This window comes from Martes martes (assembly GCF_963455335.1).
Source record: "Martes martes genome assembly, chromosome: 10".
NCBI classification, from domain to species: domain Eukaryota; kingdom Metazoa; phylum Chordata; class Mammalia; order Carnivora; family Mustelidae; genus Martes; species Martes martes.
Window position 1 is genome coordinate 72,593,028 of NC_137898.1, and position 144,179 is coordinate 72,737,206.

The 144,179-nt window shown below is 41.5% G+C and overlaps 1 protein-coding gene across 1 annotated transcript; it reads right to left on the reverse strand.

Moving 5' to 3' along the window:
- Positions 1–30,076: 30,076 nt before the first annotated feature.
- Positions 30,077–88,447, reverse strand: RAB38 (RAB38, member RAS oncogene family). Its single transcript, XM_080817572.1, has 3 exons — positions 88,050–88,447; positions 63,403–63,683; positions 30,077–30,959 (listed from the first exon to the last, which is right to left on the reverse strand). The coding sequence occupies exons 1-3, from the start codon at positions 88,249–88,251 to the stop codon at positions 30,807–30,809; spliced, it is 636 nt and encodes a 211-aa protein (XP_080673698.1). The 5' UTR covers positions 88,252–88,447; the 3' UTR covers positions 30,077–30,806.
- Positions 88,448–144,179: the final 55,732 nt, after the last annotated feature.

Sequence of the window (144,179 nt, forward strand, 5' to 3'; positions counted from 1 at the left end):
GAGAAAGACAACTATCATAGGATCTTCCTGATATGAGGAAGTGGAGATGGAATGTGGGGGTGTTGGGGGGTAGGAAAAGAATAAATGAAACAAGATGGGATTGGGAGGGAGACAAACCATAAGAGACTCATAATCTCACAAAACAAACTGAAGGTTACCAGGGGGAGGGAGGCAGGGAGAGGGTGGTGGGATTATGAACATTGGGGAGGGTATGTGCTATGGTGAGTGCATGAAGTGTGTAAACCTGACAACTCACAGACCTGTACCCCTGGGGCTAATAATAATACATTATATCTTAATAATAATAATAATAATAATAATTACTTTGAATGTAAATGGACTGAAATCTCCAATCAAAAGACATAGGGTGACAGAATGGATAAAATAAGAAGACCCATCTCTGCTGCTTATAAAAGATTCATTTAGACCTGACGGCAAATGCAGACTGAAAATAAGGGAATGTAGAAACATTTATCATGCAAGTGGATATCAAAAGAAAGCCAGAATAGCAATTTTTATTTTTTCTTTAGATTTTATTTATTTATTTGAGAGATAGAGAGAAACAGAGTGAGAATGAATGGGGGGGAGGAGCTGAAGGAGAGGGAAAGCAGACTCCCACTGAGCAGGGAACCTGAAGCAGGACTTAATCCCAGGATCCCAAGATCATGACCTGAGCCAAAGACAGAGACTTAACTGACTGAGCCACCCAGGCACCCCTGGAGTAGCAATTCTCATATCAGACAAAATGGATTTTAAAACAAAGACTGTAACAAGAGACAAGGAGGGTCACTATATAATAATAAAGAGGTTGATTCAACAAGAAGATTTAAGAATTGTAAATATTTATATACCCAAAAAGGCAGCACCCAAATACATAAAACAATAACAAACATAAAGGAACTAATCAGTAATAATGCAATAATAATAAGGAACTTTAACATCCCACTTACATCACTGAACAAATCATCTAAACAAAAATCAACAAAGAAACAATGGCTTTGAATGACACACTGGACCAGATGAATTTAACAGATAAATTCAGAACTCTCTATCCTAAAACAGCAAAATACACATTCTTTTGAAGTCCACAGGGAACATTCTCCAGAATAGATCACACATTAGGCCACTAAACCAGCCTCAACAAGTTTAAGATCAAAGTCATATCATGTGTTTTTTACCACAAAACTATGAAACTAGAAGTCAACCACAAGGAAAGCTCTGGAAAGACCACAGGTGCTTGGAGGTTAAATAACATGCTGCTGAACAATGAATGAGTCAACCAAAAAATCAAAGAAGAAATCAAAAATCAAAAATTACATGGAAACAAATGAAAATGAAAACACAACTCTCCAATACCTCTGGGATGCAGTGAAAGCTCTTCTAAGTGGGAAGTTTATAGTAATACAGGCCTATTACTCAAGGAGCAAGAAAAATTTCAAATGAACAACCTAACCTTACACCTAAAGAAAAAGAACAACAAACAAAACCCAAAAAGCAGCAGAAGGAAATAAATAATGTAAAGACTGGAGCAGGAAAAATTGTATAAAAACTTAAAAAAAAGAAATAGAACAGAGATATGAAACCAGGACTTGGTTCTTTGAAAACATTCTATCCAATTGATAAGTCCTTCACCAGACTTATTAAAAATAAAAGATAAAGGACCCAAATAAATAAAATCACAAATGAGCAAGGAAAAAATAAAAACCAAAACCATAGAAATACAAACAATTAAAAGAGAACATTATGAAAAACTGTATAGTAAGAAACTGGACAACCTAGAATAAATGGATAAATTCCTGGAAACATATGACCTACAAAAACTGAAACAAGAAGAAATAGAAAATTTGAACATACCAATTACCACCAAAGAAATTGAATCTGCAATCAAAACACTCCCATCAAATAAAGGTCTAGGAGTAGATGGTTTTACAGGCAAATTCTACCAAATGTTTAAAGAAGAGTTAATACCTATTGTTCTCAAACTATTCAAAAAAATAGAAAGGGAAGGAAATTTCCATATTCATTCTTTTTAAAGATTTATTTATTATTTTAGAGAGAGAGAGAGAGAGACTGGGGAAGGGACAGAAGGAAAGAAAGAGAGAGAATCCTCAAGACTCTTCACTGAGCACAGAGCCCAATGCAGGCTCAATCCCAGGACCATGAGAGCATATATGACCTGAGACAAAATCAAGAGTTAGCTTCTTAACTGAATGAGCCACTCAGGTGCCCCCTAAATTCATCCTATGAGGCCAACATTACCCTGATTCCAAAAGCAGATAAAGACATCACAAATAAAAGAGAAGTACCAATATAAAAAGATAAAATATATAAAAGATAAAGATATTTAAAAAGATAAAAATATGAAAGAGAAGGCTAATATCTCTGATGAACATTGATGCAAAAGCCTCAATAAAATACTAGGCAAACCAAGTCCAACAATACATTTAAAAGATCATTCACCACGATCAAGTAGGATTTATCCTAAGTTACAAGTGTGGTTCAACACTCACAAATCAAAGTGACACATCACATCAATAAGAGAAAGGATAAGAATCATATGATCATTTCAATAGATACAGAAAAGACATTTGACAAAGTACAACATCCATTCATGATAAAAACCCTCAACAAGGTAGTTTTAGAGGGAACATAACTCAACATAATAAAGGTCATATATGAAAACTTCATAGCTAACATCATCTATAATGTAGATAAACTGAGAGATTTTTCCTTAAGATCAGGAACAAAACAAGGATGTCCACTCTCACTACTTTTATTCAACATAGTACTGGAAATTCTAGCCATAGCAGACAACAATAAGAAATAAAAGGCATCCAAATTGGTAAGGAAAAAGTAAAACTTTCACTACTTGCAGAAAACATGATACTCTATCAAAACCATAAGGACTCTGCCAAAAAAAAAACAAAAACAAAAACGAAAAAACAAAAAAACAAAACAAACAAACAAAACAAACAAACAACCCTGGTAGAACTGATAAACAAATTCAGTAGAGTTATAGGATACAAAAATCAATGTACAGAAATCTGTTGTATTTCTATACAGCAATAATGAACCAATAGAAAAAAAATTAAGGAACCATTCCCATTTACAATTGCACCAGAAACCATAAGATACCAGGGAACAAACCTAACCAAAGAGGTAAAAGACCTGTACTCTGACAACTATGAAACACTGATGAACAAGACTGAAGATGACACAAAGAGGTGGAAATATATTACATGCTCATAGATTGGGAGAACAAACACGGTTAAGATATTTATACTACCTAAAGCAATTTACACATTTAATGCAATCCCTATTAAATACTAACAGCACTTTTCACAGAACTAGACCAACAATCCTAAAATAGTCAAAAGACTATTTTAGACCCCAAATAGTCCAAACACAAAAGACCCCAAATAGTCAAAACAATCTTTAAAAAGAAAACCAAAGCTGGAGACACCACAATTCTAGACTTCAAGTTATATTACAAACTGTAGTAATCAAAACAGTATGGTACTAGCACAAAAATAGATGCAAAGGTCAGTAGAACAGAAAACACAGAAATAAACAATTATACAGTCAATTAATCTTCTCAAAGGAGGAATGAATACAGAATGGGAAAAAGATCATGTCTTCAACAAATGGTGTTGGAAAAACTGGACAGCAACCTGCAAAAGAATGAAACTGGACCACTCTTATACCATACACAAAAATAAATTCAAAATGGATCAAAGACATAGATGTGAGATGGCTAACTATAAAAATCCTAGATAATATAACAGGTAGTAACTTCTCTGACAATGGCTATAGCAACTATTTTCTAGATAGGTCCCCTGAGTCAAGGGAAAGAAGAATAAACTATTGAGACTACATTAAAATAAAAAGCTTCTGCACAACAAAGGAATCAATCAACAAAACTAAAGGCAATCTATGGAATGAGAGAAGATATTTGTAAATGACATAGCCAATAAAGGGTTAATAATCCAAAATATAACGAACTTATACAACTCAACCCAAAAAACAAATAATCCAGTTTAAAAATGGGCAGAGAAATGAACAAACATTTCTCCAAAGCAGACTTCTAGATGGCCAACAGACATATGAAAAGATGCTTATCATCATTTATCATCAGGGAAATGCAAATCAAAACGACAATGTGATATCACCTCACACATGTCAGAATGGTTAAAATCAGCAACACAAGAAACAACAGGTGTTGGAGAGGATGTGGAGAAAGGAGAACCCTCCTGCATTGTTGGTAAGAATGCAAACTGGTGCAGCTACTGTGAAAGACAGTACAGCGGTTCCTCAAAAAGTTAAAAATAGAACTACCGTATGATCCAGAAATTGCACTACTGGGTATTTACCCACAGAATACAAGGTTATTAATTCAAAGGGATATATGTACCCATATGTGTATAGCCATTATTTATAAGAGCCAAGATATTGAAACAGCCCAAGTATTAACTGATTTATAAATGGATAAAGAAGATATGGTATATATCTATAATGGAATATTGTCCAGCCATAAGAAACAATGAAATCTTGACATTTACAATGACCTGAATAGAGCCAGTGAGTAAATCCTAAGTAAGTCAGGCACAGAAAGACAAATACTTTCTGATTTCACTCATATGTGGAATTTAAGAAATAAAATAATCAAAGGGAGAAAAGAAAAAGAGGAGAGAGAGACAACCAAGAAACAGACTCTTAACTATAGAGAACAAACTGATGGTTACCAGAGGGGGAGTGGGTGGGAGATGGGTGAAATTGGTGATGCGGATGAAGGAGTGTATTTGTCATGATGAACACAGAGAATTGTTAAATCACTGTATCATACACGTGAAACTAAAATAGTTCTTTATACTAATTAACTGGAATTAAAAGAAAAACTTGAAAAAAAGTGAGCCTTAACCAAGTTTAAAGGTTTCACAAGAGGAAGAGACAATCATTTTCAATGGTAGAGCTGTTTTCTAACCAAAGCAAATTGATTTTGGTGGAAGCAGTACTAATGAAATTTGTTCAAAATAGAGTATGGGGTCCAGTACAATTTACTGATTGGATTTTCTCAAGGGTAAGTTTGTGGAAAAGAAAAGTTATGTTACGCTGATTAACAGAGACCATGTGTTACAACTTGAAAGAGGTCATCCCTTGGGCCAGCAAGGGATGGGGAAGAGAGGCTTTAGATACCAATATGGAGTGTTAGGAGACCTGGACATATTTGTCTCCTCACTGGAGAGATTTTCACAGTTATGTTTGGGAAAGGGGAGTATCACCTACAAAACTTGAAAGCTCTATAGAAAAAGAGCATCTAATAATGATCTTATAAAACAAGACATTTACTAATATCATTTTCCATAACTCTAGCTTAGTGGGATCTACTCACTTGCGTTCATGCCTAGAGAAGCAGTAGGGTGTTATAGAAAGGCAACATCTTTAAATTTACAAATACCCAGAATTGATAGTTGGTTCAAACAGTTAATAGCTCTGAGACCTTGGGAAAATTGACTAATTTATTTGAGACTCTAGTTTCTCACAAAATGGGACTATACTTATAGACTTTCATAGGATTAAATGCCCATCTCTTTCCCTGGCATATCCTGTCCTTATTCAGAGGACTGGTTCTTCTCTCTTTCCTAACCTTGCTTAAGCTACCCATCAGAGTAGCTTTTCTTGCATCCTAAAAGGGCCCTGTTCTTAAGTCTATCTAAACTATTATCTAGCGAGTGGCTGAGCAATGTAATTTTCATAGGCTGTAAATCCAGGTCTCAAAAAAATTAACTTTTATTTTTCTATATTGAACATACTTTGTCTACCAAATCTTAATCCATCTCTTAACAGAATCCTAATTTCAAAGTCTTCAGAGTCTTTTAAGTAAAATCAGCATTTGTCACCCCCATTTCTCTGGGTTTATCTAATGCTACCATTGTGTGTGTATGTGTGTGTGTTTGGCGGGCAGAGGATTTGTTTGAAACCTTGGTATAAGCATATAACCATAAGGTAATAAGTCAATCAGAGAAAGACAATTATCATATGATCTCACTGACATGAGGAACTTGAGAAACAAGACAGGGGATCATAGGGTAAGGGAGGAAAAAATGAAACAAGATGAAACCAGAAAGGACACAAACCATAAGAGACACTTAATCTCAAGAGACAAACTGAGGGTTCCTGGAGGGGAGGTGGGTGGGAAGGATAGGGTGTCTGGATAATGGACACTGAGGAGGGTATGTGCTATGGTGAGTGCTGCAAACTGTGTAAGACTAATGAATCATAGATGTGTACCTCTGAAACAAATAATACAACATATGTTAACTTTAAAAAATAAATAATTAATTTTAAAAAACTGCAACATCACAAAAAAATATATGTTTTATTCCAACATCTGATGGTCAATCTGTTCAAGACACATCATTCCCAGACATGGTACTAAAACAGTTGGCCGCGTTCAGTTCTGAGATCCTGTCCCAGAAGCTGTTTCTGCTCTATTGATCTCCCAACACAAGAGATTCAGGAAACCCTAAGAATTCACCCAGAGTACTTTCTAATGGAAACACAGGGTCCTGTGAACTAGAATCCTCCATTGGGCAATCAATGTGCAAAACCCTTCTTCCTGGAACCGCCCATCTTTGATGAATGAATTCCAGGAAAATGGGATCAACAGCTCCTCACTAGAGGGATAAGTGTTGAATTTCATAATGGAGCTTTTAGTCAACGTGACCAATTAATACAAAGGCCCTGAGGACTAAACCTCTGGAATTCTTTCCCTTTCTTCCAATTCAAGAGCTGATTTTACTTAAGAAGTTTACTCCATCATTGGGAGAGTAAACTGTGTATCATGCAACAGGCAGTGCATTGTAAAATGGTTTTCATGTGAGGTAGTTTGGTTTGATGGTTGAGAGAAAGAAAAAATTTGGTCTCAAATCTCTGCTTTCCTTCTCACTAGCTGTGTCCAGTGACACATCTCACCTTCCTGCATCTCAATAACCTCATTTTAAATGGGAGTACTTGGCTCACATCTTGGTATTGATGCAAGGATTAAAAGAGATGATGTATATAAATAAAGTTCTAGCAGCACTATTTGGCATATAATAAATGTCAGTAAAAATGGTAATATTAATGTTAATATAGATGAAAACAAAATATTAATTTTTGACAAAATGAAAAGTCACTAGATGTATCTTCTAAATCCTGCATTCCCCAGGCTTAGTTTTCTGCAGTTTATTTAAAGTATTTAAATTGTAAACATTTTACCTACTGACATTTACTTCATTGGGTTAGATTTGCATTTCAGTATGGTAGACTAGCTAATGGGGGAGTCCATACTCCCGACAAGAGAAACTGGGGGGAAAAAACAAACTAAAAAGCTTAGAAAATATGTTAGAAAGTAGCTGAAAGGTTCAGATGCAGTCAGAACCAAAGGGATTGAAATTCCAGAAAGGAGTTGACTCATCATGGGGCCTGACCTTCTCCACTTCTCCCCTTTACCTTAGGGGCATTTGTTGGTTCTTTCTTGGACAGGAGTCTGAAAACTTGGGCTTTGAATCTGTGGTGGGCACAGAAAACCTGGCAGAGTATTTGGAGGAAATTTGGCAGGGCTTCAAAGCCACTCCCAGCTTTCCCCTTGAGACTTCTGCTGAATCCTTTGGCTACATAGGGCAGATGGATAAACTCAAGTGAAAAGCTTTTTTTTTTTTATTTTAAATTTAAGATTTTAATTATTTATTTGACAGACAGAGATCACAAGTAGGCAGAGAAGCAGGCAGAGAGAGAGGGGGAAGCAGGCTCCCCGCCAAGCAGAGAGCCTGATGTGGGGCTGGATCCCAGGACCCTGAGATCATGACCTGAGCCGAAGGCAGAGGCTTTAACCCACTGAGCTACCCAGGCGTCCTCAAGTGAAAAGCTTTTTAAGGGCTGAGCAGGTTCGAGAGTCTCAGGAATTGAAGAGTACATTTCTGTATCCATGAGGAGGAGTAAGGAATATGTTAGTGTATTAGGCTCCTTGTCAAAAGGGGGATAAGTAGAACTAAGATAAGCTCACCCCTGATAGGGCTGCACCTCAGCCTTGACTCAGAACTGCCCATGATTTGATTCAGACCACCACTCTCCCAACCTACAAAGAAAAGGATGAAGGATATCATCTGAAGTTTATTTTTTAAAAAGATTTTATTTATTTGAGAGAGAGAGAGAGCACGCACACATGAGAGAGAACACGAGCAGGGGGGAGGGCCAATGGGAGAGGGAGAAGCAGACTCCCTGCTGAGCAGGGATTCCCCAATATAGGGCTTCACCTCAGGACCTTAGATTATGATCTAAGACAAAGGCAGACGCTTAACCAACTGAGCCACCCAGGCACTCCCAAGTCTATTTTTTTTAAGATTTTATTTATTTATTTGAGAGAGAGGCATGAGCAGGGGCAGAGGGAGAAGCAGACTCCCCACTGAGCAGGGAGCCAGATATGGGACTTGGTCCCAGGACTCTGAGATCATGACCTAAGCCAAAGGCAGACACCCAACAAACTGAGCCACCCAGGTGCCCCCAAAGTCTTTTTTTTAAATAATCAAACTTAAAAGAAAAAATTAGTAAGACCAGAAAAGTAGAGACTGCATGATGAAAAAAGCAAAATAGAAAACCAAAACAGATAGCAAAGACAGACCAACAAGTCATTCAGCTGCTGGAGTTAGGTAATGGAGACTATGATTAATAAGACTAAGGTGTGGGAGGATGACAAAAAGATTAAAACGTTAGCCAAAAATTGATCTTACAAAAGACCATTAAATGCAAATTGCAGAATTAAAATACATAACATCTAAAACATCTGAAATGAATTATTGTATTAAATTAAAATTTTAAAAATGGAATTGTAAGATACTCTTCTTTTTTTCATCTATAAGCAGTAAAATTGAGGTACTAGATTCATAATGAATGATGGTGCTCTATCATTTTTATAGTGTTCCTTCTCCTAGCCTCTCTCTCTCAGGCTCTGAAATTAAATCAACAATATACATAGCACTGAGTGCCATATACGAAAGGCTCAAGAGGGGGAGCTGTGAGTAGAAAGGGCAGCTGAGAATTCAAGAAAAAAGACTGATAAAGCATGGTCAGTATCCTCAGAGGAGTTTACTGAATAATGTATTGCATGGAGCACTGGGTGTGGTGCATAAACAATGAATCTTGGAACACTGAAAAAATAAAATTTAAAAAAAAGAAAGAAAGAAAGAAATTCAGGAGAGTGGCTTCTAGTCCAAGCTTCTTATTAATCGACTGTGAAGCTTTGGGAAAGACTTTTTCCTCTAAAACTCAATTTCATCTTGTTGAAAATAAGAGGGCGACCCAGTATCTGTGTCTAAGATTCTTTCCAATTATGGTCAGAAATCCCCATTTGAATTATAAGAAAATCTGTTCGTGGATTTCCTGAAGATTTTTAAACATTTGTTTAAATATTTGTTGCTTGTATAGGTATATTTTTTTTGTTGTTGAGGTATAATTTACATAAAATATACTTCACTCATTTTAGGTGTGCAGCCCAATACTTTTTGACAAATACACATATGGTTATGTAACCACCACCGTAATCAAGATATAGAACATCTCCAATGGCCCCAAAGTGCCCATATCTCTTTTTAGTAAATCCTAGCCTCCGATAACCACTAATCTTTTTTATTTTTATTTTTCTGTTTTAGTGTTCATCTCCTTTGCCTGGTATTTTATCTTTCAAGTTAAAATCATATTCATTTTTATATCTGTCAGATAGGTAGCTATTCAGCATTCTTTTATATACGTATACACTCAGGCAAACATAGTTAATCCTGTCAAGCAGCAACTCATTTGTACAAGTTCATCTCACCAGGATTTTGTCTTTTCTCTACTGCCTTCTCAGTCTGACAATATGATAATGTTAAAATATACTATTATTTTATTCTAATGGTGCATTATTACATTGCTTTTTTTTTCCTAGATTAAGTTAACATTTTTTAAGTTTTTATTTTTTAATTTATGGCTTATGTATATTTTTATTCTATGTTAGTCACCATATGGTACATCATTAGTTTTTGATGTAGTGTTCCATGATTAACCATTTGTGTATAGCACCCAGTGCACCATGCAATACGTGTCCTCCTCAATACCCATTATTGGGCTCACCTATCCCTTCACCGACCCCTTCTAAAACCCTCAGTTTGATTCTCAGTTCGTAGTTTCTCATGGTTTGTCTCTCCCTCTGATCCCCCCCCCCTTCATTTGACAAAATACAGCACACCCTCCTGATTAAAACTCTTCAGAATATAGGGATAGAGGGAACATTTATTCCTCAATTTCATAAAATCCATCTATGAAAAACCCACAGTTAATATCATTCTCAATGGGGAAATGCTGAGTCCTTCCCTTAAGATCAGGAACATGGCAAGGATCCCCACTCTCACCACTGTTGTTTAACATAGTACTAGAAGTCCTAGCAATAGCAATCAGACAACAAAAAGAAATAAAAGGTATTCAAATTAGCAAAGAAGAAGGCAAACTCTCTCTTCACAGATGAGATGATACTTTATGTAGAAAACCCAAAAGATTCCGCCCCAAAATTACTAGAACTCATACAGCAATTTAGTAATGTGGCAGGATACAAAATCAATGCACAGGAATCAGTTGCTTTCTTGTACAGTAACAATGTAACTGTAGAAAGAGAAATTACAAAATCGATTCCATTTACAATAGCACCAAAACCCATAAGATACCTTGGAATAAACCTAACCAAAGAGGTAAAGGCTCTATACTCTAGGAACTACAAAACACTCATGAAAGAAATTGAAGAAGACACAGAAAGATGGAAAAACATTCCATGCTCATGGATCAGAGGAAAAAAACATTATTAAAATGGCTAGGCTACCCAGAGCAATCTATACTTTCAGTGCTATCCAGATCAAAATACCAACAGCAATTTTCAAAGTGCTGGAAGAAACAAACCTAAAATTTGGATGGAACCAGAAAAGACCCTGAATTGCCAAGGAAATGTTGAAAAACAAAACAATACTGGGGACATCACATTGCCTGATTTCAAGCTATATTACAAAGCTGTGATCATCAAGACAGCATGGTACTGGCACAAAAGCAGACACACAGACCAATGGAATAGAATAGAGAGGCCAGATATGGACCCTCAACTCTATGGTCAAATAATCCTCAACAAAGCAGGAAAAAACATCCGATGGAAAAAAGGTAGTCTCTTCAATAGATGGTGCTGGGCAAATTGGACCACTATATACAGAAGAATGAAACTCAACCATTCCCTTACACAATACACAAAGATAAACTCAAAATGGATGAAAGACCTCAATATGAGACAGGAATCCAACAAAAACCTTGAGAACATAGGCAATAACCTCTTCATCATCGGCCACAGCAACTTCTTTCAAGACACATTTCCAAAGGCAAGGGTAACAAAAGCGAAAATGAACTTTTGGGACTCCATAAAGATAAAAACTTCTGCAAAGCAAAGGAAACAGTAAACAGAACAAAGAGGCAAACCACGGAACGGGAGAAGATATTTGCAAATGACACTCCAGACAAAGGGCTGATACCCAAGATCTATAATGAACTTCTCAAACTGAACACCCCCCAAAAAACCAAATAATCAAGTCAAAAAATGGGCAGAAGACATGAACAGAGACTTCTCCAATAAAAGACATAAAAATGGCCAAAAGACACTGAAAAAATGTTCATCATCACTAGCCATCAGGTAAATTCAAATCAAAACCACATCAAGATACCACCTTACACCAGTTAGAATGGCAAAAATTAACAAGGCAAGAAACAAAAAGCATTGGAGAGGTTGTGGAGAAGGGGTACCTCTTACACCATTAGTGGGAATGCAAATTGATGCAGCCACTTTGGAAAACAGTGTGGAGGTTCCTCAAAAAATTAAAAACAGAGCTACTCTATGACCCAGCAATTGCACTACCAGGCATTTGCCCCAAAGATACAAATGTAGTGAAAAGAATGGTCATATGGACCCATATTCATAACAACAGTGTCCATAAAAGTCAAACTGTGGAAAGAGCTGAGAGGCCCTTCAACAGAAAAAATGGATAAAGATGATGTGATCCATATACACGATAGAATATTACACAGCCATCAGAAAGGATGAATACCCAACTTTTGCAACAACATGGTTGGGACTGGAGATTATGCTAAGTGAAATAAGTCAAGCAGAGAAAGTCAATTATCATATGGTTTCACTTATTTGTACAATGTAAGTTTTTATTTAAATTCTAGTTAACAGATAGTGTAGTGATTCATCACTTACATATAATGCCCAGTGCCGATCACAAGTGCCCTTCATAACACCCATCACCTATGTAGCCCATCCCCCCATGCACTTCCCCTCCAGCAACCCTGTTTGTTCTCTATAGTTAATAGTCTCATAGTTTGCTTCCCTCTTTTCCCCCCTTCCCCTATGTTTTTTTGTTTTATTTCTTAAATTCCACATAGGAGTGAAATCATACGGTGTTTGTCTTTCTTTGACTAACTTGTTTTGCTTAGCATAACAATACCCTCTAGTTTATCCACATCATTTCAAATGGCAAGCTTCCATTATTTTTGATGGCTGAGTAATATTTTATTATACATTTATACCACATTTTAATCCATTCATGAGTCAATGGACATTTGGGCTCTTTCCATAATTTTGGTAACCACTAATCTGATTTAGGTCCATATAGTTCTGTATTTTCTAAAATGTCTTATAAATAGAATTGTTGTAGTCCTTTGTGATCTTTTTTTTACATTTAACAAAATGATTTTTTAATCCAGGTTAATGCATTTATCAGTAATTCATTTTGTATATTGCTGAATAATATTCCATCATATATGTATATATATATATATATATGGCACATTTTGTTTATCAGTTCATCAGTAAATAGCTAATTGGTTTTTTCCCATTTGGGGCTACTTTACTATGAACAATTATGTACAGTTTTTTGTCTAGACATGTTTTCATTCATTTTGGGTAAATACTTAGCAGTAAGATATCTGGTTCATATGACATGTCTATGTTTAACTTTTATTTTAAAAAATCTACTGAACTATTTTCCAAAGTAGCTGTACCATTTTGCATTGCAGCCAGCAATAAATGGAGAGAGCTCCAGTTGCTCTAAATCCTAATACATGTATCCCTTTTAATTAGCTTTTCCTAATAACTAATGATGTTAACTATCTTTGCATGTATTTTTATATGACATGTGTATTTTTGGCTAAATAAAAGCATGTTAAAATCCTTGGCTTAATGTTCTTACTTTTTAATTGACATTTTTACTGAGATAATTATAGACTCGTATACAGTTATTAGATATAATAGGTAGTGATCCCTTGTAAAATTTGCTCAGTTTCTAACACCGTAAAAGCTTACAAAACTATAGAATAACATAGATAGGGTCCATTAATCTCATTCAGATTTCCCATTTTATTTGTATGTGTATATGTGTGTTAAATCTGATACAATTTCATTACCCATGTAGGTTTGTATATCCATCATCTCAGTTAAGATAGTGAAGAGTTCCAAAACCACAAAGATCACTACTGTTGCCCTCTTAAAACAGTTCCTACCTCCCGAACCCCCCTTTCTCCTAACACCTGGCAATCACTAATCTGTCCTCCATTCTCTAAATTTTGTCATTTAAGAAAGTTATATAATTGAAATCATACAGTATGCAACCTCTTGTGATTTTTTCACTCAGTACATTCCATGAATATTCATCAAAGTTGTTGTGTGTCTCAATAGCTTGCATCACTGAACAGTATTTCATGGTATGGCTATACCATAGATTGGTTAACACTCATCCAAAGGACATCCAGGTTGATTACAGGTTCCAGCTATTATGAATAAGATTGCTATGAATATTCTTGTACCTAAGGGCACCACTGGTAGAGGGATTCCACAGCACTCCTTCCCCACCAGGTGGCCCAGTGTGGTGAGTCCCCTTCCATATCCTCAGGCAGCACCAGCAGGGTTTCCATCACCTACCTGCAGCAATATATGTTGTAGAGGGTTTTAATTGTCTATTGTAGGAAGAGTTTTTCTTAAGATTTTTTGCTTATTCATTTGAGAGCAAGAGAGTGAGCATGTGCAAGAGCATAAGCAGGGTGAGGGTCAGAGGGAGAAGCAGACTCCCTTCTGAGCAGGGAGCCCGATGCAAGACTTGATACCAGGACGTGGGATCATGTCCTGAGCTGAAGGTAGATACTTAACCAACTGAGCCACTTAGGTGCCCACAAAAGGTTTTTGTTGTTGTTGTTGTTGTTTTTAATCACAGATTCATTTGGCTCTCTCTCCACTCTTGCCTCATACCTGAAAATTATTCTGAAATAGATCATAGATCTAAAAATTAAAGCCAAGATTCAGTAGACATAAAAGAAAATCTTTATGAACTTGGGCTATGTAAATATTTCTTAGAACACAAAGCACATGAAACAAAAGAAAAAAGTAATAAATTTCAACCAAATCTAAAACTTTTGCTTTTCTAAGAACACTTAAAATAATGTGAAGATGCAAACCACATATTGGGAGGAAATACTTGCAATCTATAAAAGTGTTAAAGGACTTGTGTTCATAATATTTAAAGAATTCTTACAAGTCCAAAGTCAGAATACAAACAACACAATTAAAAACTGGACCAGGGGCACCTGAGTGGCTCAGCCAGTTAAGCATCCAACTCTTGGTTTTGGCTCAGGTCATGATCTCAGAGTGGTGAGATTGAGCCTTCAACCACAGAGTCTGCCTGAGATACTCCTCTCTCTCTCCCTCTGCTCCTCTCCCCCCACTCATGCACATACTCTCTCCCTCAAAAAATTAAAAATTTTTTAAGATTTTTATTTATTTACCTGACAGAGGAGAGAAAGAGAGCATAAGCCGGGGGAGTGACAGGCAGAGGGAGAGGGAGAAGCAGGGTCCCCACTGAGCTGAGAGCCTGACATGAGACCTAATCTCAGGATCATGACCTGAGCTAAAGCCAGACGCTTACCCCACTGAGCTACCCAGGTGCCCCAATAAATAAAATTAAAACAAACAAAAAAATTGGGCCAAATTAGGGTGGGCATGTGAAACAGGAAATAGGAACTCAGGTAGAGCAAGGACCTCATCCAGGAAGTCTCTTTTACCCTCTGCGCAGAAAACGATCTCTTCCTATATAGAGGCAACTTCTCCATCTCTGAAAGGATGGAGGATCACTGGAGCTTGGGTTTGCTCCATTAGCTCCATTAATGTATCCTAGTGGTGGATGGTCATCGTGGCATCCATTTTGTTCCATAGTCATCTATCTTCTGGGCTAGTGCCTTCTGCACCAACCCAGAAGGAGGAGAGAAGTATGGAGAGGGTTACCCTGAATGTGGTCCCTTTTCTATTTTACACCCCCCCCCCTTATTTTTAATCCCTCCAATATTTCCCTGGAGCAGCAGAATCCCCTTGGGCCATGGGGGGGAAGTGGCCTCTGAGAATATGGAGGCTGTCTACACGATGGTTCCCAGCCCTGGGAGTCAGGCCTCAGTTGAGGCTTAGTCTCTCAGGCAAAATCAGGTGCTGGCATAGTCTTTTCAGCAACTATTGCTTGGACAACTGGAGAGCCACATGCAAAAGAACGAAGTTAGACCTCATCCTCATAGAAAACTCAAAAGTTAAGTAAAAATGGATCATAGACATAAATATAAGAACTAAAAGTACTTTAAAATAGTCTGTCTTCATTTTGTGTCTTCTTAATAGGCATAATACTAAAAAATTTTAAAAAAATTCTTTTATGACTAAAATCAACAACACAAGAAACAACAGGTGTTAGTGAGGATGTGGTGAAAGGGAAACTCTCTTGCACTGTTGGTGGGAAAGCAAACTGCTTTGGAAAATTAGTACGGAGGTTCCTGAAAAAGTTAAAAATAAGATTACCTAATGACTCAGGTAATCTACCTAAACTACCAGCAAGCACACTACTAGGGATTTAGCCAAAGAATACAAAAACACTAATTCAAAAGAATACACACACCCCAACGTTTATAACAGCAATATCTACAATCACCATTCATGGAAAAAGCCCAAGTGTCCACTGATTGATGAATAAATAAAGAAGGTGTGGTGTATGCATACAATGGAATATTAGCAGCCATAAAAAGAATGGAATCTTGCCATCTGCAACAACAGGGATGGAGCTAGATTATGCCAAGCAAAATAAGTCAGTCAGAGAAAGACAACTACCATATGATTTCACTTGTATGTGGAATTTAAAAAACAAAACAAAGGAACAAAGGAAAAAGAGAGAGACAAGCCAAGAAACAGACTCTTAACTATAGAAAACAAACTGAGGGAAGTTGGGTGGGGGGATGGGTGAAATAAGTGATGGGGATTAAGGAGTGCACTTGTGATGGGCACCAGCTGATGTATGAAAGTGTTGAATCACTATATTGTACACCTGAAACTAATATAACACTATGTTAACTAATTGGAATTTAAATAAAAACTTTTAAAAAATTATTTTTAGGTAAGCTAATTCTATCCTAAATCCTTTTTACTCTGAATTGAGCATATGATGGACCAATGAAAATGGAAATGCTTTTCTATGTGTTTGTTTTATTTCAAATAAAACTCTTTAACAATTTCTATTTGTTTTAATAATTAGTAAAACACAAATAGAATTATAACTGATGTAAAAATATCAAGCATAATCTCCACAGAATAAGAAATTTGTCTATGCAATTTACTCTTATGCAAAGTGATTGTATGTAATATATTTTTAATGCAATGAAATTATGAAATATAGACTCTGGGATTAAAATTGAGCCTGGTTTGTTATTAAATATTCAGTGATGTTTATGCTCTAGAGCTCAAGGAAATCCCTTTCCTCGTCATATTCGTATGTTTTTCAATTTTCACAAAATCCATTACCTCTTCTTGAGTCTCTCAGTCTCTGTGTGACATTCCGAAATCAAAAGGAGGGAGGGAGAAAGAGAACTTAAAACAGGCACAGGTGTGAATTCTGCTTAAATTATATTAACATTCCATTGCTATCAATTAGAATCTCCTGAGGAGAGTAAACTAGAGTATGAGTGTAGTCGAATTAAAACACGAGAAGTTTCACATGTGCATACCTACACATACATACAGTGGGCTCCCTTTCAAGGGAGCTCAACGAATGAGAGCATATGTTAAAAAATGCCACAACACTTCTAGTGATTGACATTCTCTTAGGACAAGAGTGTTGGATCTAATCTCTCTAAATCTAAATGTATGGTTGCTACAGTAAAACCATGGCACGTAGGTCTATGCGATACTTGTCTTGCCTTGTGATAATCTGAATTATAGTTCATATCAGAATAATAACAGCATTTACTCAAGTTTAAGATTCTAGGGACTCTTCTAAATGCTTCAGATAGATTACAGCAGTTCTCCCTTATCTGGGAGAACAGGTTCCAAAACCCACAGTGGATGCCTCAAATGAGAAACCCACATCTACTGTTTTTTTCTATACATACATCCCTATGACAAAGTTTAACTTACAAATCGGGCACAGTAAGAGATGAGCAAGAGTAACTAATAATAAAATAAAACCATTATAACAACATACTGTAATCAAGTTATGTGGATGCAGTTTCTCTTTCTCAAAATTTCTTATTTTACTGACTCACCCTCCCTGTGATGACAGGAGATGATAACAAGCCCTTGCAATGACATGAAGTCAACCGAGTGACACAGGCATATGTGAAGCACCAGGGTTAGGCTCCTGAAGAAAGGTCACCTACTTCCAGACCAGGGTGCCTTGGGAGTAACTGAAACTGCGAATGAGGCAGGGACTACTGTAGATACTTAACAAGCATTTATGGTAGTGGTTCTCAACTTCCCTTAACCCATGCTTCCCTCCCCTCTTTCTCTTAAGTAGGCTACATGCCCAGCATTGAGCCCAACGTGGGGCTTGAACTCTTGACCTGGAGATCAAGACCTGCGCTGAGATCAAGAGTCAGAGGCTTAACCACCTGAGACACCCAGGCACCCCAACCAAGCCCCTTTTAGTAAGTACTAAATCATCACTCTCTTCTCTTCCCATCCCCTTTTCCTCTCAGACACACACCAGATTCTGATATGACATTTCACCTAGCACCTTTCTGCCTTCCACATTTTACTCCCATCAGCCATGGCCCTCTGTTGCAAATCCAGCCCGTGAAATTAACTTCTACATATCCCATCCACAGAACACTTTTAAATCATCTGAGATTTGTATCACGAAAATATTAGGTATTTTTGTTTTCCAAATATAAAACTGTAAGACTGAATATTTTCTCTCTTGTCACTGTTTTGAGATTTTAATATATAGCCCATTCCCTCTTTCACTCTTGAAAATTTTTGATTTAAGGAATCTCATATTTACTCAATGTCTGTGTATTGGTCCTGTTTTTGTACTTTATATACTATTTCTTTAAATTCCACAGCATTACTTCAAGGCAAATTTAAAATTTCCGGTTAAGGATGGGTTATTTAAGACTCGGAGGTACAACAACTCACTTCAACAGTAACAAGAGCCAGGCCAAGCATTTGAAATCTAGTGTGGCAGAGACAAGGCTACCCGTTCACCATCCATTTCATTTTCTGACAGTACATTTCCCAGGCACTCTTACAACTCGGTGGAAGGTTCTAAGCTCTGGTCAGTTCACTGTGGACAAATGTGATAGGATTGGCTTTAGAGAATGCTCTTCAATCTTTTATGTTCTCTCCCTCCCCTATTGCACATCCAGATACAGGGGACTCCAAAGTGGTGGAGCAACATAAGGGAAGAAGCCAAAATAGTTGAATTTCTGCTTGTAGAAGGGGAGCATTGTAGAGTCACCCAGGGACCAGATCACGACTTCATTTAAATAGAATTGATCCTTCATTATGTTATCATTAATGGTTTGTAGTTATTTGTTTCCACAGTTATCATGACGTCTCCTAATTAACACACTTGGCCAGTTATCAGCTTATTGTCGCTGTGTTCCAAATCCACGCTCTTTTCCTGGCATTTTGATTCTACAGCTGGACACTACAAACATTTCTCCTTTGCCAGCAGGCACAGTGTAATGGCTTTGCCAGTGCAGGGTTCTAGAGGAATACTGTAGGAAGGAGGGGACTGTTTTCCTAGAACTGATGCTGCCAGAGGTCACCCTCCTACCAGCAGACAGGTTTCTTGCCAGAGGCCCTGACAATGACAGAGATCTACCAGTGCACACCCTCCAATGAGTTTCAGCAGCACACCATCAAGCGACTTCCCAGAAAGTGGTTCTCTGCTCATCAGCCAAGGCAAGAGGCACCCAAGTGAACTCCTCCACCATCCAATGGGTCTCAGCTATACCTTCCGTAACGAAGTCTGGATATCAGCCTCGGGCAAGAGGTGGGAAGTGGGCAGGCTCTGCCAAGCATTTTCCTTCTTTGGATGCTCTCCTTCAGCCACAGAAGTGGTGGATTTTCCCTGCACCTGCTATTCCTATAGAGTTCCTTCTAACTTTCTTCAGAATTAATTTGCTTTTACTAGTTAACAATTCCTTATGTTAAATGTTCCCTACTCAACTGACTGTATAATGTCTGTTTCCCTACTGAAACTTAACTGATACATACATGAAATATACTTCTTAAGAACTGGTGCCAGCTAACCCTATAGTCACATAAAATATGGTCCCATGGAGGCATATTGAAAATAAAGTCTTTTGAGTAAGCTAGTCTTGAGTTTGAGGACTGGCTCTGTCACTTGCTAGCTGTGTGACCTTTGGAGAGTCTCTAAATATCTCTCTGATTTGGAGTCTCTAAATATCTCTGTTGCTATGGAGATTAAGTAGTGTATGCACATCTTTGGCACAAAGTAGGTACCAGATAAATGGTATTTCAAATAATAATTCACTATGAGGATTTTTCAGTACCTGTGATTGAGCATTATTTCCTTCTCTTATTTTCAAGTGACTGTGTCCCCCACAATCTCACTGTAGATCTTTGTGTACTTATGTCTAAATAAAGCATTTCTAAATGTAGCTTAAGTTTTGTTCTCTCACTTCATTTCTTTTGCCAAAGATTATAGTTGAATATCACTTCCCTTAAAATTAATCAGTATTGGGGCACCTGGGTGGCTCAGTGGGTTAAAGCCTCGGCTCAGGTCATGATCCCAGGGTCCTGGGATAGACCCCTGCATCAAGCCTGCTTCCCACCCCTGCTGCCTGCCTCTCTGCCTACTTGTGATCTTTGTCTGTCAAATAAATAAATAAAATCTTTTACAAAAATTAATCAGTATTTAAAGAGTTTATCAAATTCTTTCTTATGCTTCTTTTGGGAGATTCTATGACCCCACATTAACGTTTTCACAAGTTTTTTATTTCCCATCCTTCTTTGATCCCACTCAATATTCTCTCTCTCTCTCTGAAAAAGAGATTCCCAGATCATACTTCATGGACTTTTAAGAATAACTACGTCCTGATTTCCACAGGCAAACACCATCTGGTTAAAGCATTTTTTAAATTAATTTTTAAATGTTAATTTAAATACAACATGTGGTATGATGCGTCTATTAGAACTTCCTCTACAGTAATTTCACAATGTCATCTAGTCCCCAAAAGTATTTTTGTGCTTTATTTTTATTCTGTAAACCACTTGTCACTATTTATCTATTTATTTTGGGGATACTGACTGTTTAGTTATTATTAGCATAAAGCACCTGTTCTTCCCTCAACTATGTCTTTACATATTTCCCTACTAGAGGAATATTTGAAGTAAAGCTTCCAATGCCTATGAAAGTCTTCCATTTAAGTGGTAGCTATTATTGTAAATAAACATTATGGTCAAGAACATGAACTGGGAGGACCATGTACACAGACACATTGGGTACAAGTCTTAACTCCCCTTTTTTTATTCAAATATAATTAACTTACAGTTTTATATCAGTTTCAGGTACACAGTGTGATTTAACAATTCTGTACATTTCTCAGTACTCATCATGATAAGTAAACTCTTAATGTCCTCTATCTATTTTACCCATCCCCCACCCACCTCCACTCTGGCAACCACTACTTTGTTCTCTGGATTTAAGAGTCTGGTTTATTTATTTGTTTGTCTCCTTTTTTCCTCTCCTTGTTCATTTATTTTGTTCATTAAATCCACATACCAGTGAGATCCTATGGTATCTATCTTTCTCTGACTGACTTATTTCACTTAGAATTATACTCTCTAATTCCATCCCTGTCATTGCAAATGGTAAGATTTCATTCTTTTTGTGGCTGAATATATTCCACTCTGTGTGTGTGTGTGTGTGTGTGTGTGTGTGTATACATACATATATATATATACACATATATTGCATCTTCTTTACCCATACATCTACTGATGGACAGTTGAGTTGCTTCCATAATTCGTCTATTGTAAGTAACGCTGCAATAAACATAGAGGTACACATATCTTTTTATATTAGTGTTTTCATTTCTTTGGGTAAATACCCAGTAGTGAAATTACTAGAATCAAGTGATAATTCCTTTTTTAATTTTTTGAGGAAACTCCACATTGTTCTCCACAGTGCTGTGCCAGTTTGCATTCCTATCAATAGTGCTCAAGGATACCTTGTTCTCTATGACCTTGTCAACACTTGTTTCTTGTGTTTTTTGAATTTCGCCACTCTGAGAGGTGTAAAGTGACATCTTGTTGTGGTTTTAATTTGCATTTCCCTGGTAATTAGTGATGAATAGCCAAACCAATCTTTTTTTTTTTTTAAAGATTTTATTTATTTATTTGACAGAGAGCGATCATAAGTAGGCAGAGTAGCAGGCAGAGAGAGAGAGAGGGAAGCAGGCTCCCCGCCAAGCAGAGAGCCCAATGCAGGACCTGATCCCAGGACCCGAGACCACGACCCGAGTCAAAGGCAGCGGCCCAACCCACTGAGCCACCCAGCTTAAGAAAGAAAAACAAAGTTGTTGGCATCACAATCCCAGCTTTCAAGATATACTACAAAGCTATAGTAATCAAAACAACATAATATTGCTACAAAAATAGATGCAGAGATCAAATGAACAGAATAAAGAGTCGATAAATAAATCCATAATCACATGGTCAATGAATCTACAACAAAGGAAGCAAAAAATGTACAATGGAAAAAAAGTCTCTTCAACAAATGATGTTGGGAAAACTGGACAGCTACATACAAAAGAATGAAACTGGACCACTTTCTTACAACATACACAAAAATAAACTCAAAATAGATTAAAGACCTAAATGCGAGACCTGAAACCATACAATTCCTAGAAGGAAACATAGGTAGTAATTTCTTTGTCTTCAGCCATAGAAACATTTTTCTAAATTTGTTTCCTCTGGGAAATAAGAGAAAAATTAAACTATTGGGACTATATCAAAACAAAAACTTTTGCACAATGAAGGTAGCCATCAACAAAACAAAAAGGCAGCCTACTGAATGGGAAAAGATACTTGCAAATGATATATCTAATAAAGGGTTAATATCCAAAACATATAAAGAATTTATATAACTGAACATACAAAACCACACAAATAATCCAAATTTTAAAATGGCAAAGAACCTGAAGGGACATTTTTCTAAAGAAGGCACACAGATGGCCAACAGACACATAAAAGATGTTCAACATCACTAGCTCCACTTTTAATGACCATGTGGGCATAATAGTGGGGGGTGCCTGAGTTACAAGTGGCAGAAAATCAACTCAGCCTGCCCTGAACAGAGAAAAAAAGAAACCAAAGAGTAATTTATTGCATCACACAACTTAAAGGTTGAGTCAGGTTTCAGACACAGCTGGGCTAAGGGACTCCGATCAGGTTTTCATTTGTTCCTGCTCTCCTTTCTCTCCTTCTTAACTCTTCATCCATATTGGCATGTGCTTCCCGAACTGTCACATCCTGTGGTGTGAGCAAATTGTGACTATTTCCCATGGCCCCCTATCTTAAAGCTCTCGAGGGGAAGGCACAAGAGAGCTTCGACTGGTTTAGTGGAATCACCAGCACACCCCTAGATCTGTTACTTTAGCCAGGAAGAATGAGGTACTCTGATTAGCCTACTGTGGCCAAAAGGGCAGATACACTGACTAAAAGTTCCATCTAGAATCGTATGATATATGTGACCATTGTTCTCTATCATCCTGTTTTCTGACCCATAAATCGTGAAATCACCCGCCGCCCCATAGGGAGATCATGATGATGAAATGGCATTTTGTTTGGAAAAGATATAAGACTTGAACAATAAATATTAACATTTATTAAAATAATAAGATAAAAATGAAGAATGCCATGTAGTAGAGACAGAAAATGACCTTTTTTTCTTTTCTTTTTCTTTTTTTTTTTTTTTTTTGATCAGTAACTATATCTTTTGCCTGTCTTGTTAACTCTTACCCATCTCCCTGAGGAAATAGCAAAACTTAAAGAGCAGGGACCCATGACTTTTAGTTCTCATGTTTCCATGACAACAACCATCACAGAGAAAGGAAAGACACTAACATATAGTAAGCACTAAGCATTTTAGTAGAGACCTTGACATGGGATCCACTTAAATGCACCAAATGCAGCAACTTGTTCAGAGCAGTCACTTGATAGCTGTTTGATTTAAGGAGTTCAGGGAATGCAAAGTGACTGATGTTATACATTTGGTATAAAGTAACTTCTTAACAGTGCAGTCCAAGAAGAAAACAGAAGACAGTGTATTGTATTACAAGCAATAGAATGCTTTGATATTTCACATTTGAAAAAAAAAAAGCTTTCATAAGCTTTCTTTAAGCCCTTTTGTAAGAACATTTTGTTCTAATAAAAAGCATCATCTGGGCCAGTTGGCAGTTTGAATTCCAGAGTCTTATGCCTACCATTAATTACAGTTTCAAGGAGTACATTGCACTTAGGAATATTCTAGGGCCTGGGCCTGGGGATTAATATTCTGAAAATCAATACAATTGAACAAATAAGTTGGTTTGTTGAAATGAAATTTTCAGACTCAACAAGTGTGATGGTGTGTGTAAACTTCTCAGACATTCTTTGGCCCCCTCTTTAACAGTTACTTAAACTTAGCCCATCAGCACCTCTGACATTTATGCTGGGATTCCTTACACTCCTTTCTAATGTTGGAGAATTCTCTGTGCCTGGGGTGCCCAGAAAACAAAGGATATTCTCAGACCCAAACAGCTCAGATGCAGCCAAATCCAAATCCAGGTATAATACTCCTTCCAACATCTGAGAGCAAGTCATGAATTCAGAAGTGATGACTACCAGGACAGATGCCAGCAGTGGTAAAGGATGCCTTGTGAGATTCCTTCCTGGGGACTAACAGCAGGACTAGTCTCCACATAGGGACAAGATAATGCACTGGGGGAAACGATAACCCCATACCGATTTCTCCTATGGCCCTAGTTTTTTATCACAACTTTATTATTTATTTACATATCATACATTTCACCCATTGAAAGAATAACATTCAATGGATTTTCATAAATTCACAATGTTGTGCGAGCATCACCACAATCAATTTTCGATCACTACCATCACCCCTATGAGATAAACCTATACCCTTTAGCAGTCACACCTAACCCCTCCAACCCTGGGCAACCACGAATCTCCTTTCTATCTCTACAGGTTTGTTGTTCTAATTTTGGTACCTCCAAAAATATCTGCCATTTTTATCTGACAGCTTTATTCCCACTACATGGATTTAATAAATAAGCAGAAAGAACAGTATCATAATAACCACACGTATCAATTACTTGCTATGGTTTTGGCACTATGCTAAGTGTTCTTCATGTATCACCACAAGAGGACAACACCTCTCCCAGTAGGTAAGAGAGGTGGTTGGTAGCATGTGGCATATGATAAGGTCTATTGGCATTTCCTGGGCTGACTATTGTGCTGTGCATTCAAACAGTGCCCCCTCCAGAAATCTAAGAGGAGAGAGTTTTGTGTCACAGTTCAGAGCGGGGACATTGTGATTAGGCTCCCAGGGGTGGAATCCTTGCCTTGCCAGTCTGTAGCTGTGTGAGTTTTGGCAAGTTGCTCAGTATCTCTGTCCTTCCATTTCTACATATATAAAATGAGGCAATGCGTAATTCTTTGTAGTGGTGTTGTGGGGATTAAATGACATAATAAAGGAGAGCTTACATATCAGTGACTATCCATGGTGTGTATTCTATAAATAACAGTGACTGTATCGCTATCATACAGCATGTGACAAGAGCTAAGCAAATGTGGAAAGAGATTTGAGTTACTTATAGAGACCTACAAGGCTGCAGGGCTGTGCCATTAGGCCAATCCATGAAGAAAGGGTAGGATTTCCAGGCCAAAATAGACAAAGAATATTGTCAGCAGAAGGAAGTGTTAGCTGAACAAAATAGTCTAGTGTAGCTAGATCTCGTGTTTCAGGAAGAGAAGAGTAAACGCATATAGTCTATTTTTTTCAAACACAATTGGAGCCGCAGTCTCTACATTTAAAAACAGCCGATTTTTTGTAAGAGATATCTTGGTTTGGACATTTGACTTCTCTCTTGATACATGGTAAACTGTTTACATATTTGAATTCCTACCTTGAGTTCTGAGACCATGGTGCTCACCTCGGCAGCACATATACTAAATTTGAAATAATACACAGAAGATTAGCATGGCACCTGTGGAGGCATGACATGCAAAATTGTGAAGCGTTCGCTATTTTAAAGGATATAGGATCCTCTTGCTGAAAAAATAAAAATAAGAGATCTGAGACCACACTTAGTCATTTGTATATCCAGAGAAGTGTCTAGCTGAATGCTGGGAGTATAGTCATTGTTCAATAAATATTTGTTGAGGGAGTAAGGGAGTCAATAAATCAATAGATACTCATTTTGAAGACTGTGTAAATAACAATTTTCTGTGGTGGATTAGGGCAGTTCTAATCTTACCATGCATAGACACCACATTTCAGTGGAGGTTTAGAAAGAAAAGCAGTGAATTAGAGACTCCATGGTAATGAAAATTACTGCCTGGATGAGCTGATGTTTTAAGAACTATTAGTAGTGGAAGCTCAATCAAAAATGAAAATCCCCTGGGGTGCCTTGGTGGCTCAGTCAGTTAAGAGACCAACTCTTGATTTCGGCTGGGGTCATGATCTCAGGGAGGTGAGATCAAACTCGGTGTTGGGCTCTGTGCTCAGCACAGAGTCTGCTTGTCCCTCTCCCTCCCTCTGCTTGCTCTCACTCTCTCTCTCCCAAATAAGTAAATAAATAAAATCTTTTTAAAAATGAGAATCTCTTCATTGGGGGATGATCCTTAGAAGTACTGGCAGAGGAGTAGAGAAGCAGAGCAGGAAAGGAAAGCAAGCAGGTTGTGACAATGAGCAGGTCACCACTGTGTGAAACTTTGCCTCAGTCCCGGGGCGGGGGGTGGGGGGTCTCTGAGGGTTCGTAGAGTAAACTTCGGGTTTATCCCACCGGAGGAGGGGAGGACGCTGAACTACTTACTTCTCTTGTCAGCCTCAGATGAGACTGCTCCTGGCAGGGCTAACTCTGCAGCACTCTGGTCTGCCCAGCATGCATGGCAAATACAGCCCATGCTTCTGGAGAATGCTCAGGCAGAGCTGCAGGGGATTACCATCGGAAGCCGCATGCTGAGGAGACGTGGGCATTTCCTCGCTATGCCTTGCATATCTCAGATTCACTTATGCTGCATGTTAAGTTCAGTCTGTCCTTTCACTGATTTTTTTTTTTTTAGGGAAATTATTTGTCATAGTTCCGAGAGAGAGACAGAAATAGAGAACTTATAATGAAGGCTTGGTAGGACAAGCTATAATCTCCACTGCTGTAGTTAATCCTGAGACAATATTCGGTACCCAGCATTTCCCTCCTTTACCACTTCCATTCCCCTGACCCACCTGCTCCTAGGCTAGGGTCCCTGCATGGGGCAAGAACTCATAGTTTTATTCCTGAGAGTATGAGGCCCTGGTTACATGTCCTGCTCAAGATGTTATCAGGTCACTTGCCCTGTCAGTTCTCACTAAGCAGGGAAGCATCAAGAGGCACCCCCAGGAGTCCACTGATTTCCAGACACACCCCTCCCCATTCTGTTATTTGGCAGCAACCCTATCCTCTTGGTAATCAGGACGAATTACCCCTGCCTGTGTAGTAACCACGTTCTCCAACAACAGGCCTGTGGGTACAAGGAGCCGAAAGTAATCAGGCAGCAGCTGAAGCTATAGATCCAGCCGAACCTTGACCGTGTCCCCTGGTGGAATTATCAAGACCTCTGACTCTGCAGAATGTGGGCTTGTAATGAGAGGAAGCTCGCTTTCTTAGGTTGGTTATTGAAAGTGAGAGTAGGGGCGCCTGGGTGGCTCAGTGGGTTAAGCCGCTGCCTTCGGCTCAGGTCATGATCTCAGGGTCCTGGGATCGAGTCCCGCATCGGACTCTCTGCTCAGCAGGGAGCCTGCTCCCCTCTCCCTCTCTCTGCCTGCCTCTCTGCCTACTTGTGATCTCTCTCTGTCAAATAAATAAATAAAATCTTTAAAAAAAAAAAAAAAAAAAAAAAAAAAAAAAAAAAAGAAAGTGAGAGTAGGAAGCTTCACTCCACTTCGACCTTGGATGCTCTCCAGGACCCAGCCCTGAATATACTAATGTTGGGTCAGAGGAGTACCACACGGCGAGTCTTAGCCATGTCAGTGTCATTCCCAGTGAAACACAGCAACATACTTACAGTCTCAAACCTGCTACAGAGAAGAGCCACTGCTGACCTTCTCATCAATGCTGGCACCCCTCTGGTGGGGACACTTCTTACTGTCTTCATGAAGGGGGTGTCTTTGGGCTTTCCTGAGGAACATAAGGAACTGGTAGTTTCTCTGACATCACCAAATAAATACATTATCATATGCCCGCCTCTCTGAGACCTTGGAATTCTCCTCTAATACTTTGCCAAGGTAGTTCTGGCATTTCCACATCATTCATTTTAGGCCAACATTGTTTCGAAGCTTCAAAGAACTATTTCTAGTAGCACATTGGGATCGGCTCCAAGTTCACTTGCCAGAGTGTTAAAAATTAACTCATTAAAGAGTGCTTTCCTAGAAATAGATCATCCATCATCTGGTGCTACATTCTGTCCTCCCTGATTGCATCTCAAGACCAAATCGGGAACATTCTTCAGATTCCTACCAGTACTTACTTATTAGCCAGGCTCTGTAGTTCATTTGATTAATAATCCATCTCATCCCTCAACACAGAACTTTACTACTTTTCTACTCAGCTCGTACTGAGACTTGATCTTAGTTATTTGTCTAGAAGCAATGAGGGCAGATGAGAGCAGAACTTGAGAAGGAAAAGCATCACCTTATTAAAAATCCTCCTCAGGCTGTAGCGTTGATGTGGCAAGTAGCTGTTCTCCCCTAGGAAAGGGTAAGGGCCTTTTTTACTGGGCCACAGTTTCAGAAGACTCTTCGGGGTCAAGACTCCTAAGAGCATCTATCCAAATATCTCCTTTTATATTTCAGTGTCTATCTCCTGTCCTACAAGAATTCTGATTTTAGTGGAGGGGACTTGCTAGCTCCATGAAGTCAGTCTCCTTTAAATGTCTGCTTCTCCTAGAATCAAATCTTGGGCCTGATTTTCAGTATATCCTCTCTATCCTGTAGCTGAAGAAAATGAAGATCATTTTGATTACTGTTTGGAGGTCTTAAAGCTTTTACACCAAATCCTGAGATGACTGTTGGCTGACTCAAGACTATAAGGTATCCTCGTACAGAATTTCTGGAAGTTAACTGACTCTACAATCTTATGTCTTTCAAACACAAGAGCAGTAGACATTCTTTCCTTCCATATTCTATCCCAATCCACCTGATGAGTCTTACTAGTTATGGTGGTACTGTTTACTAGGGATTAGCTCCACCTCATTGTTTAATAGCAATGGGGTCCTTGTTGCCACTCAGGTACTGAATGATTCAGTTCAAGAAGCTGGTGCTGAGAATCTGCTTCTTAGGCCATCTTTGTCTCAGCTAACTTAGGCTAGGTTTGGGCTCCCCATAAGACCCTGAAACAGGGACTTGAATGAAAGTAGCTTATTTGGGAAGTGAACCCAGTTAGGACCAGTAGAGGAAGTGAGGAAAAAAGAAAGGGAAGCTCGTACAAGATGAGTCAGATGAAAGGTTTCCCCTGTGAGAACCAGGGGTGTAACCCCACCGGGGACTTTTGTGAGACTTCATAAAGCATGCCTCAGAATGTTGTTCTTGAGGGACAAGGAACCTAGGCCACTCAACCCCCAATTCCTACTATCACTGGTTGAGAGCTGCTCCTGGAGACATTAACTCCTGGAATTTCTCACCTGCCTGCCTCATGTGTCAAGTGCTTCAGAGGCCAGAGAACGCCTTCAGCAAATGAGTCACAAATACTTATAATAAGAAGCTGAGTGGTTGGTGCTTATAGGAACAGTGAATGCCAAGATAGTATCAGGTCAGAACACTCAAAAACATCTGTTACAAAAGATAAAGCTCCTGTGAGTATATTATGTCAGTGCTGCCTTTTTTTTTTTTTTTTTTTTTTGGAAAGAGAGAGAGAGCATGAGTGAGGAGAAGCAGAGGGAAAGAGAGAATCCCAAGAAGACTCCATGCTCAGTGTGGAGCCCAATATGGAGCTCCATCTCGTGACTCTGAGATCCTGATATGAGCTGAAATCAAGAATCAGACACTAATCCCACTGAGCCACCCATGTGGCCCTCAATGGTGCCATTCAATGCCATTAAAAAGTAGTAGCTACCCACAGCATATCAGCACCATAGCCCTGGTGTAAACCAAAATGGTACTATGCATATTTAAGTTGTTTCTCTGCATGTCAATGGGCGTGGTACCTTTCTTGATCAGAGAATATGAGAATATATTCCTCTGCTTAACCAAGAATATATAGATACAATGCTTGGCCTAGAAGCTGATATGAACAATAGACAGACTCATCTCAGTATAACAGTGCCCAGAAGTTCCTTCAAGTGTATGTTTCTCATCCCCTTTTTGAAGCAAAATTTTAGAAATGGTTCTTGAGAGCCATGGACACATAGTCAAAGAAAAAAATCACAACACTAAGAAACTCACAGTCTTTTCAGAAATAGGGAAACAGCATCTTTTAATGTTTTCTTTTCCATTTGTGAAAATATATATAATATATATTACATGAACAGAAGGGTCCCACAGTTTGAGTCAGAGAAAGCTAGCAGAAAGGCACATATGGAGACAGGTCTGTTTATACAGTTTTCAGTTAAACCGACATTTAGGGCAGGGCGAGTGACAATAAAAGCAACAAAAGCACAGGAAACCTATGTCCATGACTCTGAAGGGCTACATCGGAGACAACACTTCGGTCTGTTGAAAATGGAGGTCATCTCTGGAGAAAAAAACTATTTCTACTTAAAAGGCCTGTCAGTCCAGCAGAGAATGCATTGAAATCTGGACAAAGGCACCGGAGGCAAAGTGAATGCCAGTGCTTAACTTGACAGCTAGTCTGCTCCTCTCCCCTTTCTCTTTCAGACCTGAGGCCTTGGCTGATTTCAAGAAACAAGTAACAGGGCCGATGCTGGCCCTACAGAATTGCGGTTGGCTACAAGACAGAATTTTGTAACAGACTAAATATTTAACAAGCCTGTAAACACTGTGCTGATGCTGGCAGAAACATAAAAAAGAACATTGGCTATTTTTCTCTCTTTTAGGAAAGGTACCAGCATAGATCTTTGGCTTGCCACGTGTGTATCCCCATCCTGACATTTACTCAAATTGGTAAGAATTGAGACATGAGATACTGGGATTATTTCTGTCAGATGCCAGCAAAGAAGCCTACTATGATTTGGCACAGCTGGAGCAGCTGACAATCTTGGGTGACGTGAGATGGGGCTTCACAATGTCGGGCTCGATGGACTCCATTAGGTCACACTCATTTGCAAGTATATGTTTCACCAGGCATCTGGAGGCTTCATCAATGTTGATATTCTCCTACAGATGGGAAAAAAACAAACAGTTTTTCTTATCAATATTCTAAAATAACGGCAGAGCAGGGATCTGTAAGTGACAAAGGACAATATTTTTTTGGCAATTCCTTTAAATACCTCTTTTATACTCTATCCATGTATCCTCTATCTAGTCCCCTCACTCTCATTCTTCCAAGGCCTTACTTTTTAGTCCTTCACAAAAACAAACAAACTTGTTTTGTCCTTCAGGAGAAATCGTATTTAGTGGGCTCACTTCCTCTTAGTAGGTTGAATTTAAGTTAGAGGGAGATTTTCTAATTTTACATACTCTTACACTGTAGCATAATTTTACGTGAGGCACATAAGTCTTCAGGCTGACTTAGGTTCATAACTGCCCTCTGCCACATACTACTTTTGTGACCTTGATAGGAAATAAGAATAATAAGACACCTCTTCTAGGGGTCAGCAGTGATTTCACAGGTATTTTCTGGCTGGCTGCCTTTAGATCAAATGGTAGGAACGCACTGCTTGTCACCTCTTGGGGGTGAGTCATGGACACGTGACTTTCAGCGGACAATGAACTGGGAGGAAAAATGACACATCTCACTTTCATATAGAAGTAATAAAAGGCAATGCTTAATTCACCATGCTCTTTTCTCCCTGCTTCTGCAATCACAGAACCACAGAGATGGAAATTCTCTTGGCCTGGGTCTATGAATGAGGATCATGAGAAGCCAAGTATTCCATGAGGATGTATGTGGCATGAGTGAAAGTTACGACCCTGTTGTTTCAGGCCACTGAGATTTAGGGCCCTCACTATTATATTCCCTTGACAATCCAGATGGATGTAACTCTTCAAAGGAAAATATGAAATCAGAAATTTGAATATGTTGTTCAAGAATAAAATAAGCTTCGATTTGGGGAAAATATGGAGCAAACATTTAAATCTAAAATACATTGTTTATTGAGGGGCTGGGATGGCATTATCAGTTAAGAATCCAACTCTTGGTTTCGGCTCAGGTCATGATCTCAGGATGGTGAGATCAAGCCCCACATCAGGCTCTGTGCTCAGCACAGAGTCTGCTTGAGATTCTCTCTCCCACTGCCCCTCCTGCTTGTGCTCTCTTTCAAATAAATAAATAAATAAATAAATAATCCTTTAAAAAATAAAGTACATTGTTTACTCAGTTACTCTAGATTAATCCCCCCCCCCCACTAATTAGAAAACTGTGAAATACAGAATATTCACTATGGGCATACTAAACAAAAACACCTTCATCTCCAGTAAAGTCAAATTGCTGATCTCCAGTAAACTCAAAGTCAGTAAAGAACATCTCTGAGTGTTTCCTCACAGTCCATATAAAGAGATAAGGACTTTATAAAATTGTTTCACTACAAGACCTTGTCCAATCTGAAGTATAACTACTTCTCTCTGAATTCTGTATGTATGTTGAGGTCACTGCATGAAGCCATACTACATGGAAAATGTAAGAGGTAGTGATGGTTTTCAATTGGTATCTAGGGCTAATGGCACTAGATGTAAACATTCATTAGCATGTTCCCCATCCTTCAAGTCCAGTCCTGAGTTCACCTGCTACAAAAGCTTAAGGTAATTTCTGGAGTTCCAGGAAATAGACTGATTATTTTCTCTCATTTACAGAGCCTTAGAGAAAATGCTTTTTCTAAATCTAAAACAAGGTAAAATTCTAGTTGCTTTTTTGGCTTGTTTGTCGTGTCCCACATATTCATGTCTCTGAGCCCTCCATTCCTCATCTATGCCATGCTCTTGATAACAATATGTACTTAACGAAAAACTGCTTCTCCTCACAGGGGACAGTGGTCACTGCTGCTTGTATGATGTGTACATGCTGGGTACTTTATACACATAATCTTACTTAATCCCATTTAAAGCCCTGTAAGGTAAGAGTTTGTTTTTTCTTACTGATTCTGTTGTTATTGCTAGGCTGGGCTGGGGGTGGCCTTGCTACCTTTGCCTCATTCCGTGGAAGCCAGTCCACAGAGATCAGCCTCCCTCTGCCCTGTTTCCTCCTGGGTGGGTTACTGGGCCTTCAAGTCATTGCCCATGCTTGGCAAGCCTCCTGCCACTCTTCCTCTTCCTGGTGTCATGCCTGGGGGGTCACACTTGAACTATCAGCTCTCAGGCAGTAATCTGATCTAGACGGGGCCTGGCTCTTTGGGAGAGACCCAGCTCAACAGCTGCTCTTGAGCCCAGTCGCTTATGTGACAAACTAGAAGCCTGGCCCAGGTTCTCTACTGCCTCCAATTCTAGGACAGTGTGAATGGGCAGCTTCACTCAGCCTTCCAGGCCTTGGCCTCATGGGCCAGCTCATCTCACCGAAGAAGCCCTACACTTGAGTGGTTTTAAGGTGCTTGCCCAGCCATTAGTAAACCAACACTTGGGTTCCCATTTGGCTATCGCTTGTGTTAGGGAAGGAGACAACAAAATTTCACCTCAAATACCAAACATAGGATGTCAATGTATCTGTTTACAGATAAGAAAACTTAAGTTTAGGTAGATTACCGAGACAGGGAAACCAAAGGATTCCATGAAAATCTGCTCTCTGCTCCTTTTCCTGCTTCTATCCTTGATAAGACCTGCACCCACCCCACTTTACACATGCCTCAGGATGCATAGAGCGTTATGTCCTCCTTGTAAGGGACAAGGAGTTAATGATTTCTTCAGAACAGATCACACCTAAGGAAGGACCAGGTGAGGATGACCAGTCAAAGCTATCACATGCGTATTCCAGACATCTTGACATGAAGGAACCCTAGCTCCAAGGAATGACACCTGGGTCCTCATTTCTGTTCTAACCAAGTTCTGGATGCTTCAGAGGGCATATACACCAGATCACTGACCTCAGTAAAAACCCCCAGACCCTGAACAAAGACAAGACTCATGCTCCTTTCCTTTCTGAGTCTCCTGGATACTCCATCTATATCTGTTCTCTCTGTATCTTCAATAAACACTGCTCTCACCTCCTGCTGGCTCACATTTGATTCCCATCCTATGCACAGCCAAAGACACTCTGGGCTAGTCCTGAAGGACCCTCTCTAGGTCCCTGGACCTGGCCTGCCAGCATCGTTAAGGAACTTCCCAAGATCACGAAGTGCCTGGGTTGGGGCCAGAACTTACACCTACGTCTTCCTAACATCAAAGCATGGCTCTTACCATGCCATACTCCTCTGCAAGATTGTTTTGAAGATCAAGTGCAATAACAAATAAAAGTTCTTACCATGGTGTTAGGCCCAGTAGGTGCTAAATAAATCTTAATTCCTTGCTCTTTCATATATTAGAAAAAAAACACGTGCATGTGGTAGGAAAAACATGTTTTAAGCATTAAAAAGGCCCCCCCATACACATACAATATTAAGTTAAATTAGTCAGTAGTATTCTTTAAACCTCCACTCATATATTAGCATGCCATTTAGGTAGGGTGCTCTTTCCTCAGTGTGCACCTTGGCAAACTCTACTAATGAGGTGAGTGAAATGCAAGTATGGACAAATGTATGAAAATTCATCAGCATTAGAGGAAAGACAACAAAAACGTAAGGCCAATTAGTGGTAGCCTCGCAGGAATGTTTTAGTAAAAGAGAAGACAATGGGGGCGCCTGGGTGGCTCAGTGGTTAAGCCTCTGCCTTTGGCTCAGGCCATGATCTCAGAGTCCTGGAATCGAGCCCCACATCGGGCTCCCTGCTCAGCAGGGGAGCCTACCTCCCTGCCTCTCTCTCTCTCTGCCTGCCTCTCTGCCTACTTGTGATCCCCCTCTCTCTCTGTCAAGTAAATAAATAAAAATCTTTAAAAAAAAGAGAAGACAATGCTGCTAAAGTTGTTTGTGAAGTTTAACACATCTAGTGGAGGCTAGCTGGTGTCAGGGTTAGGGCATGGGGGTCACGGGGGATGGGGCTGTCGACAAAGGAAACCATCAGAGCCACGGCCCGTCAGTGCCTGCTTTCAGGTGGCATATTTACGAACAACATAAACAATGCGGCAGCTCAAGACGGCTGAGCAACATTCATTTGCCCGTTCAATTGATATTGTTCAGATTCCCACTAAGTAGTAGACATACCAAGAAAAACGTGATAAAAGAAGTCCCATCCTTAATTGAGCTTAAACACTAGCAAGGTTCGTTTAAACGGCGGAGGTACACGGTGAGGCGAGAAAAGGCATCGTGCGCTAGACCGCTGTGGAGTCTTGAATGCTAAAGGGGTCAGGCAGAGTCACTGAGGGCTTTCTGCAGGTGCAGGGTCAAGAGACACGGATGATACGCATCCGTGACTACACAGAACTGGAGAGGCCCTTAGCACTCGGTTTGATCAATTAATCTATCAGTAAGTATTTAGAAAATACCTATGGGACGAACCATGGTGTTTTCGCCATGGCATACCTAGTTTAGATTAGAAATTGAAAGAGGACTCTCTCTCTCTCTCTTAAACAAATAAAATCTTTAAAAAAAAAAATGGGGCGGAGAACTCCCTCCGAACCCTGGCTGCGACGGCTCCCGGATTTCAGACTTCCAGCCTCCAGAACGGTGAGAAAATTAATTTATGTTGTGTAAGCCTCCCGGGCTGTGTTGTTTTGTAGTGACAGTGTGCGCTGGTGAACCCACCTTAGGTTAGCTTTGAAACACCTATTTGCCTGCAAAGATAATTAATAATTTTACAGTTAAAAATAAATAAATAAATAAATAAATAAAAATGGGGCGCCTGGTGGCTCAGTTGGTTAAGTGTCTGTCTTCGGCTGAGGTCACGATCTCAGGGTCCTGGGATTGAGGCCCACATCAGGCTCCTTGCTCAGCGGGGAGTCTACTTTTCCCTCTGTCCCTGTCTGCCACTCCCCCTGACTTGTACTGTGTGTGTGTGTGTGTGTGTGTGTGTGAAATAAATAAAATCTGAGAGAAAGAAAGAAAGAAATTAATTGAAAGAGGAAGCCTGAAAGAGGAGCAAACACTGTTATTTACCATGTGCATTCTATGAAAAGGCCTGGTATGTAGTGTTTTGAGCACAGGCAGGAAGCCAAACTTGACCTTGGAAGAATTACTTTAACCACTCTCCGTGCCTCAGTGTCCTCATCTGTCAACAAGGAATTAAGAAATCTACTTTACAGGTGATTGTAAGTTAATACACATTCATATTTAGAACACGTGAACTACTTAGACAGATACTCAGACAAGGGCACAGCATACAGATTCAATAAATGTTATCACAATATTCTCATTGAATCATCAGAAGAACACAAGAGTGTATTCTATTTCTTCATTTTGCACCTGAGGAGACAGGGTGATTGGCTGACCTCAAGACACACACTAGTTAATCATGGGGCCAAGTGTGAGTCCAGGGAGAAGAGTCAACAAGAATACCTACCACAATATTTATCATACGCTCACAAAAAGCAAGGTATAAAATGTTGAGAGCACACGCTTGGAGCCAGACCCTCATCTCAGCTCCTCCAAAATAGTTCCCCAAATAAATAAGGAACAGTATGTTTGGAGAACATGTTTCCAGCATAAGAAAAAAAAAAGTAAGAGCCCTCGGTCAGGGCCTCCAGCAAAGCTGATTTGTACTGCTGGTCCTACTGTCTTTCTACACACCACTGAGGTCACAGCCAAGGGCCTAGAAGAATGGCAAGACAGAGCAAACTTCCTCTCTCCTTCTGTCCGTGGCTAGCCTGGATAATCAAACCTGCCTGGCGCAACTACAGGCTCAGACCCTTTGGGCAATTATATTGCAATGTAATTGCCTGAGCTACTTGGCATCCAAGCAGACACAGCCAAGTCTACGTTTTCTAGGTGCTGTGAAGACACACCACTGCGGGCTTAATTGCAAAATACGACCTGGGGGGTTTTATTTGCATTTTTTCTAGACGCTAGTAAAGTCTCCAGGAGGAAATTTATATATTCCATGACTTTCAGGATATGTACACTTAGACTGAATCTGACTGACTTATTTATAGACTGCAGTGTGACAAGATGTTCTATTGCGTGGACTGTGTTAGGTGTATGTGTCCCCATCTTTGTGTCTCTGCTCAGAACCTTTTCATTCGTATCAGTAAGCATGCCTCAGAAAAAGGCTTAAAATTCCTAACAAAGCATTTTAGTGAAAACAAATGTTAGTAACAATTATTACTGGTGTTGAGTGTCTACTCCATGTTGGGCATATAGTGGGTGTTATGAAATATTAGTTATGAAATAATGCTCATATCCAATCCTCATAAAAATCTATTAAAAAACTAATAGCCAAAAATCTTTATTTTTTTAAAGATTTTATTTATTTATTTGATAGAGAGATAGAAAGCACAAGTAGGCAGAGAGGCAGGAAGAGGGAGAGGGAGAAGCCGACTCCCTTGCTGAGTAGGGAGCCCCGATGTGCGGCTTGATCCAAGGACCCTGGGATCATGACCTGAGCCGAAGGCAGATGCTATTAAGCCATATCTTAAAGGTAAAGAAACTTCAACCTTTAATGAGGTTAGGTAACTTACCCAGAACAGTACGTGATCTCAGTCAATCTGTCTTTCCAGCCAAGATTGGCCGAACTCCACTTCCTATCCTGTTCCCAATCATTACACTGCAATGTCCTCCAGGAATAAGACAGATGTTAAAATAATTTTATTTCTAAATCAGTAGTTCACAATCCTGGCTGCATATTCAAATCATTTGAAGGGTTAAAAAAAAAATCTATTGCCGGGGCCCTCCTCCTGGGCATTGAGATAATTGGTCTGGGATGGGGCCCAGCATGGATATTTTTAAAAAGATTCTCCATTTCTTTAAAATGTGCATCCACATTTGAGACACACTTGTACAATTAAAAATGTCTTTAATGACACTGCTTTTTATTTCAGTAGTGAACTTTCTGGAAGTACCATTTAATACAGTGATTTTAAGCTGCACTGATTGTAATCTTCCCGTAGAGGATGGCATATTAATCTAACTATCTGAGGTCTTGGGTACTTGTCAGTTTTTTAATTAGCTCTTCAGAACATCTGTCTGGTGGCAAATTATTTAATCTCTGACCCCCGGTGCCAGAGAGAAAAATATTCTAGCGGAAACACTTCACATCTGCCTAGTTAGGAACTGGCAAAGAATTCATCCTCCTCTAATCTTTCTAAATGCATCAACCTCAAACAAAACACCAAGTATACCAGAGGCTCTGAGGTTAGGGCACTAAATTCCTCAGCTCTGTGAAGTTTTAATTAGAGCAGATAGCCCCCAGGATAACACCACCTCTGGAAGAAGTCTCACGCAGAACGGGAGTTTTTAATTCCTTTCTCTAAGAGTCAGAGCTTGTTTATTGAGCACATAAGTGCTAAACAGTTTGCATGCTTTCATTTGCTTTAGTTCACATCTAGTATGGGGCAGGCACAGCAGACACCTGTATCTTTGTCTGCTTTGCGCTTCTTTCCTCCCCCACGCCTAACATCGCTCCCTGCATTCTTCCGGTAACTGCTTCTTCCCAATCATGAGCTTCTACTGGGACTCCTCTAACCTGAGCCCTCTCTCTCAGACGTTGCTCTCAGAAGTTGGCATTTCATTTAATTTTCACAAAAAGGCTGAGGCAGGAGGCATTGCCCTCCTTATACGGATGAGGTAAGCGAGGAGCACGGAGGCTAAATGACACACGCAAGGTGTCTGGGACAGGAAGGGGCAGAACCCGGCTTCCAGCCCCAATCCTCAGGGCTTCTGTCTTGTCTTTTCCTTCTCCCTGCTGACTTCTTAGCAGCTACAACCAACAGTTGGTTAGAGCCCAAGCAAAGGTCTGCCTGAATCCAAAGCCCAAAGTTTTACACTGGAGAGCACGCTTCGGATAACCAGGTCCTCGTGATGTCCTGTTGTCTGAAAGTTACTTTTAGTCTACCTAACAGGTGCTGGGAAGGACAGATTGAGCCATGCTGACATTCACTTCAATGACAGGAGAGAGTCACAGGTTCGCATGTAGATACTGGTGAAGAAGAGCCAAGTTCACAGACAAAAACAGTTCCAAAGACTGTGTCCCTCTGACAAGCTCCCCCTGCCCCACCCCAGGCTTGCCTCAGCCCTGTCCAGGCACTCCATGTCCAACTTCATTCCTTACCCCATTTCTCCCCTCTCCTCTGTAGCCCCAGGGCCTTGTACCTTACAGCTCTCTTCCCTAATCTCTCTGTCATCCTTCTAGCAGCCTCGGGAACACCGCCTCAGCAGGGAAATACCTCCAGACTTGCCACTTACCAGGGAAATCAGATATTGCTAATTCAGCCTGCTCTCTTTGACACAACCCAAAATCCAGCCAACAGAGAAGGAAAGTGACTTGCCTGGCATCACACAGACTGCCTCTTAGCTCTTGTTGTTTGCATACTTGCTTGTTTCCAGAAGCCTTATCTCTTCCGAGCAGCCTTCTCTCAGCACCAAGAAATGTATCGTCAGGACTCCTTGGCACTTTCTACCCTCCTGGCACTTACCAGTGCCTATCCTCCATGCTCTTAAAAATGGATTTTATCTTATTATATTTGTGTTCCCGGCTCCCAGCACAGTGTCTGGTGCATAAGAGGTCCTTAAACAAAATTACCAAAGTTAGCTGACACCGGTGGAAACTTAATGACCGTCACGTCCTTCACCCTAATGAACTAAGCTAACCCTAACGAAAAACTCAGGTGAGGAAACCGACGAATGGAGGGTTTAAAATTTTCCCAGAGTAACACAGCCAGCAAATCAAACTTTCGGCACCTGGTTCCCCAGCCCATGCTTGGACCCTTCTCCTCTGACCTTGGAAAAGTCAATGCTATTAAATGGCAAAGCCTGACTGGAGCCCAGAGCCCTTGCTCCTAACCCAGGGCACCACACTCCTCTCCATAAACGTCTGCGGAGGAAATGACGCAATCTCTGTGCTTAAGAGCCACTGCTTTCTTCCTGCATTTCAGAAACTGTGAACGAGCCATTGCCACATGGTATGTCTGGCCCACAGGTATTTATTTATTTATTTTTAACTGTAAATGTCTTCAGTGACACACTGGCACACTCTCCAGTTTGCCATCTACCTTACTCATTTCCTTAACTTCTGGAGGAATGTGAGTTGCCTATCCTGGTCTTTTCTCCCATAGCAGACTGCCAACCCTAGGACTGGCCAAGATCTTTCATAGAGTTTACCATTCCTGGGACACATGGGCAAATGCAATATGCAATGTATGACTTACTACTAAATGGCTATAAGAATCAAAACCTTCAGGGAACCTGGGTGGCTCAGTGGGTTAAGCCTCTGCCTTCGACTCAGGTCATGATCTCGGGGTCCTGGGATCAAGCCCCGCATCAGGTTCTCTGCTCAGCGGGGAGCCTGCTTCCCCCCTCTCTCTGCCTGCCTCTCTGCCTACCTGTGATCTCTCTGTGTTAAATAAATAAAATATTAAAAAAAAAAAAAGAATCAAAACCTTCCTAGATTTTGCCTTGATCAACATTTGGCTTTAATACAGTGTTTTGTTTTGTTTTTTAATTTCCCTCACTGTGAGTCCCATACTGAAACAGTAATAGAGACCCAATAATCAGTCTTGAAAAGAAAACAAAGAATAAACATAAGCATAAAAACTATCATTTAGCCAAACTTTGTAAACCCCATTAATAAAGACACAGCAGCCTTCAGTTACAATACTTTCCCATACATCAGTTGAGAGGATAAATGGCCCACCAGAAACAAAATATTAATAGTTATGCTTGCTAAAGTATGTCACACACTGATGATGGAACACTTACTCGGGTACAATGCTATGTAAGCTTCATGAATGACCTCATTTCACCCTGAGTACACGCTGGGAGGTGGATTTATTATTAGTCTATTCCACAGACTAGAAGCCTAGGACACATAAAGGATAAGCTGGGTGTCCAAAGGATTTGCCGGGCTTACTCAATTCAAGTTCAAGCCTCATTTATCGAGTGCTAGCTGTGAGCAGAAATTATCTATTTAATAATTCGTTTTTGTGATAATTAGATGCTTTCATTCTGGCACGTCCATGTACCAAGTCTGAGGCTCGAGACTGGAACATCGTCATCCCAGAAAGCAGCAGGATATAATGGAAAAAGCAAGATTTGGAGTCAAGCTTTAAACCTGATATTGTCCCTGTCTGTGGGACCAAGGTCAGATCCGAATCCTGAGCCTTCCCTACTTACTCTGTAAACTGAGGCTAAAGATAACTACACATCATAGGGTTCTTGTTAGAATTTAAGAGTTAAATGCTACACACGGAGGAAGCACTTAGACATTACGTATACATCCGCAGATACAAGCCCCCCTACAGTGTCTGCTTCTTTCATCTTCTCCCTTCAGGTCATTCTTCTGTGATCACCTTTCATGAGAAGTTGCCTCGGACTCCCCCAGGCTGGGGACAAGCACCCTTCTACTCCAGCACCTGCTACGGGTCAGTATGTAATGGCTCGTCAGTCTGTAACCTCCACTGCACTGAGGCTTTTGAGGGCTTCCGGGTTGCAGCCCAGTGGCGAGCCCAGGGCCCACAGACAGTAGGCACCTGGACGATCCAGGTAAATATCTTTGGGTAGATATCTTTGGAAGATATTGGTAAAGATACTGGGTAAATGTGTTAATTCTAACACAAGAATGAATAAACAAGTTAACAAGGGCCCTGCGAAGAGTAACAAGACCTGTTTCAACCTGAAAACAATTTTAGGTGTGGGCGATTTCTGCAGGGAGGGAAGAGGAAAACGTGTTCACCACAGAATTTATCTCTCAAGTCAAACTGCCTGTTCTTATCTTGTTTTCCACGGATGATTTGACACCATTCTTTTTGGGTGAAATGGAAGGAAGACTGACTGAACCATTTTATAAAAATCAAGCTGAACTTCTAAAGGCTTTGCAGTTGAGCAGACCTACATTGGACGCTGATTCTGCTCCTTGAAAAATAAGTCTTTATATCCCAATGTTTCAAAACCTATTCCAGGTGATTTCCAGTAATTAGTAACTAGATGATGAACCTGGGCAAAATGGTCACTTTTCTTGGGTGTCACCTATAATATAAAGATAATAGCACCCACCCAACAGAATTAAGAAGATTAGATATAATTATATATGGGGCAAAAGTAGAAATGGGGTAGTATCATACATTTTTATGACTATATGTTATATATAAATATTTTAGTATCATCTTAACAACTTTTGTGAAACTGAATGAATGGTCAATTCAAACTTCACAATTACTTTTCAGGCCTGTCTTTTATCTTTTTTTAATATACTGCCCTTTTGTCTAGCCCTCAACTATCTAGCAGAGAGTTTGAAACCTTTGCTTTTCCAGATAGCATAAATGAAGCTCTTTCTACCACGATTGTTAGAATAGCATTAGCCTGGGTGAAAATATATAGCGACAAAAACTATGTGTAAAAGGTGATCTGTTGATAATCCTAAACAAATCCATCTTTTAGCACCTTTTTTTATGTTTCAATGTCATGCTATTAGCAAACTATCAGAACTCTGGCCTCAAACCTAGGACCCAAGTCTACACTTCCCTACCACATCTCTGATGTCTGACTCCTAAATTCCACACTCAGCTACCAAGTCATTTTTAGACTGGGCAACTTCCCTACAGTAGCACTTAGCATATGCTATATAATTTTCTTTTTTCTGATGTGGAATAACCCTACCCTTTTCTTCATTCTATAAACTTATAGTAGCAAAGAAGGAGGAAATACATCACAGTTCCTATCATGTAATACTGAAGCATCATATAACCAAATGAAATAATTTATTATTCCACAAATAGTCATCGATCCCTTTTCATGGACAAGGTACTATTCATTAGAGGCTCTACCATCTTCATGTTAATACACTATGGCACCAGTCATCATGTCATTATTTTATTAGTCCAGGCCTCTCTTGCCTCTACTTAGAAACAATGATAGTGAAGCGCTCCATAGGTCCGTAGGTCACTGTGACCTACGTAGCCAGGACCTACAGAGTCTCTTCTATGATCGCATGCCTCCATTTTTCTTTCCATGGCAATTGTCTTCCATGTTCCTTCCAGACTGTCTCCCGACTATTCTAACTCAAGAGTATGACAGTCATACCTCACCCTGATACCCAGCTCAAAAAAACTTTGCTGGCTCACATTGCCTAATCAGAATCAGTCCAAAGCACTAAACTGAGGGCCAACCAACAGGGCTCCAACTTAATTCTCTTGGCTCATCCCTACCGATGCCCCTTACATTAGCTGGGCTTCAACTGAACTGTGCCAAAGTCCATTCTCTCAATATGCTTTGCTTGGCTTGTTCTTACTCCCTCTCTATCTGTAGGCCCTCTGCCTACAGAGTGAACATATCTCATTTGGAAGCAGTTAGCTACTGACATCTAACTGATTCACAAGGACTTCATTTTACTCTGCCTTGAACATTCAAGTGAAATTTGGATACATTTCCCAGTTTCAGAATCTTCTCGGTATCTTGGATCTTTATTATTTGTGTATTTACTTATTTAAGAGGAAAGATGCAGTAAGAGGACTCAGAACTAACCTAGCTCTGCCAGGTGCTAGCTACATAACCTCAGGGAAGTTACCAAAAGTCACCATGCATGCAATTGTGCATGGCTGGTGCCCCCATTTCTTCACCTATAATTGTGGTAAAAATAATGTCATTTTCACAAGGTCGTTGAGGATGTTAATAAAACCTGGTGAGCTATGTGAAAGAACTCAGCAATTGTGTCAGTGTATAAAAGCCCTGCAAAAAAACAAAACAAAACAAAATACTTGAGGAATAGCACAACATTGCTTAAAGATTAAGTTATATATGAGAATGTTTGGAAGGACAGACATAACATACTTCTTTATTAGAGTAAGGTATGTCAAAGTGGGTTCTGAAGCTTCATAACATGGTACAGGGGGGAAAAAGCCATGTTATGGTTAAGTAAGTTTAAGAAAAGTTAAGTTAAAAATGATTCAAAGATGTTTCGTGAACCCTGGATTCCTCAGAGTCCTAGAAGCTCACAGAACATGGCGTGGGATTCAACTTCTTGCATTAAATGGAGAAGAGTTTTGGCATCTTGAGTGGGAGGATATGAGGGGAACAAAAGCAACACAGCAGACAGGGGAACAGAGGGTAAAGGTCCACAACAATAATGTGAATCTAGGAGAGAAGGATTCACATGGGGATGGGAGGGTTGGAAAGAAACAAGTAGTTCCCCTTTCCTCTTCCACCTCCAAGTAGAGGACAAGTGTGCATTATTGCATCAGTGCATCTGATCACAGAACTCTCATCTCATGCTCTGTCTTACAAAGCTGGTGTTGCCCTATGCACCATCTGGCATTACTGATGGGGAGTAGTGGCAGCATATCTAGAAGCAATTGTGGATGGCCAAGGGGTGGAGTGGATAGAGACATCTAGTAACTGACTCTCTGTTCTACTTGTGGTTTTCTAGCTTTACCTAGGGGGTGCAAGGTATTTTTACCTTTTCTTGTTTTTCTGAGCCTAGCCCCAAATGAAGTTTGTGTATTTTTTTTAAATGTGACCAAGAGAGTTGAGAGAGATAAGGCTAATAATAAAGTTAGAGACAATGGGCCTGGTTGGTGATGATAAGGTCCTGACATTATCCCCTCTGGGAGCCTTCCCTGGTGGATGTTGGGTAGGGCTCTTTGGTGCTTCCATTGCAACCTCCATGGTGGTTTTAATCATGCATGGTTGCAATGACTTCCAGCAGCTTACTAGATATTAAACTTCTTAAGAGCAGAAGTGGCCCTTTTATGTACTCGGAGTGTAACCAGCAGCTTATATAGGGCCTGTCAGCACATACGTGCTCATCAAGTAATTTATGAATGAACTGAGCTGTGAAAGGGAAAGAGAAATGGACAAATACCAATTAAAATCACAAGAAAATACTATGATCTCTTTTCTGTTGATGTCTATTACACTGAACTTCCTTTAAATTCAGGACAGCTTTAGACAGATAATTAAGGGAGTTGGGTCCTAGCCCTGACGTCACAACAAACTAGCTCAGTCACTCTGAACAGGTCAAGTCTTCTCTTTGGCATCAGTCTGATCAGCTGTGAAAGGAGAGAATTTATATTCTACCTTCCTTTCAAACAGGAATGAAGGTGACTCGAGACTATCTTCAGCCCTTGACTAATGCAGTTAAACTGGTGGAAGTTCTAAGAATAATGTTTCCTTCAATGGGAACGATTTCTCAAATTGAGAGTTTAAGAAGAAGACACTTAAGCAATCACTTACTAGAACAAGTGATTAGCACTCTATCAACATGATTAGCCATAAATTTTTGGTTGCAAAAAATCAGAAACCCATCAAAGGGTAGCTCCCAGGAGTGACGGAACTGCTGAAAGATCCAGACAACTCCAAGAACTTTTGGAAATAAAACTGGACTTTCAAACACCATCAGCTCGGCTTCATTCTTCTCTATCTGCCCAGCAGCTTTTTGCGTAAAAGGTGGGAGAGAGCTTCCAGAAGCTTCTGGGCTTACATCCTCACAGCTTTGCCCCCCCCAAAGGAAAAGGCCTCTTAACCTCAAACTCAGCTGGGGGAGTACTGGGGAAGAACCCAAATGAGCCTGGCCACCCGTTCAGACTCAAGATTTCGAGACGAAAACAATTCTGAGTCCAGGAGAGAATGGCCCAGGACCAGCCCCACTCAGGTCATGTGGACATGATTAGCCAATTATGATGGCTTGAAGACAGACAGTATGCAGGAAATGGTAACTTCCATTTGGATAACCCGTGGGGGGACCTGAAAGGGGATGTTTGGGAGTAGAAGCCCAAAACTGGCCATGGAGGAATTAAGGCAAAATCAGGAAACTCTCTGTTGTATTTACTTTACAGCTTTTTGGACATTTATAATCCCCTACACTAATGTGTGTTCATATTGTAGACAGACATAAGTAAGGTATGATTTTAAAAAGAAACAGAAAAATGTTTTTTCCATAGAGTTGCACATTATTAAACAGATACAGCTCTAGTGGCATCTGATAACTTTCACATATGCAGAATAAGTGGGTGACTGAAGCTCTTACATTGGCCATGCACAAAGAAGTAAGTAGAGTTGAAATATACATGATCTGAAAAGAAGTACCTCTTCAGAAAGGTAGGAAGTAGTTGCTTAATAATTTTTTTGAAAAGGAATAAAAGAGGCTCTTGGAACTTAAGACTTAAAACTTAGTTCTGCTTTTCTGGTTATTTTTATAGATTTCCATGGAATTAAGTCAATTCAAAAGGATGATAACTTTGCCAGGTAAAGCAGATTTATGTTTCAAATGCAAACTTTCAAAATCTTAACTGTGTTCCTGAGAACCATTTAAGATGTACTACATGCTTTCTTGCATTACAAAATATGATTCAGAAGACAACTTAGCTTTTCTTATGGACCCTGGGTTCCTTTTACTTTTTCTCTCTTCCTTCTTCTGCTGGTGTTGTGTACATGTAGCTTTAGCTCTACAGCTATAAGATATAAGCCAATTCTGTGTGTTGACAACTTAAGAGTAAATACAGCCTAAAATGGAGAGAATAGAGTACTTTTTTTTTTTTTAAAGATTTTATTTTATTTATTTGACAGAGAGAGAGATAGAATCACAAGTAGGCAGAGCAGCAGGCAGAGAGAGAGGGAGAAGCAGGCTCCCCACTGAGCAGAGAGCCCGATGTGGGGCTTGATCCCAGGACCCTGAGATCATGACCTGAGCCGAAGGCAGAGGCTTAACCCACTGAGCCACCCAGGTGCCCCAGAATAGAGTACTTTTTAATAGACCCCTATTTCTGATTAATAGAGACAGATTAAAATGTTAACAATGAAATCAGTTGGTGGTTTGATTACAAATAATTTTATCCATCTATTTTACAATTCTGGTTACTTTAAAGTGTACATATCATGTTAGCATTCACATTCAGAGGAGTGACTAATCTTGAATCATGAATAGTATAGGTCCTAATATCTTTATTTTACTTTCAAAGCCCAGAAAACAGGAAGGAAACAGCACATCTTTTCATGAACTGGAAAATAAAATTATGGAGGATGAATGGAAACTTGTGTAGGTTTTACTCAGAGATGTAAAGCAATCCGTAAGATTGAGTCTAGAGGGGTGCCTGGCTGGCTCAGTGGGTTAAAGCCTCTGCCTTCGGCTCAGGTCATGATCCCAGGGTCCTGGGATCAAGCCCCACATCGGGCTCTCTGCTCAGCCGGGAGCCTGCTTCCTCCTCTCTCTCTCTCTCTGCCTGCCTCTCTGCCTACTTGTGATCTCTGTCTGTCAAATAAATAAATAAAAAATCTTTAAAAAAAAAAAAAAGATTGAGTCTAGAGAAAATTAAGGATGAGAAGCTCAGATACAGAAATTCTAACTCTACCGTCATGAGTAACCCAGTGAAGAAAAAAGAGGAAGGAGATTGAAAAGAAACCAGTTTGACTACAGGAACATCTCAGTTAAGATTAGGTTTGAAAGTAACATGTACAACAGGTAGGGGAAGGGAAGTAAACCCAGAACAGATTCGAGGGGGGCCTGAGCTCATCCAGATAGGGTCAGGATGCACAAACCAAGTCTAAGGACATGCTTGGAGAAAAAGATAAAAGTAGAAGAAGACAGTGCTGGGGTTTAATCAGAGCCAAAGAATTGATCGCAAAGGGAAAGCCTAATGCTGAAATAATGCGACGTGAGGTTAACAGATGACACAGAGAAGGCCAGCCTAATATAACAAACTCACTTCCCTCTCTTCTAATAATGATTTCAGATTGAGCAATCAGGAGCCTGCCTTTCAAATGTTTTGTTTAGTAAATGCCTCTCATCACGTCCTGTGAACAGGGGGCTGTGGACTGGTTCCGAAGTAAAATGAGAAGATAGTGCCACAGAGCTCAAACCCCTGTTGGGAGCTAACCTCATTTTTATCAGAAGTTTGGATGAAGTCGTAAAAGGCATTATGAGCAAATTTTTGTTAGCCCCACAAGTAAGAGACAGAAGTGACGTGATGAAGTGTGGATTTTAGAGTGTTCTCAGAGAAATATAAACACTTGGCAAGTATAAATTAGTTCATCATTTTTGAAAATCTATATGAATGTATGTAATCAGAACCGTACAAACATCTATTCCCTTTGATCTAATAATCTTTTAAGAATAAAACCCCATTTAAAAAATCTTAAATACGTAAAATAATTGATGTATAAAGATATTCATAATGACATTATTTATAATAGTGACAACCGAAAACTGTCAAAATGCAGAATAAGAAGATGAGGGTCAAATAGAGGGGATGCTATGGCGCAGCCTTATGGTGCAATATGATTCAGCTACTAAAAATGACATCTACAGAGAGTTCGCCATGGAAAATGTTCATGATAAATTTTAAAGTTGTATATGATATGATGTAATTAGGAAATATGATGCTAACGGTGATCAATCCTGAGTGGGAGCTTCTGTGTGATTTTGTTTTTCATTACCAAGTCCCACTTTTCTAAACTAGGTAAGATTTACTTTATCCACATTGGCATTTCCACTCATGGAAAATATCTACACATTATACAGTATCTCCTCTTCCTTTCTAACAGAATCCTGATCAGTCATAGGTAGCAAAAACTGGATTTCCCTGGCTTCTCTGTGCTAAGGGTAGTTATGATTAATGAAATATAAGCAGAAATCTATTTGGTAAACTTCTGGTAAAACTATTGTTTCCTAAACTTTAAAAAAGAGGAGGTGGGGTGGGAAAACTCCACTGTTTACAGTTCTTTTGCCCTTACCCTATCCAGAATACTTGCTCCTGTCTAGAAACCAGTATAACAGGCATAAGTCTAAGCTGTCCCCAACATTTCCACCTCCCAGGGTCCATGACCACTGAGTAGAGATAGGACCTACAACTCAGATAGGATACTCACTCCTCTAATTAGATTACCTTACATAAGACTCCATTATATGGGGTGCCTGGGTGGCTCAGTGGATTAAAGCCTCTGCCCTCAGCTCAGGTCATGATCTCAGGGTCCTGGGGTCAAGCCCTGCATCAGGGAACCTGCTTCCCCCCCCCACTCTCTCTGCCTGCCTTTCTGCCTACTTGTGATCTCTGCCTGTCAAATAAATAAATAAAATCTTAAAAAAAAAAAAAAAAAAGACTCCATTGTAGATGACTGGGGAGAGATTCTCCCTCTGATCTTGAAGAGGTAAACTGCCATCTTGTGAAAGGCCATGTGGCTAGAAAATGACGTCAGCCTCTAGAACCTGAGAGCAACCCCCAGTCAACAGCCATCTGTCATTGTTTTTAGGGTCTTTTCCAAACGTGTATGGATATAACCTTAACAGAATTTGACATTTTACTTTTAGCAAAAGTAATAGGTTAAAAATGAAACTGGAATCATAGATTAAAACCTCAGAAGAGAATTTAATAGATAGTAGTATAAAATCCAACACTTGGGTCTAAATGATCAGCAGCTTAAATCAGTAGCCTAAGATCTTATTTGACAGCTTACCATTTGCAAAAATAAGGAGGCTTTTCAATGACCATGAGTGTAGCATGTGTCAACAATTTGCTATGGCTGTTAAAATAAATTAACACAGCATAATACTATAAAAAATTAAAAGTGTGATCAAAGTAAGGTAGGTTAAACCCTCATTATACCATGTTCTGTCCAGTCTGTCTGGTATATTATCAACAGCCCTGGCCACTACACTAAAAAAAGGCAGATGGGCCGATTACAGAGCACCCAGGTAGGGAATCAGAATGACGAGGGTCCTCAGAGCCACTTCGCATGAATAACGAGCAGGAGTTCTTAACAAAGAATTTCACAAAAGAGTGAAGAATCAGAGGGTTTGTGGAAGTCATTAAGAAACTCAATATTAGAAACTTTCAAATTTGCAAGTACTCTTCAAATGTTAAATATCATTTTGAACATTGTTGGCAAATAAAAGCTGACTTGCAGTCTACATGACGAACTTAATTTACAAAGTTTGTAAATGAAACTTGAGTTTGCATCACTGCTCTCAGAGGTCGATTTGAGTATCTCCCACCTCTCTAAAACCAAGTGAAAGCCATGCTCCAATCATCTCCTGGAGACTGGTCTCTGTGAGACCACCCAAGGACTTGAAAGAAAGCACACTGTTGATGGCATTGAGGGAGAAAACGATTTCATCACTTTCCTATTTTGCTTTTTAGACCCCCCCAACTAGCAGAAAGGCAGCAAGTAAACCCAAGTTTGATGCTTTCAAGAGAGAGCCTATGCTGTGTAATCTTTTCTTGTCCATCATTTTCCCACTTTACTACTGAGAATAGCACAGGAAAAGAAGATGAAATTTCAGGCTACTTACATGTAATCTTACTAGCATTCTACACTAAGAAGAGTTCACCGAGTTCCAATCTTAGCTTTTCTGGAAAAATACCTGGGCCTTCTACTACTTCCACTCTCCCTGGTCTCTTTTTCCCGTCCAAATGTGGGAGCGCCCAGAGATCAGTACTTGGTCCTCTGAGCTGCCACCTGGACTTTTCTCCTCAACTCCAGAATGATGCACAACCGTCTGCTGGACATCTGCTCTTAGATGTCTTCTAGATGTTAACATACACAAAACTAAGTCTAGATATCTCCCCAAAGACCCCTCCACACCTCAGGATTCCTACCTCAGAAAACGGCAACTTTCTTCTAGCAGCTCAGGCCAAACACCATGGAGCCCTGCCCAAATCCTCTCTTTCTTGCAGAACCTTCACTCAGATTGTCAGGAAATCCTATCTGCTACCTATTCAAATCTACGTGTAGAGTTTGACTACTTCCCACAATTTCTCTTTTGTAGGTGCTGCAATCGAGTCCCAGCTAATGTCCTGCTTCCAGTTTTTCCCACTACAATCCAGGCTCAACATGACCACCCAAATGATTGCTTAAATCAAATCATATCACATCCCATCTCACTGGAAGCAAAACCCAAAGTTGTTATAATGCTCCAAAGACTCAGCATGACCCCTGTCACCTCTCTGACAACAAACAAACAAACAAACGAACGAACAAAACAACACCTTTGAGTAGAGTGAAACCTTCCCTGTCACCTGCCTGAAAGGGTTCCCCTTCCTTTGAACTCTTTCCTGTATCCTGTGCATATGCACCACACTAGCTCTACACTCCTTCCTTGCTTGAATTTTCTTCTCAGCATTCAGTTCCACAGACAAACGATATGTTGTACGTATTCATCTTTTTATTACCTGTCTCCACCATGACAATGTAAGCCCCAAGAAGGCAGGGATTTTATCTCTCGTGTTCCCTGGTATAACTCTGCTGCCTAGAACGGTGCCTGTCACACAGAGGAGAGGTACTCAGTGACTATTTGAAGAATGAAAGAATGAAACTATAAAATAAGTAGTTAGACCACAAGATCATTCCCAAGTCCTCTCCAGATCTATTTTCCCGTGTTTCTGCTCAATGGTAGAGGAAGATATAATGACATGATAATCTGGGGGTTAAGTATGGGCTTTTCTTACTGTGGTAACAGTAGACCTCTTTAGACCTTGATGATTTGATATTATTGCTCACATCTGTCCTTTACAAAATCTGAAACACAAGAACTAAACTTATAACCAGATGAACCAGAGGGTGATAATTCTCTTTCCAAAGAACTCTTCCTCTTCAAAGGGACTTACCCAGGGAAAGTGGTCATAATGACCTTTCTGAGGTATTGTTAAAAAATGGAACTTACACACAGTGTTTCAGAAACATAGTGTATGTGTAATGCTAGGCACCCCATTGCTGACACTCCCTGTTTTACCTTGGGAACCCTGGGGAACATGAAAACCAGAGGACTTGCCCTTTGGTTCACAAAGATTGTGCCCACCCCAGAAAATTCAAAAGGATCAAGAATTAGAAAAGTTATCCATAGAGAACTTCCTTCCCCCGGAGCAACCTTTGACAGGCAAGTGATTCTCGAAAGATGATTCTACCTCATTTAGTTCAAGGAAATAGATTTACAACCCTTGATTTTTCTGTCATTGGCTTTTCTACCTCATACCTAGGACAATCTAATCACTTCAGGATATCCCTGAACACGGCAGGCTAACCTAGTCTTTGAACAGTGTCCTAGCATGTCAGGTCAATGGACAGGCTGCTGAGAAGCAGCTGCTGCTTCTCATTTATATCTAATGGATATTGCTTTTTCCTCCAATCCCAGCAGGCTAGCCCAAGAAATCAATACCTCACTAGTCAGTGAGGCAGACAGAGATGAAACAGGAAGCCTTGGGAGAGCAGGGCTGCCGCCCACAAATCTAAGGCCATTTGCTTCAAAGATGGCAAACAAGACACATCAAAGAAGGTAAAGGACCACAAAACAGGGACAAACAAAATCAATACTGAAAAAAAATGAAGTGACACAGAGAGGGGAGAAGGCAAATATGTCTTAGTAACAAACCCCTCCTGACACAGGAAGCAGCCCTTCCCAGAAGGTTCTGGCAATGGTTCCGACAGAGGAGACATAGCTTGTGCCTATCGTTTTTCTCTTCAAGGTGGAACGCTGGTCCAGAAAACACCAGGCAGATCCAGAATCAACCAGACCTGAGTGTAAATCCTAGCTCTGAGACTCAAAGTTGTGTGGCCTTGCGTAACTTACTCAAATCCTGTCCTGCTTTAATTTCTACATTACAAAATGCGGATAAAGTCACCCTAATGTTCAAAGAAACTCCAAAGAGTTAAACTATATAATGACTAAGATTGCGTCAGAAATGAAGTAGACAAGCAACAAAAAGCCAAAGAGTACGTGCCCCTTCTAGGTAAACATGACAGACTTACCAAAATGCTGAAAAATTGACTTCAAGGAAACAAAATATTTCAGTTAGAATCTCAAGAATTAAAAGAATGCAAAAATGTGCAGCAGCCTTCAAGAGATTTCAATGCACTTTTTAAGAAATCTGAACATAATGAATAATGTAGTGGATTTACAAGAACAAGGGCTTTGAGTAGAGGGATCTGGGTTCTAATTCCGACTCTGCCCCTTGCTACCCATATGATCATGGGTAAATCATTCAACGTCTCTAAGCCTCAGCTCCTTAATTTGTAAAAAAGGCATAATAACAGGATCTCATTCATAATGGGTTGTGAGAAGTAAATGAAATAAAGCATCCAGGACAAGGCCTGGTAAGAAGAGTAAGGGTGGGCTTCATAAATACAAAGTTTCACTATTATTCTTAATAGTAAGATTTTTTGTTGTCCTGTATTGACAATTTTCCGGTGAGTGATAAAGCTATTAATTCTGTAGCAGTGATATGTTCTTACTTGAGATATCTCAGAGGGGCGCCTGGGTGGCTTAGCTGGTTGAGCCTCCACCTTCGGCTCAGGTCATAATTTCAGGGTCCTGGGATCGAGTCCCACATCAGGCTCCCTGCTCAGTGGGTGGCCTGCTTCTCCCTCTCCCTCTACACCTCCCCTCGCTCATGCTCATTCTCTCTCTCTCCTTCTCTGTCTCTCAAATAAATAATAAAATCTTTGGAAAAAAAAGATATCTTAGAATAAAGACAAAAAGCTTATCTTCACTTTTAAGAATACCCAGGATCTCCTAACGGTGGCTTCTAATGTCCCTCTGCACAGCATCCCTGGAAAAGGAATTCCTCTCACTAGTCCGCCTTGGACTTTCCACTGTGGACTCTCTCATCCTTAGTGACAAGGAAGCTGTCTCACTCTCAGGCAGAGGCAACAGCCTTTCCCTCAAGTGTCCCCACAGCTTGCATAGATGTCACCAATTTTTTATGGATATTGATACTGTATTATAATTATTTGTCTTTGTGAGTTTCCTTCTAGGAAACTTACAACTTCTTTTTTACTTTTTAAAGATTTTATTTATTTATTTGTCAGAGAGAGAGTGCACACACAAGCAGGGGGAGTGGCAGGTAGAAGGAGAGGGACAAACAGGTTCCCCGTGGAGCAGGGGGAGCCTGAAGTGGGACTCGATCCCAGGACCCCGGGATCATGACCTGAACCGAAGACAGTTGCCTAACCAACTGAGCCAGGCACCCCGACACTGGAAACTTCTTAATGGGAAGAGTCTGTGCCCTTAAGCATCAGGGCCCCACTGCTTGGCAAAGCAGTCTACATAAATACATAGTAGCTATCCAAGGACTGCTCGAGGGATGAATGAATGAATGAATAAATGAGTGGATGAATTATCAAAATATAACACAAGTCATCTTAACTAGGGTGCTTATCAAAATCACCGGAGGACTATTTTCCAAAGACATATTTTGTCCCCCTCCAGACACCTCAGAGCAAGGCTGAGCCATGTGCAATCTTGGCATGCTCCTCAGGAGTTCCTGATCTACACCTCTTTAAGAATCATTGTCACTGGGGCACCTGGGTGATTCAATTGGTTAAGCATCTGACTCTTGATTTCAGCTCGGGTCATGATCTCAGGGTGGTAAGATCGAGCCCCACATCAGGCTCCATGGTCAGTGGGGAATCTGCTTGAGATTCTCTCCCTCTCCCTTCCCCAACCCAACACTTGTGCTCTCTCATTGTCTCTCTAAAATAAATAAATGAATCTTTTTAAAAAAAGTCATCATCACTGGATTGAGTTCTGGACTAGATCTGAAGTCTCAGCCTGGTTTCTCCACTCAACATCATTGAAAAGCTTCTCTGCGACTCCATTTTACTAGTAGTAAGAAAAAAACAGTACGATAGCCATTGTGCATGGCTCAAACGACAATTACTGAAGAAAATGAGAGATGACTGTAAACAAGATGACAGGAATTTCAATGAGGAGAAAACCGCTAAATTGTGATCCTGGGGTGTGAAGGAGGAGTACGCTGGATAATAAGATCCACAGGCTAATGGGACATTCTTGTGGGTTCTCATGTGGCATGACCAAGCAAACAATCCTGCAGTTCCCAGTCTAGGCCCTAAGGCATGAAAGGGGGGGGGGATGTTTCCCTCATCTTCATTTTCCTTCTCTGCTCCCCCTCCACACTGCAGGGCACTACAACCTCCCTGCTGTGCAAAGTGTCTATAGAGCTTTCTGGATGAAAGGAGTTATATAATGGAGAGTCCTCCTGGGAAATACAGCAGTAAATTAATTTTTCTGCTTCTGCACAGCTCTCTAAGTACAGAAATACCCCACCAAGGGTAGGGAAAAGAATAATACAGTAAAAGAATCTTCTGAAAGAGTCCTTGAAAAGCAGTGCAGCAAAATGTTCTGTCCCGTCCAATAACCACTGACCACATGACCACTCTGCGCATGCGAGCCACTGAGCTGGTGGACAAGGCGGAGGGTTTCCCAGTGCAGCGTAGGGACCAGGCACCTAAAGAAAGAACCTTAACATAACTGTGGTAAGAGATGGGGGAAACTACCTGAGAGTCGGTAATGGAGAGGGCTTGAGCCGAGTCCTGAGGGAAGACTTGAGAGAGACAGGTGCATAACTGTAGGAAGCATGTCCCAGACAGAGGGAATAGCAAAATATGAACAGGGGGTGTGATGCAGTTTAGTGTCACTAGGGGACAAACGGAGGGACAAGGTAACCAGAGACAGAGCCTGGAGGGGCAAGAGAGAACCTCACTGTGGGGTTTTCTGTGCTCAGGAATGGAGGGGTTCTGAAGGGTGAGTAACCTGGTTCTAAGGGACCATGAGTTAGACGTCCAGGTGGATGTGTGGTCTCCACATCAGATGATCTGATGGGCAGAAAAGCTAATGAATTTAGTTTCAGATGTATGGGGTTTGAAGAGTTGTCTAGGCGATATCCAGGTAGAGATCCAGAAGGGTATGAAGCCTGAAGTTTGGGAAGGAAGTCTTGGTTGGGGATCAAGATCCAGGAGGAAAAAGGACTCCTGAAATGTAAATTAATGAGCATGGCTGTGCTCCGATAATACTTCATTTACAAAATAGGGGGCAGGCTACACCTGGGCTGCAGGCTATAGTTCACTGACCCCCGTTCTAAGGTGTCTAAATTTGAGTCAAGAAGTTGAGCCTACAGAAGATCTTGGATTATCTTGGGTAGGTTGAGTTTTTAGCATCATACAGTATAGACTACCATGGGCAAGTTTTTAGAACCATACAGTACATGCGCAAGTTTTTAGCACCATATGGTACAGACTACCATGGCACAGACTACCGTTTAAGGCCATCATTTCCTTTCTTTTTTTATAATGATTTTAAAGATTTTATTTATTTATTTATTTATTTGAGAGAGAGAGAGCGAGCAGGGGGAGAGACTGGGAGAGAGGGAGAGAAATTCTCAAGCAGAGTCCCTGCTGAGTGCAGAGCTTGACACGGGGCTCAATTCCAGGACCCCGAGATGATGAGCTGAGCTGAAACTGAGTCGGCTGCTTACCCAACTGAGCCACTTAGGTGCCCCGCCATCATGTCCTTTAAATGATGTCTTCTAACTTTGCTCTGATTTCAGATTTCAGATTGGGCCCTTCCTTTAATGTCCCTAAGTACAGACAGCTCTCATCAAATCAGCTAAAATTCCAAGGTTAAATGTGCTGGGCGCAAGTAAGTCGGTGAAGGCACACCTTACAACCTCATCTAAATTCTTTGGCGACGGATGCCAAAAATCTGGAATATCTATTTCCTATAGGAAATTCTGACATTTTAAGAATAAGAACTGGCACCTCATAGCATGTCCTGAACTCAGAAAGGCCTTAATATACATCATTCCCCACACAGACCTGGACAGTCACTCAATACAAATTGTGTTGAATCAGTGAATGCACCAGTGACTGTCGAGAATTTTCTCATGGTTTGACATTTGAAAAATGGGAATAATCAGAGATGGCCTACTACCCAATTTAAATATAAAAGGCTGTTTTTTTTTAAATGGTGATCTATATTTAACCCACTAAAAAATGAATTAGAATGACTCTCCACCCATACCCAGGTAATTATCTATGCATTTCCAATTTGTATAAGGACATTATGTTTCTAAGTGCCTATTTTCCAGAAGCCTATAAAATAAATGATAGGTGATACTACTCTTCAAGCAGCTTCCACAAAAACTAGCCACTTCTTAACCGCTGCATATTTCAGCTTGCAGGGTAATAATAATGATAATAATAACAATAAAGAACTCAGTAAACAAGGAAACACAGAAAACTTTTCCCTTAACTGAGAATTCTAGGCCAGCATTTCCTAAGCATGCCCCACTATTGTGTTAAGTATTGCACATGGTCAAACGTATTTAGGCACTTCTGCCTGGTGTCGTCTCCTCTTGGAGAAGATACTAGAAAAAGCCATTATTTGTATAGCACACCATCACTTTAGAAATCTACACTGGCACTGGGGCATACTTTGATTTTGAAATGTTAACATATGAAAGAACAAAATGAGTATGTTAGGATAAAAAAACACGATAGTGATTATAGAGCTTTAAAGAAGTCACCTACATCTCAACTTTTTATTTCTTGCAAATGGTAAATAAGAATAAAGCCTACGCCATAGGCTCAGGCTAAGGCACAAAATCTTCACGTGAAGCTCCCATCTAGCAAACAGCAAGAAGTACAGCCACAGTTCTTACTGGAGATTCAGAACGCACATTAGAACAGCAAAGTCCCAAGAAGTCCCACAGCAAGGGAAGCTGTAGTTCAGGTTGGTTTTCTCCAATGTATTTGACCATGTGTATTAATCCATGTTCTCGGTTTCAAGACGGAATCTGAAGCTAGCTAAGTATGAGACAGTTTATTCAAGAGATATTGTTTGTGTAGTTGCAGGATTATTCAATAGTCTAAAGAAATGGGCTCAAGCCTGAGCTTCCAGAAACTCAAACCCCACAGAGAACAGGCCTGATGAGGACACAGCTGCCAGCCACCATGGAGCACTGGGTCCTATAAAGCCACGAAGCTTCAAGGAGCTCAGCTTGAATGCAACTGAACCCGGGACCAACAGTGTTTCTCTTTCTGGGTCAAGCACAGGACCTTGCAGACTCTGCTGCCTCCCAAGGATGCAAGCTGCTCTTCTTCCACCGACTCCCCACCCCCCACCCAAAAATGGACTTGGTATTGCACCTTCTTCTTCTACTTGCTCAATCAGGATGACTGGTAGAATCTAGGTCAAATGCCTGTACTCTGGCTGCAAAGAGAACCAAAGAAGAAAGTTTTATGGGTTCTTCCCGGGGAGGTAAGCCGGCTGTGGCTGGAAGTTCCCCAAAGAGAGCAAATGTGCCATAATCACCAGAAATCCAAAAACATGAAAAATATCCACTATGCTGAGGACCACCACCTCCTCCCTGTAAAAAATGAATAACTTCTTACAGAGAGCCCTGCTGAGTATACTCCTTCCCCCAGAAGGACACACGGCAACATTTTTCTCTTTAACTGCAGGGAAGACACTAAAACTGAGTGGAGTTTAGTGTAAGAAAGTTTCTTCCCGGGGTACCTATTGATTTTAGAACATTCTGAGAAAGCGGGTGGGCCTAAAAAGTCACTATATCTAGGATAGAAATGTGCCAGGAGCAGGACACGAGGTGGAAGGGAACATGAGCCAGGGGCACTGCAGGTCTGTGATCTTGATTCCTGTCACTACCCTTGGAGAGGTATTACTGTTCCATTATTTCCCATCTACCCAGGCATTTTCCTGGTGTCCTGTTTCTAAAGACAGCCACACTTGAACCACTGCACCATAAAAGCAGGATGGAACAGTCTGGAAAGGACAGAGATACAGAAATAGACTCTTCCACTGAGTGTAGCTGCTGTGTGCATCAGAGCGAAGTATGGATGGTGACATCCAGCCCAGTGGATGGGCAGAGGAAACAGATGACAGGGATGTTATGTTTGAGGGGTAGCTTTGGTGTATATGTGTAATCAGGCATAATGTATATATTATGTCACTTAATGCTCTCGGCAACCCTAGAAGGTGGGTGGGTGTGGCCATAAAAGCGAATCTTAAAGGAGCAACCGGAGGATATTCAGGCCATGGCACAACTATATACCAGGTAAATGGGCCAGCAGATAGCAGAGCCCCACCGGCCACTGAGAAGGTCCCAGAAGACAGGACTCCCAACATTGGGCATGGTCCAACAAGAACAGACCAAGGCTCTCCTCCTAAAGAAACAAATCTACCAAAATGTATTTTGAGGACTTGGTTTGGCCACAGAAATACATAAAAGAGACATTACTAGAGTTCAGGTATGATGCAGACAGAGAGAGGTTCTGGAGCTCCTGATCTGTAAGATGATTGTGTAAATGTAAATTACAACCCAGGAATGGGGGTGTTACAATAACTATCCTAGGACAGCAGAATAAACCAGGAATGTCCTTGGAAAATGGGACGTGTGATCACCACAAGTACCCATCATCTGGTCCTAGTGAATCCACGGGTGGAATTCAAGCAAACACAGCTGAGAAAGGGAGAGAATGCCAAGGTTGAACACTAAAAGAAACTCGACTTAGGAGAGACAGTTTTCCCTTTTATTCCTTTGGTTTTAATATTTGAAGAGATGGTGTAAAAAGTCAGTGATGCCAGCTAGCACACGTTTTATTTTTTTGCTCTTAATGCACAGCCAGAGGCTACCATGAGTGTTCCAGCAACAGCAATGAGACAGGAGAACTCTCACGGAAAGTCGTTCCGGAAGACTGAAGAGCAAGAGGGCAAATTTCCTTTAGCAGGAGGGCCGGCGGCGAGATGGAGGCTAGTCCTAGTGAGTGAACTTCAGCTTCAGAAATGGCCAAGCCACAGTGCTGTTGCAAGACACGGTCATGGAGACAAAGCCAAAGGTCACGGCCTTTGGTGCATTTAAGTTGTAGCGACGTGAAAAAAAAGGAAATCGGATGTTTATTACCAGACAGAATGATTACTACATCACACAAAAGGACCTTAATTATTAATAGATTCACTTTCTAAGAGAAAGGTCTCCACGGGCAATGTTCCCTGATCCCAAACATTGTAATCAAAGAAGAGGTGGACCGCAGTCTCTAAATGTGCCATCTTGTCTTCAGGTAGACAGTCTGATTTTAAGATTTTATTTATTTGAGAGAGAGAGAGAGAGTGAGAGAGGGAGCACAAGCAGGGCAGAGGGAGAAGCAGGCCCCCCGCCAATGGGCTCCCCCACCAGGGAGCCCAATGTGGGGCTCGATCCCAGGACCCTGGGATCATGACCTGAGTCAAAGGCAGATGCTTAAATGACTGAGCCACCCAGGAGCTCCCAGAGATCTTTTAAAAAAGACTTTTGGAGGGACGCCTGGGTGGCTCAGTTGGTAAAGCGGCTGCCTTCGGCTCAGGTCATGATCCCGGCGTCCTGGGATCGAGTCCCACGTCGGGCTCCTTGCTCGGCGGGGAGCCTGCTTCTCCCTCTGCCTCTGCCTGCCACTCTGTCTGCCTGTGCTTGCTCGCTCTCTCTCTAACAAATAAATAAATTTAAATAAAAAAAAATTAAAAAAAAAAAAAAGACTTTTGGAGCAGTTTGACACTCCAGCATCCACGCTGCAGTATTGTTCCAGAGATTCGAGATGCTGACTTTGCATACTAACCTGGCACCGGAGAGACACGTTCGTTATTAAGACATTCAGGACAATCTCAATAGCAGTACGTTTGGAGGGAAGAAGATGTTGAACGCAGTACAATGAGGCCTTGTACCCTCTTTAGCATTTCAGCGCACTTCAGGCTTGTGAAATCCCTCCACCCTCTCTCTGTACAAAGCTTCTCTTTAAAGTTTACACTGGCAGGGATTTGGAGGATTAAAAATCCCATATCTAAGTACCGTGGGTCAGTCAGGCCTTAAGTTAATGAACCTCATGCTCTTAAGCAGAGTTTGACTGCCATGGTCAAGCAAGAACTGTCAGAGTGAGGTAAAAGGAAATGTCCAAGGGTTTCTTCGGTCCACAAGCAATTCTAGCTGTCCCTGCAAATCCAGAAGTTTTTTTCTCTCTTTTCTTCTCCTTTTTTTTTTTTCTTTTCCTAACATTTTCCCCCTAACACCCTATATATTTTACTTATACTTTATTGTTTGTTATCGTTATCCACGAGGTCAGGATTCTGTTTTATACATTTCTATATTCCCAGAGCTTGGTACATAACAGCTGTTCAGTAACATTTGTTGAATGAATGAATGAATGAATGAATGAGTGATGGAAGACTCCCTCACCATAGAGATATGAATCATTCATTCCAGTTTGCCCTTCAGATGGAAAGTAACCTATTGAGGGAAGGAATTCTCGAAGGAGAGCAATTCTTTTGAAAGAAAGGAATTTGAAGGAATATGCAGAAGCCATAGAAGGAAATTGAGCATGGGACTAAGGAATAAGGAGAATAGGTAAATTCACAGGCATTTTTTGCCATGTAAAATGAAAAAAGCCAGACTAACATCCAAAATCAAACTATAAAAAAATGTCACATTTCTGGGGCACCCGGGTGGCTCAGTCGGTTGAATGTCTGACTTTTGATCTCTGTTCAGGTCTTGATCTCAGGACCATGAGTTCAAGCCCTGCATTCAAAAAAAAAAAAAAAGTCCTATTTCTCAAATTTCTGTAACCTCATCAGACCTTTGAGTTTTGCTCTACATTTTTCTCTTTATAGGAATCATCTCTCAAACAAACCAAAAGGGTTCACTGACAAGAAAAGTAGGAAGACAACAGTAAATGATGGATACCCTGTCGTGAATCAAAGGAAAAATCCTAAGAAATAGGGGGAAAGAATGGTTTTGGAAGAGAGGAGAAAAGCATACTAAAAGTGCACCATGGCTCCAAGAAGGAAGGCAAAAACCCCAGGAACTTCTGGAAGTAGCAACTTCCATACATGGGCCAGTTCACAGATACCACTGAGACAGGAGGCAGACACTGAGACCGTCCAGGTCATGCAGCTGGAACAAAAGAGCCTCCCAACTATGACCAAGAAAGTGGCACCACCACCCTCTTCTCCATCTCTATCATCCCCCAACCCACGCAGTTGCTTAATCCCCACTGGTGTTTAAACTTCAGTGAGGGGAGCCTGGGTGGCTCAGTCGGTTGAGTGTCTGCCTTTGGCTCAGGTCCTAATCCCAGGGTCCTGGGATCGAGCCGCATGTTGGGCTCTCCACGCAGCAGAGAGCCTGCTTCTCCTTCTCCCTCTGCCCCTCTCCATGCTTGTGCTTGCTCTCTCTCTCTCAAATAAATAATTACCTTAAAAAAAAATAAACTTCAGTGAGAGTCTCAAATCAGGTTTTTCTTTCCAATCCCTACAGCATTTACCCTCATTCAAAGCCTCGCCATTTTCCCATAGGAATGTAATGACTACCGTGTTACTCTGCCTCCTATCTTTCCCTAGTCCCTAGGGAAAATCTGACCATCCTGCTCTCCAGCATAGAACGGGTCAGAGACTCCTCCTCAGACTATTTGAATGACGTCCATTCACATTATATTTTCAAACCATTCTCTAATGATTGCTTAAATGTTTACAATAAGGCCTTCATGTGATTTCCATAAGTAGAGAGACAACGCCTATCTTTTTCACAGCTGAATCCCAAGAAACTAGCACAGTGTCTGTGCTCTGTCTTTAATATGTTTTCCACAAATAAATAAAAATGGGAAAATTATCTAAAACTATGCAGAATGCATTCCTAATAATGTAAAATTTATACATTTATATGCAAATAGATACATATTACATAAATATACAATATAGATTTCAATATACAATCCATTTATAAATATAAAACATACAAGTTATTTCATATATTTTATATTTATATTTTATTTCATATATGTATATATTAAAAATATACTAATGTAAAATATATGCACACAGGAAATAGAAAAATACAGTGGAACATTTATTTTTTTAATTTATGCTTTTTTTAACTTTCAAATTTTACCATATAAGCTTTTTTCTCTCTCTCTGAGATAAAAATATAGGCAAAAACAAAAGGGAGCAGAGCAAAAACCATGCCTCTGACAAATGAGATAGCAGCATAGGGCAGAATGGGAAGAATAATGTCCTTATCATGCCACATTGGGTTCTTCATCTTCCCGCCTCGATTCTGCCCCATGCCCTGCTACTCCTCTGCCCACCAGAAAAGTGAAAAGTGCCAAACAACATGGTGTCCTTCACAGTCACACTTACTGGCCACTCTCTAATTCTATTATTCCTGTATTCCCAATGTGATAGTTCCACATTCTTGCCACCTTTTCATTTTTAGGGCAAAGCACAATTCCCGCATGCAGAAGAACACATTAAATACTGATGGAGTAAATCAATTAATTCATGGATAAGGCAGTGACATTGAATGCGAGACCCATTTCTTTCATTGACTCTAAAATCATACTTACCTAATAGGATTGTGTGAGGACTAAAGGAGAAAATGTATATAAAACATGCCTGACATATAGTAAGTGCTTCATAAACAAACACAGTTATTAACCATTATCACTGAGACCATGTACAAGTCGCTTTTTACTCTCTTAGGCAAATACATCTTAAATTGTGGATAGTAATTTCTGCCCTGCCCACTCAATCCCTTGAGATGAGAAAGGCTTCAAGCAATTTGGGAACCACAACTCACTAGACAAACACATATTAATATCATGATGATAATGACAATGATTACATGATTATTTTCTTTGTGCATCTTGCCTAATACCTTTCTCCTTTAAGGTCACATTACCTTTGCTGATGTTTCAAACCATCCTACGAAACCGTGCTCCTTGCAGAACTGGTCCATCTTGAGGCCATTGTTCATGAGCACGTCCTTCCCCTGGTCACACTTGTTGGCCAACAAAACCACTGAAACTGGTTTGCCATTAGGGAGACTCAACTTTGAGTCCAAATCATTCTTCCACTTTGTCACTGCTTCAAATGTAGCTGGCCTGGTGACATCGAAGACAATAAATGCACCCATTGCTTCTCGGTAATAGACCCTTGTCATGTTTCCAAATCTTTCTTGACCTATCACCAAAAAGAAACAGAAATCAAAGCCTTATTACAATTGTACACAGAAGTACATCTTGGAGCCTCAGGAGGCCTCCAGGATGAGCAGATCGCTCAGGAAAGCGCTTCAGTGCTTCACTGTACAGAGTCAGCTCAATACACAGTCGCATACCTTTGTTTTTGATCTTTGAGTCCAGAAGGGATTCAATCATTTAACAAGTATTTTATTTACTAAAACTTCTGTATACCATGTAATGTTCTAGAACTGTGCTAGCATAGCATGCCACTGGCCACACACAGGTACTTAGGTTTAAATTAACTAAAATTAAATAGACTTTAAAATTCAGTTCTTCAGTTACACTAGCTACCTACATTTCAAGTGTGTAGTAAATTAAAAAAAAAAAAATTAAGTGTGTAGTAGCCACGTATGGCCAGTGGCAACAGGATTAGACGACACCAATATATCATATTTCCATTACCCCTCTATGTTCTACTAGACAAAACTGCTCTAAGCACTTGGGATATAACAATTAAAACATGAAAATCCCTGTCATCGTGGAGCTTACATTTTAGCGGGGTGACAGAGTATAAATGATAAACATAATAAACATAACTAAACTATGTAATATGTTAAAAGGCACCCACAGTTAATCCAATTAAGGGTAGTAGGAGCTAGCATTTAGTTCTATTTACTAACTGTCAGAAATGCAGCTTACATAGATAATATTGAAGGTCCGATTACTATCACCATTTTACAGTGAGAACGTTGAGACCTCAAGAGCCCAAGTAACTTTTGCAAATTATACAGATAGTGAGCTTCGGAAGTTGGAATTCAAATCTGATCTTTCTGAATCGAGAGCCCATAGTCACTTGCCAACATTGAATCCTCTCAACTACCAAACCATTAGTCTTAGACTATCTCTCCTTCAGGCTTTTGTGCCAAGAGTGTCCCACTCAACTCCGCTGAACAGATAACAGATATTTCTATCGGTGCCGGTCTCCAGACTACGTGCTTGAAATACAACAGTAAACCAGATGGCCTTAAGTACTCTACAATCTATTGGGGGAGAAAAGCCCTCTGACAGAGAAAGAAAGAGAGAAAGGCAGGCATGCAGGCATTGGTCTTATTCAGTCCAATCAGCTAGAATCACTTTTGTTCTGATTCTTTATTTTTTAAGTGAATGTTGGCCATTTTGTTAAACACTCTAAGGTTAGTCTTCCTCATCCGCAAAATGGCAGCAATAACGTGTACCTCACAGGGCTGTCATGTGGATGAAATGAATGAATATATAGAAAGCACCCATTATGGGACCTTAGAACTAACCGGAGCTTGAGATTTCCACGCCTTTCTTCAGCATGTTAAAAATTATGAAAGATAATAGGACGTAGGTAGTGAAATCAGATCCAGAGCAGAGTTTATAGCAAAAAATTACTGGACTTTCCATCGATTAACAAAATGAAATGAATCCTGTTGCTTGTAACTCTAGCCACTACTAGTAGCTGAAGACAGGTGCTTAATGAAGGCTGGGTTTGTATTTTTTGAACCCAAAACTCCAGAAGTGTAGGACCGGACAAAGGCCTTTTATTCTGATTTAGTCATTATTTATGGTAAAAGTCTAATAAAGTTATGTAAATTAAAACAAAGCAAGGTGTGTATTTAATAAGCCAACTTGTAGCAAAAAGAATAAAATGCCGAAACTGGCGGGTATCTCAGAAGATCCAGGTCAACATCTCGAAGAACACTTCACACTTAACTTTGAACACAAGATGTTGTGGTGGTAAGTTTTAATTCATGTTAACAAACTCTTTTGCAGGCACTTGAGTGGTTCAGTTGGTTAAGCGTCTGCCTTCAGCCCAGTTCATGATCCCAGGGTCCTGGGATCCAGCCCTACATCAGGCTCCTTGCTCAGCAGGAAGCCTGCTTCTCCCTCTCCCTCTGCAGCTCCCCCCTACTTGTGCTCTCTCTCTCTCTCTGTCAAATAAATAAGTAAATCTTAAAACAAAAGAAAACAAAACAAACAAACAAACAAAAACCCTTTGCAGGTTGTTACAATCACATGAGCATGCACATTGCAGAGCACTGTGGGTTCTGAGGACAGGATCCACGAGCACTGGGTGAAAATGGATGCAGGTCAAGGTTCCGTCTTAGTGGTCCTAGTGGACGAGTGTTTGTGTTCACACATGTATCAGTGGAAAGAAGAGCATTCTGTAAGGGCCAGCACATGACAATCCTAAAACATTTCTTACGCGGTTTTTTACCACAGAAGCCTTTCTTTATCCCCCACAATCTAGCCGATGAAAGAAAGTGGCTTAATACTCTTCATATGACACACAACCCGCAGTTGAACTTTCATTTCTCCCAAATGAGTTTTAGATTTCTTTTATTTCCTTTCCTTTTTTAGTTCCTAACACAAACAGTGATCCCCTTTAATACTGCTCAGGATGGCCATGACATTTCAAGAAGAGAGGGGGAAAAAAAGCCCTCTGTGATCATTCAGGATTCCAAAAGCCTCTGGGCTTTGGGCAGTTGTCTTATGATCCCTTGCAGGAACTAATCAGATGAAAGGCAAAGTCATGGGTTATTCAATAATCTACTTGTCCAGAGTTTTCATAGTAGAGTAAGGAGGTTCTCAAGAAGAGAGATTTTTACAGTTCCAATACATGGCAAAAGGTCGTTCTGAAGACCATGCAAAAAAACAATGGATTGGCTTAACACCTTCATAGGAATTCAAAAAGGACAATCTGTGTGTTTGTGTGTGTGTGTGTGTCTGTGTGTGTGTGAGTTTGTGAGGGTAAGTGTGCCAGATCAGGAACAAGGGGGAAGAAAGTGATCTTTGTAAGTTGAGGTCACTGAGCCTACAGACTTGAAAAGTTTGTATTTCCGGAGTTCCAGCAAGAGGCCATGTTCAGACAAAGGCATTTCCAGTGCTCACATTTTATCCTTCCTTTGTCAGCTGATAGCTTTCTCTCTGCTGCTTCTTATAAAAAGAATGAGAACCATGTGACTTTTCATGAGTGGCCTACATATGGGCAACGTAGAGACCTGATGAATTTATCACAGGTAGTTTGCTTAAAACAAACAAACAACAAAAAAACACAGTTCAAAAATTTCCAGTGGTGGGCGCCTGGGGGCTCAGTAGTTTAAGCCGCTGCCTTCGGCTCAGGTCATGATCTCAGGGTCCTGGGATTGAGTCCCGCGTCGGGCTCTCTGCTCGGCGGGGAACCTGCTTCCCTCTCACTCTCTCTGCCTGCCTCTCTGCCTACTTGTGATCTCTCTCTGTCAAATAAATAAATAAAATCTTTAAAAAAAAAAAATTTCCAGTGGTCATTCAACACACATTTACTGAATAGCTAATATGGTACAGGCTCTGTGTTTTCTGCTGCAAATACATAGTTTTTTGCCCTTGAGGAACTTCTAAACTAAGACATGTCCTATTGGATGCCTACACCAAAAACGACCCAATTCACCATGTAGGCTCCCATTTCTCTTAGACTCTACACACACATCCATGGTCATGTCAATGTGACTCAAGATTAAGCATCCAGCTCCCAGACAAGTTCAATGACAAAGCAATGAAATGAATCCACAAGAGTTAACACGGTGGCTGTAGCGATCATTTGGACAATCTTACTGCAGAAGGCAATAAATTCAATGGCCAGAGACATGGGTCTTAGTCTTAATTACTGGTTACCAGTGCAGCCTTAGACAAATGCATTTCTCTCTTTGAGACTCAGTTTTCTCACCTATAAAATGAATTTGTTCTAGCTGACCTCTAAGGTTCCTTCCTGCTTTCCTGCTTCTAGAGTTAAAATATTCCTAGTAAGTCAATGGTTGGCCTCTGTCCCAAGAGCCTTCAGTGGTCTGTTTGGTGTCACAGACTCAGCTAAAAATATACATAGGCAATAGAGTCATAATGTGTATTTAATGGTATTTTCTCTTGGTAATTAATACTCTAGAGATATTCTCAGTGGCACAGCCAAGCCAGGAATCTTCTACATAGACACAGAAACAATGGGAGGAAGCAATCTGGATGTTCTGTTAATCTGGGCACATTCTTTTTGCCATTCCACCACTAACCTACTGGCTCTGTGAGCTCAGATTAGTGACTCCACCATTCTGAGCCTGTTTTCCTCATTGCTAAAATAGTGGTTTGGATACCTGAAAGTAAATTCATTACTGCCTCTGGCAACCCTTCCAATCACCCTCCACGGATGCAGGCATCCAGCTCTCCACTTGCTACGTCCTGGTGTTCCCTCCAGTGCTCAGCATCACTAGTAACACTGCCCCCCTGAGCACTACCTTCAAGTCATCTTCTGACGCTTTCCTCACCCCTCTGCCTAAAAGGTCTCCAACATTCTACCAATGCTTCTGTTTTAGAAACAGGTCCTGATCGCCGCCCTCGCCCCCCCGCCCCGCCCCATCAGCACTGCTAATGCTCCCATTTAAGCCCTCACCTGGAGCCCTGACACCTCCCCAAGGAGGCTCTCAGCATCTCAGCTCTCATCGCTCCTGCTCTCCCTTATAATAAATACAAACACAGATCTTCAGACATCTTGGCAGTATAAGAGATCACCAGATGGGAATCCACTGGGAGGAAATGAAACACTATCTTCAAGAGCTATCTGCACCCCCATGTTCACTGCAGCATTGTTCATAAGGACTGAGACATGGAAACCTCTTAAGTGTCCATCAGTGAAGGAATAAAAAAAGAAATGTGGTATATACATGCAGCGGGATATTATCAGCATGGAAAGGAAGGAAATCCTGCCTTTTGCAATGACATGGGCAAAAGCAATGAGAGTATTATATTAGGAGAAATAAGTCAGAGAAATAAAATACTGTAATGATCTCACTTATATGTGGAATCCAAAAAAGCCAGACTGGTAGGGGCACCTGGGTGGCTCCGTTGTTTAAGCATCTTTTTCTTGATTTCAGTTCAGGTCAGGAGATTGGCTCCGCGATGGGCATGGAGCCTGCTTGGGATTCTCGCTCTCCCTCTCCTTCTGCCTCTCCTCACCTACCCCTCACCAATCATGTGCTTTCTCTGTCTTTTCTCTCTTTAAAAAAAAAAAAAAAAGCCAAAATTAAAGAACAGAGAGTAGAAAGGTGGTTGCCAGGATGGGAAGTAGAAGATATAGGGAGATGTTGGCCAAAGGGTATAAGCTTCCAGTTATAAGATAAGTAAGTTCTAAGAGATCTAATGTACACTATGGTGATTATAGTTAAAAATACTATATTATATACTGCAAGTTACTAAGAGAGTAGCTCTTAAGTATTCTACCCACATACCAAAAAAATGGTAATTATGTGAAGTGATGAAGGTGTTCAACCTAATGTGGTAATCATTTGAAAATATATAAGTATACTAAACCATCACACTGTACAGCTTTAATCTACAATGTTATATACCAATTATATCTCAATAAAGCAAAAAAAAAAAATCCTCTTAGGTATTTAGAGAATACTCACTCCTGGGCCCTGCTCTTCAGAGATTCTTACCCTGCTAGTTTTGTGTGGGGTCCAGGAAGCTGTTTTTAAGGCCTCCCTAGGTGACGTCTTTAAATTCTAATTCTATCAGAATCCACGTTCAAAAGGTAAACATTACCAGTATGTTCCACTGCTTTAGCCCTTCAGTGACACATGCTTAGAAACAGACACCTTCGGGGCACCTGGGTGGCTCAGTGGGTCAAAGCCTCTGCCTTCAGCTCAGGTCATGATCTCAGGGTCCTGGGATGGAGCCCCGCATTGGGCTCTCTGCTCAGCGGGGAACATGTTTCCTCCTCTCTCTCTGCCTGCCTCTCTGCCTACTTGTGATCTCTGTCAAATAAATAAATAAAATTTTTTAAAAAATAAAAGAATAAAAAAAGAAACAGACACCTTCATTATTAACAGTGCACAAGGAGACTTTGGGCCCAACCACCTTTCCAAACTCCTCCTGTCACTTCCTTCAACAAGCTCCATGGCCATGCCACAAGGGAATACTTATTCTCTCTAAACACACCCTCCATTACTGCCTTGGATTTTCTTTCCTTTTTATACCCCTGTTCCCAAAGCCTGAATTCCTTCCTCATCTTTCCTCCCACTCCGTTCAGTGAAAACATATGCATCCTACAATTGTGCCCTGAAATGAAATGTCATTTTATATATATATATATATATATATATATATATATATATATATATATTTTTTTTTTTTTTTTTTTTTGAGAGAGAGAGAGACAGCATGAGCAGGGGGGTTGGGGGACAGGCAGAGGGAAAGGGAGAGAGAAAATCTTAAGCTGGCTCTACTCAGTGCAGAGCCTGACACAGGGTTTCATGACCCTGACATCACGACCTGAGCCAAAATCGAGAGTCACACAGAGCACCTGGGTGGTTCAGTCAGTTGAGCATTTGCCTTGGCTCAGGTCATGATCCCAGGATCCTGGAATTGAGTCCCACATCAGGCTCCCTCTTCAGCGGGGAGTCTGCTTCTCCATCTCACTCTACCCCTCCCTTCTGCTCAGGCACACACATGCGTGTTCTCTCTCTCAAATAAATAAATAAAATCTTAAATTAAAAAAAAAAATGAGTCAGATGCTTAGCTAACTGAGGCACCCAGGTGCCCTGATTATAATTTAACATTGCAAATATATATATATATATATATATATATGTATATTCTATACTTGCATGATATAGTAAAAACTCAAGATACTATTGCAGAAATAAGCTTAAATTAAAGTTATTTCTTCCTCTAAAATACAACATCACCATGTGTTCATGAACTAGTGTTATGTACTAATGCACTTACTCTATATTATACTCTCATTTCCAATAAGTAATCAATAATGGAGAAAATTAACATTATGCTAACAGGGTTATGCACATATCTGTTGCAACAAGTTTCACACTGGAATGTTATGTTTTTGTGATCATTCTCATCTTCTTAAGAAATAATCCCTTAGAATCAATTTACTCTATTCAAAATAACTTGCATGCATAATCCATAAAGCTAAAAGTACCAAGATACTCTCTTTGTTTCCAGGGAATAATAGTATGAAAAGCAGGAGGATGAAACCAAAAGTATGTATGGATCTTGGACAAGGATCTAGAGGAAAATAAATCCATCTGATTACTGTGATGGCCAAGAAGACACTGAACTTACAGTAGGTTAAGCTAGTTTTGAAGACTCAGGGAAACCCACAGACTAGGATCAGAGTCTGGTTAACATGCTCGTGAGTAGGTTTTCTCCAGTTTTTAGGAGCCCATCTGACCCCGTGGCCATAGTTTTGAGACTCTTTCATCTTCCTTCCCTACTTTGCCCCCACCAAGCCAGCGACAGGAGCATATCAATCCATCATTCTTTTTCCAAGTCCCCTGGGCTGATAAACTGGCATTAACCATGAGCAATCTTCGCTCACAAAATTACAAGTGCCCCTAGCCAGAACCACCTTTCAGCAGTCCCCACGACACGTATTGTGAGCATCTGAGTGCGCAATAAGGTCTCCTTACTGAGTGAAGGAACAGGCCCTGATTCCCTCCCCACTCCAGGCAGATACATGCAGGCTTAACAAGACGGTAAGAGCCACCCTCTGCCATGTCTCTTGCCTTCATCATCGTCACTCTAGTGAGGATCGCCCCATCTCGCTTCATTCATTCACTGAACAACTAAGTTTTGAATGCTTGTTATTTTTCAGGCACTCTTCTACCAATGAGCAAAAAGAATTAGAGGTCCTTGTTCTAATGAATCTCATGTTCTAGTGGAAAAGATAAAAAGCTGGTAAGGTACACGTAACACTACATTAGCTGGTAAAGTGGTAGCGAGGAAAATAAAGTAGGAAAGGAGAAAATGGTATGTGGGGGTGAGGGCCAAGTTAAGCAGGATGGATAGCAAAGGTCCACGGGGAAGTGGTCACTTACGTAAAGACCCAAAAGAGGTAAAGGAGAAAGCCGTATGGATATTTAGAAGTGCGTTTTTGAAAGAACAACACCAAGAAAGAAAGACTCTGAAGCACAAATGCGTCTGGCAAGTGTTTAGAGAAAAGCAGGGAGTCTGTCTGGAGAGGACACAGCAGGAAAAGAGGAACATGCAGTGAGGCAGGCAGATCTCAGGGTCCAGACTGGAGCCAATTTCAGGCCATCATAGGAAGGCTGCCTTGTATTCTGCAGGAGAGAGGAAAGCACTGAGGACAGAAGGAGTCCTGAAGGAGCAGATGAGAAACATGAATGAAATGGACACCGTGGCTGCTACATTAAGGAATGACCCATAGGAGTCAAGGTTGGAAGTGAGGAGACAATCATCCTGGCAAGAGAGAATGACGTGGATGGATGTGGATGGATCAGGTGAAACCTGATAAAGGGTTTCTTCCTAAATATATCTGGAGATCGAGATGCTCGTGGAGACATTGTATATGAAATGATTTGAGCAGAACTCCAGAACTTTTGGCTTCAAAAATCAAAAGTACGGAGTTGCTATTAGCTGAGATGGAGAAGATTTTTGGAGGTGTAGGTTTTGTGGAAGTAGATCAGGATTCTGATATGTTAAGTCTGAGATGTCTGTTAGGCTGAGATGTTGAGGAAGAAGCTGTGTACACAAGACTGAAGTTCCAGGGGGTGGTCAGGACTGGAGATTGAACTGGTACTTTAATTTCCATATGCCTCTGCCAAATTCACCCGATCATTTCCCTAATTAAACACTTTCAGGGATCCACTACTGTTTACAGAAGATGCCACAAACTGGAGGTTGGCTGGGCTGCTAACATGTTCTTTGACCCATGCAAGATTTAAGGCAATTTGAACAATTTGCCAACAGTTATAAATTGGAAGATCTCTAGGGGTGCCTGGGTGGCTCAGTCAGTTAAGCCTCCAACTCTTGGTTATGACCCAGGTCATGATCTCATAGGCAGTGGGATAGACCCTGTGGCGGGATCTGAGTTCAATGCGTTGTCTGCTTGAGATTCTCTCCCTCCGCCCCTCACCCCACTCACATGTGCCCTCTTGCTCTCTCGCAAATAAATAAATAAGTCTTTTTTAAAAATTGGAAGATCTCTGGGGCACCTGGGTGGCTCAGTGGGTTAAAGCCTCTGCCTTCGGCTTGGGTCATGATCTCGGGGTCCTGGGATCAAGCCCTGCATCGGGCTCTCTGCTCAACAGGGAGCCTGCTTCCCTCTCTCTATCTGCCTGTCTCTCTGCCTACTTGTGATCTCTGTCTGTCAAATAAACAAATAAAATCTTAAAAAAAAAAATTGGAAGATCTCTAACAAGATAGATATTGGAATGTCTTGAAAACTTAGAGCCTTTAGAGTTACAATGTCCACATCATATGAGTAATGTTTGGGAGTTAATTCACTTGAGCTGAGTAGTACCAAATACCCAATTTTAAAGGCAAAATAATTTGCTCACATGCCATTTCTTTTGCATTGTCACATATCACAGAACACTGCCTTAAATTTAAATGTGTGTAATTATATCCATTTTATAAAAATAACTTCAACAAAATCTTTAGAATTTAATGAAATTGATATGACTTTATTTTAAAGAAATTGTTGCTACTGATCCATTTTTCTTATGACTCTTGTAGGCTCTTACAAATGGTTACTTAGGATCCCATGTTTGTTCATTTTTGCATCAAAATACTCTTTAGCACACTGGGCCAGTTCCAGTAGATCTACCTAACTATCAGTAGAGTTTTATAAAGAAACAAAATGTGAGCCAGGATTATGGGGAAGCTGTGTTCCCATTTCCTAGGGAAGCAAGGACCAGTAGCTTGGGTGGTCCGAAACTGGAAAAAGATTTTTCAGAGAGAAACTCATCAAAATATGAGCAAGAGTTTGCCAGGTAGAGAAAAGAGTTCATTTACTTTACCATCTGGGCTCCCAGTGATTTCTTCCTGGGGAGGGGGCACCCCAGGGAGAGGAGTGAACCAAATAAAGCGAGATCTTGATTCCACCCACTTATTTGCTATGCCTGCTTAGACTCCTGCTCATTCTTAAGATTCACTTTGAATAAAATCTGTCCCCAATTCAGAACCACCCAAGCTCTTTCTGCAACTTCTTCAGTTTCCCCATTTCACCTCACTACTGGTTGTTATCTCTTATAGGAAATCTTACCTCTGTTCAACAAAGGTAAAGTTAGAGGCACTGTACTGAATTAAGCTAAAGTGTGCAAGAGTGAGATGACATAAAAAATAACAATTGGTTTTTCAGGTGTCCATAAGGGTGGGTGAATTGTAGTGACCTATTTTAAAAATAAATTTCAAAATATTCCAATTAAATTCTATGTTTATATTTAAATTTTAGGCAGTGTATGGGGTGGGGGGAGAGAAACAGAGACAGAGAGAGACAATTAATACCCCAGTATCCCAGATTTTTTTGTCAGAATTTATTTTGACTGAGATCTGACACTACTCAGCTTAGATGAAATAATTCGCTTGAATAGAGAATAATGTGGTGTCAAATACTGGATAGTGGGAGGGAATGAAACCAAGTCACAGATGAGAGGTTGGCACGAATCAAGATAAAACAATCAGCATCCCATGTTGTTAATATAACTACAACTTAAACAAATACCTAACAGACAACCTAAAAATACCTCCACTGAACTATAAGCTCAAATGTGTTAAGAAAAAGGTATGTTTGAATTACTTAGCATTTGAGACATCATCTCTAAGTAACCTTTAAAGATTCTTTTATAAGTAACTCACAAGACAGTAAAAAGTCAGGATTTCTAACACTTTTACAAATAACTCACAAGTCTAGGACTCAGGACTAGACTCTGAAGGTTTCACTCTTGGGGCGCCTGGGTGGCTCAGTGGGTTAAAGCCTCTGCCTTCAGCTCAGGTCATGATCTCAGGGTCCTGCGATTGAGCCGCGATGATTGAGCCCCGCACCACATCGGGCTCTCTGCTCGGCAAGGAGCCTGCTTCCCTTTCTCTCTCTCTGCCTGCCTCCCTGTCTACTTGTGATCTCTGTCTGTCAAATAAATAAATAAATAAAGACTTCACTCTTAAAGAATTTCCAGATTCCTTTAGAGCTGTAGTTCCCAAAATGTGTACCAAGGTGCTCTGGGGTGTGTCAGTGAACTCACAGGGGTGCAAGTGGATAAACAGGATATCTTAAAATTTCAAGGTAAACACGGAGGTACTCAAGCTCAGTCAAACACCTCAGGAATTGCTAACTTGAGATAGTTCACAATTTTTACATTAGACCATGCTACATTCCTTCTAATGCAATCCTATCTTTTTGAAACAGGTTTTCATAGTTTGTGTGATAAAAAGCAAGAGTCATGTGAAAATCAACGTGAAACAGGAAATGAGAGGGGTGATATCTACTCTGACTCAAAATTCTATTCTATGGCCCAAAGGCACATGTATACCAACAGTAAATAATTATAGTTATTAAAAACGAAATTCATGGGGCGCCTGGGTGGCTCAGTGGGTTGAGGCCTGTGCCTTCGGCTCAGGTCATGATCCCGGGGTCCTGGGATCGAGCCCCGCATCGGGCTCTCTGCTCAGCAGGGAGCCTGCTTCTCCCTCTCTCTGCCTGTCTCTCTGCCTACTTGTGATCTGTGTCTGTCAAATAAATAAATACAATCTTTAAAAAAAAAAAAAAAACGAAATTCAAAATCTTTTAAATTTGTGTTCTAATTTTTTTCAAATGGCTACTAAGTTGTTAGAACATAATACTTATTCAATTATTTGGTGCTAACTACTTAATAAATTGAACTTGGTGGGAGGGGGGAAGCCTGGGTGGCTCAGTCGGTTGAGAGTCTGCCTTCAGTTCAGGTTATGATCTTCATTCAAGTGAATTATCTCATCTAAGCTGAAAAGTGTCAGACCTCAGTCAAAATAAATTCTGACAAAAAAATCTGGGATACTGGGGTATTAATTGTCTCTCTCTCTGTCTCTGTTTCTCTCCCCCTACCCCATACACAGTCTAAAATTTAAATATAAATACAGGATTTAATTAGAATATTTTGAAATTTATTTTTAAAATAGGTCACTACAATTCATCCACCCTTCCTTTCTATGATGTTATTGTTTCTGGATACTTGAAAAACCAATTGTTACTTTTTTAAATAGAGATTTTATGTATTTTTTGAGAGAGAGAGTGGGAGTCTGGGCAGGGGTAGGGAAAGGAGTCTGTTTCTCTCGCTCCCTTTCCTCTGGCTACAGCCCCTGCCCAGGCTCACGCTCTCTTTCTCTCAAATAAATACATAAAATCTTTATTAAAAAAAAAAAAAACAAGATGGTTGTTATTAAGCCAAGCCAATCCCATGGTCTCAGCAGTGATGTGTGCAAAGAATTCAGCTCATTTAATTCTTAGCTCTATCTAAAAATATCAAGATTCAAAACATAATTTTTCTTTTAAAATAAATAATGTGTATCTTCTAAATGCCACTTAATCTCTGGAATGGGAAAATGACTGCACTGTTATATCACACTCAGGAAACAGTAGAACGGAGTAGTCAGAAAACAGCAAACAGCAAACATCTCTGTTCCTACCCAGCACCATCCCTCACGACTGTATGACTTTTGAAAAGTTTTTTGTGTTTTTTTTCTTCCTTGACTATGTTGTTTTCTAGCTTGTCTAAGCATAGTTCTCTCGGCTCTGTGATGGGGCTAGTGACAGGACCTACCAGATCCACTCACTGTGAGCAATAAATGAAAGGATACATAAAAACACTTAGTACTGGGCGCCTGGGTGGCTCAGTCGTTAAGTATCTGCCTTTGACTCCATCCCAGGGTCCAGCCCTGCATCAGGCTCCCTGCTCAGCGGGAAGCCTGCTTTTCCCTTTACCACTTTTCCTGCTTGTGTTCCCTCTCTCGCTATGTCTCTCTCTCTATCTGTCAAATAAATAGATAAATAATAAAATATTTTAACAAAACAAAACACATATACAGTACCATGCCCGACACTCCATAAATGTTGGCTCTTTTTTTTTTTTTTAAGATTTTATTTATTTATTTGACAGAGAGAGAGAGAGAGATAACAAGTAGGCAGAGAGGCAGGCAGGGAGGGGAGGGCAAGCAGGCTCCCTGCTGAGCAGAGAGCCTGATGCAGGGCTCGATCCCATGACCCTGAGATCATGACCTGAGCCGAAAGAAGAGGCTTTAACCCACTGAGCCACCCATGCACCCTAAATGTTGGCTCTTAATAACACATTACATTGTATGGAAAAATAGTCTTCCCAACAAATAATTTGTCAATTTCCTTTAAATTTTGCATGAAATTAGACTGCAAATTGCGTGGATCCCTCTCACTACGGATATTCTCTTTGTCCACATTAGGCTCAGGGGCTACATAAGAAGCTAAGTTTTTCATCACTTTTCTTGAGAGAACAGTTTTTCGCAAGGCTGATGAGGAAGAAAGGTTAATAATATATTGGGCTATGGGCGCCTGGGTGGCTCAGTGGGTTAAGCCACTACCTTTGGCTCAGGTCATGATCTCAGGGTCCTGGGTTCGAGTCCCTTATCGGGCTCTCTGCTCAGCAGGGAGCCTGCTTCCCTCTCTCTCTCTCTCTGCCTGCCTCTCTGCCTACTTGTGATCTCTCTCTGTCAAATAAATAAATAAAATCTTTAAAAAAAAAATAATAATATATCAGGCTAAAAGAGGCTACAATAAGTAGGGACTCGGAGCAAAAAGAAAGAACTCTGATTTCTCTGAAACTATTGACCATCCTCTCCTAAAATTCTTTCTCCTTTGCTTCCCAAAAAACCCACATTTACTTGGTTCTCCCCACAGTGTAGTACTTTCTTCTTCTCTACCTCTTTGCTGACTTCAGTCATTTCATTAAATCGTGTCACAACCGTGGCAAGGTCTGCTAAAGCACACCAAGGATATGGGAAAGGTGGGAAATAGCTCTTAATACAAGGCTAAAGGAAGAAGTGCTACAGGGAGGAAAAAAAAAAAAAAAAGGTTGCATGAGATTCAAGAGAAGAAGAATGGGAGAATTAGGGAAGTCTGCAGAGGAGTTGCCCTTCTAAATGAATCTTTTTTTTTTTCTTCTAGATGAATCTTAAACATTAGATAAGATTTGGATATGTGGAAACAAAGGGAAGGGTAGGTGAACCAGCAAGAAGGGAAGGAGCAAGGCAACGAACATGGGGTGTGAGCAAGGAAGCAAGAGGTTCAAATGGCCAAATTTTTAGCCTCATGTTGGAGAGCAGAGGAAAATAACATTAGGGATGTTATTTGAGCCAGACCTGGAAGTCTCTGGGTATTCCCAATCTCATCACCCTGTCTTCTGCATTGCATAAATTTCCAGAGGGCTGGGTACCCATAAAATTCAATTATTTTTGTGTCTCAGTGCTTAAGACTACACCAAAACATCTAGTGTTAAAAAATCAGCTTTTAATTCTTCAAATTTCATCATTAATAACCCAGAGATGCCTGCATTCTGGTTCCGGTTCTACTATTAACTAGCTCTAAAAGCCTGAGAAACGAAGGCAAACCCTCTCTCAGAGCATTGCTTTCTCTTCTATAAAAGGAAAGGTTGGGTTTGATGAGCCCTCAAGATCTTAACTCTGTGAAAATTACCCTTCAAAATTATTACTTCTTCTAATGTGTCAAAAAATCATTACAATAGTTTTGCCACTTGACCTTCAAATGAATGACACTTCATTCTAAATTATAAAGACGTGGTTAAATGATGAAGTGCAGCTTTTAAGAATGGTCTTTAAGGTCACTCCCCAGTTTTTATGATGAAAAAATGAAACAGAATGCTACTTTCAGAAAAGTGACTACCATATTTATCAGATTTATAGTGTCTACATTTTTAATACATTAATATTCATAAAATTATGAAATCTTTCAAGCATAAACAAATTAAGGGATTTTTTTGTTTTGTTTTCATGAAGAAATTTTTAGGTCAATGAGATACCTGGTAATTGAAGCCATGATGAAATAGTTGACTAGAAAACTTGAATGAACAAACACTTGAGGCCCTGCTAACTACCAAGAACAATGTTGGGAGCTAGGGTTATAGATTGGAAAGACATTCCAGTAGAGCAGTAGAAGGCTTCTACTCCGGGACAAGCATGGCTATTACAGGAACAGAGAAACAGCGCCTCCCATGGGCACGTGAGCTCAACAGACATTTCTTAAAGGAGGTGAGATGGGCTGAGTGACCAAGAGTCCATAGGAGTTATCTAAGTGAAAAAGAGGAAAGTATATTTAGCCAGCGACAATCATATGAGCCATAGCACAGAGCGGGAGAGAGGTGAATTGAAGCCACCGAAAGAGATCTGGAATGGTCAAGAGCCCGAGGTACGAGAGATGAGTCTGGAATGGGTGACCTCAAACTTCACAGTGAAAAAGTTTAGCCTCTAATTCTGAAAGTGATGGTGATCCACCAAAGAATGCCAAACAGGAGAATTTCTGATTGGAGAATGAAGCCGTGCTCAAAACTCTCACCTCTGCAGGTTACAAACCGATGGGTTGGGGGGGGGTAAGCTTGAGGAAGGGACGGGTGTTAGGAAGCTGCTACAGTGGTTCTGATGAGTCGTGAAGACACAGGCCACCACAAAGGGATAACACAGAGTTAGTTTTCAAGACAGAAGAGATAGAATTTGATTAATACCTGCGAGTAAGAAACTAAAAGGAGTGGGGAATGCTGGAAGTTAAAGCCTGAGTTATTTTCAAAGAGTAATTTACGATCATATTGTTTCTTTATTAAATTTTCAAACAGTTAAAAAAAAATAGTGGAACTCAGTAATGTAAAACCCAGGCTACAGAGTCTTGACCTTGCCAAGTCAGACACTACTCTGACACACTAACCTAGAGGATGAGGATCTTGCCTTGATGGAATAAATGTGAGTTCCACCCCCAGGAGAAGCAGGGCCAGCATATCCCTCTGGGAGTCTCCATCTCAGAATCAAGAGAAAGAAAGAAAAGTAAAGAGGGGCAGGGGCAGGGTGGTTCTTAATGACTTAAAAGCTTTGCAGGATTCCCCAGAGTGAATCATAAGAAGATGGAGAGAAAGGACTCTAAGCCTTTCTACAAAGCAACCACTCTCAAAAGCTCTTCAGGTGAGTGATGACTCCAGTATCCAACCACTGTCACTGAGCAGCCACTGTGGGCCACACACCATGTTCTACCTAGGCTTGGTCCAGTTTCCTCACCTCCAAAATTAGAAATAATAAGACCTATTTGTCACAAGCAGTGTGTTTAAGTTGCAAAAACTGCCTTGGCAAATTGATCAATGTAAGAGATTACCTTTGACCTTTAGCTTAGCATATATGTCCTTTCATGGTTTGTGTGCTGCTCCCTCACCAAGCCCTCCTCCCATGCTGTAACCTGTAGCAATGCCAGATTACCACTGACCACACCATGTCTCCTCACCTTCACGGCACAGCTAGGGTAGGTGTCCTGTTTTGACTTTCTTTTAACACTTCCCCTTCAGAACACTCGTCAAAACAGTGATCAAATAATTATCTCTCTGCTTTATGTCCCACCAGACTATCATATTCCATAATTGCAGAAATTGATCCACTTTGTTTATCCCCAAGTCCCTCTGCTCACCAAGAGAATGAATAAATTTTCCCAGGCAAAATCTTACACCTCTCAAATACTCAAATTTTAAAATGACTTTGTAAATAAAATTCAGTATAATAAAACAAAAACAAATATTTAAGTACTGCTTCAACACTCAAAGACAATAGCTGTATTCATGACAAGCCACAATGACATGGATCCTGTGTTTCCTCTTGACCTGATCAGGCCTCAAGGACTCCCTGCTAGGGCCTCACCCACTCTTCCCTCAATGGTTCTGTGACTTGAAATCTGTCCTCTTTTTTGCCATCAGCCTTCCTATCACCTCATCTCTAGTGTTTTAATTCCTCATTTCATGACATGCATAATCTATAGGCAATGGGGAGCCACCAAAGCAATGTTCCAGAAAGATGAACTTGACCTTGGGACACATAACAACTGAAGAAAGAAGAGACTAGAATAGTCAGATGGCTATTACAGAAGAAAAACAGGGAAGTAATAATAGCGCTGTCCTTGGCCTACAGCAGTGGCAAGAGAAGCATAATCCCTATCTGAGTTGGAGGGTCAAAGAAGTTGACCCTCCAACTCAGATAGTGGCAGAAGTTTCAAGTCCAAGTGACTATGGGAAAGGTATATACTAAGTCCAGCGAATGGGGAAAGATGCCTAGTTTAGACTTAAAAAACATCATCCTTTACTACTTATCATTAAGAGGGATGATCGTGCATTGGGGAGGGTATGTGCTATGGTGAGTGCTATAAAGTGTGTAAGCCTGACGATTCACAGACCTGTACCCCTGGGGCAAATAATACATTATATGTTAATAAAAATATTTTTTAAAAAGAAGGATGATTGCAGATGTTCTCTGTATTCCTCTGTTGTTGTTACTGTTGTTTTCTACTTTATAATTTTGCTACATTCAGCATATTTTACTTCACTAATAGAGAAAAAACAACAATCTGCTTTTTCATGCCACTTTGCTATGACATATTGATCTTGCAAGATATATGAGAGATTGTGATGAAGGCGGCCAGCAGGACAACCAAACTGTAGGTCTGAAGGTCATGGAAGTCAAGGTTAGATGCACATTTTTGGAGACACCTACATGGAGTTTAAAGCCATGGGAACATGTAAGACTCTCAAGAGGAGGAGACAAAACTTAAGAGAGCCAGAGGATGAACTTCAGTCTCAAGCTGTAGAGCCCTGAAATCACTGATCACAGGGAATAACAGGTTGTAGGTAAGAGAACTGGAAATATCCCACGAGCCAGAGGCTTTATCCTACCTGCTCAGTTTTAAGTGCAGAGAATGGACAGATGTGGTGCGGGCAGGATCTCTGTGCCACCAGAATATTTTGGAGTGCCCTTCTTGATACAGTTCCTTCACTGTTACAGTGATTTGCTTTGGTGCCACCACGCCCATCAAACCGTGAACTTCTTGAGGTCAGCAATCACGCCTTGTTCGATTCTTTATCCTTCTTTGTCTTCCCCTCACCTAGAACTGTCTCTAACACACACCGCCCCTTTCATATACATTTGTGCTGAAGAAACCAGCCACACACCTTAGAGCTGTTCGTCCCCATCTCGTCCTTCTCTCAAATGACTTAGCTTTGGTCAGACTCCTATGCACTCTCCTGTCAGAACTAGTCCCCTAAAACACAGATGCCCCACATGCCTAATGCTCACATGTCTGTGACAGAGATTCTACTGATTGCCCTGCAAAAAGCCCCGGGGTGCTTTGCCCACACATCATTCACCCTACTTAGAAACTTCCCCAACTTAACTGCGTGTACACACTGCTTACCTCTAAGCACAAACCATGTTAGTCCAGATGGTATTTAGAAAATCTATAATTAGCCAGGCTAGAAACAAGGCAATAAACTGCCCAGCAGACAGTAGCCCAGACTTGACACAGGTTTTTTTTTGTTTGTTTGTTTGACATGTGGTTACCAAATTTAGCTCATTCTACATTTCTAGATCTATTATGTTGACATTTAAGACCCTTCTTCTAAAACTCCTTGGAGAATTACAGTCTTTAAGAATTAGACACTGAAGAGAGTCAAGTCTAAAACCTGCTTTTTCCACCCCCCCCCCACCACCCCCCATCGAATTTCACAATGCGGAAGCACTTCATAAACCCTGAAACAACAAAGCACCGTGATCCAGATGAATCTCATGGCTACTGGCATGGGGACTCCGAGTCCTGGGGCTCCTGACTCTAGGCCCTGGCTGCCTCCCCATCACTCTGCCTGTTGGATAATGTCCTCCAATGTTTCTTTGTCACACAGTTTAGGCAGGGAAAGTTACCACAGAAGTGCCCTGATGGAAATACTTTTTCTTGGCCACTTGCTGACTCTTGCAACCCTGGGCAAGTCCCTTACCTGTCTGACTCTTGTTTTTCTCTAATATAAAATAGGTGTAATACTACCTAATCTGTGTATACCCTCAGCGATGCTGGGCAGATCAAGCAGGAAAATGTACATGAAGGTAGTTCGTACTAACGGTTAAGAACAAGATTAAGAGCTAACATTTATTCACCAGGTGTTATATGTCAAGCAGGCACCACTTCCCAGGAATTACCTCATTTTATTCTTTTAACAACTCTAAGGAGCAGGTTCTGCTACTGTCCTTGGTTTACAGACAGGAAACCAGGGCCCAGACGTGTAAGTGACTTGCACCCGTCCCAAAGCTGGCAAGGGAAGAAGTTGGAAGAACTGCCCCATACAACCTGGGCACACTGAAAATACATTAAAACTGGCAGAAACTGCAAGAGATTACACAATACAAATATGTGATATCCCAGGAAAATGAAACAAGAGCCTATTTGTAGATGAGGCAAGCGAGGTCTAGCAAGGTCTAGCAACTGAGGTCTCATGGTTTGCCCAGCGTCAAGTAGTATATTTTTAAACATATTTAGAATATGTCTAGGGATGCTTGGATGGCTCAGTCGGTTAAGTGTCCAACTCTTGATTTCAGTTCAGGTCTTCATCTCAGGGTCATGAGATCAACCTCCACGCCAGGCTTGAGCTCAGCAGGGAGTCTGCCTGAGATTCTCTCTCTCCCCACCCTTGCTGACACTCCCCTCCGCTCTCATGCACTCTCTCTCTCTGAAATAAATAGATAAATCTTTTTTTATAGAAAGAATGTGTCTAAAGTATTTTATTTTGAGGGCACCTAAGTGACTCAGTTAAGCATCTGCCTTCAGCTCAGGTCCTGATCCCAGAGTCCCCGGATCGAGCCCCACACTGGGCTCCCTGCTGGCGGCTGATCAGGGAGCCCGCTTCTCCCTCTACCTCTCACCCCATTCCTGCTCTCTCTAATAAATAAAATCTTTAAAAAATAAATAAATAAAGTATTTTTAAAACATTTTTAAAGATTGATTTATTTATTTGTGAGACAGGGAGCAAGAGTGGGGGAGAGAGAGAGAGAATCCTAAGCAGGCTCCATGCCCAGCATGGAACCTGATGTGGGGCTCGATCTCACAATCCTGAGATCATGACCTGAGCCAAAATCAAGAGTCAAATGCATAACTGACAGAGCCACCCAGGTGCCCCGAAGTATTTTATTTTTAAATTGTGGGAAGTAGAGCAAAGCTGTTAGAAAACTTGGTACTGGATTCCATGGCCAAATTTTAAATTCCAGCACTACCACTTAACCAACTATGTTACTGGGGAATTAAAAATTAAGTATGTGTATTATACACATAATAATAAATGCTTAAGAAATGTTAGCTGCTATTACTATGACTGTCCCAAATCCTCCAGCTGTGGTCCCAAAGCACACACAGAGTTCTAGACAAAACTGTACCATTCTCTTTGAAAATGCTGATGGAATAATTACAGTAATCAGATTTGGAGAGGAATAGAAAGGAGAGTCTCAAATGTGAACCTTTTGCTTACTTTTTTTCCTGATAAATCTATTTTAAAAACTCTACAACCAAGAATCAAAATTTCAGAAATAGATTTTCATTCTATTTCACCCCACTACCTGTACAGTCGTTCTGATTAATATCCAGAAACATGTTAGAAATAGGAAGAGGGCAAGGATAGCCTTAGGTAAATCTAAAGAAGCAACACAGAAAGAAAGAAAGAAAGAAAGAAAGAAAGAAAGAAAGAAAGAAAGAAGTAATACCTTTCAATGGGAGGAGGGTATAACCCCAGGGGACCAACTATGCCCCAGGCACTCACAGGCCTGTGGTCTCTAAGAGCATGGCTTGATTCCAAGTCACACAGAACTGTATTAATTGGGTTCTTCCACTTAATAGGTAGGTGGCCTTGGGCGGAGTGACTTAATTTCTCTTGACACTGTCAAGAGCTCTGGAAGCCAGAGCTGACCCAGCTGCTCCTCTACGATAGAATCTTTGGGACTCAGGATGATTGCCATTCCCTGTGAGGTTTGTGGAATTTACCATGTTGGTTTTCAGCCTACTTCACAAGCCCTGAGAGGTATTTAAAAAAAAAAAGAAAAAAAAGTTTTCTGGTTTTTGTTTTTATTAAGTAATCTCTATGCCCAAAGTGGGGCTGGAACTCATGACCGGGGAGATCAAGAGTCACATGCTCTACAGGCTGAGCCAGCCAGGCGCCCCCTGAGAGGTATTTTTTGGAATCTTTCAGGAATAGACTGGTCAGTCAAAGTGGCTACAAGAGATATATCACAGAATTTAGTTGGACACGTACAGGCCATGAGTTGGCATTGAATCAAATGAATATCAAAAATCTCATGAGCAGATTCCCTCCATTGCGGATGGATATGATATTCTATCAATGACAGGGCCTGTCCTCTCTATGTCATCCATCCTCTCAACCACCTCAAAGTGAGGCCCCCCTGTTCACACTTTAGCCTCACCTGTTCTTTCCACACACACAGCAGAGTTGAGCCCAAAGGAGAGAGAGAAGCATTCTTAGGTCTGGACAGACAGGCTGATCTGAAGGTGCTGTAAGGTACGCTTAGCTGACTAGAGTCTGAGTGTGTACTTGAGGTTGGATTTCGTACGAATTCACTCCTCACAGGGCTACCTATGTAGCTTGAAATATGTCACCACGATGTTCCACTCAACCCTTCCACAAGGGCCCAACTTCCCCACAACAAGTAGGGCCTGATTCCCAGCTTCTAACACAGCTCATGGGGCCTTTGGGCTGGAGGCTGCCAAAGGCAGGTTACCACTGAACATCAGAGCTCTGGGAAAAAGTAGTTCCCCTCCTGAGATACTACACACCACTACAGCTGTACAACCGACTTTCCAAACTCCTCAGATTTCTTATTTGCACAGACTTCTGTGGCTATAGCCTCCCCAGCAACTTCAGTCCAGAACCACAGCTTCAGAGGCATTTCTTTTTTTTTTTTCTTTTTTTTAAAGATTTTATTTATTTACTTGAGAGAGAGAGAAAGCACAAAGGGAGAGGGGGAAGCAGGCGTCCCGTTGAGCAGGGAGCCTGACATGGGGCTCCATCGCAGGACCCCAGGTTCATGACCAGAGCCTAAGGCAGACACTTAACCGACTGACCCACCCATGAGCCCTGCTATGCAGTCTCTTTAAAAAAAAAAAAAAAAAAAATTGACAAACGATTACTTCATATGAGACTAGAGAGAAAGCAAGAAGCTTAGTGAGGAGGTTAATGCAATAGTCCAGGTGAGAAAAGAGGGTGACTTAAAATGAGGGTGACACCCAGGTGCCCCCTCAGGAGGCATTTCGAAATTTGGGACTTAAATTGCTCATGACAGCATGCTGTACCACGGATAAAGCTGAAAAATGGTGCTGGGTATTTTGGAACAGATGATAGGTGTAATATTTATTTTATTTTTTATAGGTGTAATATTTATTATGACTTAGCACATTTGTATCATGTCCTTCTTGCCTACCATTATACATGTTAGTGTCATAATAATCCCTGAGGTTCTCCTGGATAGTAGTAACTGTCACCTTTAGGTGGCATTTGTTGGTGGCCCATTTCTCATTTATTGGGAGAAAGCATCCTGCCTAATTTATAGATAAGGCAACTAAGATCAGGAGGTTAAGAAACTTGCCTAAAACAGCTCAGGACATGTGGGATAAAACAGGGATACAGTCAAAAGTGGTTCGCCTCTGGAATTTAGACTCTTAATTACTATGCCTTCCTACCTTCTCTGTTAGATCAGGACACTGAGATTCACGGGCATTCTATAACATGGTAAGGTCACATCCGTACTTGCGTTTTTACACAAAAGTCTAAATGACAGCTACATCCCCTTTGAAACAGTAAGTTCCTTCTAAACTTGAGTTCTAGATACATCAGCGCAGCCAGAAGAGTCTTCAGACATTAAAACATCCAACAACCGAAGTGCAGAGACTCACAGTGGCTTTTCTAGATGAAAAGCCCAATCAGCGGCTGATGGCATCGTCTGGTCCCTGATAACCCTCTATGCCACCAAAGCTGCTGAAGATGACTCCAAATGTAGGAATCTGTTCACATGCCAAAAGTTTTATCATAAGACTCAGCGGCTCATGATTAAAGAGGCACCGGAGTCCCCAGAAACAGAAATACCCTTTCAGAAATTTTCCACATTTACTCTTGCTTCGAGCCATGATTAAGTGTTTCCCAGACAAATACACCAGCTAAAAAGGAACCTGTTTTCTGAAAGAGAAGTGGCAGGTTTGGGTCCAGCACTTAAGCAAAGGCTCCTGGTACCACAGACAATGAACAGCGAGAGCTGAAGTGGCACTGTTCACAGAGAATCCCAGAGGACCTTGGAACATCGGAGCAGGAAGATTCCTGAGCTGCCGTGGCCAACCCCTTTCCACTTAACAGGGATGCAACTGAGCAGAAGGGACGCGTCTGGAGCCACTGGGCAGGTTGGTGAGTGACAGAGCCAAGATCTGTAATGAGGGGTTGGACATGCCCAGGTGGCAAACAGCTTCAGTCCAAGGGCTCACACATTTGCCTCAGGTTGGCCTGACTCCCCCGCCCAACTGGGGGGGGGGGGGACAAAGCCTCAGAAGCAAACTTTGGTTTCAAGCATTGTAATGAAGCTTCTCATTTCCCAGATCTCTCAGTGAAAACTCTATGGGCAAATCAAGAAATCTTAGGGCTAATGTCATAGACTCTTTGACAAAAGTGCCCCTTATGTAGGTGCATGGCTCCTTTTCTTTTTTTCTTTAAGATTTTATTTATTTATTTGACAGGGAGAGCACAAGCAGGGGGAGTGGCAGGCGGAGGGATAGGGAGAAGCAGGCTCCCCTCTAAGCAGGGACCCCCATGCGGGGCTTGATCCAATAGCAGGGTCCTGCTCAACCGGCGAAGCCACCCAGGGCGCCCCCCAGCCTCCTTTTCATAGACCACAGAGAGCCAGAGAGAAACACAGAAATAATACTTTGCCCCAAAAACATATACACGAAGATCCTTGGCTTCCTCAAAGCTGAGGACCTCAAACTCGCTTGACTGAGAGGGGGCAGGAGTTGGAATGAACTAAGTAAGCAGTTAAAAACAGCAGTTGGGGGACAACAGGTGGGTAAGAGCCCGTCTAGCCTGGAATGCTCCTGGTTCCCGCTGTTAACAGGTCTCAGGGCTTCCCCCCCTTGGTGGCTGGCATGACAGTAAGGGCCGCGTCACCGGCAGCGTCGCCCACGCCCGGAAAAAGAGTCGGAGACCGAGAACTCCAGACACTCTCTCCCTGGGTCCTGGGGAGGCCCGCACGGGGTCGAGAGATCCCAGGGGAGGGTGTGCGAGTGAGTTCGAGCAACAGCGCCAAAGCGCCAGGGAATGCACTTGAAGTTTCAGCGAGCGAGAGAGAAAAACTTTTGTTTCCTCGGAAACCAAGTTTCCAACGCACCAGGAAAAGTCTCCTGCGGTGCGGGGCCGGGGACCTGCCTGAAGCCCCCCGCCCCGGAACTGCAGGGCCGCTGCGAGGCCCCCGTGCCCTCGCCGCTCCCCCGGGGGCTCACCTGCGATGTCCCACAGCTGCAGGCGCACCACCGTCTCCGGGTCCCAGTGCAGCACCTTGAGCGCGAAGTCCACGCCGATGGTGGCCCGGTAGTGCGAGGAGAAGTTCTGGTGCACGTAGCGCTTGATGATGCTGGTCTTGCCCACGCCCAGGTCGCCGATCACCAGCAGCTTGTACAGGTGCTCCTTGTGCGGGGCCTGCATCCTGGCGGGCCGCCCGCGTGCCGTGCGGGACCTGGGAGCTCAGCCGGGGCCTGGGCGGGAGACCGACTCCGGGAGCACGAGTGCGGGCGCCGGGCAGAGGAGCGGCGGGGCGGGGGCGAGGGGCGGAACTCCTCCCCCGCCGCCTGGAGAAACGCCCAGACAGGCGCCCAGGGGTTAATCCTGCTTCCTTTCCCGCGGCCGCGCGCCGCCTTGGAGGGGGGTGAAGAAGGGAGCGTCTCCGGGGACTGGCAACCAGGGGGCTCCCGTCTTAATGCCTGTTGCAAAGGTTATTCGTGCAGCACTTTACAGTCTCCGAAGCACTCTCCTCGCCCGTGATCCTGAACACAAAGCTTTGAGGTGTGGGCTTTATTTTCCACGTTTTCCGTGCGGGAAAACTGCGTGTGGAAAAGTTCAGTGCATTGCAGGAGATGGGAGTGACAAGCCCGGGAGAACCCAGGACTCCTGAGCTCAGAGACCCGCCCCCAGCCCTCACCGTAGGGAGAGCTTGGAAGAGAGGCAGCTGAGAATACAATTTCAGGAGGCAGGGGTCGGGGTCTGGGTTCCTTATGCACTTTTTTTTTGAGTTGAGTGGCCCTGGGCAAGTCATTTGACCTTGGGCAAGCCTCAGTTTGCTTTCTTCCTCGGTGACATGATAATGGTAATCCAGACCTGTCACCTCTCTTGGAGGGAAAACACTGAGCACTTTCACCCCTATTCAACTGTCAGTGACCCAACAAGGGGGACCATGAAGCTGAAAATGCAGAGGGCATCCTTAGTTTTTAGACTTCTATCCTAAAAGCTCTGGGCAACACTGAAATACAATTTCAATAACTAGTCAGATTAGTTTAAATGCTAACAATAGCAAGTATTTATCCAGCACTTGCTGTGTGCCAATTTTTATATACTTATCGCTTTATTGCCCTAGCAGTCTTAAAATTGATACCATTATTCTTCCCATTTTACAAAGGAGGAAAAGGAGGCCTAGACATTTTAAGTAATGTACCCAATGTCAACCACTAATAAGGAAAAAGCCAACTTAAAAGCCAATTTCCTGAGCCAGAAAGGGTTTTTTTGTTTCTTAATGTACTCTTTTAACCAATCTGTACTTGTGCTTGGGATGATACAGAAATAACACAAAGATTCCTGGTCCCCAAAACTTTACCTTCTTGCAGGAGACAGAGAAAAATAAGTAAGTATGATTTGTAATGTATTAGTCACTGATAAAATAAGGTAGGGGAACGGGCATGAAGAGTTGGAATGGGGTTGGCCTTTTAGAGAGGGGGGCCAGAGGAGGTCTCTCTGAGAAGGGAACTATTCAGTAAAAACATCAGTTTCTGAGGAAGTGGCATGCAGATCTAAGGGACAAGCATCCTGGACCAAAGTGAGTCATTTTGTACCTGAATGTGCCAGGAACTGAGCAACGACCCCATTATCTCATTTCAACTTTCCAACTGTATCGGGTTGTATTTTGTCCAGTTGTTGGTGAGGAAAGCAAGACAAGAGCACAGCTTTCCCAAACCCACACAAAGTGTTAAAACCGGGATTCCAGTACAGGCTTGGGTGAAAAAGAGGAGAGGAAGTTCAGCGGGCCTACTGTCTGCCTGCCATCAGATGACAACACTGTGCACACTATCGTTCAGCGTCCACAGGCCCCTCACAAGCAGAGGGACGCCCCAGCTGCCTGCCCTGGATAAATCACATAGCCTCTCTGGAGCTCAGTTTCCACAACCACAAAATGAAAATAAGACTATCTACCTCCTAGAGTTGCTGGTACAAGTCAATAAGATGCCAATAAGATGCCAAGCCTGTAGCAGGTGCTGATGGCAGTTATTTTTTTTAATATTTTTTTTCAATATTTTATTTATTTATTTGACAGACAGAGATCACAAGTAGGCAGAGAGGCAGGCAGAGAGAGAGAGAGGAGGAGGAAGCAGGCTCCCTGCGGAGCAGAGAGCCCGATGCGGGACTTGATCCCAGGACCCTGAGATCATGACCTGAGCCTAAGGCAGAGGCTTAACCCACTGAGCCACCCAGGTACCCCTGATGGCAGTTATTAATAGCAAGTGAGGGGAAAAGCTTTTCACACCATGTTCTCTGATATAAATACTAGGGACTGGCATCCTATCTTGTCAGCTTTCTGTCCCCTCCGGGGGTAACTCAGAAGCTTTGCTCCTAATGGGCACATAGCGAAGGTGTGCAGAATTGCTCTGGTTTGCGTTTTATGGAATGCTCAGACAGGTAGCCATCCTTCTTCAGTTTCCACCCACGCAGGGACACACCAGGCAGATCATATCTAACAAGTAAGCCAAGTGTTCTACCGGCTTCAAGTATTGGCCAACACTGTGGCTTCATTTTGCAGGGACGGGAGTTAACAGACCTGAGGGGCCCTCCACCCTTCTTTCTTCGAGCTTGAAAAACGAGTGATAATCACAAAGACCCTCCCCAGATCTAAAATCCTGGCTCTGTAGATCTGAAGACAAGTTTGGTCCGGGCACGGAGCTGGTGGAGGAAACAAGGAGGGGGTAGAAGTTAGAGACATAACGTGAGCCCAGCCCTCGCTGTGAGGCTGACCCAACTGCTTCACAGGCCCCGGCCTGTTTTCCCAGCCTCATCCCCGCTGAGTCATCCCCTCCCTCACCTGCTCTTCTCTGCTGATCAGGAGCACGTCAGAGCACCAAATGGTGAGATTTTTACTGTGTAGGGCAGGCAGACCAAGACCCAGATTTTCTGAGATGGAAGCTTATAAAATTGGGTGAGGAGAGTGGTCTTTAAGCCAAAAAAAATAAAAAATAAAAAATAAAAGATTAAGGAACAGTTCCTGAAGCTTCAGCCTCCCTGCCTCTCCAGGGCGCAGGTGATCCCTCTGTCAGGGGCAGTGGGCAGCCAGAGACAGCAAGCTCCCTGGCTAGACAGGAAGTATGGCAATTTGTTTCCAGAGTCATTCATTTAGGTCTCATGACAGTTCTTCACAGTGGGAAGAAATTACTCTTGGTTTATATTTTTTAAATCTTTTAGACTAAAGCGGCTCGGCGAGCTTGCCAGGCAAGCAGCCCTGTGAAATCCCAAAAGACCCCAAGTAAAATGAGGGAACTGGGTTGCAAGATCCCTGGAGCGTACTGCTGACTCATGTGTCAGAACTCTGGGCCTTTTGGACACCTTCCTGCAGGAGGGACGCCCCAGATGATTCTAATCAGCCCCACAATGGCACCATTCCGAGAGCTGTGGCCTTGTCGCTCCTGCGCTCCGTCTGCTCCCCCCACCCAACTAGCACATTTGGGAGAAGGCTGTGGAAGGGCCATTTCAAAACAAACACCATGGTTCTCTTCTGGTTTCATGACTCCATTCTCTCCTCAGCTGCTCCGCATTTGCCCCCAAGATATGGGCTCTCCAAGCACATTTTTGGGATGGGAAACCTTTCTGTGCCCCCTTGCTTTGCTTTGAACTTTTCTTCCCTCAGAACTAGGCTGCAAGCCGGGAGCCAGGAATTTGAAGGCAGAATATCAGCTAGATAGATTCAGGCTAGAGTGGCGTTAAGTGAAAAGGACATTAGCCAATAGGTCGACCGTCCTTGCCTCCTATCCTCCCTCTACCCCCAGATTACGAGACTCCATAAGAACCCATCTGCCCTGACCGAAGAGTCTGTCTGCCTTGGATATGTTTTGGACTCTCCAAAAGGATGCCTGGCTTCATGCCGACAAGTCAGCTCTCCTTCCCTCCAGAGAGAATGGCTGGGGTTGTGCCATGGGCTCCTCCCAGCAGCCACCTGTACCATGGAGATCCATTTTCCACAGAAGCTCTTAAAGCATCTCTAGTGATGCTTTGATAATGTTACTACCCTCGAATTGCTACACCACAGCACGCCCTCTCCTGAAGAACAGGAAGGGAGATGACTCAAGTCTGTAAAAGCTCTAGGAGACCATGCAGTGCTCAGAGTTCAGGCATGGAATAGCCTTCCAGAAAGCACTGAGTCGGATTTCTCTAGGTCTCCGCTCCCCTGCTGTCCAACAGGGTGCATATTCTTGCACATATTCAATGGTAAAACTAATAGAAACGATTGGAAATTGCTTTGCAAGCATAAACATGAAGGCTGCATGTTTCCCTCCCAGGCTATTGCATGAGGTGAGTCCCTAAAAAGTTACCTTGTCTGCCTTCACCGGTAGTTCATATGGCTCTTCATGATTGCTCTTGAAGAATTACCTAAATAACTTCAAGGTAGGGTAACAAAGACTCTGTTGGAGGAAAGGTAAGGTAATTTTTCTTCGATTAATGCAAGCAATATATCTTCTGAAAAAGGACTGTAAGAGATTATCATAGAATTTATCATCCAAACAGGGACTCTTGAGAGTGAAAGGGGGACCTATTAATAATTACATCAAACCACAGAAACAAGCCAGGGCTGTCCAAAAGAATGTTTATTCCTGAAGCAGAGGGCTAGAGCTCTCAAGCGAGACCCACAACCAAGAATGACATTTGAAAAATATCTTAAAGCATCATTTTAATAAATAGTTGGGGCCAAGTTAAGGCTGAGCTAATTTCTCGTTCTCTTCCAAGAGGCCCCCTTTTATCTACTAGCTTGTCAGAAACCTGTACTGACTTGCAATGGGAGTTATTCCAGTATTGACTCAGGACTGAGCAGGTCCCTGGAAGTAGGCAACCATTTTCACATTATTTGGAGAGAGGTCAAGATGGATTCTGTACGGAAAGTGCTTGAAATGAATATACGTCAGTCTATGAGAATTTTGATGTTGGACTTTTTATCCAGAGAGAAAAACTATAATGAGATATTTACTGGTTATCATTAGAAATTGATTGCAGGTGAGTTTTTGAAGCCACCATTCAGTTTAGACCGAGAAAAGCAGATCATGCACTCAACCATTTTCAGCAGATTTATTACCAGCTAACCTTATATGCTAAAGCTACATGCATTTGACTTGCTTTCAACAGACGGGCGCTGAGCTGAGATTCATTTTCCTCCTAACCCACCCAATATGGACGAGTATAAATGGCCTATGGAATGGCCAAAAGGCAAGCATCTGAGAAAAGGGAGCAAAATTATTCAACAGGACTCAAGAGTTTCAACTGTCTTGTACCATGCACCAAGCCCTTTATCTTATTTAACCTTCACATCCGGTAGGTATCCCCACTTTGTAATGAGGGAAATGGGGATTCCAGAATTTAAATAATTTGCCCAAAGTGACTGAATGAAATTTGTAACTCATGATTCCTAAATCTCTGCTTTTCCTACTCTACACACTCCTGTGGCATGCGGTAAAATCAAGATCCAGACTTCTCCAGCTTTGTTTCTGCTATTATACCAGATATCGAAGCCATAAAAAAGAGGGGAGGGGTGATTCTCTTTCTGTTTTACAAAGTCCTAAGTATGGAGGGAAACATCCAATAAAAGAGGAAGATAAAAATGTATGCTTTAACCATGAAAGGATACATGGCACCCTCCCTCACCAAGTCAGGCAAAAAGACAGCACTCCATTTGGATGGCATGCTATCCCTCTGGGTGTGACCTGATCTAGCAAATGTAGAGAGCGTAAAACAAGGAGCCTACTTCTGATGCTGTCGGAGAAGACAGTAATTTAATAACACTCAGGATCTCCTGGGAGTGGAACGCCCAGCCCATAACAAGTGGGGATACAGCAACTGGTATGGTCTCACTCAGAGGATAACTCGAGAAAATTACTGACAAGAGTACTGAGCAAAAAAAAAAAAAGTACTGAGCAAAGAATATTTATATGCAAAATACCATAACAGAATTGTTTTGAGGGGCAGGGGCAGGAATGGGATCTCAGATTTATCTACAAGAATGTCTCTACCATAAAATCTTGCCATTTACATTGACGTGGATGGAACTGGAGGGTATTATGCTGAGCAAAATATGTCAATCAGAGAAAGACAATTATCATATGGTTTCACTCATATGTGGACTATAAGAAATAGTGCAGAGGATCATAGGTGAAGGGAAGGAAAACAGAATGGGAAGAAATCAGAGAGGGAGACAAACCGTGAGAGACTTTTAACTATGGGAAAGAAACTGAGAGCTTCTGGGGGTGGGGGGGAGTGGGGAGTGGGGGGATGGGGTAACTGAGGGACGGGCATTAAGGAGGGCACATGATGTGATGAGGCCCAGGTGTTATGCACAACTGATAAATTATTGACCAAAACATCTGAAACTAATGACGTACAATATGTTGGCTAATTGAATTAAAAATAAAAATGTTCCTGCCATCAACATGTTTGAAGTCTGGTTAGTGTCGGTCAGCAGGCACACACATGGCCTTCTACCTCCCTTTCGGCCCCCTTCCCAGATCCCTTCACTGGCTGCTTCCTTTCTCTGCTGCCCACTGCTCAAGTGTGTTAGCCTCCTTCCGTGGGGCTCTGCTTTTTCCTGCCTGAGCCCGTCCACTTTGGTGACAATGGAGCAAACAAGGCTATGGATTCAACTCTGGAACCAGACCCACTTACCTTGGTTTCACATTTGAACGTCACCGCCAAGCCGCGGTAGGACTTCCATAATGAAATGTAGCTTTGTGCGCCTTTGTAAACCTGTCTCTCCAGGTGTAAAATGAGGATAATCATTTCCACCTCCTGCAGTTTTCAGGACACCTCCATGAAATTAGCCTGTGAAGTGCCTTGCCTGGTGTTTGGCCCAGGATATGCACTGAAAAGCAAATGGTGTTAAACTGTCAAACTTGCTGATGGCTTCTAGACCTGTGTCTGAGACTCCAACCTCGCTCTTGCATTCCATACCCTGTTCCAACAGCTTTGGGGGCATTTCTACCAGGCTCTCTGGCGGACATTTCAAGTGCAGCATATGCAAAACTGAACACATTATCTACCCTAACAGACTTGTTCCTTTTCCTGTATTCCTGGTTTTGGTCAGTGGTTCCACCCTCCCCAAAGTCTACCAAGCCTGAAAACTCAGTCACACTCGACTCCTCCCTCTGCATTACCCACACATCCCATCATCTGAGTCCTCTGATTCGATCTTGGACAAATTCCTGAGGGCATTTCTTCCACTCCACTCTGTCAGAACACAGAGGTGAATATCTATTCGAAATTATCGAGGGCAAAGGATTTTTAAGCATTATGCAAAAAGCAGAAATCATAAAAGGAAAAACGTTTTAAATGTTTATATATTAAAAATTACCCGAGACAAGACGAGTGGTAAGTGCAGACAGAGGAGAAATTTGCAACCTTTAAGACAGGCAAAAAAGGAATATACTTTATATATAAAGAGCTCTTATAAATTATTTTAAAACATCCACATAGATAAAGGGGTGGGATATAAAGAAACAACCACCACATAAGAAAAATGAAAAGCCAGTACTAACAGGAGCAGGAAAATTAAACAATGAGATACCATTTTCCACTTTTTAAACAGACAAGTATGTTTTAATACTAAAAATACCCAATACTGACGCAAATGCAAAGAAAGACATGATCATTTGATCATAGTGGGGCTATAATTTGAGAAAAAGCTGTTGGAGGGAAATGTGGTTATATGTATCAAAAACCTTAAAAATGCAGTGCTCTTTGAATGATGCTATTTGTATGAATTTATGATAGCAAAATCATTAGAGGTTTGTACATATTTATTTATTTTTTTATTCTATTTCTAGGAAGAAATCTTACTAGAATCCTTAATGGTAAAGCATACATCTTGACTAGTATATATTTCACTTCACAAATGCATATTATAGTGTTGCTTATTATGGAACAAAATTAGAACTTCTCAAACGTGCATCAGGTTAAATATGATAATGGTACAAATATTTAATGGCTCATCAGATAACCTTTATAAAAAGGAGGTGAAAGAAAAATACTGAATGATTTGGAAAGGTGGTCATCATATTTTTCACAATATTTAAAAACTGGAAAAAATGATAAATTATTATTATACCCCATTTGGCATATCTATCTAATTTCCATTTTTTATATATATATGAAATACACACACCAAAAAGGTATGGAAAATTATCTATTTGTTATCAAAGATTATCTCTGGATGATGAGGTAACTGCTTTGCTGTATCACATTTTTTCCTACTTTTCTATGCATTGTTTATACAGGGAACATTATCGATTTCAAAGGAAGAAAAACAATTTTTTAAATGCATGTACACTGCACGGGTCTTGGAGCAGGTTGGCCAGCAGCCCCATTCCAGGCTTCAGCGGTCATTGTGTAACAGCGTTTTCTAGGCCTCTCCCCCAGGTGCTGAGAATCGTCAGTGTTTTAGGTTTCAGTCTTTTTCCAGCCAACCTTTCTCATCCTGATTCCACTGATCTTATCAGTGCTGAGATGTTTGCCCTCCCCAGGGAACCACGGCCCCGTTTCGTGGGTGGCATAATCAGGCCCACGCTCCAGAATGTCAGACGGGGTCCTGCGCTGTCCTGGAACCCCTGTCCCAGCAGCCCAGGTTCAGCTCATAGGACATTGATGGAAGCCGTCCCCGCAAGCTCCACCTGCCTGAAAGGAGGCATCGCCTTTCCCCCAAAGAGATGGCCCTCCCAGACCTTCAGAGCCTCCTTGTCTCCTTCCTGCCCATGTCCTGCTCTTCCACTCCCACACCCGTTTGCTGATTCTTCCCCCCAGACCCCTCCCATTCACCCTGTGCTTTCCACTTCAGTCCCTCTTGGCACCCCATCAAGTGGCTGCTTCCTCAGGAAATCTCCCTGGCTCTGTGTCCCCTTCTTAGACCCATCTGTCACCACTCTGAGATCAGTCTTCCTCAGAAATAATTTTTTCCAGTAGGGCACACCTCTACTCACAACCTCTGAACTGATTTTATATTTGAGAGGAATAAATTCAGTCTTATTTAACCATTCCTGAGTGGTTTTCTGTTCCATGCCACCAAACCAAATCCCAAATGATACACCTCTTGACGTCCAGCAAGGTCCTCTCCCTCCTAGCACACATACGTAACAGCAGCGTGTATGTACGCCGTTCCCGGCTCTGAGTCCTACCAGAATTACTTTCGGAGATTTCCTCCCAATCTAGCCTACTGATCATGTATCTTACCAGCACCTTGGCACAGTACCTGCCACGTCACACCCAGGGGCTCTAGACAAGGTCTGTCTTCTTTCAGACCCAACTGCATTTACTGTCCGGTTCATGTGGACAGTAAAGGTTTGAATGACAATGGAAAATATGAACCATGTGAGATCCTGTCTTACTGCCAACCACTTTGAGCCCTGGGTGCAATAATCTGCTTGTTTTTTTCTACAAGGAACTTACTCCGGCGTTGCTACTGGCATCCACAGTAAGCAAGGGAAGGGAGGGAGTCCCATGACTGCTAGACTAGAAGTTTTAAGGACTGTGTTCCATGTTTTACTCTGCCCCTGGCTCCCAGGTCAGCCTGGTTGCTTCACCCCACACCATCAGACCCCCTCTGAATACCTTCTCTATATTGATGACCTTCTCAAGGACAATCCAAGCATATACGTTAAGAGTCTTGAAAATAGGCATGGGCATAATTATGCAACACACAGTAAATGCCTTTTAAGCTGTTGTTCCTCTTTTAAGACTCCATCCTAAAAAATAATCAGGCTTTCAAAGATTTAAGCACAAGATTTTTAGTAGTAACGTGAGTACCGATCAATAGAAAATTGGTAAAAAAGACAGCAGCATAGCTACAAAATTTAATATGTGATAGCTATTAAATAATAATACAAATATAAATATAAATTTGTATTTATATTGTACAAATATACATTATATATTTATATATAATGTATATTTGTACAATATATATATTGTACAAATATATAAAATATATTTATATAAATATAAATTTATATTTATATTTATACAAATATAAATACATTTGTAAAAAATATTTAGTGCCATGTAATGTTATGGATATTTTTTTGGAAAGAAGCAAACTATGAAATTACACACGGAACACATCTATGCTATCATCTGTCTGTTCACAACCCTCCTGGGAGCTTCCCAGGTGTAAACCAGCCCCCATGCTTAGAGGTCAGGAAGAGAGGAACAGAGGCAGGTGGGTAGGTGGGTATTCAAATAAGCAAAGGGAACTTATGTATAAGGCTGGTCTTGCGTGGTATGGATGAATGGATCCCCATACCTGCCCCCCCCCAATATCTTAGGAGTATATGAAGAGGTCCTAACGGGGCTCAGTCAGGTATCCTGTGCAGTTGTTGTCAACAGTGTATCATAACTATATCAAGGCTATGCCCCTGGAGCAGCCCCTGAGAGCAGGAAGAACAAGCAGAAACTTTGGTCCCAGGCTGGGGTGGGGGTTGGGGGATCCAAGTGGCCAGTGACATTCCCCCAACATCATCCCAGTCTTGCAAACATATGTGCATGCTTATACGTATAGCTGGCAGGAACCTTACCGAAATACTTATTTTTATTTACCCTTGGCATTTTGAAATTTCACAGTAATGCACCTTTGTTGATGTCATGAAGTAAGCTCATGCCCTTCATTTTGGCAGCAGCATTTTTGTAGTATTTCTTTGATAATTTGATCTTTTTTTATCTTTTTGCAGTATCTTGAATTTTCTTTTAATCTAATTCTAAACTGCCATTATTAAGACGTTGCTGGGGTGGGCGGCGCCTGGGTGGTTCAGTTGTTTAAGCCTCTGCCTTCCGCTCTGGCCATGATCCCAGGATCCCAGGATCGAGCCCCACATCGGGCTCCCTGCTCAGTGGGAAGCCTACTTCTCCCTCTCCCGCTCCCCCTGCTTGTGCTCCCTCTCTTGCTATGTCTCCCTCTGTCAAATAAATAAATAAAATCTTAAAAGAAAAAAAAAAAACTTTCTTTCCTAAGTGTTTCATTCTTTTTGTTTATCTTACTTTCTAGAAGACTTGCTCAACTTGCTTTGCCAAGTGTTCCACTGAAAGTTTTTTTATTAGCCACTACTTTTTTTTAAATGTGACAGCTTCTGAAAACATAAATATACACCTTGATCAATAAGCTCTCTTTGTTGATTTTTGTGAACAATTTCATAGCAGCTTCCTAAACATTATTGGCAAATTCACCAGCTCTCCCTACCCTGGCCCCACCACACTGCAAGTGTTGAGCACAGGAAATGTCTGATGCCTATAGATTTGCAAGCTCTGACAACCCTTAGCCTCAGCAGTAACTGAGGAGTTTTGTGAAAGACGTAAAAGATGGCCACTGGGGAGAGGGAATTCTTAAATTGCCTTGTTGGACACTGGAGGACCGTTTCCTTGAACTAAGCTCACTTTGGGGCAAGCTAAGAGGTAGGGAAAACAAAGAGTTTTTACTGTTTTTCCCCCAGTTACCTAATAGCCCTCTTTATCTCAGAAGTTTGGGTTAAGAAGAACTCAAAGGAAAGAGAAAATGTGAGCAAAGAGGAAGGATGGGAATGTGCTTTTTTGTTGTTCTTAAAAAAAAAAAAAGCAAAACCTTTTAGCTCTGGTCCCTTTAGACTCCAGTCTACCCATTAGAGGCGTTTGGAAATATGTTTCTGTTGGTTAGGGTTTGGATCCCAGATCTTTGTCAGCAGCTGGGTACTTGCGTCAGAAACTCGCCTCCCTCAGCCAGTTCCTCCTGGAGAAGAGATACTTAGCTGGACAGCTGGGATCACCTCCCCCAGGTTAAGCCCCACAAATTGGCCTATGTTACAGGGAACTGAGCCACAAGGAGGACCAGAGGCCTCGAAGACATGTCTGTTGGGCTTCTCCAGGCTGGTAATTCCATGATAACAAAAAAAAAAAAAAAAGAAGAAGAAGAAGAAAGAAGAGAAAAGGGAAGGGGAGGGAAGAAAAAGGCACCAGCTTCCTGGGCTGTTGGGTACCAGAAGGCTCAGGAAGATCAGGGCTCCAGGCATTCACAACTCCCGGGCTCAGGGGACTAGTGTTTACAACAGCTGTACAGACGGAAGAAGGCCTCCTCCACTTAGTTTAGAGATCCTGGTGAGAGCCACTGCTGAGTGCTTTTTGCTGCTGCTTCCTTCATTCAGTGAAATAATTCTTCAACCAAGCCTTTACGAACGACTCATTAAAGTTAAGGTACCCCAAGGTAACCCCATCCAAGCACGTGACCTTGATGATCACATCCACCAACATTCTCAGCTGTTCTGAGATAAAATCTGTGCATCTCCAATGAGCACCTCTTGGCTGTGCTGACAGGAGATCTTTCTGGAGGGCAATAGTTCGATCAGCTGAATGACTCCTGAGTCACTCCGCAGTACCTCAGTTTACTCTAGGTTATGTATTGTTATTGTTTTAATAAAAGGTTTTCCAGTTTGTTAATTCTCTTCCACTTAGGAAAACTTTGCATTGCAAGAACTTTTCTTGAGCCCTTTTAAAGCAGTCCCCTTGGAGAATCACCATCAGAAAGCAAACTCCTGATGCAGCCCCATCGCCACCCCCACCAGGGTCACGGCCTCTCCAGTGAGCGGCCTGGTCTTCCAGCTCCTGGTATGCAAGGCTGGCATTCTTTCCTACTGATACAGACTCCTGAGGCTCAGCCTGGGGGATTAGACAGCCCCTTGCCCTCCAGAGAAAAGGGCCAAATAAATAATAATTGAAGATGAAAGGGATTTTCACAGTTTCAACTGAGGCTAAGAAGATTACATGTATTCTAACCCTAATCACAGTGGTAGCTTTATTGCCACTGGGGTTCATGGTGAGGTCACAAGTCACTGGCAGCAAATAGGGGCTTTGGAAGAGCAAGTTATGTATCAATGTGCATTGTCTGCTGTTTGCTAATTAACTAGTGCTGCCTGGCATTTATTATACAGCGAAGTTAGCAGAACTAGGAAAAACAAGATTTGGGACACTGGGCTGAGAGGCATTACTGAAAAGCCTGTAATTATGGGTCCCAGCAAGAGAAGTGACAGCCATCTTGGCTGAGAGAAGGAATGTATTTATGTAGCCAGTCCCTGGGACACACAAGCAGGGAGGCCAATGGGAACTCTTAATTTTGCATTCGTGACTCTTCAGATGCCACTGAAAAAGACAAATTATTTGGTCTCCTCTCAGCTCTACAACTCACCTGCCATGTGACCTTGGGCTGTCCTTGGATCTCTCTGAGCCTGGGATTCTTTAGCAGTAAATGTGATGAGTATTATCTGCCCTCCCTAGTTGTAAAAATCAAATTGAATAAATGACTGAGGAATTATTTAGGAAATTAAAGAGATTATTATACAAAAGGTGTTACGATTTCTCAGTACTCCTGTTGCCTACACTATAATACTGAAGGAACTCTGCTATAAGACCAAATATTAATACTCTACTCTAAGACATTTATTATAGGGTAAGAAAACTTTATTGTCCAGACTATTAAACTAAAAGACCAAAAGAATTCAGCCTCCAGAAAGCATCACTGAACATGGCCAACTAGAAAACTCCTCTAGCCCTTCTAAAAGTCTGTGACCCATGCTGCTGTTGCTTCGAGCAGACCTGAGTTCAAATTGTGGCTCTCCCACTCATTATCTGTATGATCTTGGGGAAGTCACCTGGCAACGGGTCTTGGAGCTTCCATGTCTGTATCCACTATGTAAGGCAAGCCTATTTTTTTTTTTATGGCTGAATCATACCATTATCCCCTTTTGTTTCTGAGGGAACTCAGGCTGAGAGGCTAAGTTCCACCTCCAAAGCCACACTAGGTGTTAATACTTGTATTGGGTTTTAAACCCAGAACAGTCCAGGTCTGACATATTCATGCTTACCGTGAAGCAATGATGCATAATCAAAAGAGCACAGGGTCGATATTTGCTAAGTGCAGGCATGGTGTACAGGTTACGGGTGTGGGCCCAGGAGCCAGATTGCCTGGCTTCACTCTGGGCCTGCCATTCATCTACTCTGTGACCGAGAGCAGGATACTTAATCTCTCTGCCTCAGTTTCTTCTCCTGTAAAATGGAGACAAAAGTAGTATAACTTCGTCAGGCTGAGTACTGAGTTCATGCATATAAACCTCGGTCAGTTAAACCTCTGACTCTTGATCTTGGCTCAGGTCATGATCTCAAGGTCCTGGGGTTCAAACCCGGGTAGGATCCCGCATCTGGACCTGCCTTGAGCCCTACGACCAACCAGCCCCACCCCCAGCCCAGTGTCAAGCCCTGTGTGGCCCTCTGCACTCAGCCGGAAGTCTGTTTGAGAATTCTCTCCCTCCATCTCCCTCCCTCTACCCATACACACTCTCTCTCAAATAAATGAATCTTTTAAAAACTATATAATCATTGCTTAATAGCAATAATTTTCTGAACTTCTTCTCACCAATCCGTACTATACATGTATTATTCTTCACTTTATGAAGGAGCAAAATGTGGTCACTAAAAAGAAAATTTATTTTCTTTCTTTTTATTCACCACACTGAGACATATAGGGATTATTTTTATTTTTTTTTAATTATACATTCATGGGGCACCTGGGTGGCTCAACGGGTTAAAGCCTCTGCCTTCGGCTCAAGTCATGATCCCAGAGTTCTGGGATCGAGCCCCACGTCGGGCTCTCTGCTCAGCAATGAGCCTTCTTCCCTTCCTCTCTCTGCCTGCCTCTCTGCCTACTTGTGATTTCTGCCTGTTAAATAATTAAATAAATAAAAATCTTAAAAAAAAAATTACACATTCATACAAGTACATTTTCAAGAAGTGTGGAAAATACAGAAAGTAAAAAAAATAAATCATTCACAACTTCTTCAGCTAATAATCACTGCCAACATTTTACTGCATTGTATTTTGTTACTTATTTCTGTGTTAATTTCTCAAGAATGTACTTATGTGTAGATATGTAAATACAGTTATAACAATATCATACAGGTATCTTGATTTCTTAATTCTAATTGTTTACACAATGGGGATTTCCTTTGTTTCAAGCATTAAGAAATGTATTTTTCCCAAACAATCATCATCCATTGTCCCTTAAAAGCGTATTTAAGATAACAAGCAGGAAATTATCAGTTTTGAACCCAAATAAAGCTTTCTGGTTATAACATCACTACAGTTAGTGAGATTTTCCTATTTTTAACCCCATATGTATGAAGTGATATATCACAGGAAATGTTAAGAAAATATCATTTCCGTTTTCAAAAGATAATAAAACATCTGTGGGTTTTGGGTTTTTTTTCCCCAAAGTGAAATAGGGGGTAACAAAAATAGTCTTCTTGAGCTATATAAATTATCTTTCAGATATTTCGGGAGTTCATCCAAAATGCAAATTTCACAAAAAAAATCAATGTGGTCTTTGAACATAATTTTTAGCATTTGCAAATTTGCTCTATCTAATTATACTTAGCACTTAGCACTTCTTATCTTAAGAGCATCAAAGCATTTCACACATCTTAATAAAGACTCAAAGCTTTTTTTAATTAAAGATTTAATCTGGAGTGATATGCAACAAAGAAAATCTATAAAAATATCCTTTATATGATGCTACATGTAATATATGGTTAGATTCAATTTCTAGAGCACTAAAATAAAGGCTCTATTTCAAAATAAATACTATAGCAAATGGAATCAAACCCCCTTATTTCCATTTTTATCTATGATAATTACTACCAAAATGAAAGATTCAAATAGTAACTATTTGTCAAGTATAGTCAATTAGGTAAATAAATAGATTTTAAAAACTTTACTAAATCCTCATGCTTTTCCATCTTTCATATAAAAATATTGCAATATTTCAGGTACATTTGAAAGAAGATATAATTTTTATTACTATGGTTTACAGTTTGATACGTACTTATATTATCTACTTTATTGGTCATATTTTTAGGTCTTTTTAGTCTTGCTATTTTTGTCCTTTTGATCTGCCTTGAAATACAAAAGGTATATAATTTTTTCTTTTGCAAAATGTATATTAAAAGCGTCTCTCTTCACAAAAATAAATACAAAAATAATAAATAAATAAATAAATACAAATAAAATGTTTTCCACTGTTGAACTGCCAATCTTGCATCACTGCACGCACACACTGATTCTCAGCTGCTCCTCCAGAGTCCCCTGGGTGCCAACCCTAGTCCCCCTGTGGGGTCCTATTTCCACTCCAACAAGACAAAAGGAGCGATCATGAACCAGGGGAAACTCGCCAAATCGCAAGTACAGGTGGTGGGAAGGGAACCACTCACCCAAAGAAGTTGGTTCATAGACGAGCTATGGCAGATGATAAAAACTTCAGTTCTTCCTAAAGAAGTTAGGGGGAAATGATATTTCTTGGTATTGAAGGAGTGAACAGGTTCCCAAACCAAGGGACAGGATCCCCCTTCACAACCCTAAAGTTTGGGCATCCCTCACAGGAAGGCTTTCACCATTCCAGACCAGGCTGAAACAGAGCAGCTAACGAATGCCACCCAGTGTCTCCATGGTTGGTGTAGACGGTCTGGCCAGTTTCAGAAGACTGGCGGAAGCTCTGCCCAATCTGTGAATTGTTTGGAAAAACACCACTTGCTACCAGAGAGGGGAGGAGGGTGAAGTTCCAGATCTTATGGAGAATTTTGATGAGGCTTCCAAGAATGGAGTAAACTGAACGGAGTCAACTTCTGAAGAAGATAAAACTTAAAGTTACTAAAAAAAAAACAAAAAACAAAACAAAAAAAAACCCCAAAAAACCCTTAAAGTTACTGGGAGCTGCTGTTTTATAGTATGATTGCTTTTAAAAATATTGTTCATGGAGCTGATAAAATCTTGACCTCTAATATTTTGGGGGGAATTTTTATTTTTAATTTTTTATTAATTATTTTTATTAACATATAATGTATTATTTGCCTCAGGGGTACAGGTCTGTGAATCATCAGGCTTACAATTTCATAGCCCTCACCAGAGGCACATACCCTCCCCAATGTCCATAATAGATCTCTAATATTTTTAAGCCCTAGCCCTTTGGACACTGTAGCTCTTTCTAGTTTGGGCTTATATGCACTTAATTCTTTGCAGGTAATTAAACTGAAGAAGCCTGGGAATAAAGGTTTATTTTTTTTGTTTTGTTTTAAAGATTTTATTTATTTGACAGAGAGAGAGAGCACGATAAGAGTGAGCAGAAGGCAGTGGGAGAGGAGGAAGCAGGCTCCCCGCTGAGCAGAGAGCCCGATGTGCGGCTCAATCCCAGGACCCTGGGATCATGACCTGAGCCAAAGGCGTATGCTTAGGCAACTGAGCCACCCATGCACCCCAAGGGAATGAAGTTTGAAACAAAGTTAATTAAGTTCTTTGCCCAGTAATACATACATACATACATACATACATACATACATAAAATCTTTTCCCCTGTCATTTTTTAAAAAATAGTTTCCAGCCCTCTGTCGTTACTAGTTTGGATATCTAATTGCTCTTTCTCAGCAACATCTGTAAGATACGCCTGAAAAGTTGCACTGGCCAGCCTCCCAATTGGACAGTGATAGGTACTTCTGGTGTCAGAAAAAGAAACTATGCAGTGGTCTAGGAAGGGAAGAACATACAGATCTCATAGAGTATCTTTATTTATATCCTTGATTAGATTGTTCAAAGAATATATAATCTGGAGCATTTGTGCTAAGGAGTATCTGTAAGAATTTCAATGTAATGTTAGAGAATGACAATTAGCATGCTTACCTGGAAAGGAAGATATGAAATTAGGAAGCCGGAAAGGTAGGAAAGAAAATAGAAAATGACATGGGATAACTCTCTTTTATTACGTAGGAGGAAGTAATATAGGCATTTGGTGCTCATAAAGGAACAATGTGGCAGAAATTGGCTAGCCATTCACCAAAACCATTTCCTGTTTTTCCCTGAGATTATAGCTTGACTATTTTCTTTTTTTTTTTTTAAGATTTTATTTATTTATTTGACACACAGAGAGAGATCACAAGCAGGCAGAGAGAGAGGGGGAAGCAGGCTCCCCGCTGAGCAGAGATCCCGATGTGGGACTCCATCCCAGGACTCTCAGATCATGACCTGAGCCGAAGGCAGAGGCTTAACCCACTGAGCCACCCAGGTGCCCCTAGCTTGACTATTTTCTGCTGGACTTTCAGTCAGATATAACCATGTGACCCATGTCTGATCGAGGTATTGTCACAGACATGAACAACGACGTTTAGACTTGACTCATAAAATTACCTACACATAATCCTTCATGTTCCTTCTCTTTCCACAGCTTGATAGTAAAGAGCACAGAGGTCTTGCAAGCTATATGTTGAAAATGGAGGAGCCATAGCACTTCAGCTTCTAACTGGAATGGAGTAAAGGGATCAAATTTCCCTTCCTTCCTGAAATAACAATGAACTGGAAAATATATTTAAAACAATGGTTTACAAGGCATTGGATATCTGGCAATGAGGGACAGTGATGCCTGAGAGACAGCCAACAAGTAAGCTTTACAACAGCCTCAAGAGTTTCCAGGACATGGCTCAGGGAGTGGGAAACCAGAGAGGACCCAGCACACATGTCTGAACTGAGAAGTCAGAGATGGGAGTCAGGACACCCAGGCAGTCAGAGTTCACAGGATAGAGTACTATAAAGGAAACAGCTTTCCAGAGAAAGAGAACATAAGAGATATGCAGAAGGTACCCCCTTTAGTGTTCAGCAAAATACTCATCACAAATGTGTGTTAGGAAACTATCTAAGGCTGAAAAAAGAATGTTCTAGAGGAAATAGTACCCAGAGATCACACAGGGCTAGAAAGGTCTTCTTATCAGCTAAGCTGGAAAACCTCATAATTTATGAACTGCTGGGGGAAGTTTTTAGAACTAAGATTCTCTCTCTTCCCCTCCTGCTGTCCTTCCCCCCCACACACATGCTTACTCTCTCTCTAAATAAATTAATATCATCTTTAAAAAAATCTCTTACAGGGATTATAACTTTCTCCCTTTAATCATAATCAATGACATGCATGTAATATGCTAAGAATATAACTACAGAGACAGCCAAGGATTGGAAGATTGTGAATCAAAACTCCTAGAGGACTGAAGGGAGATAGAACTTTTTGGTCAACAAAGGAAAATTTGGTCTCATTACAATAAGTTCCAGGAATATCTCTGTTTTGAGTGGAAAGTACTTAGGTACCAAATGTTACTATGCCACTTCTCCTTTTCTCAAGACAAGAAATAACATGAATTCTTGAGCATACAGTGTGTTATATCTAACAATGACCAAGAGTGAGAAAATATTCTGATGAATGCAGTACCCAAGGAGGAAAGTTCCCCAGACATTTTCAAAATCTAACAGTGAATTCCCATGACATCTGGGAGATCAAACACAGGAGTAAATGAATCACCTAGAGAACCAAATTAAACATCAATTCTGCCACTAATTCAAGTCCCCTGGTTTACTTTGGTGTTTCTATCAGTTTGGTGCTATGTGATGGCTGAAAATTGTCATAAAGTCATGTTAGTAGGTCACAGTGAACTCCTACTGAGCAGGAGAACAGTCAGTTCTGGTTGCAAGCAAATACACTGGGCGGGTCACTTGTTCGCACCTATGAACTTGTGCAAGTTCACTGGCAGTATGTAAGATAGTAAATATACAATGAAGGAACTTTTATGAATGGTCCTTTAAATTTTTCAATATTGTATTTTATAATGAACCGTTAATTTAAGTGGCCTACCAAAATAATGTTTTGGTAGCAACAAAAATGTTTTTACTAAAAATGAAATTAAAATGATCATGATCATGAAAAATAACCAAAGAATAGTCTGGGCATTTCAAAAGAACAAAATCAAGTACACACAAAAGTAAAGCATAAAACAAGCCAATGCATGTTTGTACTATTAAATTCAAAACAGTATTTAAATTTCAGTGATATCATCTATCACATTTATTTTTTTTTAAGATTTTATTTATTTATTTTTAGAGGGAGTGTGAGGTCACAAGAGAGTCAGGGGAGGAGCAGAGCGGAGGCATAGGGAATGGGAGAGAGAATCTGAAGCAAACTGGATCGCCACGACAGTGAGATCATGACCTGAGCCAATATCAAGAGTCAGATGCTTAACTGACTGAGCCACCCAGGTGCCCCTCATCTATCACATTTAATTAATACTCTAACTCTAATTAAATAAATCCTAGATTTATGTATCTAATTTATATATGTATTTTGACATTTTTAGTTCTAGAAGAGCTAGTCAGTTTATACCCACTCTTATCCTTACACATATTTTAGTAACATCATATAAAAATAAGTTAAATTAACACTAGAAATCCATGGAAATGTTTTCATTTTAAGCAACATCTATATTTTACTCAAGTTTGAGAATCAATCTTATATAAACTTTTTCTTAATTAAACATGTAGAGGGCAAGTTCTACATTTCAGAAATTCTCAAGCTTGATAGGTAAAGTACCAGAAGAAATGAGATCAAGACGAAAAAGGCACAAGAAATTCCTAGAAATTCTTCACACCTCAGACAATTTTTTTTAAAGATTGTATTTATTTATTTGACAGAGAAAGACAGAGATCACAAGTAGGCAGAGAGGCAGGCAGAGAGAGAGGAGGAACCAGGCTCCCTTCCGAGCAGAGAGCTTGATGCGGGGCTCGATCCCAGGGCCCTGAGATCATGACCTGAGCCGAAGGCAGAGGCTTAACCCACTAGCCCACTTAACCCACTAGAGGCTTAACCCACAATTGTCCAGGTGCCCCGGACAATTAATTTTTAAAAACCCTCCACGAGTGAAGACATTATACCTTTTGTTCTACCCTGGACTTTAAATGCCTAAGAAAGTTTTCATACCTGATTCACCATTATCTTACACTCTAACTTATTTAATACGTGTTTATTTAAATAAATATACTCCAAAATTGGTCAAAATTAAGGAAGTGGCAAGTCAGTCCATGACCACACATATTTCAAGTCAACAAAATTTATTGATTATGTGCTGAGAGCAGTTACTAAGCTAGGTGCTGTGGATGGATGAAAATAATATAATATATCCTTGTGAATAATCACTGAGAGGCAGACATAGAAACTGTAAAGCAGTATGGAAAAATTAAGACATATATTAAAATTTATATATTTATTTTAATATAAAATATGTATTACATGTTAAATTATGTATATACATCCAGAAAATGTTCAGAGGGTGGAATAAGTCACTTCAGAATGGTAGCAGCACAGGGAGGAAGGTCAGGGAAACAAGTACAGAGGAGATGGTTAGATTCAGTTTTAAAAGCTGAAAGGATTTTCTTAAATGGTATAGAGTATGAAGATCCTTCTAGGCAGAAGGAGTGTATATGCCCTGGGAACACAAGGGTCAGATTTTTAAAAAATTTAATTGTATGGAATGGTAAATTCTGTGACAGAATAAACTTCCTAGAAAAATAATACATTATGTTTACTCAGACTGAAAACCATATTTGAATTTACTTGGTCAAATATCCTACACTTGATTTCTTCCTGAAACCAAAGAAGAGAAAAATTATATTTTAAAATGTTTATAAACTATGGACATTAAGATTTTATACTTCATCTGGCATGAGTCAGGGTTCTCCAGAGAACCGGTAGGAGATGCACAGACAGATGACATACAGACAAGCAGGCAGACAGACAGATAATTATAGGAATTGGCTCACGTGATTAGGGAAGTTCTGCTGTCTGCAAGCTGGAGACCCAGGAAAGCTAGTTATATAATTCAGTCTGAGTCTGAGGTCTGAGAACCAGGGACACTGACAGTGTAAAACATACTATAAGAGAGTGGAGCCAAACTAACTTTCCAATCACTGACTCATTGATTAAGTGTCCTTGAAATTACTCAGCAAAACTTTAAACTGACTGCTTTGAAATGGAGATGAATATATTTTAATAGACACCTAGTAAGGAAAAACAGTCCTACTAAGAAGTAATACCTGGGAAATACAAGGTTTCATTAATCATGATAGTCAGTGATACTCTTTTAGCTCTAAAAACTGGAACTATGAGCCTGAGAACTTGCAAGTGTAAAGACTTGCAAGCGATAATCAAAAGAGATGGCGGCTGGAGAGCAGGGCATGGCTCGTTCAGCTTCTTCCATGAGTCAGCACGAGCTCCTTGCCCGCACTGGGGTTGTCTTCCCACCCTTGTGTCATTTGTGTCTCACCCTTATGGCTTCCCCATAGGAAAAACCCACTCTGTTTGTCTCCATTCCAGTCCTCACCTACTACTCAATCTTCTCTCAACCCAACATTCATAGCCCCACTTCCCCATCAGCCCTGAAGCCCTTTAAAACGAACACCATTGTGTTTTTATTTCTGTTTTCATCAATCAACTCCCGAAGTTCAGGACTCCCAGCTCATTCCCTGCCTCCTGCTTGTAGCCCTGAATCCCCTACTGTGATCCTGCTTCTTATCTAGGCCTTAGCATTTGAAATCCTTCCATGGTGTTCTCAGGAACTCATTCATTATGTCATCCACAAAGTCCTCTACCTCACACCAGTATCTCTCAACAATGACTTTTGCTAGAAACTGACTTCTGGACTTTTGCTAGAAACTGACTTCTGGAACTTGCTAAGGATCCTGCCTTCCCCATAGGTGTCTAACATACCACACCTAAGATATTAACACATGGTTAGTAGTTGAGAGAAAAGATCAGTCCACAGGGAGACTTCCAGAAGGGTTTCCTTCAACTTCCAGATAAATGAGCTTTGGTGACCCTATAATTATCATAGGAGACACTATCTAACTTTCCTGTGTATTTTATGCTGCAACTGTAACAGAACAGACTACTGAGAATCTTTTGAGTTATAGTCTCATTTTACATTTCTCTGTGATTAAGAAAGGGGGTCTTTGGTGTGATCCAGAGTCTAGGTTTGTACTTACTTCCAAAGGTAATGCTGGCCCTTCAGTCTCCTACTTATGTGACTCTGTGTAAGATTCCTAACCCTTTGCAGCCTGAATTGTCTTATTTTTATAATGTAGAAGATAATATCTTTGAGAGTCTGAAAATTCAATGAGAAAATTTACATGAAAATAACTGAATAAAAACCATGCACTCAAAAATGACATTTGTTCTCTTTTGGACTTATATGTCTGAGACGCCTTTGTTTAGGAGAAGGCTGTCTATAACTTCAACTTTGGGTATAATATCTCAATAGCTCTTACAAAAATAAGTAATATAAAGGGAAATCATCCTATTTTTAGATTCTTCCACATTATAGTTAAAAAACCCTTCACATTTGTATATTCTTTTTCATTATCCAAAGACTTTTCATACATATTATATTCACAACACTGCAAATACTTATTCATGTTTCTAGATGGAGACTGAATTTCAAAGAAATCCTTCTACATGGCTCCTCAATGAAAATGATCTGTTTCAATAAACTATGTTTGCTGATTTTAATCTCAAAATATAAGAAATTCCCAAATTCAAGAGATGACTCATAAAACTGGGGAATATTTAATAAAACAAAAGGTAGTTAACTTCCAAAAATTAATAGAGTAAAGGATCTCTACTTTCAAATGTAGTAAGCTGGGTCACACCTATATTCCCACTGGGTTTAAACCATTAAGCCTAGAAAAAGTCAGATAAATTATACAAATCCTAATTTTGAAGACATCAAAATGCTGTGGGAACATGGATTAGATTAAAATTTTGGAGAAGGTTATGTCCTAGGTAAGTGAGCTGAAGATCTCCAGTCATTGTTTCCCACTAAGGGCATTGCCCATTCTTTTCTTTTCTTTCCTTTTCTTTTTTTAAGATGTTATTTATTTATTTGTTAGAGAAAGAGAGATAGAGAAAGCGAGCGCACAGAGAGACAGAATGGCAGGCAGAGGCAGACGAGAAGCAGGCTCCCTGCTGAGCAAGGAGCCCGATGTGGGACTCGATCCCAGGACGCTGGGATCATGACCAACTGAGCCACCCAGGAGTCCCAGCATTGCCCATTCTGACCCCAGGCTTAGGACTGGGAGTGGCCCAGGCCTACAACCTCTTCTGGGGAAGGAGAAATCCAAAGCTGTTAACAACCATGCCAGGCTGGTGTAAAATAAGTTGGAAACTTGAGGGACCTCAAAGTCTACAATGATTCTGCTCCTAATCTCCAATGTGTTGGCAGTAGGGGTGGGGTGTGGGAGATGGGTAGTGGATTTCCATACCACCACCAATTCTTTAGCCCTACCTGGGTGTCCTACAATACAACTCAATTCTGACATTATCTACTATTTACTGGGGGACAGCATTAGGTTCCACAGGATAAGGGTACGGTTCTACAAGATTCCCCGCCCTACTTCAGATGCCAGTGGAAAGCCCCAGTTGTCACCTATGCTTTTGACCAATGGGCTATATAAAGAGCAGAGGTTCCCACCATTCCCTCCATAGGTTCAATTAATTTACTAGAATGGCTCACAGAGCTCAGAGAAACATTTTATTTATCAGATCATTAGTTTATTATAAAAGGATGTAACTCAGCAATAGCCAGATAGAATAGATACACAGGGCAAGGTATAGGGAAAGGACACAGCTTCCATGCCCCCTCCAAGCACACCACTCTCCCCACATCTCCGCATGTCTCCCAGAGGAACCTCTCCAAACCCCATGCTTTCAGGTTCTTATGGAGGTTACAGTATATAGGCAAGATTACATCATTGGCCATTGGTAACTTCACTCAATCTTCAACCCCTCTCCCCTCCCTGGGAGGTTGGGTTAGAACTCAAAGTTTCAACCCTCAAGTCACATGTAACCAACCCCTCTCCCATCCTCATCTTTAGGTGCTTTCTAAGTAACTTTTTGAACATAACAAAAGATATCTTTCTCTCTCTAGGCATTTATAGAAAATTCTAAGGATTCTAGGAGCTCTTGTGCCTGAAACTGGGACAAAAACCAAATATATATCTCTTATTATCAATCACAATGCCATAAAACCCTCATAAAATAGTTCCTGCACAGAGGCTGGGAGTTATGCAAAAGACTCTAGAAGGGGATGTTAAAATGCCCTTAGTCTCAGGGTGATGAGAATATAGACTGGTGGGATAAGATCGGCCTCAAGCACACAGCCAACCTCTCCTCAGAGACATTTTACCAGATTGTAAAGCGGTATGAGGCAGGAGGCCCCAAAGCTATGCAGAAACCTCTGAAGAACATAGTTGGTTCTCCCATGGTTTTTCAGTACCAAAGAGACAAAGGCTTGCCAATCTGTCAGTGTAAACCCTAGAATTTAGGATTGCTACATGTCCTTGGTGAATTGTCCTCTTTATTACTACATGATGGCATTCTCTCCCATTGGTAATATTCCACCTTCTAAAGTTCACATTGTGTGAATTACTATAGTCACGTGAGTTCTTTTGATTAGTTTTAGGCACAAAAGTACACATCTCCTTCTCCCACAGCAGTTCCTGTCATATTTTGATAATATGGTAGGGTACTTTCAGTTTATGAAGTGATCAAAAAGCCTTCACATTGTGTGCTGAATATCCAGCACGGTTACGTGAGCCGGCCACGCCATGAAAGGCATGAAGTAGGGTGTGACTCTCCTGTCCCTTCCACATACACTCTCAATGCTCTCTGCTCCTTGCAGAGACCTATACGAGCAGTGAGCTTCCCACACTCACAGCAGTATCTTGAGCACACTCAGGAGGATGCCTGGAAATTCTCAGTGTGCTACGTTCTAATTCTGTTTCTTTCCCAGTCAGAATGCAATTGAGTGTGACGTGACATTTAGTCAATCCGTTCTCACTTATTTTTTAAAGGACATCAGTCCTTGGAAATTTTACTTATTGTTAACCTAAATGCATGCCAAGTTGGTAATTTTCTTGGTATTGGTTGAGGGCAAACTTGTAGCTAAGACCAAACAACGTAGGCCAGTCCCCACTCTCCCAAAATTCCACAGGGATGCTAGCCCATCTAGGCAGATTCTTCAAAGAACGTGACTAACAAGTCACCTCCTGAGGTGAGATTAAAGGATGACAGAAATTTGGAAGGAAAACAGCCAAGGTTGTTAAGATACTTTCTCCCCACTACTCACTCCCAGACAAAAGAGGTGTGTTCTCCCTATTTCGGGTCTATTGAGAAAGGTTGCGAGAAGACCATTTAGGCAACCTGATATACATCCCTTGGGATGTGGGAACTAATGTCAAAGAAATCTGAACTGGGCAGGCCAGTCACTACAGTTCTAGGGTCAGAGTGAAAAGTGGTATCCAGGGCAGGAAGCAGCCGAGTTTCCAGTGATGATGGGAGAGATGCGTATTTGTCAAGGGCTCAAGGAGGATTGCATAGTAGGGAGCCAGCCTGGAGAGCACTTTGAAATAGACTCTGTTCAAGAATAGCCTCAGTATAAATGTGTTTATTAGATTCATAAAGAAAAGGGTAGAAGTCATGAGTAGACAGCTAAGAGGAAGACACTGCCAACATCAAGGGTATGAAAATCAGATGTTTCCATTTAGGAATCTCCAAAGAAGCCACAAATGTGCCTCATGACAGGGGAAAAAGGAAAATCACTGACCACTCACCACATCCAGAGACCACTAACTCCGATCACAAGCATACAAGTGAAGCATGACATTTCCTGAATCTGACCTCTTTGTTCTTTCCTTATACCAATCCTAGAGAATTCAGAATCTCATCTAGTAAAAAGAAGCTTATCATGGTTTCCTACCCCAAAACTGGTTTCCCAGCACGATATTCATGCAAGTTGGAGAAAAGGAAAACTTTAGTTTCCGGGGCGCCTGGGTGGTTCAGTGGGTTAAGCCACTGCCTTCAGCTCAGGTCATGATCTCAGGTCTTGGGATCGAGCCCAGCATTGGGCTCTTTGCTCAGCAGGGAGTCTGCTTCTCTCTCTCTCTCTGCCAGCCTCTCTGCCTACTTGTGATCTTTCTCTGTCAAATAAATAAATAAAATAAAATAAAAAAAAACAAAAACCCTTTAGTTTCCAAGGGATTTCATAGTTTTAGTTTCTCAGACTGGACATTTTAATTATGAGACTGAGATTTTTCTTACAATTAAAGTGATGTTTAAATATCTGGGAGTGACTGACATTGTCTTAGTACCTGGTCTGTTTTTCACAGACAGCAAACACAGGAACAGCTTCAAGGCAGTTACATGAATTGGTATTGGTTGTGAGGAGATGGTTGTTTCTGTCAGCCTCCTGTCACAGAATTGCAAGATGCAGATCAATTCCATTTCCTCTTCCAGAGAAACACAGGAAAAGTAATTTCCCAGCTTTCACTGTATCTGGGTTGGGGTCGTGTGACTGAAATCGGGGCAGTAACTGCCCAGTAAAAAGGGACTGGAGATTCCCATTACGTAGCTCTGGCTATTAACCACCCCAAAGATTCCTACCTAATTGTCTCTGACCTTATGACCACAGATGATGGAAATCATGCTAAATGATGGGAAGTCAATATCCCCAAGTCACTACTCGGAAGGCAGTACTACCCCCTAACCCCCAGCAAATCACCTGACCCTATGCGGACTGTTACATGAGCAAAAAATAAACCTTTATTGTTTTAATCTGCTGCAATTTGTTTCCTGAGCAGCTAGAGTTAATTACCCTGATGAACACACAGCCTAACTCTCTTTCTGACAATATTAGCAATTATATGCATCATACCCACAACTGATGGTGATTAATCAGTGAGTGGTAAGACTAAGTAGAGAGTGATTTCCTTGGAGAACCAGAGGTCTCCTTCTAAAGCCTGAAGAAAATACAGAATCACAGAAATCTGCCCTTTAGTGGACAGGCTACCAGGGCAGCATCACAAAGCTGTGGTGTGGAGAGATGAGTAGGATATGTCTATCTGAGGTCCACAGGAATGGTGAAGGACCCAGTTGGGAATTTAAACCCTATTCAAACTTAAACCAAGGTCAACTCATGGTTTCTTAGTGGGAAGATGAAATCATGACTTTTGGTTGGATTAGTCAGAGAAACATTTGGTTACACACAAATTTGAGCTTGGCCTGGAGAGGTAGGTGGGATATAATCAGACAGAAAAGAACAGAGAGGGTGTCTGTGGAAGGAAGCACAAAAAAAGGGTACAGGGACACTTGGGTGGGGCAGTCCGTCAGGCGTCTGACTCTTGATACCAGCTCAGGTCATGATCTCAGGGTTGTGGGATTGAGCCCAACATTGGGCTCTGTGCTCAGTGGGGAGTCTGCTCAAGATTCTTTCCTCCTCCCCCTCTACCCTTCTCCACATCCATTCTCTCTAAAAACAAATAAATAAAATCTTTTTTTTTTTTTAAAGGACTGAAAAGATGAAAAGGGATAGAGGAGAATTTTAAATAATGAGTTGGCAATGTAGCATAACTATTAGATGATTCCCAGGGATAATGTATTAGGAGCTTACCATATGCCGGTTATTGTACTAGGTGCTTTATATCTCATTTAATTCTTACGGTCCAGAGAGATATGTATTCTACAATCCCATTTTATAGATAATGCAGAAGCATATGGAAAGAACCTACCTCGGGTCAGTAGCACAGTAAGTGTAACATCAGAATTCAGACTCGAGGAGTCTGACTCTAGTAAATGTTCTTAACCACTATATTGTATAAGAGGATGAAGGTTGGAGGCAGTGAGAAATGCAAAGACCTCTAACGTCGAAATCATAATCAACTTGACTTGAATCCTCTGTCATATGAAATACTGGACACATGAAACTTTCTGAGTCTAAATATATATTCTTTTTTTTTTTTTAAAATGAAGGTAATACCACCTACCTACATTCATTCATCCATTCCTTCATTTTTAATTAAAGAGCTCTCTAGGGTTAAGGGGTAACTTGCCCAGTACCCAGCCCACAATGAAGTGGCTCAGTACATAGTTGTTCTTAAAATAGTGCAACATAGTATGCTGTGGGGAGAAGATTATGCATTTAAATTTTAGATATTTTGATTTTGCATCTAGATGATAGAGGTGGGCCTGGCTAGAAAATGCCCAGGAGATAGTTGGCATTCAAGTGGCACCGCCTGGCAACATTGACAGATACAGGACTGGAGCTTGGGGTAAATGTGAGCTTTGAAACAATAGCCACGTGTATAATGTGCTAATTGAGTTCCTGACAGTGAATGAGGTTTGTGAGAAAGAAGTGTAAAGTGGGAACAGTGGCTGTTACGTTGTGGGAGATGAAATGAATCCAGGAAGGAATGATGAGGGAAACTATAATTTCAGTTAAGTTTAATTAGAAAAGAGCTTGCAGGTCTTAAGATAAAGGGGATAACAGAATTCTCTCTTACTTGGAATATCTACGTGTCATGGATGAAAAGATTGCTGAAGATGAAGTATTTGTCACCATCTACAATGTGTATTCACATATGGATAGCATTTTTAATTACATTTTTAAATTTTAAAAAATGCCTATTTTCCTGTAAATAATTGATAAATTAGAAGTGTTCATATTTATTCTTACATGCTATCATGATTGCATCTTAAACAGCTTCTTCCATTTCCACTGGACTTTTTCAAAATAACAAAAAGAAAAATAGTCCTTTCCCACGGAGAGTTTAAATCCTTCTAATCTCTTCAATTCCTAATCTCTACTGCACTTTTTTCAAAGTAATCTTTGTGTTCTTTATTCCACAACTAAACATTTAGGGAGTCCCTACCACATGCAATGCACTGGGCTAGGCTTCCTGGGGATTAAAAAAAGAAATGCAAAAATAGTCAACTATCTTTAAGGACTGTATATTTCAGAGAGGGAAAAAAAAAGATATTTAGAGGGAAACTGTGTGTAAAAATCACCACAAAACAGGGGTTAATGTTCATGCCATGGAGGGAAAAAAACTTCATAGGGGTTCAGGAGAGATCCTGTAGAGATACAGGACCAGGGTAGTTGGAAGTGAGATGTGAGGAAAGGGAACACTTCCAGAAAATTTGAGTAATTATAAAGAATTAAATTTCAAATTTTTATTTTTCTTGCTTACACAAAGCTACCATGCCATACTGATGTGTTCCATTAACAAATATCAAACTTACATATTTCCTCTTCCTTTTGATTTCAAACATTTTTTATTTAGCCATACTGAGCACACTAGCTTATATAAAAAATTTAAAACAACTAGTAATTTTCCATAATCATCCTACTGTTTGGAATATACCTACTCAGGTATAATTCTAACGTTCACACAAATAGAAGAAGGAAATTATCTTTTGATTTGCCCAATCTGCCATCCACTCAGAAGGCAGGAAAATAGCCCTTTCCTGCAAATCTGTTGACCACGTTAATCTAACCCAATCAAGATAGAAGAACTAACTTAGTTCCTAGTAATATATGTATGGTGCTTTCCAGATTGCTATCTGTTAAATAAATTAAGGTTTCATCAAATGACCAATACAATTCAAGGACAGAAGAGTCCTCAGAATTTGGGGGCAAAACATCCTTCTCTTTGAAAACCGTCACAGATTTTTAAGTTTATTAGGAAGGGATATAGTAGAGGGGAAAACACCCTGCCATCCACAGTTTGCTAAATCCTAGCTGAAACTTCCTTCATAAAGTATCAGCTCACTACCATAACTGTCACTTCTTATGAGAAAAGTTTAAAGAAATTTCTCTCTACTATGTCTTGCATTATCATTCCTATAGATTTTCATAATACATGTTGTAAACAAGAAACAATCATTTATTGGATAAGAGAGGCAGGCTTCATATCACTGAAAAAAAAGTAACCACCCCTTGAAGTTCAGTCATATTTAAACAGTAATAACAGAACTTGTGATCTATCAGATACTGAGCTAAATGGTTTATCACAAACCTCAAGTCTGTAGGCATTGTGGTAAAATGAAAGAGTTAATATTGGAGAGTCAGATAGGTTGGAGCTCAAAACTAACTCTTAGCTATCTGGGTACCTTGAACAAGTTGCATAACTTTTTTTTTTTTTTAAAGATTTTATTTATTTATTTGACAGATAGAGATCAGAAGAGGCAGAGAGGCAGGCAGAGAGAAGGGAGGGGGAAGCAGGCTCTCCACTGAGCAGAGAGTCCCACACAGGGCTCGATCCCAAGACCCTGAGATCATGACCTGAGCCGAAGGCAGAGGCTTAACCCACTGAGCCACCCAGGTGCCCCTGCATATCCTTTTTGAATCTCATTCCCTTACCTCTAAGAAAGGGACAATAATATCTAACAAATATTATATATGTAAAACTTCTTCTATAGCACTTGATATACAATAGGTACTCAATAAATTTACAAGCCTAACAGTAGTCACAAAAAATTTGCCCACACTTTTAATAACATTCTCCTAGTGTTTCTGGCCACACGGCCTTAGTGTCTCACCAGTAAATCCAATTAGGCATAGGAGTAACTATAAATGAATTTTGGTACCCAGAAAGCTACATTTGGGTACACATTAATGTTGACTCTTATTAATACCAATGCCTTGGTTATAGCTGAAAAATCAAGTCAAATGACCTACTCTTTGTCTTCAGATCCTGATAACTTTATACACATAAATTAATTTATTCTACAAGCCCTGCCCATTTCCCTGCCTTTTTCTCATCTGTAGTTTGAAGATCTATTAACATTGTCTTCTTTAGTTTCAGACATTCGTAAGACCTACCACAACCTTTCCTGCCAGACGTGATCAAAGCTTTGAAGTCAATGACACATTTCACGGAAGTTATTCGACAGCTGTTCTATGATGAGCAATTAATAGGGTGTCTCCTTTCTTACAGGGGCTTGTGTGCAGTTAGTGCTAAGGGTTTATGGGGTATCTCTGAATAGATTTGCTTTTGATCTGGATCTTATCTGACTGAAAGTTTTCAATCTCTCAATAAAATTTTATAGTGTTCTGTGCAGAGGGAGACCTTGCACATCATTCATTAGCTATGTAGTTTTTAAATTTTTTCTAATTACTTTTTGCTGGCCTGTAAAAGGCAAATTGACATTTGTATGCTGAACTTATTAAATTCATTTGCTAATTCTTACAGTTTATCTGGAGATTCTTTGAGATTTCCCACATCTATAATCATGTTAGCCACAGATAATGGCAGTTTATTTTTTCTTCCTTTCCAAAATTCGGGCCATTTTCTTCTAAGAGCTCGAGTATAACATTACACAGAAAAGTATGGGGGATCAGGTAGCCTGGGTGGCTGAGCGATTAAGTGTCCACCTCCAGCTCAGGTCACAACCCAAGGGTCCTGGGATCCAGTGCTGCATCCAGGAGTCTGCTTCTCCCTCTACTCTTCCCCCTACCCGCTCATGATCTCTCTCCCGCTCTCTCTCTCAAATAAATTAAATCTTAAAAAAAAAAAAAAAAAGGTGTAAATGGGCTTCTTACTCTCATTTCTGATCTCATGGTGCACACTTCAAAGATTTTACCATTAACTGGTGAGGTGTTTATAGATTTTTTCATAAGATTAAAGAAGTTTCTAATATACTAGGATTTTTATCATGTGAATTCATGCTGAGTGGTATCAAATGCCTTTTTCTGCAACAACTAACATAATCATATGATTTAATACTTCATTTTCTTAATATAGATCATATTGATTTTGAATACTGAAACAATCTGAAATAAACCCACCCTGATCTCACCTGATTCCATTATCAGCCGAGATAATTTGGGATTTTCACATCTATGTTTTTGACAGATATTAGCCTGTAATATTTCTTTCTTAATGTGTCCCTATCAGGTTTTGTTATCAACGTTATACTGGCTTAATAAAATTAGCAGTGTTCCCGCTTTTTTCTATTTTCTGACCAAGTTTAGATAAGACTGGTATTATTTTTTTCCTTTAATGTTTGGAATAATTCACCACTAAACTCATCTGTGTTTGGAGCTTCCTCTGTGGGAAGGTTTTTGTCTTCTGTCACATTTCTTGTGAAAAAAATTTTTTTTTAATTTTATTCATTTATTTGACAGAGAGACAGTGAGAGAGGGAACATAAGCATGGGGAGTGGGAGAGGGAGAAGCAGGCTTCCCGCTGACCCCAGGACCCTGGAATCTTGACCTGAGCCCAAGGCAGAGACTTAAGGACTAGGCCACCCAGGCACCCCCTTTTTGGTCACCTTTCTTTACTAGATAAAGGACGATGCACTTTTTATAATATGCCTTGTGCATGTTTTTAATAAATTGCATTTTAAAGTGATTTGCTGGTTTTATCAAAATTGTGTAATTTGATGGCTAATGTTTTTCATTATCTCTATTTTAATTTCTTTAGACCCTAACAATAATGCCCTCACTTTTATTCCTGATATTATTTGTGCTCACATTTACTCTTCGTAACAACCCTATGAAGTAGGTATTATAATTTTCTCACTTTTACGGAGGAGGTAATATATCTCGAAGAGTTGAGAAGCCATCCAAATTCACATAGCCAGTCAGCGCAGAGCCAGGACTCAAAGCAAGGTCTGTTGCCTCAAAAGCCTGTATTTTTTACAACCACCTCGTATTTACTCCAACCATACATGGTAGTCATGACTATACACTGATTTTAGTCCTTTTGGGCATTGGGGGAACATAGGGAGCAGAGCTTTTGTCCAAGAAAAAGAACAAATAGACTAGGAAAAAGATAAATGAACTTTCCTTGGGCTCTAAACACTTTCGCACTTGACATCAGTCCTGTTTGACTCATTTTCCACTTAACATGTGCCTTTACAGGCTACTCACTTTCTCTGAACTGCGCCTCCTCATCCTGTTAGAAAACTTTAAATTCTCCTTTAACTACCAGCTTCTGTTCCGTGAAGGCTTCCTTCTATTCTGTTCTTCCATTCTGGGTCTTCCATCCCAAGAATTCCTTAACTCTCCCAACAAAATAGATCTGTTACATTACCGCTTTAGTTATTCTTTTAAAAACCTCTATTATAGCTGCTATATTGATATACATCATTTGACGATGTTTATAAACAGCTGCTCTCCCACTGACTTATCCGTCTCTGGAGGGTAATAGGCACACCGTCTCCTGCATTTTGCTATCCCCATTGTTGAGCATAACCATAAAGGAGGTGCACAGTGAAAACATGCTCACTATTTTATAGGGCTCATTATTTTTACACAGTCTTCTGACCTCCCCCCAAGACCTTTTCCCTCAAGGAATCTACTAGAACAAAACACTGCTTGGCATATAGAAAGCGCGCTGCCTACCTATGGACTTTCTCCAAAGAAAAAATGGTCTCAACTACTTTCATCATTTGAAGCTCCAAATAGAATTATTTTAAATGAAGAAATGCTGATACCTAGCTACAAAAACTGAAGCATCTTTCAAATGTTTACCTGTAACTGGTTAATAATTAAACACACCCTCCCCCCCTCACACCCCGGGCAGAATTAATTGTATTATCTCAATGAGCGACATCAAAGTCTAAATTTGATCTAAATTTGAAGCTTTTACTAACTGTGAGGCTCAGAATAAATATTTGTCCTGTACCTTTCTTCTCCCCACCCCACTCTATTCTCCCTTGTTTACGAATTAAGAATGTACCTTGTGATGCACTGACCACACCCCGTCCAGGGCGCCCCTCAAGGAAGGCCTAGGAAAACCTGATAGAACTTAAAGCTGCAATACGGGGCATGGCCACTAGGTGGAACCTCATAAAATCTATGTTTGCCTGTGGCCTGTTATTAATCACTTCAGCCCCTGGAATGCTGAGGCTGAAAAGGACCAAGGAAAGCCACAAACCAATTCTTTCATTTTCTTAGAGAAGGAATGTGAGGGCCAGTCAAGGAAAGGACGAGCCTTAGGCACCCGCTGAGTTAGTAGTGGTCGACCCCAAGTCAGCACACAAGCATTGCCATAGGTCTTTGGGTTTGCCACTGTGATTATTTTGCCCCAGGGCTACAAAGGGGAAAGGCGTACAGCTTAAATAAAACCTGCTGACAGGGCTGATCAACCTCTCTATGGCGAGACAAAGCGGTATTGGCACAACATTAATTAGCTGCGTTCTGAACAGCACAAAGACTTAGGGATCTCCAGAAAAAGAAAGCCAGGATACATACAGGTTTCTGGATGGAGGACAAGTCATTTAACACCCCAGCTATGTTTGCTGATCTCCCAGTCCTATTTGCCCAAGCATACTTTCTTTTTTTTTTTTTAATTTATTTGACAGAGAAAGAGAGATCACAAGTAGGCAGAGAGGCAGACAGAAGCAGGAGGTGAGGGTGGGGGAAGAAGCAGGCTCCCCGCTGAGCAGAGAGCCTGATGCGGGGCTCGATGCCAGGACCCTGGATCATGACCTGAGCTGAAGGCAGAGGCTTAACCCACTGAGCCTGGCCACTGAGCCACCCAGGCGGCCCCCAAGCACACTTTTTGTAGAACCTCCTAGAAGATGTTAGATTTACAAAGAAATGCAAAAACCTTAGTAGTTAAAAATTCTAAGGGAACAAAGGGAACGCAAGGCCAGGAAACAGCCACATTAGATCAGAGACAATAAATCAGTGGCAAAAAAGTAAGTAAGACCCTGCCTTCCTTACCTGATATCAGGAGCCCAGGACCCCAGGGCCCCATCCAGTTTACACCCTCTCTGGGAGCATGCCCAGAACCCCTTCCCCTAGTCTGACAGTCACCTCTGCTTCCTTATAATGTTAAAGGCCCCACCAGAGGAGAAACACAGGCTTCATTAACATAACACGGGATTCAGGTGTAGGCTTGTATTCTAAGTGCCTGTGCAACCTCCTGTCCGCCTTTATATACCATGCTTAAAGCTCCCCTTTCTGAATATGCATCCAAATCCTAAACAAAGGGAACCCACTCACCCCTGCTCCAGGAGTCAGGGCTTTGAAAGTCATGCCCCAAGACCTCCTTATCTGATGCAAACGGAGTTTCCTTTGTGAGACAACTCCACCTGGTGTAGTCTCTCTCCCTGGTGATTCATTCAGAAGAGAACTCGCTAGTTCCGTTAAAGCATTAACCTCCTTGAGCTAGAGGAAGTGGGCTTCATGTCTGTCTATAACAGTGCATCAGAATGAAAGTAACTAGACTTCCTACTGCAGAATCAGAGACCTTACCTTATGGGTCTATTTCAACTATAGGAAGGGGCTTGTGCAGACTGAGTGGAAAGGACCAGTAGTTTTTCCACTGACAAACCATGTAGTCTCAGAGGCAAATTTCCTGCCCACTCTATCTAAGGGGTAACTCGGTGCAGTCCACTTTGTCTAAGGGGCTCAGTCGGAGCAAGGAGTTACTGGGCTTTGGGATCAGAGGATTGCGGGACAAAACTGAGGGAGACAAGTTATCACTGGCAGCTTCTCCAGCTCTTCAATTCTATCCAGTCCCTTCTCCCAGGGTCCCCATTCTGCCATGCAGCTGTCCTAGAGAGGGGACGTGGCAAACAAACACAGGGACCTGAGAAATGGAGGCAAGACAGGAGGCAGTAGTGTTAGGAGTTGGTTGGACAGGTAGAGAGTCAGGGACCCCAACAAGGAAATACGGAGTCAGGACAGCTGAGCCGAAACAGCACTGACATCCTGCTTTGCCGCCGAGACAGGACTGCAATGACATTCTGCTTTGCAGCCTTTGCAGAAACGACTTCTGTAAAAACTCCTAAAATAAGACAATTAACCACAAAAGCATTTGCCACTATCACAGGCAAGGCGCAGGCAAGACCTAAGCCCCCAGATGTCAACAAGAAAAGACCATCAGCGCATGGACATTAACCCAATAGGTAGACAGATACGTGACCAAAGCCCTAATTGGCACAACTCCGCACTCCCTGATTGTTTCAGAAAGTTCTGCCAAAGAGCTCATAAAAACCTCCAAACTTAGAAACTCTGGGAGCAACCCCCTCGGGCCCTCCTCCCTCTCTGGGAGCCTTGTACTCTTGCTCAGTAAACTTTGCTTTGTTGCTGCCCACCACTCTTCGTCTGGTCTACCTCTTCATTCTTCAAAGCAGTATAACCAAAAATCACAGGCACTAAGGGGACACAAATCCTCTAACATTTGCTGGGGATCTCTACCATCACCAAGGACATCTACAGTGAGTAGTGGGCAGCAAGTCTGTCTGTCTGTCTCTCTCGCATGTGCGCCAAAATGATGGGCATGCATCAGCCATATAAGAGCGATTAACAAGGTTGCTGTTCTCAGGTGTCAGGTGACAGGTTTTCTGGGTTCCTTTCAGACTGATCCCCCAACATCAGTTGGGAATTTGGGTTTGGTGAGGACTCAAAATTCCTTTTGAGGCAGATCACCAGATGTGGAGAACCTGGGAAAACCAAGCAGCACCTGCTGGGTCCCGACTAAAGGTACTCTTTGGTGGACACCCGAAGGCTCTGGAGGAACCTGGCTCCTTACAACCTCGTCCGGGCATCCAGAGAGAAACCCCTCTATCATTCTTTTCTTGGCTAATTCCTTCCTAAGGAGAATGATGGGAAAAATCCGGGATGATCCCCCTGGACATACTCCTGCATATGGTTCGGGTGGCCTCCAAGGGATCACACTCACAGCTCCCTGTCATGGTCAGGAACTACCTTCTGTCTCTGCCGTCTGGTGGCATCTATGCTGATGGTGGCGTCTTTGACTCACACTCCCTTACTCCAGCTACCCAGTCAGATGGAAGGAATCTTCATATTTGCCAGAAGGGCAGACCATTGAGACCTCAGGGTCCTGGCCCAGACAATATTGAGGAAGCCCACCCTTTGATTCCTGTATTAGGAAAGTGCTGGCATTGCCTTGTCTGCACATATACAGAGAAGAGGCTTAAACAGAGGGTACGATCCAACACCCCTAAGTTCTGATCTCTGTGATGGACCATACAGTCAACTTCCTCACCTCAATGGGGTCATCCTGCTCTAACAGCCTATTGCCACCCCCCTCCCCAAATGGGATTTACCATGGACTCCCCATTGGCTGTGTCATATCTGTGAAAGAATTACAAGACAAGGCTCAGGGATGAGGGTCTTTCCACATTACTTCCCTCTCCCCATGTGTGCCCCGTCTTGTCGCTCCAGCAGTTGGCCTTTTCTAACCTTCTATTATGGCTATGCCACACTGAGCATTTTTACTATGACCCTCGTGCTGACTTCCAGTGGGCTATAAGGAGTCGGGCACATCCATCTACCACTAGAGGAGTCTTACTTGGTCCCAATCGGTACCCATTGAGTCCCGCGGGTGAGACACGAGAAGACAGACAAGGAAAGGGCCTGGGAAACAGGAGTTACTCTCTGGAAGTAGGGCCAACCCTTGTGAAGAGCGACTAGTCCCTGCACCTGGCAGGGATGACCAGGGTGTTGGCTGCCAGTCACTTTGCAGCCCAGCCAGTAACCAGGGATACTGGTTGTCTATGCCTCCCTGGCATCTATAGACAAGGGACCAAAGGGACGCCTTTCTCTTCTGTTTCTATAGATGTTTCTTCTCTGTTTCTGTAACTCCCTGGCTAAAGGCAGTATACCTCCGGGATGCATCTTGAACAATTGGGACCAATTTTACACTCAAAACTTGAAGAAAAAATGACCTATATTTTTTATTCCTTATAAGATTTTATTTATTTATTTGAGAGAGAAAGAGGGAGAGAGAGAGAGAACAAGCAGGGGGAGTAGGAGAGAGAGAAGCAAACTTTCCGCCGAGCAGGGAGCTCAATGTAGGGTTCAATCCCAGGACCCCTGGATCATGACCCGAGCCGAAGGCAGGCACTTAACCGACTGAGCCACCCAGGCGCCCAACTCATATTCTTTTGCACAGAGACATGGCCACGATACGAACTGGAGAAAGAGTCCTGGCTGCCTGAGGGAACTATCAATTTTAACACCATTTTACAGCTAGACTTGTTTTGCAAACAGGAGGCAAGATGGGGGACGTACCTTGTGTACAATGTTTCTGGGCCTTACGGAAAATCAAGGCCTCTGCCAGCTGTGGAAGTTTAATCCTAGCCTCCTGGCTACTCTCTCTCACAGACCCACCATGCGGGGGGAGGGGCAGGGGAGAAAAACAAAGGAGTACCTGCTTGTCCGGGTCTTGGACCAGTTCCCCCTGCCTGTCTGCCATGCTCAAAACCCCTGCTGATGCTTGAGGGCTTCTCCTCAGTCGTTTCCTGCATTAATGGCCAGAACTGGAGCCAACCATCTCTGGTTAGTCTCCCCCAGGGCGGGGACTTTACGGAATATTCCCAAGCAGCTGCCGTAACTCCTTCGTTCCGGGGAAGTTCCCGGTCCTCTCTGGCTGGACATGGACTGCCGAATTCCACTTTGGTGAAAACACAGGTGAACAAAAATCTGTGTCTGCTCGCCTGTCCGAGGTGATGAGGTTTAGGCCGGGGAACCTTCTTTCTCTGCCTTCCGGCAGCACTCTACCTCTTCTGTCTCCCCCTCCTCCTTTTGTTTCTGCGCCACTCTGGACGCCGCCTGCATACACCCCCCCTTCAGACTTCCCCACCAGGGTCTCAGGTGAAAATTGACCCTGGAGAACAAATTGGTTGACTTCTAAAAGAGAATCCAGGTGAAACATAATTTGGTATTTAAACTGATAGAAGTTTTGTTGGTTTAATTAAGATAAATATCTTTAAAGTTATCACTATGAAATACAAAGCTTGTGTTCTAAATCGGTTTGCTGAAGGTTAATAAGCTCCTGTTATTTTTGCTGCAGTTTGTTAGTAAAAAGCTGATCTCGTCTGTCCCAAAGTTTTCATGAGTAATGGTTAAGGGTAACCTGAAACTTTAAAGTTTTGCTTGGATGATGAACGGGATTGAAGTCTTGGGACAGCTAGGTCTTTTCCAAATTGGTTAAAATGCTAAAGCCTTAATAACTGGACATTGGTTTGTCCTTTTGACTTCTCATTGCAAAGAAACTAAGGGATCGTTTGGTCTGTTGATAAACATGATGCTAGGTTACTGTCACCCAGACTTGGGAAGAAAACCCAACAGTTTTCTTAAAAAGGTTGAGAGATGCTCTCATTAAATACATAGCTATCTCCCCCCGTTCTCCTGAGGCTGAGATTATTCTGAAAGACAAAATTCGTTACCCAGTCAGCCCCAGATATTAGAAAAAAGCTGCAAAAGTTGACTGTCAGCCTTGAGAGGACCTTTGAAGAGTTCTTAGGAGCTGTTAATCGGGTCTTTTACAACCAGGACCAAGAGGAGAGTAAGGAACAGGGAAGAGGCTGAAAAAGAAATCAGAGGCTCTGGTTGGGGCCCTACAAGCCAGTGGCCACCAGGCCACCCGAGACTCGCGTACCAGATGCCACCTCTGTGGGCACCCAGGGCACTGGAGATGAGAATGCCCTCATGGGAAAAAGTCAAAGCCCCACAACCCCTGTCACGTATGTGGAAGAGCGCGCTGGAAATCTGAGTGCCCTCATGGATCTCAATCCACGAGGGCTCAGACAACCAGAACCCCAATAAGGACCGGGGGGGCCTGGGGCTCCTTACAGTGATTCCTCCAAAACACCTTACGTTTGAAAATCCAGAGCCTCAGGTAATTTTGGAAATAGGAGAAAGACAATCTATCTCCTTTTAGATACAGGAACCACCTTTTCTGTTCTACTCTCCACCTCAGGCCAACCCTAGAGCTGCAGCATTGTTAAGTGTGTTACTGGACAGCCCATAACCAGATTCTTCTCTGCCCACTGGGATGCGCTTGGGGAGATCTCGCTTTCTCCCATTCCTTCTTAATAATGCCTGAGAGCCCCACTCATCTCTTGGGGAGAGATAGCATGGCCAATTTAATAGCCCCTGAACAGACTAGCAACTACCTTCCCTTGGTAATGGCTGAAGCTAATCCCCAGGTCCAGGCAACTCAGGGAGAAGTGGGTCAGGCCTCAACCGCAGGGCCACATTCACATACACCTTAAGGACCCCACAACTTTCCCTTGTCAGAAACAATACCCTCTAAAACCAGAAGCAAGGGAGGGCCTAATAAAAATCATACATAACCTCAGACAGCAGGGACTCCTAAAAGAATGTACTAGTTTCTGCAACACCCTGACCTTGGGGGTGCAGAAGCCTAATGGAGAATGGAGACTGTTCAGGATCTCTGTGGTCCAGCTTCATCCCATAGTTCTTAACGCTTGCACCCTACTGGCTCAAATCCCCACTGACGCCAGCTGGTTCACAGTCTTAGACTTAAAGGATGCCTTCTTGTGTATTACAATGCACCCACACTCTCAGTTCCTGTTCGCATTTGAAGATCCTACTAACCCAACCTCTCAGTTAACATGAACAGTCTTGCCCCAGAGACTCAAGGCAGTCCTCATCCATTTGGGCAAGCCCTATCTCAAGATCTCACAGACTTCTCCTCAGAGAACTGTGTCCTATGACAATATGCAGGTGATCTCCTGTTGTGTGGCCCCTCTGAGCGAGCATTCAGATTGGTCCTCAAAACCTTCTCAGCTTTCTGGGTGTCAGAGGGTAGAAGGCCTCTCAGCCCAAGGCATAGCTATGTAAGACCTCCATCAAGCACCTGGGCTCTATCCTTCCTGAAGGAATGAGAAAGCTAGAAGAGGGTAGAGTCCAGCCTATTGCTTCCTACCCTCTCCCTAGGACTCAAAGACAATTGAGGGGCACCTGGGTGGCTCAGTGGGTTAAGCCTCTGCCTTCAGCTCAGGTCATGATCTCAGGGTCCTGGGATCGAGCCCTGCAACAGGCTCTCTCCTCAGTGGGGTGCCTGCTTCCCCCACCCCCGCCTGCCCCTCTGCCTACGTGTGATATCTATCAAATAAATAAATTAAAAATCTTAAAAAAAAAAGACAATTAAGAGGTTTCCTGGGCATAATAAGGTATTGCTGCTTCTGGATATCAGGATATGGGGACAGAGCACACCCCCAACTGGTTGATCAGAGATACTCAAGCAACTGATACTCACCTACTAACATGGGTCTTGGACTCAGAAAAAGCCTTTAAGGATCCCAAGAAGGCATTACTCAATGCTACTGCGTTAAGCCTCCCTCCTGGGAAGGATTATAGCCTGTAGTTGACAGAAAGAAAAGGAATGTCCTCGGGTGTCCCGACCCAGGCCAGAGTGTCAGCACAATAGCCAGTGGGATATCCAAGCAAAAACCTTAACTTGGTGGCCCATGGGTGGTCAGTGTGTCTGAGAGTGGTGGCAGTTATGGCTCTCTCGATCCCGAGGCTACAAAACTAACTCTGGAACAAGATCTTACTGTATACACACCGCTCATAATATTCAAAGGGTCCCGCCAACTAATGGCAGGCACTGGCCCACAGACAATCATCTTCTGCCAAACCAAGTACTACCCCTGCAATGTCTGGCCATGCAGATAGAAACTCCCATCACTTTAACTCCTGCCCCTTCTTCCCGTAGAAGAATGCTGCTTCTGTGTCAACAACACAGGCCAGATGGTCTGTCATTTGGATTGCTCAGATAACCTGCTAGCCCAAATGGAGGACCCCTCCTCTGATGGAAGTCCCTCGGGACACAGCAGTTAACTCTGGGTGTGGCTGTGGATGGCCCTGCTATTAGTCATTTCCCTCCTCTGTCTTTTCAGTTCCTATATTCTATTTATTTGGCAGAGAGAGCACAAGTAGGCAAGGGGTGGGGGGAGCAGGCTCCCCGCAGAGCAGAGAGCCCCATACGGGGCTCGATCCCAGGACCCTGAGATCATGACCCGAGCTGAAGACAGAGTTTTAACCCACTGAACTACCCTGGCTCCCCTCTAAGTGCCTTTCTCCGATTTATCTGGTCTGGTCAAGCTACAGATGGGCCTGTCTGTGCAGCCACAGATGGAGAGAGCCCCTATAGACTTCTACCTGGGACCCTCAGACAGACCTCTGGGGATGAAACACTGCAACCTTTCCTTCTTCAACCGCGCCTCCCGCCAGGGGAAGCAGTTAGCTCCTTTGTCGCCCTCTCTCCCTAATGGCAGTTAGGGTCACTGCTTTGTATTTGTATCTGTAGTAGCCACTCCAAATAGAAATGCTCCTTATAAAAGTATCTTTTTATACTGGTATCTTCATTTTTAAGTTTTGCAAATTGAAGATAAAAAGCAAAGCAGTTAAAAATTTTTTGTCCTATAGAATTTCCAGAAAGGGTAATATCCAAAGCCAGTTGTACTCTCACACTTTTTACCGCCATTCTGTGTTGTTAAACCACATTTGAGAAGCACTTCTGTAACCTCGTAAAATTAAAATGTAGACCATAGGGACTCCTGAGTGGCTCAGTTGGTTAAGCATCTGCCTTCACCTCAGGTCATGACCCCAGGGTTCTGGGATCCGGTTCCACGTCCAGCTCCTTGCTCAGCGGACAGCCTGCTTCTCCCTCTGCCTACAGCTCCCTCTGCTTGTGCTCTCTCTAACAAATAAATAAGATCTTAAAAAAATAAATAAATAAATAAAATGTAGTCAATAACAAAGCATTAATGTGTTTAGATTGTCATATATAAAGATTATTTTACTTCTTTATTACAACCAAATCTGTGTGTTAGGTAATATTGTCACAATATGTCAGAAGAAAATGTTAAAAGCAACAGCAGAACAAATTGTGTCACAGGTAAATGTCGAAGCTGAGACTTTGTATCTGGTCTATTTGGCCTGTGCTCCTAACCACTACATGGGTTTACTATTCATTTCCTTAGACTCAAAGCTCAGAAAATAAACTACGGAAAGAGCTACTTGTCTACAGAGGTTAATTTTTTTTTTTAAAGACTTTTATTTACTTACTTGAGAAAGAATGAGTGAGAGAGAGCCTGAGAGAGGAGAAGGTCAGAGGGAGAAGCAGACTCCCCAAGGAGCTGGAAGCCCGATGCGGGACCCGATCCTGGAAGTCCGGGATCATGACCTGAGCCGAAGGCAGTCGCTCAACCAACTGAGCCACCCAGGCGCCCCAACAGAGGTTAATTTATAATAGTGAAAAACTAGAAGCCAAATAAAGATCATATAGTGGAGAAAAATAAATTAATTATAAAACAATGTATAGCCATCTGAAAGTATATATATGTATGTGTATATATGTGTATGTAAATATATAAAATAAGTAAAAACATGAAAAAGGCTTATGGTATAATAACTTCTTAAAATGTGATATAAATCTATATTAATTCTATATAAATTTATATTAATTTTTAAAATCCTTTTAAATAAAATCTTTTTTAAAAAAGAGATTTTATTTATTTATATATTTGACACAGAGAACGAGAGAGAGAGAGAGAGAGAGCACGCACACGTAGGAGGAGCAGCAGAAGGACAGAGAGAAGCAGACTGCCCGCTGAGCAGGGAGCCTGATGTGGGGCTCCATCCCAGGATCCTGGGATCATGACCTGAGCTGAAGGCAGACGCTTAACGACTGAGCCACCCAGTTGCCCAATAAATAAATAAAATCTTAAAAAATAAATGAAGACCCACCAAAAAATAAGGGTGCGCACCACCTAAATGGTTTAGAGAATTCTGCATTGCAAGCTTCTTCCTGCAAATGTCTGTGCCTTGAGGCCCTGCTCACAATTCCCTCATTAACTGGATTTAAAATAACCACAGGGAATGAAGACCTTACAGCTTGAAATGTTTAAAGTCAGTTTTAAAATCTGTATTACATCAAAAATAAAATAAAATAAAATCTGTGTTACATCAAGAGTTAAGCTTTCGCTTGCTTATAATGTCTAAATTCTACTATATAGTTATAGATTCTTTCTAGTTCAAGCAAGGACCTGGCAGATAACTCAGATGGATCGTAATTTAATAGAGTAGATGCCTGGAGGACAGAAATTTATCATGGGTAGATGTGCATTTAAAGCCACCAACGCTCTTTTCATGTTAATTTAATCACTAATTCACCTAAGAGTCACTTAACCCAAAAGTTTCCATTCAATCTCAGAAGCCAGGTAACCAAGGTTTAGCTGAGTAATATGGGGTACCACGGGAGGGGAGCATTGGGGGAGAGAGGAGAACCATATCTCACCTCCCTAAAATCCATTCTGTCTTTGTTATCACGATATCCAGAACCTTAGTTCAGACCTTGAGTAATTTAGGAACGCAGAGTTTCCCAGTGGGCTTTCCTGCCTCTCCATCACTTCAGTGCCTCCCAACTTTAACAGAGCTGCCCCTGAGCCTTCCGTTCCTTCACTCAGTAAATAGATCCTGAGCCCCTGCTGGGAGGTAGGCATTGTTCTAGAGCTCGGGTCAGGATAGCCCAGACTTGAACGCCTCCCTGTCCCTTGACCTTCCTGTTACAGTGCACATCCCTTCGTGTGGCACGCAGGGCCCACCTCCTGACCAGTCCTCTTCCAGCATCTCAAACCCCAGCCCTGCTGCACTGCTTGGTTGTTCCCTGGCACCTGTGTTCCCACTCCTCACAGCCTTTGCATGCATACTTGTCTGCCTTCAGCCGCCTGTCTCCCCCCGGCCTGTCTAAACTCACCCCTTCCAGGAAGGAGAGATTACGAAATAGATGGAATCTCCCAAGGGCATCTACACTGATATTTTTTAAAACAAACAAACAAACAAAAAATCGTTTCTGTTACTTACACACATGCACACAAAGAAAAAAAAAAAAGGAAAGACACACTTACATTAACTGTGGTCATTTCTAAAGAGTTAAACAATGGATTTTTTTTCATCTTTCCATTTCCCTGTACCTTTGTAAACTTCCTTTTAATGATCATCTATTTAATTTTGTAACTGACAAACATTTTCACCTTAGGAAGGGTGGAGGAACAAAAGGGCAGAAGCAAAGAAAAAAAGGTAAAATGCAAGATTGAGAAACGTGCAACAAATTTCAGAATGTTCCATCAGTGACCCATCAGTTTACTGAGCTCGTCTTTCTTCTTGGCTACGAAAAATCACCCACACGTTTCCCATTGATAGCCAGACTCAGTTAATTACAGCATTGTTTGTGGCTGCTTGTGGGCAGGGTCAATACAGGTAATTAGATCTTTTACAATCTTTAGAAAGTTACTCTCATTCTCTGTGAAACCTCAATTATCAGATGTGAGGAGACACAGTCAGCAGCGTGAATGAGTAACGTGATCCTAAGGTCGGTGAACTGAGAAACTGAGGCAATTAGAAAGATAACTCAGACATGGTTTTTTGTCCCTGAACAGCCAGGCACAATTAATTTTTGTCAGAAATATTTAGAAAAAGGTCTCAATTCTGAATTTCAGGAAAGTCAGGTGCCTTAAAGAATCATACATTCTTAGAGCTAGACAGACCCTTGGGAGTTGTCAAACTTTGTTCTAGAAGTTTGAAGTGAAAGCTTTTCTTCAGCTCACCTCTTTTTTTTTTTTTTTTAAGATTTTATTTATTTATTTATTTATTTGTCAGAGAGGGAGAAAGAGAGAGAGAGCGCACAAGCAGGCGGGCTGGCAGGTAGAGGTGGAGAGAGAAGCAGGCTCCTGCCAAGCAAGGAGCCCGATGTGGGACTCAACCCCAGGACCCTGGAATCATGACCTGAGCCGAAGGCAGTGGCTTAACCAACTGAGTCACCCAGGCATCCCCAGCTCACCTCTTAAATAGGAGCTTCTCCATCATAACCTATGGGGAACATGAGAAGGCAGAAAGGGCAGGGGTTATGAGCCTGGACAAGTGGGCTTGATTCCAGTTCCATCCCTGGGTAAGTCAGTTGGCCAGCCTGAACCTCTGCTTTATTGTGAGTAAAGACAGTAGCATCAACCTCAAAGATGGGTGTTATGCCCGAGTTTTCGCGTCTGAGAGACCACGAAGGAGCCAAGCACCGATGCAATCACACGAGGGTTTATTTGACAAGCTTAAGCTTGGGCCCAAGTATACCCGACACAGCGGAGTAGGGACTTGGACCCCGAATCAGATTACAGTCAGAGTTTTTAAAGGCAGAGCAGGGGTGTCAGTAGGTGATTGGGTCACGACTACTAGCCCTATGTTCCTGTTTTTTTCTTTTTTCCTTTCTGACATGATCTATTACAATGTCAAACCATGTTGTTCCTGTTTTTCCCTTTTCTTTCTGACATGATCTATTATAACGTCAAGCCATGTTATTCCTGACATGAGTCATTACAATGATAAGCCATCCTATTCCTGACTGATCATTGTGTTTGCTCCAGTCAGTCTTCCTGGAGCCAGGGGTCATCTACCATTCCCGGAGACCTAAGATGGCTGCTGGGGCCAAGATGGCTGTACTTATGTCAAGGCTAGACTTGAGGTGGGTACAGCCTTGTTTTTCTTGGCCTCCACAATGGGTTGTGAAGGCTAAAGGAAGTGCAGCCTGCATATGATGGGTGGTTTTAGTAAGTTGGCACTGAAGTTTTATATCAGCCCTCCTTAATCTAAATACTAGGGAAATGAGTTTGCCCCTTGGAAATTAAAATTAAGGCAGACATATACAAAACCACTGAACAAGTCTGAATAATTTACAGTGCAACAGAACTGGTTTGTGTCTGATTGAATTTACTAACACTTAAAGAAAGGATGTGAGGTCAGAAGGAGAGGTTGAGAATCTCAGAGGCATCCCACATAGTAGCATTTTTCTGGAGGATTTTTCATATTGGCCAATCATCTGTAAGTCCTATTCATGAGGGAATGGCCAGCGAGGAATGGTTGGAGGGATTTTCTGCCAAGGTAGTTTCAAGTCCTACTTTCCGAGGCACTGTTGCCCTTACTCGCCGGCCTGGGTGTCCGGGTGTCTGAGTCTAATGCCTTTAGACCTGAGGTCCCTCTGGCTTCCTCCGTCCGGATTCCATGCTTTTCATCTTTGGAATCCCACGTCAGTCAGCCTCTAGCCACAGTGCATACTGGGCTCTCGGAGGCTGAGTATTCCACTCCCTGTGGTCATTATTTCTTATGGTAGATTCATAAATTGGTATTTAACTTTTACATCTCAGCTCTATCAGCCTGCTTGGTGTGATCTTGCCCAACAGATGAATCTACTCTTTGTGCCAACAACATCAGCAAGGCCTCCGATTGGGGAAAACTGAGCAAGACAATAAATGTCCCCTCTTGAGAGAGGACGGCTGGCAGCCTCCTTTCGTGGCACGGCCAGATGGCACTTTATGGCTAGATTCGATCTTTTTTAGTTTCCATCCTAGTCAGATGTGAAGTAGTCACGACATCTCTTGGGTTGAAGGATACGTGAAGCACTGTCCAAGACAGATACTTGTGAGCTAATAGTATATTGGGGAGGGGATCCTGGGAAGCACCAACAGAGAAGTGGGGGCAGGAAGGAGGAAATGGAAGAAAGCCAGGAAAGTCTACAATATCAAGCAAGTTAATGTTGGGGGAACTAGGACTCAATCTCAGTAGGAATTCAGGGAGATGATATTGACTTGAACATGGCACAGAGTTATTTGCCTCCCAACCTCCGCAGACAAGGAAGGTGTACATCTGCCCACTAGTTTCCATCTTTTTTTGGCTGAAGGCTATTTCCTGGTGGATCAGCTCCTAGCACTTCGGGCCTGCTGGTGTCTGGCGTCTCGGGGATGCCCTCCCAGGTGAGAATCATACAGAAGAGCTGTGTAGGCCTGTACTAGAAAGGGAGTGAGTGCTGGGGTGGGGGGGGGGTGGGGGGGGGCAGAGGGCAATGAATGAGGTACCCCACAGTACCTGCCCTTGGAGGGAGCTCATGAAAGGATAAAGCACAACCGATAGTCTCAAGTGCTTATGATGACTCGACACAGTTCTGCATGAAAATCCAGTTCACTGACATGGGTAAATACAGTGGAAAATTCTCTGTGTTTTTGGATTTGGCTCCATAAAGGGCACAGAAGGAAGGAAGGCCAATCTGAGCATGATTCCCACTTCTCCACATTCTCTGTGACTGGGAAAGTGTTGGCTGTGGGAACTTACTCCAGAATGTTACAGCTTTGCCTCATAGGTACATTCTGTCTCTAGTGTCTGGCAGAAATCAAAGCCTGGGGGTGGGCCAGCTGACCCCAGTTTAACTCAGGCAAGTGTGATGAGATCAGAACATAAGCTTAAACATCTCTGTCCTCAACACTCAAAGTACAAGTAATGTCAGATTTGTAAAAATTTCTCAGTTTTATGTAGGATTCACTGAAGACTCTCCCATCTACCGAACTTTTAGGGAAATCCTATGTCATTTACTTGAAGGACTGTTGGTACGGGTTTCTTTCTATCTTCCTTTTCGTGAGACAAGAACGCTAAAAGGACAGGAGGGAGGTGAGACTTAGACAAACCTGAAATGGTGCTCACTGGGCATCAAAACCTTGAGCAGGGGAGAAGCAAGGTCAGTGTATACGTGTCTCTACTGGCCGTGCTCCTTATGGCTGTGCGGTGGCTTGAAGGAGTGGTGGTCCCCTTATCTTTCCTGCTCCAAGCTGTAGTAAAGTCTCTTCACCCACATCTCTGCCTGGAAGGCTGCTCTTGGGGAAGACTGCAGACCCTCCTAGCTAAACTCAGCTCCCATTCTTCTTTATACTTTCTTAGGCCACAACCGCCAGCCCTGACCTGCATCCTCCCTGCCTCTTCTGAGGAGTCCTATTGGGTATGGATTCCCCCCACAAAACTAAAAGTCAAAAGTACATTTCATTGCCTGTTCTTGAACAAGAAAGCGTAATCCCTTCACCGGAACTAGAATCAGCCTCGATTAACTTCAAATTCCCTTTTCTGGTCTGTGAACTCTCAGGCATATGTAAACATAAACGCGGGAGGAGAGGAGAAGGAGAGAAGAGTGACATGGCGATAAGGGGACCCGGGGCGGGGGGGGGGGGTGACACACAGCTCCAAAGTTACTCACCTGAACCAAGAAGAACCAGCTGGCATCAAAGGCATTTCTGTTGCTAAAAGTAACAAAAATAAAATTTCTGGCCTAGAATTCCACCAGAAGATTTTAGTTATAATTATTTACTCATGTAAGTTTCTGATGGAAGGGTCCCTGCCTTGACCTTCATTGGCTATCAGGAGGCATCTGATTTCAGCCAGTCTCCAAGTTCCAGACTGCCCTGCACCGTTCTCATCAGCAAAGACCACCTTAGTCATGGGATATTTAGAGACACAGGTTTTTCTTTTAGATGTTATTGCTTTGAATTAGGTATTACATTCCCCAAAGTCCTCTATTAAGCTCCCTTTGAAGCATCTAGAGAGCAGTGCATGATACTTTGGGTTCTAAGATCATTTCAAGAGCCTCACTACAGGCTTTTTGGCTGTCTGAATCACACACACACACACACACACACACACACACACACACACACACACACATTTGTGTACGTGTGGTGGAAATATTTAATATTTGCTTCATATAATAATTTTGAAAGCTCAGTGAAGAATGCTAAAGGGATTTGTTAAAAATGCAGATCACTTCCTAAGATTCTGTCTTAATACATCTGATATGGGCCTTAGGAACAGTTTTGTTTTGTTTTGTTTTGTTTTGTTTGGAACCTGTATTTTTAATAATGGTTTTCAGATGCAGGGGTGAGAGGACCACTTTCTGTAAAACTTATTTGATATCATCTACATGTCAAGCAATTTGCTAAAAGTGTTACAGGCTTTATCAAACCATCACCTCAATTCTGTAACACAAATACTACCGGCGTCGTTTTATAGATGAGTAAAAGGGAGCTGAGAGAAAAGTTAAAACTCAAGGTCATTAAGTAAGTATGTGGTAGATCAGAGATTCAAATTAAATTATATATAATGATTGCGAAACCTAAAGTTCTTCAACGATATTACAGTATAAAACAAATTTAAGTATCTAGGATGTTTTGATTTTAACAAATGCGGCAATTCTTTACTAATACATCTTAAAAAAAAAAAAGAAATAATCTGTTCAACCCTGCTAGCAAGGGAGCCTGGGAAATAAAATTTCAAGGCTTCTAGCCACCTCTGTACAGGGGAGAGCAAAGGAAGGAAAGCGTGGGTGAACATTATTCTATAGTGACATCACATATGTGATGGTTGTCGAAATGCACCTCGCCGGTCTCCATGCTGCTCACTCTGATGTCATCTATGTAACACGTTTATGTAACATCATGGTGTGTGATGTTAGTTCATTCATTCACAAAGCTAGACCTTTTTTTCTAATCTGCGATAACTGGAGAAGGAAGAGCACAGAGAACCAAGTCGAGGAATCCTTGAACACCAGTATATCTCCAGCACCTATCAACATGGTGTACAAATAATAGACAATAAACATTTCGCCAACAAATATTTTCTCTTCAGCCAGCATTTTACCTTGAGTCACCTACTTTGACCCATCAAACATACCAATCTCCATGCTGATGGGAATATAAATTATATGTTCCCTTTGGAGGACAATCTGGTGAAATACATTAGTCTTAAAAATGTGGGGCACCCGGGTGGCTCAGTTGTTAAGCATCTGCCTTCCACTCAGGTTGTGATCCCAGTGTCCTGGGATCGAGCCCTGCATTGGGCTCCCTGCTCAGTGGGAAGCCTTGCTTCTTTCCTCTCCCACTCCCCTTGCTTGTGTTCCCTCTTTTGCTGTGTCTCTCTCTGTCAAATAAATAAATAAAATCTTTAAAAAAAAAAACCCAAAACTTAAAAACAAAGTCTTAAGAATGTATATACTCTGTGATGTAGCATCTGAATCACTCTGTGATTCTAGGACCTAGAGAAATAATAGAAATAGTGTGTAAGAATGGCACATTTAGGGGCACCTGGGTGGCTCAGTGGGTTAAAGCCTCTGCCTTCAGCTCAGATCATGATCCCAGGGTCCTGGGATCGAGCCTCACATAGGGCTCTCTGCTCAGCAGGGAGCCTGCTTCCCCCTCTCTCTGCCTGCCTCTCTGCCTACTTGTAATCTCTGTCTGTCAAATGAATAAATAAAATATTTTTTAAAAAAAGAATGGTACATTTGTAATAGGAAAAATGTAGAAAATATAAATTTTCCTTAGTAGAAAATTTCTTAAAATTATGGCATATTCGAATGGACTATTATGAAGTCATTTAAAAGGATAATGAGAGATTTGGTTGATAGGAAGAAAAAGGTAAACAATATAATCAACTGAAATGTTTCAGAATATTCAGAAAATTCAGAAATATTTCAGAAATATTCTCAATTTTGTAAAAGTAAAAAAATAAAGAAAAGGGGCACCTGGGTGGCTCAGTGGGTTGAAGCCTCTGCCTTCGGCTCAGGTCATGATCCCAGGGTCCTGGGATCGAGCCCCACATTGGGCTCTCTGTTCAGCGGGGAGCCTGCTTCCCTCTCTCTGTCTCTCTGCCTGCTTCTCTGCCTGCTTCTCTAGCTGCTTGTGATCTCTGTCAAATAAATAAATAAAATCTTTAAAAAAAAATAAAGAAAATTAGTTCCACCTATATAGATGCATTAAAATGTACAAGAAGAGGGACGCCTAGGTGGCTCAGTCGGTTGAGCATCTGCCTTCAGCTCAGATCATAATAACAGGGGCCTGGGATCAAGCCCTGTATCCGGCTCCCTGCTCAGTGGGGAGTCTGCTTCTCCCTCTCCTTCTGCCCCTCTTTACACTTGTTCTCTCACACACATTCTTCTCTCTCTTTCTGTCAAATAAATAAAATCTTAAAAAAAATAAGATACAATAAAATATACAAGAAGAATGAGCCTATAATGTCAACAGTGGTTCTCCCTGGGTAGTGGGATTGTGACTTTATAGGTCAGAACAGAAAATCAGACTCAATGAGACCTAAGGGATCTGAGAATTTGCCAAACTTAAAATCCAGAAGCAGTACTCGTTTTAGGTAATGATCTATGCAGCTACTCAGGGTCATAAAAATATGGTTTCTTGCTCCCTTCTTCAGAGTCTCCTTCATCTTCAGTCCACAAAAGAAGACCACTTGGCCCCAAGGGATGCCCTCAGATAGGCACGTGATTCAGCAACCTTGTTCCTCTTTCAGAGGGAGAGAAAGGGTCTCTTCCAATTCTTCTTGCTTAAGTCCTGGGTTTTGCTCTCAGGGCTCAAGTTAAGTTTGTGCCTAATTCTGAACCAGCACCATACCCAGGAAGGTAGGGTTGGCTTCAACCAATCTGGAATTTCTCTGGAGCTGGGCCTTAGTTCAGCATCCCTTGAATGGGTGACGGTAAAGACCCCAGTGGAAAATCAGGGCCCCTTTATCCGAAGAGGTGAACAGAGCCGGAGGAAGCACCCACAAATGTGCATGACAGTGGGTAATTACCTATGCTATGCCTTTTATTCAATAACCTTCTGTCCTTTTTTTTTTTTTTAAATCTGTTCTTTAGTCATAATTCATGTGTTGATGTTGGTTTTGCTGTGGTAATAAATAATGCCTGGAGAGCAGCGACTCAAGACAACTCAGATTCCTTCCACCCATGTTCCATGCCCATCTTGAGCTGGGCTGGGAGTCCTGTTTCATGTTGTCTTTACTCAGGGACACAAACGGGCAGAGCCACAGCCTCCTGGAATGCCACCGCTCTTTGTGAAGGCAGAGGGACAACAAAGCAAGACACCATCAGCCCTTCTCTCCCATTTATTTCCTCAGCCAGGACGAGTGGCATGGCTGTGCTTAGCATCAGGGGGGCGGGGAAGTGTGATTCTGCCCTGTGCTCAGAGGCAGGGAGCTGCAGATAGACATGTGAGCAGCACAAAGGTTCACAGGAAAGCAGGAGACCACGAGACTCGGGGAAACACAGCCTGGGTGCAAATTCTGACTTCACACTATGCCAACGCTACCATTTGAACCAAGAGAATAAGTCTCAGTTTCTTCCTTTCTTGAGCAGGTATAGTAATGCTTATGCCATATGGTTGTAATAAGGCGACATCTGTAATTTCAAATACTCGAGTGTCTGAGGCATAATAGATGCTCCATAAAACTAGCTGAACGAGAAATAATCACTGTGCAGACTACGGTTATTTAGCCACAAACCGATGATGTTTCAGAGTCACGTATTTTATTTTCACTTTTTAAAATCAGAGACAGTGTCTAATGAAACTGGGGAAATCGCCATGTGGGGGAGGACAGAAGACGTTGCCTCTCTCGGTGAGAAGTTGTCATCGGCTGGGTTCCCCAGTAAACAGACTCTGGGGTAAACAGTTGTTTGCAGGAACAGCCTCTGCAAAGGGATGGGTGACTCTTGATCTGGGGTCTGTGGGTTTGAGCCCTACGTTGGGTGTAGACATTATTTTAAAAAAATAATAAAAAGTAAACCAGCAAATGGCACAGACTGTAACACTGGAGGAACCAGACTATGACTTGTCATTATTTCTCACTGAACTATGCTTCCATCTGAATAGTAAGTGAGGTGTTTCAGTTTAATATTCTAATATATAAACTGGGACATTTATAAAAAATGCAGAGTCGGCATAGAATCTAAATTATTTTTCTCTCGCCTCTCTTTTGTCCTCATGTAGGAATAATTGCCCCGTGTTAGGTCACAAATGGAACTTATTTTCATGGCAATCACCTCAGAAAAAATTCCTGGAAGGTAAAAATCATTATTTGGCTTATTCTATGCTGGATGAAATATTTTCTAAGCCAATAATTCTTAGACTGGAGTATGGAATTTCTGCAGGACTTCTTAGGGACATTTACCTACTTCTTAGAGGCATAACCATTTAATGATTTTTAATTTAAAAGTATATATATTGGGATGCCTGGGTGGTTCAGTCAATTAAGCTGCTGGCTTCGGCTCAGGTCATGATCCCAGGGTCCTGGGATGAGCCCTGCATCGGGCTCCTTGCTCAGCGGGGAGCCTGCTTCTCTCTCTCCCTCCACCTGCCACTCCGCCTGCTTGTGCTCTTTCTCTCTCTGACAAATAAATAAATAAAATCTCAAAAAAAAAAAAAAACAGTATATATATTTAGGAGTACAAAACTGCATCATTTAAAAAATACAACTATATCCTTTAAATAAACCTCATGCTTGCTGTAGAGCATTCAAACCACATGGAGACACAAGTGTGTTCTGCTTGCCTTTAAGGGGACTTTCCTGAAAAAGTCTGCAAAGCCTATTCTAAACAGTGACAGCTTTCTAATTACTGGCCAATTACCGCTTCTTTCAAATTTCATGGTTTTTATTTTATTTTTTTTTAAGATTTTATTTATTTATTTGACAGAAATTACAAGTAAGCAGAGAAGCAGGCAGAGAGAGAGAGGAGGAAGCAGGCTCCCCGCTGAACAAAGAGCCTGATGTGGGGCTCAATCCCAGGACCCTGGGATCATGACCTGAGCCGAAGGCAGAGGCTTTAACCCACTGAGCCACCCAGGCGCCCCAAATTTCATGGTTTTTATACCGAAAAGTCACACTTCCAACGATTGTTTCCTTGGGAAACAGAACAAACAAAGCTTACATTTCTGTTACACCACTAAGGGTGAATGTCCATCTATCTTATCCTTCAAAGGGGCTCTATGTAAGCAGGCCAGTGACACTCCAAAGAGATAGGAAGAACCTACCATCTCTAAGAGTCTTTCAGAACACGGTCATGATGGAATGATCAGTGAGAACGGAATGAGTGATCATGGTTGTCAAGAGTTTTCCACAGGCCAAAATCTTTTCACAAAGTTGATCTCATATAATGCAGTTTTCAGGAACTATGTATTATCCTGATTTGAGGAGTGAAGAAACAGAGGCTCAGAGAAATTAAGAAAATGGGAAAAGGCTTAAACTCAAGTTTGTTGGTGTTCAAAATTTACAACTCCTTTATGTTAACAAGTTGTCGGCCAAAAATCCTAAATTCTTTTGACTTCTGTAGAGAAAACCTATCGTACAGAGAAAGGTCTCTGGGCTTTGGAATCACACAGAAATTTAGATCCTGGTTCTGTCTTGTACCAACTCTATCACGTTTAGAAAGGACTTAGTGTTTTTTAGAGCCTAAGATATTTTATCTAGAAAATTCCAAAACCCAGTGCTGAGTTGTGAGGATAAGAATGATATATAAAAGCAGCAGAAGTTGAAATAAATAATAGTAATTTTGTTAGATATTGTATTTAAGATACACAGAATAACCTTCTAGGAGCTTCCAGATCTAGCTTTATATAATTCCTTGGAGGATGAATTCAGCAAATATGACGAAATGAATGTGTCACTTCTCCTTCCCTGTCTAGTTAGAATGAAAAACCCTGAGTCACTGCAGAGCCCTGGGCAGGAGAGGAAAATGTTCTGAGTCAGAGGCTCGCCTACCTGTATAATTCAGCCCAGCCCTTTTGCTTACTTACATTCCTCCAGTTGCTAACAGTCAGATGAGCAAATACCCTCCTCCAGTTTTCCCAAGGAAGCCTTGGTAATATAATATTCTCAGTATGCTGTGGCCACTGGGTTTTGTTTTTTGTTTTTTGTTTTTTAATCTTCCTCTTTTACCTGACCCACTTTTGTGTGTGATATTTTCTCCACCGTTTGAGCCAGTTTTAATTAAAGCTGATAATTCTGGGG

What these genes read in the sequence shown, in the direction of transcription:
- RAB38 (XM_080817572.1), bottom strand. Translation starts at nt 88,251, where the DNA reads ATGCAGGCCCCGCACAAGGAGCACCTGTACAAGCTGCTGGTGATCGGC. An exon ending in GCAGCTGTGGGACATCGCAG is followed by an intron (nt 63,684 to 88,049) that starts GTGAGCCCCCGG and finishes TTTTGGTGATAG; the next exon opens with GTCAAGAAAGATTTGGAAAC. An exon ending in GGTTTGAAACATCAGCAAAG is followed by an intron (nt 30,960 to 63,402) that starts GTAATGTGACCT and finishes TCCCATCTGTAG; the next exon opens with GAGAATATCAACATTGATGA.